The following is a 121,896-nucleotide window of genomic DNA, read 5'->3' as shown; positions in this document are numbered from 1 at the left end:
ATAGAATATGGATATCAAATGAAAGCTGTTGACGAGTGCTTTAGTAGAGGGTAATTTTCATATCCCTGGGTGACTAGGGTCTCGAGATATAGGCCAAAACGTGGACCCGGGTACCCCTAGAGTGTGTTTATAGAATATGGATATCAAATGAAATCTGTTGATGAGTGCTTTAGTAGAAGGTAATTTTCATACCCCTGGGTGACTAGGGTCTCGAGCTATAGGTCAAAACGTGGACTCGGGTACCCCTAGAGTGTGTTTATAGAATATGGATATCAAATGAAAGCTGTTGATGAGTGCTTTAGTAGAGGGTAATTTTCATACCCTTGGGTGACTAGGGTCTCGAGATATAGGCCAAAACGTGGACCCGGGTACCCCTAGAATATGTTTATAGAATAATAATATCAAATGAAAGCTGTTGATGAGTGCTTTATTAGAGTGTAATTTTCATACCCCTGGGTGACTAGGGTCTCGATATATAGGCCAAAACGTGGACCCGGGTACCCCTAGAATGTGTTTATAGAATATGGATATCAAATGAAAGCTGTGGATGAGTGCTTTTGTACAGAGTAATATATTATCCAGAGACGGACTGGGACTGGGATTAGGACTAGGACTGGGACTGAGACTCGGAGTGGGACTGGGACTGGAATAAAATACATACCACCTTCTGGGACAGGCAATAAGGGATGCAGAAGAATGAGAAGAAATTGAGAGAAGAGAAAAGAGAGGAGATTGAGAAAGAGATAGAATGAGACGAAGATGGAGATAGATGAAGCGAAAAAGACAGAGGGAGGAGTGAATAAAAGGATTAGGAAAAATTGAAGAGGTGGGGAGGGCAGAGTCAGACGAAAAAAGCTTATTAAAATGTATGCAGATTGGCCAAATTTAGGGCAGGACGTCTGCCGGGTCTTCTAGTATATATATATAAAGTGGGCGTGGTTAACATCCGATTTCGCTCATTTTCAATACCAATCTATTCTGGGTCCAGATAAGCTAGTGTACCAAATTTGATGAAGATATCTCAATATTTACTCAAGTTATCGTGCTAACGGGCGGACGGACGGACGGACATGGCTCAATCAAATTTTTTTCGATACTGATGATTTTGATAAATGGAAATCTATATCTATCTAGATTCCTTTATACCTGTACAACCAACCGTTATCCAATCAAAGTTAATATACTCTGTCTGCAAAGCACACTGAGTATAATGACATGATTCTATACCAAATATGAAAAAAGGGATGAAACAAGGTGATTGGATTGCTTTTTCGACGCAAAATATAACTTTAGAAAAAAAAAACTTATGAAATAAAAAGTGTTTGTTAGTTTTTCGACTTTACAATAAAATTTGGACTTTGATCTTTACAGTTATGGCTTAAATTTGTATTACCTTGGTCTTGTATCGATTTACCACATGTTTGAAAAACGTCTTAAAAATAATGATTTTTTTGTGTTGTTGGCTGAGTAGAAAGAAAATATAAAAATCTAGTTTTGTTTCAAGTTTTTATACAAGAAAACCTGAAATTTATATATTTGTCAAATTTTTGCCTATTCAGCCCATAAACGATACAAAAGCCATGCGCAAATATAAAACGACGAAATTTGTGCAAAGGAGAATTTTGACATACACGACTCAAAAACACTGCGCAATATTCATTTTTAAACTAGCGCAACAAACGAATCATGTGTTCTAATTGCATAAAGAAGGCAAGTGCGGCTTTACTTCTTTCGATTGCATTAAAAAGAAAGAAAAGAAAGCAAAAGGGTAAACGGATTTCGTCACAATTGTGGTATAAAAAACGAAATGTATTGGGACAGAAAAAATTACTTCGGGAACTTGAGTTTACGTCTCAACGTGACTTTAAAAATTATGTAAGAATGGATAAAGAAACATTTGAAGTACTTTTGTCTAAAGCAGCGCATCGAATTAATAAACGAGACACTGTGATGAGGAAAGCTATTCCTGCGCGTCATCGTTTAACTTTAACATTGCGTTTTTTGGCAAGCGGCAATAGTTTTGAGGACCTAAAATTACTTACAGCAATTTCGACGGTGAACACCTTTTGTCGCCCTCCCAAGGTCGAAGGATCTTTTATTCCCTCTGCAAAAATCCGACCGAATTTCACAACGGAGGCTGCAACCTTTGCGAGAGGGCGTGACGTGTGAAATAGTAGACCCTGTCGACCCGTTTGTACTGTATTGGAAAAACCAACCAGTGGTTAATTATGAGTACCTCAAGTTCCCTTCCCTACCAGAAGTAGTTACCATAGCATCATACGCCGGCGGGTGTACACAATGGTAACAGAAATAAAAAGGAAAAATAAAATTGCTTTAGCGCAGGCAGTCGAAGTTATCTGAGCTTTTTTTTCTAATTGAAAACAGTTTAGATCAAGGGGCTTCATATATATCATAGCATTTAAAATTTCTTTATAACAATTTTCAGGAACTACAAATTCGTGGAAATTATGTAGATAGTTGTAAGCCAGTGCCAGATATGACAATCAATATGGACTACTCAGATTACTATGGTAATCCCACATTGAAAGCTTTCGCTTTTAACAACATTAACAAGAAAAAGGCACAAATGTTCCAGCGCATCCCAAGGCAGTCGGTTCTATGTACTGAAGCGACTCGGGATTTTTCCCGACCAAAGACTGTCATTTCAGTGTGACCCCATCTAATTTGTTTCGTCCCTTCCGCAAATTGTCATCCTCCCAGCAGCTCCTTGCAGCAGGACTGCTCCATATTCTCTTACTCCGGGAAGGCATCGAATCCAATCCGGGGCCGTCTCCTGACCCTGGTCCTGAGAAATGGTTTTGCTGCATCTGCCGGAAAAGAATCTTTTTATGACGGTCATACTCTGTTCAGTGTGTCTCGTGCAAGGGATGGTTGCATCGGACAGGGCGTCCCGTAGTCTACGCCCAAGCGCCCCAACTACCTTCCAGCAGCCCCGCTGCTCAGCAAGCCACAACAAGTACCCGCTGCTGCTCGCGCCCCACTACTACCTTCGTAGTAGAGTTGGTAGCAATGCTGAGCATCAGCCCCTGCCCCCGTCTTCTCCCCCCCCCCCCCTCTTTTCCGGCAGCAATCGTGCAGGTCAGGGAAACAGACTCTTAGTACCTACCTCCGTTACTGCAAGACCTGGAAGGGTCTACCCTTCCCCCATGTCTTAAAAGGTGGACCGCAAATTATCTGGGTGGTCGGCAGGCATCGAGGCAATTTAGAAACGAAACATCAAAACCAAGGAGAATTAAACAAGGGGTGCCACAGGGTGGTGTCCTATCCCCACTTTTGTTTAATTTCTATATATCTAAGCTACCTTCACACCGGAAGGAGTCAAAATCGTTTCCTACGCCGATGACTGCACACGTTTGATCAGGATCTAGATTTTGGTGAGCACGCAGCCGAAATTGTTCCGAGAATTCATATCCGTAACAAAATCCTCAAATCCCTCGCTTGCAGTACTTGGGGAAAAGATAAAGAAACGCTCATGACTACATACAAAGCAATTAGCCAGCCGATTACGTGCTACGCGTCACCCATATGGTCGCCAAACCTAAAAATCACCCACTGGAAGAAACTACAGGCGTGCCATAATACTGCTCTCAGAATCGCCACGGACTGTCTTCTTATGTCCCCAGAACACCATCTGCATAATGAGGCGAGAATACTCCCCATCAGGGAGAGAAATGAGATGCTGACCAAACAGTTCCTGTTGAATACCCAAAAACCTGGGCATCCCAACAGACATCTGATTGATGAACCAGCACCGCCTAGGGGCTTAAGGAGTCATCTCCGTAAGCATTTTGAGGAAATACGGCACCTGAGAACCCAGCCGTATGAAGTGAAAAAACACAAGCAGGTCCTTGGTGAACTCCATAAACAGGCGTCGGACCTTTATGCCGGGAATTGCCCGGTGAATCCAGTACTTAACGAAAATTATCCAAAACTTGCGGAAGAGGAACGCATACTCCCCAGGGAAACGCGTGTCACTCTTGCTCAACTTTGTTCTGGATACTGTAACAGGTTAAACTCTTACCTATCCAGAATCAACCCCGACATACAAAATGTATGCCCCGCTTGCAACGTGTCCCCACATGACACCAACCATCTCTTCAATTGTAATGTGGAACCAACGCCTTTAACACCCCTTTCCTTATGGTCCACCCCTGTTGAAAAGGCAAGTTTCCTTGGACTCCCGTTAGAGGATATTGATGACAATTTGTGATCGGTCGCGGCTATTAGGTGGGGCGAGCATTGCTACAACAACAACAACAAATGTTCCAGTCCGAATGCACAAACGCCTCCATCGACAATAACCTGCCATTGCTCATAGTGGATTCCCTATAAGTTATAAACAAATTACGACATTTACCAAAGCCGCCGAAACATAACACCGGTTTATCGCCTCCAATTTGCCAAAGTAAAAGTGCAACGATATCGCCTTACTTTAAATTAGAAAGATACTTTTACTTTTATTGATTTAACATGTGAATAGTAATGCAATTTTTGGATTAACAAATAAAGAAAAGATATTTTCGCTTGAATTGTCATTATCATTTGAATGATGATGCACTTAAATAAATAATAAATGATATAGATTCCACTTGGCAAAGAAAACAATGACTGAATACTTATAATTTACTTTGTACTTTTAGTTCAATATAATCACTTTAAAATTGGTTTCATTTAATACTCCTCACTGAAGCTCTCATAAAAGCATTGAATATCACTACCACGTCGATTGGAGAACGCTTCAGAATTACTAGTCATTGGTACCTCCTGATCCGAAAAGTCGATCATATTTTGTGCCACAATAAATTCAGATGAAGACTCTGTTGATTGATAAATAGGTGTCTGACGTGAAGACGTAAGTAGGAAATCCTGTATTTCTATAGCATGGTTCTTTTGGAGAGTACCCATGCATCCGTGGTACAATATATCTGAAATAAGTTTACGCGCAATCACTTTCTGCTGTTCGTCCATTTCTTGATATTGCAATGCCCAAGATTTGCCCAGCATATCAAAGTCACAGTTGCTGTTCCCGTTTGATTGTAGTTTGCTACAAGCTAATTGTATCAGCTGGTCTTCTTCTGACACCTTTTTTTTCTTTATATGCATTTTCTGAAATAAGAGAAAATTTACCAAGATTTGTATGTAAATTACTCTATTTCTTCTTACGTGCTCTTCTTTTTTTATATCCATTGTAGATGTTCCTTCTATGCATTCCTCCTGGTCTTCCAAAAACGACAATTTATCATAATACCAAAGGGTGGGCTCGTATATATCATCAGTCCCAGCACCTGACTTTTGGCTATCTTTTACTTTCTTAAGTTCTTTACGATATGTGGTGCGAAAACTGTTAATTTTTTTTACTGCCATTTCTCTATTTGCCTCCGGGTATATTTCCTTCAATTTGTCTACCATCTTTTGGTAGCTGCTGCTTTTTAGCGTTCTATTGCTGTAATCAGCACTCCTTATTTTCCACAGTGCTGGTAATTCACGATACAAGTCAAAAAACTCGCACCAGAAGCGTTTATTTTCCATTTTATTTATAATTACGCTTTTTCACTTTTATTGAATTCCTGGTACGAGCTAGAGATGGTCTTTACGCCTTCGATAATAAAATTTTTAAGCGATGTTATGTTATCAGAAACCACAGGTAAACTGTATAACATTTACCACACACGAAGAAAAAAGCATGTGCAATTTTTGCAGCATGCGTAAATATCAAAATCGTTTTGATTTTAGCGCAGTTCTCTGCGCAAATAGCGCAAACACTGCACACACCGGGCAAATCCTTGTGCAAATTGGTAATTGGCACAAGGATACTTGTGCCGTGTAATTGGCGTATTTGTTTTCTATTTAAATTCAGCTGTTAAAAGTAGGTGTTGCGAAAACGCAACGCTGGCTAAAACGATGCATTTGACATTTAGCTTTTTATGACATTTTATTTGGCGCAAAAATTGATGTTTATATTAGTTTAATATAACATTAGCCTATTGTGCAAAGGAAAATTTAAGGAAAAACACTTCGGAAAACTTTTCGTCGTTTTTGGTAAATATTGTGGGTATTTAGTTTTGTTTGCTTGTACTTTGGTTCGCTTTTTTATATATTTATTAGAAAACAATGAATCGTCAGTGTTTTTTAACAATTGGGCAAATTGAATCCTATACTAATACATCAGTGAGGATGAAGGTGCAGAAACATCGGTTGCTGCTAAACGAAGGAAAATTGATAAAGTTGTTTCGAAAAAAATAACTTCTGTTGTTTACATTCCACCAGCAGATGTTGATACAGTGAGTGATGAAGAACTTTTTGATGATAATGAGTTGCTAACAGATGTACCAGCTATGACGGATGTATGTGGAGAGCTAGAAGTCGAGGTTGAATCAGATGTTGAAGATTTTGGGTCACCGCCACCATATTTATCTGAAACACCTGACGATGGACCATCTTGTTCTCGAAAAAACATCACGCATACTGCAGAAAAAGATTTCGGTACACCCAAATGGAAGAAAAGCAAACGTATTGAATTTAATTTCGGATGGTACCATATGACAAGGAAGTAGGTGTAGGAGTATCTGTCGTGCTATCATTGCTGGAAATGTTACAAATCCAGATCATCATGCTATTTATTTTGATAATTTCTTTTCGTCATAACATTTGTTTTATTTATTGAACGAAAAACGTTTTAGAGCGACTGGAACTATCAGAGCAAATCGTGTTAGAGGTGCTGAAAAAATGCTCAGAACTCAAGAAACATGAATTTGACTACTGTTCCGAAATAAATAACAAGTTTTTTGTAGCTCGATGGCAAGATAATGCTGAAGTAACAGTAATCTCTAACTTCAGAACTGTTGAACCTGTATCACTGAACAGAATCACACAGTTGGTCTAAAACTGAGAAAAAAAGGTTATTGTTAAAAAACATGGACTTATAATGACTATAATCAACATATGGGAGGAGTAGATCTCCATGATAATGCAGTAGCTTACTACCGTGTTGGCATTCGTGGAAAAAATGGTGGTGGCCCCTATGGACAATTCAGTGAACATTACAACTGTTAATGCATGGAAAATTCATTGCTTGGTTAGTAAATCAGAAGGAACTCGTCCTATGTCTCAAATTACTATTAAAACGGAAATAGCATTATCTCTGCTTTTATATTGCGAAGAAGAAGTTTATCGAGAAAGTAGTGATCCATCAGACATTGAAGAAGCAGAGAGACCACTTCATCTTCCTCGAACTAACGTCCGTGATTATGTAGAATGGAACCCTTCAGGCAACAAACGTAAAAGATGTGCCATGTGCCATTCGCAAACTGTTTATGAATATAAAAAATGCAATTTGAGGTTACACCCAAAATGTTGTGATGAATATCTTACAAAATTGGACAGTAAGAAAAAGATATGTTAATTATAATAAGGTTAATTATTACAAAATAAAAATACTTTTAACTTTATTAAATAAACTACTTCAACTAAAAACATTTTCAAAATCATTATTGACTAGACTTCGGAATTTATTTGATTATTTGAGTACATCACACTTTACAGCGTTTCTCCCAACGTTGCGTTTTCGCAACAGTCTCTCCTGTCGCATCCAGGAGACCTATCAGCCTGAAAACTTGTAATAGCGTTCAGTAGCAACCACACAAAATTTCATGCGATTTCCTTCACGGAACCTAGTATCGGGAGAAAACGGGTTAAGCCATGTCCGTCCGCCCGTCTGTCCGTAAACACGATAACTTGAGTAAATTTTGAGGTATCTTAATGAAACTTGGTATACAAGTTCGTGTGCACTCATCTCAGATCGCTATTTAAAATGAATGAAATTAATTAAGAAAAAAAAATAATTAAGAGCGCCTCGAAAATATTTCAGCGGTGATTTAAAAAAATTATAAGGAAACGCGTTCCAAATTAACCAAATTTTCATATTTAAAAAAAATATTCAAATAAAACGAATTTATAGCTGAAGATATATAGCAAAGGCAAGTTGCTCCAGTTTTAAGTATTACCATTTGTACGTATCCATGAAAAAGACAAATTTGTCTCCAAAGCTCTCAGCTGAGTATGTAATGTTCGGTACACCCGAACTTAGCCTTCCTTACTTGTTTATTTTATATTTATCTTAAAAATCGCTTAGGTATGTACATCTGTTCACTATATATTTTTTATTTTATGCAGCCGATTATTTGGATATTACGAATGGGATAAGATTATTGTTCAGCCCCATTCATGAAGGTATGAAGTTTCGGCACAGCCGAAGACAATCCCGTCTTTGCTTGTTTACTCTGCATTCATTCAACGGTTTTTGGTCGGCTCTTAGGCAGCTATTTGACATTTTATTTAGTGTGAAAAACAGTTTAGGAGGTCCCTATCCTTTAAATTAAGGATTTGTTTCATTTGAAAGTTCACCCAACTCGCCGTTCATAAAACACAAAATTATTGTTGATACATTGCAAACAAGTTTCCGTCACCTTTGAACTGCCGGACAGCTGAATAAACACTAGGGTGAAGTGAATTTATTTTTTTTCGAAATCTCGTTTGGCTGACCTCCAAAAAAGTTGCCTTTCTAGACCAGAAATAAGGTAAAAAATTTTTATTTCACTCATCGTATGTTTAGAGGTGCCCTAACGCAACTAAACTTTGAAAAAGACGGTAGCTAAAAAATTCTTTTTTGTTTTTTTGTCATTGATTTACTTTCGCTTGTTTTTATTGTGCTCATTGATTTCAAAGCCTACGGATTTTCATGGCCTAGTATGTGCCAGTAAAACTTTTACTTATACACTTGATTAGAAACACACTATTATCAACAAAAAACTGTAAAACATCATTTAAAATTTCGTTAGCTTAATGTGAAAATGTGCTAAGTCACTTTTTTTGAAAAATTGTATTTTAATGCAATTTTAAAACTGAATTCAAAATGCATCGATCACAAAAAAAAATATTTAAATTTTTCATTTTTACGTGCTGTGGGCAATGATGTGTAAATGTGCTAAGTCGTCAGCTGTTAAAAAAAATGTGCTAAGTCAACCTGTCAATAATATCAATCTGAATTACTAGTCATTTCTTTGTGCGCACATTTTATTTATTTATTTAATTCATTCAGTCTTGTTGTAATATTTGGAAGAATTCATTTATTTATTACATATTCATTTATTCAAGTAATAAAAAGTACAAAATAACTTTGATATATAAAAGTTAGGTATACAGCAATGCACACACAGTTAGCTGAACAAAAGAGTATGCAGGTAGACTTACAACGACAGAGTGAACCAAAGTCGGGCTTTACAAAGTGACGAGGCTTATTTTGCCTGTTTCTCAACTACTCATCTGAGCTCATTATTCATGTACTCTTTTAATCAACGCAGTGATCAAATTATTAGTAAGACAATAATGGTGAAATATTCATGTATCAACACAACTCCTTGAATTTTCAGCATATAAGAGAATTCATTTTTGTACAATAGTTTAACATTAATTATACATAAATTTGTTTTTTCCATACTAATTTACATTCAATTCATATTGTTCATTTATTTTTTTTTTTTAAATCCTTGTTTAACATGTTAACAAATCAAATAAAGTGCAGTGCACCCCTATTTTTTACAAATTTATATTTATCAAAGCTTTTTTGTAAATATATCAGCTAAATTGGATTGAGAATCAATTTTTACAATATCAATAATGCCATTTTCGTAACTTTCGTTGATGTAGTGGTAATGCACTTCAATGTGTTTAGAATTTTTTTATGAAATTGCCGAATTTTGCAATTGCTACCGCGCCAGAATTATCCTCGTAAATTTGTATTGGTTTCGTAAATTTTAGATCAAATGACTCATTAAGCAAATTTCGTAAAAACAAAACCTCCGTATTGCTTCAGATATAGCTGTATATTCCGCGAAAGTTGAACATTTAGTAACTGTATTTTGTTTTCGAGTTTTCCAATAAACTACATTACCGTAAAGACTTATTACGAATCCTGTTCTCGATTTTCTATCGATGTTATCACCTGGATAGACCGAATCGACCATGCAGTATAAAGGTCCTTCTTTAAAACATTTTCCGGAGTAAGTTAGTTTTAAGTCTTTCGTTTTGTACAAATATTTTAGAATTCTCAATGCATATTTAAAGTGTGTCTCGTTATAGCAGCTTTGAAATCTACTTAAGTAGTTAACGCTATAAGAAATATCTGGCCTCGTTCCAGTGCTAATGTACAATAGTTCTCCTATTAAATTTCGGAATTTTATTCTTTCATCTCTTTCCCCTGCTGGTTCTAGTTTTAAATTCCGCTCCATTGGAGTATCATACAATTTAGCATTTTCCAAGTTATACTTTTCAGCTAATGATTAAATATATCTTGTTTGACTTAATGTCATTAATTTTCTGTCATCACTATAGATTACATCGATTCCTATATAATTACTAATTTTTCCCAAATCTTTCATTACAAATCTCTGCATTAAACTGGCTTTAACTTCAACAATTTGGTTTTTGTCCTTACAGCAAATCAAAAGATCATCGACAAAAATTAAAAGATATATTGGATCTTGGCTGTTATTATTCACATACAAACAATAGTCATAATTGCTTTTCACGAAATTTAGTTTTTCTATATATTTATTGAAACAATCATATCATGCCCTCGGACTTTCTCTGAGACCATACAAAACTTTTTGTAATTTGTATACTTTATTTTTACCACTTTCGTAACCTTTGGGTTCATTAATGTAAACTTCCGACTTCACAGTGCCGTTGAGAAAAGCCGCCTCGACATCCATTTGTTCAATAAACAAATTATTTACGCAACAGTAACTTAGTAAAACTTTTAAAGTTTCCATTTTCCCTACTGGCGAATAGACATTCTCTAACTACTCTTTTTGCTGGAACCCTCTGCTAACCAACCTAGCCTTAAATGTGTTATCAATTTTCTTTTTGTAAATCCATTTTATATCTATAATTTTCTTATTTTTAGGTTTATCAACAATATCGCATGTTTTATTTTTCCTCAAACTTTCCATTTCAGAGTTCATAGCCTTTTTCCACTCGCTAGATTCTCTGGAATTAATCGCTTCCTCGAACGTACTGGGTACATTTGCGTTTACAAAATTAACATAAATATAATGCGTTATAGGATTTCCAAATCTATTTACAGGATTCCTCTCTCTACTCGAAATCCTTCTCTCTAAACAATTATCAATTTTGTTCTCATTACCACCCAACTCATTACCAACGTCCCCTCCATTAACAGTGCCGTCGCTAATATTTTCTTGACACCAATCTCTCTCATTTAAATCGTTAGTAGAGTCATCGTTATACTTATTGGACTGATTGTCCAAATTTAAGCTTATAAAGTCATCATCAAAGTTATCGTTCTCACTGTCATTCCATTTTTGCAAACAGATTAATTCTGTACCCTCTTCGACTACTTCAACATGTCTGGCATTAATTATTTTGTTATTTATCAGTACCCTGTAACTATTGTCATTATAACCTACCAGTATGCCTAATTTTGCTTTATCGTCCCATTTTGTTTTCCTCAACACCTCAGGTGTTCTTAAAAAGACTCGACTGCCATAGATTTTTAAATGTTTAACATTAGGCTTTTTGCCAAAAAATAACTCATACGGAGTTTTATTTCCCTTAGTATTGGCTATTGTACGGTTTTTCAAGTACGCAACAGTTTTTACTATTTCTGGCCAAAATCTATGATTCATTTTAGCCTCTCGTGCTAAGCATCGACCCATATTCATTGCCGATCTATTATATCTCTCCGCGACTCCATTCAATTCATGGACATAGGGTGGACATGGTAACATCTCAATTCCATTTTTTTTACAAATTCATAAATTTCATTATTGAGATATTCTCTACCATTATCACATCTAAGTTTCTTTATATTCTTTCCAAATTTGTTTTGAACCAAATTGACAAAATCTATAGAGCAATCTGCTGTTTCATTTTTACTTTTAATACAATAAATTCTTGTACATTTACTGCAGTTATCTATGAAGGTTAAAAAGTATTTTTCACCGCGATTATTCATTGTATTATGAGGGCCATTTAGGTCTGTATGATTTAGTTCAAGAATTTCAGTAGACTCAGTCCTATGATTTTGAAATGGTACATTTGCCATTTTGCTTTGAATACAATTCGCACATTTCATAATATTATCTTCTAATTTTTCTGGTAAACCTTCTACTAATTTATCTTTAACTAATGTATTTAAATACTGAAAGTTTACATGTCCTAACACCCTATGCCATTTTTCTTTTTCAGTTAATCTTACCGCATTTGCGCAGATATTTTCTTTATTGTACAAATTACTTTGCACTATGTATAAACCATTAACCTTATTTGCAACTGCTAATAATTTTCCATTTTTATTGTAAATCTTTGCATTGTGGTCTTTCGCCACAATTGTACTGTTTTCTGTTATTTTCGAGAAACTTAATAAATTCTTTTTTATACCTTTTGCAAAATAAACATCCTTTAATTCCACCTGAACCTCGTTATAATTTTTAAAAATAATTATAACTGTACCCCTCTTTGTTGCTTCTAGATATTTGCCATCTGGAAATTTCACATGAATAGGGCTTTTCAAATCTGTATATTTACTGAAATACTCTTCGTTGTTTATAATGTGGTCCGTGCAACCACTATCCAATAGCCACTCAATCTTGTCACAAACATACTTACATTTTTCTGTCTCATAGGCATTTACTTTTATTACGGTCGACGTCCATGATTCATGTGAAGACTCCGGCTCAGTGGCCGATGGTAGCGCTTGATGACTTAGACCTTTACCTCGGATATCGCCTCGTCGTAAAGAACTTTTGTTTTGGTCTTTAGGTGAAACACGATGCCCTTTTTGATTTAATTGGACTCTTTTCCCCCGGGTGTTTGCCCACCCCGTGCTTGACTGTTCTGCCATCCGTACCAGCAGTCCCTCTTGTAGTGTCCGGTTTTTCCACACTGGAAACACTCGCCTTTCGTTTTTATTGTGAACGTGCTTACACTGGTCTTCTTTTCGTTGTCCCCTTTGTTCATATTCTTCTCTTTAATTTTCGACTTCACGTATTCGACAGTCCTCTGCTCCTCCGGTACTAAGTCGATAAAGTCTCCAATAAAACTATAATTTGGCGGCAAGGCTTTGATAAGGTACCTCATTTTTTCTTCTTCGGTTAATGTGGCTCCGGCTGCTTTGAACTCGTTACACGCCTTTTCGAATTCAATAAAAAATTCTTCTATGATTTGGAAATTTTTAAGTTTTACATCTTCCGGTTTCCCCCTATTTATAATTTGTTGAGAAGTTGATTTCGACTAGTACATCTTTTCAAACTTCGACATTATCGCAAACGTGGTTGTGCATTCACTAATGTACTCCAGTGGCTTATCTGATAACGCGCTAATTAGAATGGTCTTTGCTTTCAAATCATTCTTCTTCCAAGTACTTTCATTTTTATCACCTCTTTCTCTTTGCGCAGGTTCGACACATTCCTTGTACTCCAAAATATTCATAAGCCTAAATTTCCAGCTGGGAAAATTTATTCCCTCGAACACTGGGATGCTTACATCATCGATTTTTGCTAGTCTAGCCATTTCTACCAACTCCTGAGCTCACAAGCTGTTATCAACTTCAAATTTTAATTTCAATGTACTCTTTAATATTTTAAGAAAACTTTTTCTCAGCAAATTTTTAGTTTTTCTATTTAACACGAAATCTTTCCTTTTTGATTCCTCAAGTATGTCTTCAGCGAATTTATTTTCTTCAATACTCGAACTTTCTAAACTCTTATTCGACTCAGCATACATGTGCTTAAGCTCAGCTTTCGTCGTGCAACTTTTTTTTTTTTTAAAGAATTTTAACTTGTTCAGCAACACTTTTTTAACAGCCACTAAACCTTGCTCTGCTACCATGTTGTAATATTTAGAAGAATTCATTTATTTATTACTAATTAATTTATTCTAGTAATAAAATGTACAAAAAGACTTTGATATATAAAAGTTAGGTATACAGCAACGCACACACAGGTAGCTGAACAAAAGAGTATGCAGGTAGGCTTACAACGACAGAGTGAACCAAAGTCGGGCTTTGCAAAGTGACGAGGCTTATTTTGCCTGTTTCTTAACTATTCATGTGAGCTCATTATTCACGTACTCTTTTACTGAACGCAGTGATGCCACAGTTATCAAATTATTATAAAGACAATAATGGTGAAATATTCATATATCAACAAGTCTAAAAGTATAAGCTTTGTGGTTTTTGTTGTTGTTGTTGTATTAACGATAAAGACACTCCCCGAAGGCTTTGGGGAGTATTACCAATGTTATTGGCCCTTTGCCGGATATAGATCCGGTACGTTCCGGCAACAAAGCACTTTTAAGGTACTACTAGCTCGACCAACTCGGGAACGATTTATATGACCACATTAAACCTTCTAGGCCATCCCGCCTTCCGCACCCCCTAGTTCCATGAGGAACTTGGGGTCACCAGATCCTCGGCTGTCAATGAAACAGGATTCGCCACGGTTAGGAGAGTTGACAATTGGGTTGGAGAAGCTATATATTGTGCTGGCAACCCCTTGAAATTGGATTTACCCTATTGAGACATGCGTTTGGTGTATGATAAGTGCTTTGCGCTGACTATAATCTACTTCAATTCTTACATGTCGATAACTACATGCTTTCTTACAGACTAGTTAAAAATAGAAAACAATTCAAGCTTAAACTTATATAAGCTGTCATTAAAATTAATAACTACTGAATCGATTTGCTAGATGTATGGTCCTAATTATAGGTTCATTCATAACTTAATTCGCTTTAAGAGTTATTTCGATAAATAATCTATTATGCTGAAGATCACGCAGTGGAATATATGGAATGAAAAAAGTAGATAAATCAGAGCAATTTATGCTCAATTTTATTACATTATAGGGAAGCATGGGTGAGATAAAAGTTCTTCTGTCATGCAGAGCCTGAAGACCAAGCAATTTGTGCTGCTGGTATATGAAGGGAGGCCGTCTGGCCAGTGAAGCATACGTAAAGCAATTTTGTAAAAAAATTTGGAACTTTCTCAATTTTATAGGACTTAGATTTATACAAAGGATTCCATATTATTGAGCAATATTCAATACCAACTCTGACCAAGGATATATAAAGTGCCTTCAACGTCATAGCGTCCTTAAAGTCACTGGTGTTACGTCTACTGAACCCAACCTTTGCAACATATTTTGAAACAACGAAATCAATGCGACTAGAAAAAGAGAGTTTGGAGTCAAAAATTACAACCAAGTCTTTACTCTCTTGGCAACGATTAAGAGATTTAGCATTTAGTTTGTAGATTAAGTATGTGGCAGTTGTCTTTATGGAATAAGACACAACACAGCATTTGTTTGAATTTAAAAATAAGTTATTGTCTGCGAACCATCCGGCAAGAGTCCAGATCAGAACCGTTAGAAATAAAATAAATAAATAAATTTAAGGCGCGATAACCTCCGAAGAGATTTTAGGCCGATCTTCTCTTCCAATTTATGTCGTGCTCCTTTTTTTAATTTTCCTACAAATTGGCGGGACGGGACCTACTTGTTTTATGCCGTCTCCGAACGGCATCTGCGAGGCAGATGAGTTTTCACTGAAAGTTTTTCATGGCAGAAATACACTCGGAGTGCTTGCCAAACACTGCCGAGGGGCGACCACTTAGAAAAATTTTCTTCTAATTGAAAAACCTTATTTCTAAAATTTTGATGTTACTTTGCCCTGGGTGTCAACCCAGGGAATTCGGTGTGGTTGGCGGAGCACGCTACCATCACACCACGGTGGTCGCCAATAGTTCAAAATAGTTTGACAAATAAATAGTATTTTTTGTGAAATAAAATTTGTGTGACGCACCGGTGGGTCACATGGCAGCGAACGTGTTAGAAATGCATTATAATCAATTTCAATTTATTTACATAAATACCTAAGTACCTGGGCGACCGAGCTTTGCTCGGCAATCTTCGAGTATGCCGCATAACATTCTTTGTTCTACATGTCATCATTAATCATACTCCACTTTTTTTATATGTACATATATATTATATATTTTTACTTACCAATATTTGATTTCCTTAAAAATAGATTTCAAAAACATTTCAAGCACTAACCGCAAAATGAACCGGAATGTAATATTTTAAATGGGTAATTCCAACCTATAGTATAAAGGATTGTTATGACAATTAGTGTGTTTAGGCCCAATGCCTAACTTTCACTTGATTGACGGCGGCCCTCCCTAATGTTTTAATAATATTTCCCGCCACCCACACTCACGCCGCACTTGTGTGCATGCATACACATGCATGCGTTTCATACACATGCATGTGTGTGTGTGCAGGTTGTCAGCACCCATGCACGTATATGTGGGGGTGGTTGTGTGTGTGGCTTTTCCCCTCCTTAATACCAGAGGACTTTTTCGCGGCTTAGCGGTTGTCATCAACGGGACAACCGGCCTCTTTCTCGATTGACCGCCAAGCAGTTCACCTCGCCACAGAAATCAAATTTAATGAGGTTCATGCAGGTGGACTAAAAATAGATGCGAGGTGTGTCTGGTATGTTATGCCAGTGCGCGGACTTTTATAAAGGGAATGTTGGTGAACGAAGAATGAAAAGAGTAGTGGTGGTGTGAGATTTTGTTTTCCAAGTGGTCCAATAGCTACAGTTATATTTGTACACCACAATTCATAATTTATTGTAAAATAAATAAAGCACATCTCACGGAAATAAATCTTTCCACCAAAACAGGTAAACAAACCCAAAACTCCATGTAAAGTTGTATATACACAGATTAGGCCTTAGGATCTCACTATTTCCTGAAATACACAAACAGAACTTAACGAAACGTCTAATTGCAACAATAGTTTTCCAAAGTATCAAAATCCTGCCATAAAATAACCGATTTGGGCATGTTATCGTTTACTTAAAACCATTTTATTTCCGTTCAAAATTATTCACAAAAAAAAAATAAAATTGCGTGCTCGTCTATTACATTTATTTCTAAACAAATTTATTTCTTGTTTGAATTTCTTCACAAATTGATTGGTGCGGTCAGAATCATCTCTTAAAGGTTAGTTGGGTATACTCGGCAATTAAGCACATTTACCAAATGATCGCAGTATTTGTTTTAAATGTGAAAATACTGAAATATTGGTAGATTTTGAGTTTTTTGGTGGTAGAAGCAGTAGAAATTGAAAATGGGTAAAAAGGTTGGTAAATCTACGAAAGCGGTAGAGTCCGTGAACTGGCTGTTGGTATACGAATACAAACGTATGTACATATATATGCCGAGTTTTAATGTACATTATATTAGTGATGCATAAAAAGATGCAAACGGGTACCGAAGAACCCGTTTCCGAAAAATCGGTACCGGAGCCAAATACCCTTCGGGAACCGTGCCATTTGATAAAGGCCATCAATTAAACAGGACCACAAGCGTACTTGGGGAAAGGTTGAATAAATAATCGAAGGGCAATACAAAAAAAAAAAGAAAATGATACATTCTACAAATTTTTCTCCTCTTCCGAAACGAAGATCTTTTATTTTTTTTCTTTATATAGCATAAAATTTTGCTGCGCAAACATTTTTTTTTTTGCGGCGGGCAGGAAAGTTGTTGGTTTTTAGCACCAACAACACAAATAACAACGACGCAAAAACACCCACATAACACACTGTCTACCCGGTTTCAGTACCAAAATGTGAGTATCGAATAATGGATATGCTCATTTTTTTGCAGCACTAGTATGCCTGACTAGCTAAAACGCTACCAGGTGACACAAAATAAACAAAATAAGGCACTAAAGACCCATGCACATAACGTGCGTGGAAGGAGGCCATGCATATAATGTGCGCCAAATAAGAACATTTTTTTTATGCAGCGACAGATGTTTTTCCCCCTACTCACGCGTTAATTAAATTTCCAAAATCTCGATAATCAAATTAGGGCCTACTCGCCACCGAACGCGTGACACAGTCATTATAAGTAAACGAGTTCCCTTTTGTTTTCTTTCACACTCGCGCAGCAGAATGACTCGCTACGCATCGTTGCGCAAAAGAACCGAACGCCAGGCCGCTCGTTACCCGAAGCCGTGTCATCTATGCAGCGCGCAGCATCCGATCAGGTCGTGTCCTATATATCGCGCAAAGTCTTCGCTACAACGGCTGCGCGAGATTATTAAGGTCAACTACCGCCAAAATTGTTTGTCGATGGCACATCGTGCCAGGAACTGCACGAGTGAGGGCAGGTGCCGAAGATGTGGTGGCAACCATCATACCACGCTGCACTTTTTGATGGAGGACTTGTCGTCCGAGCCAGAGCCGCCCAAGAGCTGGAACCAGTTGGTTATTGAAGAGGAGGAAGAAGGGTACGAACGGTTTCCCACGATGCAGCAGGTGGACAACGAGACGATGGATGAGGCGCTGTCTCTCCACGCGTCCTAGTCGGCTTTTGCAGAGGAACCACCAGCACGATCCAGGAGTGAAGCGGGCTCCCATATAGTCCGGCTCGACACTAGGGGATCGGACCCACGGCCGTTCCGACCCCTACTAGAGCATGAAAAACGAGAGAAAAGTGGAGCGGAATCACGGCCTTTCCGCCCACCCTCGCAACGCCGCCCACAAATACACCGAGAAAAGCGCGAGCGTAGACTGGCCCCTCGGCCGCGCCAGCTACGCGCTCTACGAAATTTTAGAGATGAAAACCGAGCCGGTATACTGGCCACTCGGCCGCGCCAGCTACCTCAACATAGTTCCTTCAGGAACGGGATCCGTACGGCTGACACTACAGCCGGCCCAACACTTCGGCCAATGGCTGCTCTGGCGCCCACTGCGGTCGTGAAGGTGGAAACCGGGGGGGCGTTTGCACCTCATTCGTGCAGTCGTTGATGCATGTTCCCCCCGCATAACGATCGACCGCAAGCTGGCGCGAGAGTTAGCAGTACCGACGACCAACGCCGCCGGCGAAACCGGCTGTTTTATTAGATTCCGGGGCAAACATGGGCAGACGAAGATGGTGACGACTCACGCAGTCTGCGTCCACGATTTTAAGCGCGTCAGTCCAACGTATAACGTCGACCCCAGCGTCGCGGCTCCATATGAGCATATTCGTCTGGCAGATCCCCAATTCTATGCTTCAACGCCCATCCGCCTCGTTCTCGGCGGCGACGTGTACGCTGACATTATAACGCCGGGCACGTTACCACCATCCTTTGGCCCTCTGCTGGCCCAAAGCACTATCTTCGGGTGGGTGCTCTCGGGGACCCATCCGATCTCGTAACCTTAAAGGGTACTTAGGTTAAGTTTATTTATATAAATAATATCTTTCCTTTTTTCCAAATAAAATGGAGTCTTTCTTTCAACGGTAAGAAATATCAACACATACATATATCTTCTTACTGCTTTTCTTTATCCCTAGCTTTAGGCAACCATGGCTCGTCAACCTCTAACCAGGACGGGAAGAGTGGCGAATGACCGATGCATCAGCAATCAAGCATGCACGTTATGCAAATCATCGTGCGTGCTGCCAAGCCGGCGGACTGGCCGACGTTAGGTTAAGTTAGTTATAAGTTTTTTATTTTTTCCTCTTCTTTACGGTCGGTGATCCTTGGAGGACTGTGAGGTTGCGTACCGCAAGGGGGCGGCATGTTTAGGCCCAATGCCTAACTTTCACTTGATTGACGGCGCACCTCCCTAATGTTTTAATAATATTTCCCGCTACCCACACTCATGCCGCACTTGTGTGCATGCGTTTCATACACATGCATGTGTGTGTGTGTAGGTTGTCAGCACCCATGCACGTATATGTGGGGGTGGATGTGTGTGTGGCTTTTCCCCTCCTTAATACCAGAGGACTTTTTCGCGGCTTAGCGGTTGTCATCAACGGGACAACCGGCCTCTTTCTCGATTGACCGCCAAGCAGTTCACCTCGCCCAGGATCACCATCTTCATTTTGCGACATTAAGGTAACCTTATACACATTGTATATTTTCTTGCACTTTGAATTAAATATTCAGCCTTATTGTAAACTTCATGTGAATAAATCAATCCCATGAATTTTTTATTTCCCATAAACAAAAAATTCGTATCGTTAATTTCACGTGAATCAATCCTTATATTCGAATTTCGAATATGCCATTGTGAACATCACTCATGTTTTGTTTACAAATTTTTGCAGAAAAAATTGCTGTTGTGTAGTCAAACATTTTTATTTTTGCGTTAAATATTAAAATTGTAATGGTTAGTGCTTACTTGCGCCTTTGTTTAATTGAAGAAGAAACTAATACCAGTCAGCAATTGGCTGAACGAGTATCCAGGAGGATATTACGCGACAAGTGTAATCCCCTTGAATTACCCAATGCTAGGTAAACATGCAAATAATTATACTCGTAAACCAAATAAATAATCGCGTTTTAACTATTTATACATAGCTTTCACCAATTGCACAGTGCTCTGCCAGTGGCACGTAAACGTTTTGCAATAGACACAGTCGTAAAGCTTTCAGCTGCTCTAAGATTTTTTGGTGAAGGAGCATACCAAAAAGGAGTAGGGAGGCAAGTGGATGTTGGCTTATCGCAGTCAAGTTTTAGCCACGTCTTGTCTGAAGTATTGAATGTTTTTGAGGAGTGCCTTTGCAATCAGTGGATAAAATGGCCTACTAAAGACGAAATGCGTGAAATTGCTTTGGATTTTCATCAACAATTTAATATCCCAGGCATTGTTGGCTGCATAGATGGCACACACGTTAGAATTATAGGCCCTAGGAATAATAAACACTTATATTATAACAGAAAGGGTTACTATAGTATGAATGTTTTGCTGGTAGATTGGTAAAATTTGTTTATGCTTTTACGCATGTTAATAATTTTATCTGCAGGTATGTGATAACAAAATGGCAATAAGATACGTCGATGCTTCACACGCTGGAGCCTGCCATGACTCATTAATTTGGAATACAAGTGAATTGAGGGTTTCAATGGAGCAGGATTACTTGCTAGGCACTAGAAATGTTTGGCTGCTAGGTAAAATTTTAATGAAATCTTTAAGTCCCAAAATCAAATTTTGTTCATAGGCGACGCTGGATATCCACTGGAGCCTTGGTTGCTAACACCCCGCAGATCAGCGGAAGAGGGCTCCACAGAAAGCAAATTTAATGAGGTTCATGCACGTGGACGTAACATTGTGGAAAGGACCAATGGCGTCTTAAAAAATAGATGGAGGTGTGTACTAGGAGCCAGGGAGCTACATTATTCGCCTAAGAAAGCAGCTCAAATTACTAATGTCGGTTGCGCGTTGCACAATATATGCTTAAAGTATCGGTGCGATGACACACCTTTTATTTCAACTAGAGCTTCTCAACCGGAAATTTCTGAACACGTGCAGTTTAAAGAATCTGAATCGCATTCATCCTTCCTCAATGAGGCTAAGCGTATTAGAGCAAATATAGGCAATTGTTTTATGTAAATTTATGACAAAATGTTTTTATAATTGAATGACACTCTTCAAAGAAATGTCTGATTTGTATTAGCTCAAAAGCGGCTTTATTGTTAATCTTGCTTTACCAATTTGAAAAAATAAAGTACATAAAATTCATTTTTTTTACAAAAACGTTCGAAACATTCTAATTAATGCCTAAGCTTTCCTTTCCAGCTAGTATTTTCAAATTTTGAACCTCGATTTGGCTGTTTATAAGTATGACTTTACGGTCAACTTCAATTTTTCTGAGCCGTTCAATTTCCGAATTGTGGCGTTTTGTTTCCTTTAGTAAACTGTTTTGAATATTTTGAAAGTTTTCGAGGCCTTGGTTTAATTCCTTTAAGTGGCCTTCTATTTCAGTATAGTGATGACTCTGGATTTCCAAGCCCTTTCTGACGTTGTCATTCATTTCTTTTTGAACATCTAGTTCAATGTTTAATAGCTCCGAAGGGTTAATTTTTTTGCGAGTTTGCCGGCTGGTTTTTTGTGCAGGCAAAGCACTTTCCCTTTGCGTCACCGCAGTTTCGGCGCTATTTTCGTCCAAGCTATTGTCCATGCAACTAAGTTCCACTTCAGAATCCTCACTAGAGCTGTTGTCTTGATCACTACTGTTATTTTCACGTTTCTTACCAGTTTATTTCGTTGCATTCAAACCAAAAGGCTTGCCATCTTCGACACCTTACACAGCTGCTATTGACGCAGTTATATCCAAAATTGCCTGTTCTAATACAGAAAAAACATGTTGCTTGCAAGGTCCTCCACCGGTCGTTTTCCTATTTTTGGTATTTTCGACAGCCTTGTTTCGTACGTATCGTTTTTGATCAATCCTAACCTGTAAGCAATGGCTATATAAATTATGGCACATTCCATAGCCACATTGCATTGATAGTCACCTTTTTCCATTCGGAGATTGATATTGAGGGAATTGTTCAATTTCTTCCAAAAAGCCAGCACTTTATATTTATTTTTTTTTTGGAAGCCCTTTCCTATTTCAGGATTTTCGGCCATAGTGCTTACCAAGAAAGTCAACTGAGTTTTGTTTATAGACCTAATAGATATAAAATAATTCTTAACTAAGTTTAATAAGCAATAAAAAATCCTTAGATTTTATCGAGTGTTGTTCCCCACTTTCAGTTTTGCGAACAAATTCTATACATTCACGTGGAAAAAAATTTGTTGACGGTTGGGGTAATTTTTCGAAAATGGGAAATTTTTCACATGTGAAGTTCACAATGAGAACAGAACAAATGTGGGAATTTTTCCATTGGGAATTGCATTCACGCGAAGTTTACAATAAGGCTGAATCAGCTGAATTATTTTATAACGAGGCAAATTCTCTTGTGTTTCTTTATTTCATTTCGAGAAACCCATCAACCCGATATCGACCCGTGTGCGCCATTCCCATTGCCGGTTTCCGACGCACTCAGGCCGAACATAGTGAAATCGAGAAATAAGTTATTTAGGTCAGTATCTTCATGCGCCGAAGTATTAATTTCAAAAATTTTTTTAGTTATACGCTATGAAAGTCTCACAATTTTATTACATTCCAAAAACTTGTAAATTTCACGAATGACAACTATCAGTTAGTTTAATTAAATGTCAACTTAAGCGCCATCTGTTGGTAAGTAGTTAAATGGTTAGATGTCGTTTTCTAATTGAATATATGCCTCTAGTGTTCAACGGTAGCAAATTACCATGGTGAGATAACTTTTTGCTATGGTGAGAAATCTTTCTAATAGTAATCTGTGAGAATTTTCAATTATTCATTTCATATTTGCCAAAAATATGCATTGTTTGAGCGCCTGTCGTAGTCGCCAACAGCCAACCCTTCTATTTAATAGAAATTAGGCTTAAGGAAACCTAAACCTGAATTTACCTGAATTTTATATTGAATTTATTGATATATGTACCTTTTACGTATAAGTACGCATTCTGAATTATTTGCACGTACAAATACGTAATATCATATATTACGTACATATTTATTAAACTTAAGAATTAGAAATGTTTGTATTTTACGCTAACACGCGAGCGTATTTCACCTCTCTGGCAACCCCAACAATGGGTTGACAGATGTGACTATGTACGTACATACATACATTTATATTATTGTTTTTGACATTTCTTTTTATTTTTACTTATTCGCAAATTTTGACCATCCCGGTGTGACTTGAACAAAATTGTAGTAAATTTTATACATAAAGATATCGTGAAGTTCTTTTAGCAATTGTCCAACTGAATAAATGCAGAAATAAACAAGTGCAAAGTTGTTATTAATGCAAAGCAGTTTGTGCAGATGTATAGCCGCTAGGTTTGTAGTGATCACCGCCACCATAACCAGATCATCGCCAACACCAACCACCATCATAACCTCACCACAGCTATATCCCACAAGCAGAAAAAGCAGGTAAATTGTGTATTGCCAGCTCCCCTAAACAGTGGTCCTTCGACGCCACTAAGGAAACCAGCGCAATAAAAACGCAAGTACCTTCGCCCTTTTTGTAAACCGTGAGTATTAAATGAGATATAATACAACCCAATCACGGAAAAAATATACATAAAAGAGAAAAATCAAGGCAATTTTCATTTTCGAGGATTAGAATTTCCCGCCAATAATCCTCATTTCCCGCTAAATTTTCTCAAGTTCCCACTAAAATTGCACATACCATTTCGTATATATATATATACATATAGCAATAACCCCATATTGCAAAACTCAGTACGGTATATGTGCAAAGCAAAATAAGAAAAACTCAGTGGTTAGCTACAGTGGGCACACTTGCTAAAAGCACCCCTTATATTTTAATGCGACAAATCTCTTAATAATTTAAAATTTCCTCATTTTAAATTAAAATATCTCTTGTCGTTAATTAAATATATTGCACAACCTCTGCTAACTTCTGATTTTTCCCAATTTAAATTAATATAAAACGCAAAAAACACTTGTAAATCTCCATACTTGCGTATACATACATACGGATAAACAAAAGAAAGAAAGCGACATAAGCGGTGAAACAAAATCTCATACAGTGGTACAAGAGTGGTTCAGTGCGTACACTAGCGTTTAAAAAATATATCTCTCTTGTGTAAAGCTAAAAAATTTTCCCGAGTAATTTAGTATTTCACTCTGTATCCCCATTTATACAGTCCACAAAAATATCGATAGTGAAAATCTTAAAAAATAATTACTCATATTTACATATATATATATTTGTATTTTTCCCACGTATATTTAACCCTCACGCATATATACATATTAAATACAGTGCACCGCGGCACAGTGGTCAACTTTGTCTCGTCATACCCTCAAATTTAAAATTAATTAAAACCTCTTTACTTCGGAAATTTGTCCCCCTCTCCCTATTAGGTTTTACACATATTCAAACCCCTCAAATAAATTTAACTAAAAAACTTTTTTTGGTTTTGAAAAGTATTCTCTCTTGCTATTTAACGTGAATATTTAAACGTAACTCCCTCACATAGTTAAAAGCAAATACTCTCTCTTCAAAAAAAAAAAAAAAGTTTTCTCTCTGAAGTTAAATTTTTTGTTGATTCTCAACTCTAAGCGACATAAAACAAAGCTCAAAAATGAGTGACGATGAAACCAAAAAAGGTGGCTCCAAAACTCAAGGAGTTAAAAAATTTAAAATCTCGTCTGCCCCCAAAAAATTTACATCCGAAACGGACAATTTTTTGGAATATTGTGCTCGGTTTAGGTCGACGTCGCTCCAAGACAACACGGAGTCCTCACTCAAAATAAAAAACGCCAATATAGACAAATTTTGGAATAGAGTCCAAACAGTCTTCGATAAGATTGTCGAAACCCCAGATCAGGACCTGCCCGAAGATTTTCCAACATCTGCTAATAGCATATACAGGTCCTGTCTCATAGCATACGAATACACAAAAGCCCAGATCGAAGACCAGCTTCAGTTGCTTAAACAAGCAAATGCCCCCGCTCCCCCTACCGTCACAACAGGTCCACCCGATAACTCCGGTATTTCGCTAAAAATCCCTCCCTGCGATACCGAAATATTTTATGGTGGTTATGAAAAATGGCCCTCATTTCGTGACATGTTCACAGCCGTTTATATTAACCACCCGAAACTCTCCCAAGCGCAAAAATTGTATCACCTCAGATACAAAACCCAAGGAAAGGCAGCTCAAATAGTCAACCAATTTCCCTTGACTGACGACAACTTTGCCTTAGCGTGGGAAGCCCTAAAGGCCCGATACGAGAACAGACGAGTTCTCGTAGATAACCAAATACGGGCCCTGATGAACTTAAAAACTATCACTACCGAAAACAGTGAAGACATTCAAAGGTTGCAATCGTCGGTAAATAATTGCCTTCAAATTCTCGCCACGCAACAAGTCTCCACAGATAACTGGGACCCCATACTTATTTATCTGGTTACCTCTAAACTCCCAGAAAATACAGTCACGTTGTGGGAGCAATCTCTAACCTCAAGAAGAGAACTTCCCAACTGGTCCCAAATGGACCAGTTCCTCACAACGCGATACGAAGTGGTAGAAAGAGTTGATCAATGGCGCCCAAGTAAAAGTAAATTCACTCCTCCTCAAACTAGGCCGCCATTTAAACCCCAACAGTCACATGCGTTTTCAAATAAACCGACCTCCCACACCCAGTCCCATGTGACAGAGCAGCGAACAATGTACAAGTGCGCTATGTGTAAAACCTCATCTCACCCCCTTATAAGTTGCTTCAAATTTAAGAAGCTGTCGACCTCTGATCGCAGAAGGTTTGTGAGAGAAAACAATATGTGTTTCAATTGCCTCTCTCAGTCACACATACTGAAAGACTGTTCCAGTACTCAAACGTGCAATCAATGTCAAGATCGGCACAACTCAGTTCTTCACGAAGACACATCTCAAGTGCCGAAAAGACAACCCTCACGATTTCAAAGGACAGCCTCACAAGCCACCACCACGAATTCCACAGTCTCACCCGGTAATACTCCCGATCAAGCCAATGCTCTGGATGAAAGCCCTTCATGCTCGCAGAAAAGCCAAGTGCAATCGTTTTATTCCGAAAACGATTGTGAAATAATTTTACCCACGGCTATCGTTCCCGTAGAGCATAAAGGAGAAATTTTTAAACTACGAGCTCTTGTGGATCAGGGATCTGAACGAACCTTTATCTCTACCAGAGCCCAAGATAGACTCAAACTCCCATTCAAACCCTCTAGATTTGAAATATCAGGGATGGGCGGCAAGGTAGTTCAGACCTCAAACAAATTGTGCTCTCTGACTTTGGTATCCCCCGATTTCAAAACCAGAATAAGTGCAGAGGCAATAGTATTACCCCGGCTAACTAAAATGCTCCCCTCGCTTAAGCTCACTAGCGAGCTTCAAGCAAAATGGGCACACCTCAACCTCGCAGACTCGAACTGTCACTCCCCCTCGCAAATAGATCTCGTCCTAGGCAGTGATGTAATACCGCAAATCATCCAAAACGGCGTTGAGAAACTTTCCCCCCATCTTCTAGCGCAGAAAACCATTTTTGGATGGATTCTGAGCGGTAGAGCTCCTGTGATGGTAAACGCTTTCTGCATGCAAGTGTCAGAAGTGTCCAACGAAGATCTTAACTCTTTATTGCGTAAATTCTGGGAATTGGAGGAAGTTCCCACCAAACCCCAAATAATCCCAGAAGACGAGTTTTGCGAAAATTTCTATGCAGCCACAACCTCACGCGATGATAACGGTCGTTATATCGTAAGGCTGCCGTTTAAACCCAGCTTCCCAGAGTCAATCTCATTATCCCACTCTCGGTCTTCAGCTCTAAGCCAGTTTCTTGGAATGGAGAGAAGTCTGCAGAAGAAAGGGGATTTAAAGACTCAATATGATAGTGTTCTAGAAGAATACCTCACCCTCGATCATATGGAGGAAACCGGCTCCTATGAAAAATTTGACGGAGGAAAATGCCTCTCATTTTATCTTCCTCATCACGCAGTTGTCAAACCCGAGAAAAAGACATCAAAGGTGCGGGTCGTGTTTAACGCCTCAAAGAAGTCGGCATCTGGACATGCGCTCAACGACGTTCTGTATACCGGCCCTACCCTCCAGCCCGATCTGATGCTTCTGATTCTCAAGTGGCGTACCTACCAATTTGTTTTTAACGGAGACGTAGAAAAAATGTATCGTCAAATCATAATGCATGAAGACGACAGAGACTATCAGAGGATCGTCTTTCGCTCATCTCCGAGCGACCCCATAAAAGACTATCGTCTGAAAACAGTCACATTTGGTGTGAACTGTGCCCCCTACCTCGCCATACGTACTCTTCACCAACTGGCCAAAGATGTAGAGGAAACTTTCCCCAAAGCCGTCCCTGTTTTGACGAAAGAAACATATGTAGATGACATTCTCTCTGGCAGCCATGAAATTCTCTCTGCTGAAACATCTCTCTCCCAAGTCATCCAAGTGTTAGCGTCAGCAGGATTTCCATTACGGAAAATAACGGCCAATCACCCCAGTATAATAAAAAACATCACAGAAGAGGACTTGCTAGATACCAATCTTTTGGAATTCGAGAAAGCAAGCAACACCAAAACTCTCGGCATACAGTGGAACGCTCTGACCGACACGTTTTCGTATACAGTGGACTCAATACCCCTCTCGTCCGCTAATACAAAACGACAAATTCTCTCCTCGGTCGCAAAACTTTTTGACCCCGCAGGGTGGCTTACGCCGATTATGATTCAGGCCAAGATTTTACTCCAAGAGCTATGGATAGACGGAACTGGCTGGGACGAACCAGTGAAGCCCCTCCGCTTCATTAAATGGACGCAGTTCGCAAAAAATTTACCCAACATCTCAGAGATAAAGATACCTCGATGGGTTGACTACATGCCGAACCAGCAGGTTGAACTGCATGGTTTCTGCGATGCGTCAGAAAAGGCATATTGCGCCACTATATATCTGCGAACAACCCACGGTGCCACCACTTCGTCCCACCTTCTGGTCGCTAAAGGCAAGGTTGCCCCTCTTCGCACTACCAGTCTTCCAAGACTAGAACTATGTGCAGCTCTACTCCTTGCCCGACTAATCGCCGTCGTACAATCCCATCTCGAGCTCTCTCTTACAAATCTTTACATGTGGTCTGACTCGGAAATTGTGTTAGCATGGCTCGAAAAGCCTCCCCACGCTTGGAAAACTTTCGTATCCAATCGAACAGCTGAAATTATGGATCTCGTCGGAAGCGCCTCCTGGAAGCATGTAGGCAGTCGCGACAATCCAGCAGACATGGGCACTAGAGGATGCAAACCCATGGACTTGGCAAATTCTGCGCTGTGGTGGAATGGCCCTGCGTGGCTGACCCAGCCCCCCGAAGCTTGGCCAAACCCATCTACCCGCAGCATCAACCCGCCTGAAATGCGCCGAGTCGAAGCACTATACTCAGCTGAAGATGACCCCGATGTATTGGATCGATTTTCCTCATTTCCTCGCGCCCTCAGGGTCATGGCATATGCCTTCAGGTTCATTAATAATCTCAAGGACCGAATTCGAGGCATTAAACCCGCTTACACTCCCTCTCTGTCTCATGAAGATCTCCGCAAAGCGAAAAATAAACTTGTGACGTTAACACAAACCCGATATTTTCCTCGCGAAAGAGCATGCTTGGAAAATGCAAAACCCATTGATCAAAGAAGCTCTCTTCTAACCCTCAACCCATACCTCGATGAAAACGGGCTCCTCAGGGTTCATGGTAGACTAGTTCATTCGACGTTGACTTACAATGAAAAACATCCCGTTATTATCCCAGAAAAATCAAGATTCGCTGTCCTCTATATACAGTACCTCCATGAACTTCTTCTCCATGCCGAAATACGTCTCATGCAGCAATGCCTCAGACAGGATCTCTATATTCCACGACTTAAACCCCTCATAAAGAGATGCATACATCAGTGCAAAACTTGTACCCTCCACAAGCAGCAAATGCGATCGCAAATCATGGCGGCTTTGCCCCCGGAACGATGCACATATGCTCCGCCTTTCACCACTACCGGTGTCGACTTTGCGGGGCCTTTTCAAATAAAAGCCTCCTTGCTAAGGTCTCACACCTTACTGAAAGGCTACGTGGCCGTTTTTGTCTGTTTCGTGACAAAAGCTGTCCACCTTGAGCTGTGCTCGGACCTAACAACAAATGCCTTTCTCGCAGCATTCGCTCGCTTCGTCGGACGTCGTGGATATCCTGCCACAATGATGAGTGACAACGGCAAAACGTTTATTGGAGCTAAAAGAGCGACGGAAAAAGAGTTCGTTGACTTCATGAAAACTGCCTCTCAAGAAGTAATCGCAAAATACTCTCCCCAGGGCATTAATTGGAAATTCATTCCACCCGGAGCTCCCCACATGGGCGGCTTGTGGGAGTCTGCAGTGAAGAGTTTCAAACTGCACTTCAAGAGGACAGCAGGAGCCCACAAGTTCACATTTGAAGAATTTACCACCCTCTTGGTAAGAATTGAAGCCGTATTAAACTCTCGTCCTATCTCACCTTTATCCCAAGATCCCACAGAGTTTACCGCGCTGACCCCCGGCCACTTTCTTCGAGGTAGCCCCCTCCTCGCTATCCCTGAAGTGGATCACGCGGATTTATCTCTTATAAACCGATGGGACAGGGTAAAAGGTTTACATCATCAGTTCAGCAAAAGGTGGAAGGAAGACTACCTAAAGGATCTCCAAAAAAGGCAGAAGTGGAAAAATCCACAACCCGAACCCAAGGTCGGTGAGTGTGTCTGCATTTACGACGACTCACTTCCCCCGACTGAATGGCGCCTTGGACGGATTGAAAAAATACATCCAGGTCCTGACGGCCATATACGTGTTGTTGACGTTCGTACTCAAACCGGCACCCTCACACGACCACTTGTCAAGCTCTGTTTCCTCCCTCAGACTGAAAGCCCACCCTCTCGGGCAACCCCGGAGAATTCGTAGCTACTCTCAAACTACCTCTGTCCACTCTTACCACATCACCGTCACTAATATGTCGTATTTTGCAACATAATGCCAGCTGAAATCCCCTGTAGCAGTATTTCTCTCCACTAAAATACTTTTACAACTGTAATTACAGATCGCTATGGATCGTGCAAATCAGTCGTCGTCACGAAGACCAGTGCGGTCGGAGATCGTTGCTCCCAACCGCGCCAATGAATCACGCAGCTCGACACTAATAACAGATTACCGACGGTGCCGCATATGCACCCGTCAGCACGCTCTTCGGAACTGCGTCATATTCAAAAAAATGAAACCACCCCAGAGATGGATGCTTGCACGAGCCCATGAGTTTTGCCTGAATTGCTTGGCATTATCTCACATCACCAACGAGTGCAGCTCATACGACAGATGCCGGATCTGTGGAGCGCGACATCACTCCCTACTCCATCGGCGGGACGCTACCCCAAGCGCCCAGCGCGCCATCCAGGCACCCCGGCCTGGCAGATCCGCCGTACCGGCACCCCCTGCCGCCACCGGGCAACCCCGTTCTCGCCCGGGAAACAACATTCCCTCAGCAGCACCCAGCATCGCACGACGCACCATTCGATGCACCGCACAAGGGCTGCAAACCGCCAACGCTAGAGGAAGAGTGTCCCAAATCCTCGTTCGAGATGCATTGCGGATCCTTAAGGAGCTACAGGAGGCTCTAGCCGCTGAACGCGCCTAGGGCGGGGACGATGTTTGAGCGACTGTCGTAGTCGCCAACAGCCAACCCTTCTATTTAATAGAAATTAGGCTTAAGGAAACCTAAACCTGAATTTACCTGAATTTTATATTGAATTTATTGATATATGTACCTTTTACGTATAAGAACGCATTCTGAATTATTTGCACGTACAAATACGTAATATCATATATTACGTACATATTTATTAAACTTAAGAATTTGAAATGTTTGTATTTTACGCTAACACGCGAGCGTATTTCACCTCTCTGGCAACCCCAACAATGGGTTGACAGATGTGACTATGTACGTACATACATACATTTATATTATTGTTTTTGACATTTCTTTTTATTTTTACTTATTCGCAAATTTTGACCATCCCGGTGTGACTTGAACAAAATTGTAGTAAATTTTATACATAAAGATATCGTGAAGTTCTTTTAGCAATTGTCCAACTGAATAAATGCAGAAATAAACAAGTGCAAAGTTGTTATTAATGCAAAGCAGTTTGTGCAGATGTATAGCCGCTAGGTTTGTAGTGATCACCGCCGCCTCTAGCAACCACATCGCCACCGCCACCATAACCAGATCATCGCCAACACCAACCACCATCATAACCTCACCACAGCTATATCCCACAAGCAGAAAAAGCAGGTAAATTGTGTATTGCCAGCTCCTCTAAACATGCATTTAAATATATTTTTCTGGAATTTGCCACGGTGCCTTGATATTGCATTTCAATTTTATTAGCGTGTGTGAAATTAAGAAAATTAAGTCGAATCATGTGTAAGATTTTTTTACGAAGATTTTTAACTTTATTGTTCTCCTTTAAAGCTTCAATAGAATATGAGTAAGTAGAATACTATTTCGTCTAACTACCCCAACCCTGAATGGCAACCTTACTCAAAAATGTTCCTATTGTAATGCGGAGTGAAATTCCTTTCGTTTGATACCCATATCGGCATATCACATGCAATTTTTTTTTAAATTTCGAATAGGTGGCAACCTTGTGAAACATTCTGAGTGGCGACACCTAGGTAGAAAGTCTTAGAAGGTGATACATTATCTCTGTGCCAAATTTCATTTAAATCGGTTGAGCTGTTCCCGAGATCGTTCGGCTATACAAACATACAAATATACGAATATACAAAAATTGCTCGTTTAAAGTTATAAGATAAAATAAATACGTATAAGCATTTATGAAGATCTCACTATGAGCTGACTTCCGCATCCTCAAAATCGGAAACTTCATCATCATTACTTTTTGCCTTAATAAGCAACATTTCACTGTCATCCTCATCGCTATTGTTGCCATTTTGCATATCAATGGATTTTGTTCGGTTTTCCTCTGTACGTTGTTTACTGCGCTCCTTAGCAGCGTTCAATAGTACGCGCATTGTGTATTTATTAAAATCACAACTGAAAAAAGAAATATTTGAGCTATAAATAAAAGCGGCGAGTCAATTAAATTTTCATACATTCGATTTAGCGATTCGTATTTTTGTGATAAACTCTCCTGCATTGATAGTAAAGCATGATGTTGCAGTAAATCACTTTTAGTGCCGTGAGTTGATAATAAGCTGCAGCACCATTCCAAATAAAATTGTAGATGCGTTGTTGTCTGTAAGCCACGTGCTACAATTTGCATCAATGAATTGACAAATGTATCCGGTAACGTGGAGCAAATTAATTTTACTGCAAAGATACATTGTTTTTTAAAAACAAAACGGCTTTTTGAATTAAATCAAGTCCGTACTCACCGTCTTTATGTGGAACTTTTTCTAAAACCATCGATATTAGATGTGGCTCATTCAATTTTAGCGACATAATAAGAGCCTGCGAAAATTCCTTTTTGTCTACAGAGTCATGTATGGCTTTTGGCGTCACTTCCAAAGATAAATGAAATGGATCGAAAACAACACCTGAAAAATTTGGGAAAACCTAATAAATTAATATACGAAACAATTTATCTGGAGCAAGATGATGCAATACAGCATAAGAGATTAAAGAGTAATAAAATGTACTTTTTATTAAAGTTTACGAAACTGTTTTAAGCTTGAGTAAAATTTCATGAGAAATAACTTCATTGAGCAATTTAAATTAATACATCTCGCACGAATTGGCCAATTGACCAAATTAAATTGAAATGGGTATATCAGGCTCAAATTATAGCCTATCGACGACGAAGTAGTTCTTCATACAGCGAACACAGCTAGGTATGTCTAGTATATTTAGGAGCACTGTAGGAGAGTCCATCATTGGGCAGTGGCCTATGAACACTCTAATAAGAAATAGATGAACTTTTGGAAACCGTAATAGCTTCGCCGAGCGCTTGGAGTAAACAACTTGCCAAAAATATTCTCGATACACGACAAATGGTGTTCTCAGCTTAGCTCTTGCTTATCTGACTCATATACCATTCGTAAAGAAGCAGAGAGCAGGTAGCCAGCGAAGTTCCGATATCTCTACTGGGAGGCACGTACAGTATAGATTTTTTTTACAAATAGGTACTCCACAAATCAAACAATTTTGAGTAACGAAAGGTCAAACAGGATATAATAACATGGCATGCTCCTTTTTTCTCCTACAAACTGGTATGTACCTACATGTTTTATGCCGAATCCGAATGGCCTCTGCAAGGCAGATGAATTTGCGCTGTGAAGATTTTCATGACGGAAAATACACTTGGAGTATTTGCCAAACCACTGCCAAGGGTCGCCTCCGTTTAGAAGAAAGTATTATTATTTTGATGTTGCTTTGTCCGAGACTTGAACCAAGGACATTTGGTGTGATAGGCGTACATGCTACACCACACAAGACGATATATTACAAAAATATTCGCTGACTGCACTAAATGCGTTCACTAGCAGCCTAATTCTGAATATTCCATCGGAATTTTGTTCTCGAGGACTTCGAATTTTCGAAGTCAGCTGTTTTGTCAATTGCAATTTCGTTTCGCATTTCTTATTTTGTTTAAAAAATTTAAATGTTTAATTATTGTTTCAAATTTGTTTGAAATAAAGAAATAAAATATAAACAATGCACAGTATTGCATTTCATGTGGTATTCACTGACATGAGTAATTTATTGGTGCCACAGCAACATCAACAGAGGAGCATAAGAAGAAGAAGACTGTGGGATAACACAAATCCGCCGGAGTTGCCTTCCATTCAGCAAAGCAATTTTCTGCCGGCCTAGTCGAGTTGAATTCGTCTTTCGTCATATGCCAAAATCTATTTAAGCCTTTTTAAAAAATCCTTGCGCAATTTCTGGATGGCTGCGTCAAATATACCAAGAGCTCTTCCGTTGCTCATGATATACTTTTCCACTTAAAATAAAGAATACGAGACGGACCCGTGGGCATCTTGCGCAACCAATATAAAAGTCTCTTATCAAATATCAACAGAAATCAGCTGTTATATCAATCAATTGCGCTGCCATCTGGCGTATGATAGCAACTGTCGGTAATGCAGTGCAAATATTTACAGTAGTGCCATAGTGCAAACAGATTTATTTGTGTACTCACAATCGGTTATTTTTAACAAATTATTTTAATAAAATATAGCTAAACAAAACTATAGTGTTAACTACTTTCATGTTAACTTAAACATTTTTGAATAACTTCAAACAAGAAAATTCTAATTAGTATCAAAATATTTAAACTCAAAAATAAACAAAGATAAATTTTTAAAAATAAAATAAATATTTGGCTTATTACCAAATATAGGGGGAGTAAATATAGTGTTAACTACTTTGTATCCTTTAATTTAATTTTTAAAATAATTTTTAATTCAGTTTTCATGTTAACTTAAACATTTTTGAATAACTTCAAACAAGAAAATTCTAATTAGTATTAAAATATCTAAACTCAAAAATAAACAAAAATAAATTTTTTTAAATAAAATAAATATTTGGTTTATTACCAAAAAAACACTACGGCCAAAATTGCCCAAAGCTCGCTAATAGCCCGAATCTCCATCTTTACAACCAAAACTTTATTTATAGATTCGGATTCCAAATAAGAGCGAAAAAGGCACCCGTACATAAAAACAGCAATTTGAAATAATATATAATGGAATGGAATGTACACATTTGAGCACAAATTTGTACAAATAAGTGTTCTTTCTTAAAAGTACCAATATCCTTTAACTATTTCGATGCAATCCCTTTAATTTAACAAGTGAAAAAAACTCCTAATAGTCCAGGAGCCAGCGACAGTTTAGGGTTAGTCATTTTACAAAAGCTGAAAATTTGTCCTAAGCTTTATTTGGTATCATTAGTAAGTGAATGGACCACCAGCTCGCACGGTTCCGGGGGGTGTAGCGTAAAACAACAATAAAAAAAAACTAATACCGCAAAAGCTGAAATTTTGTTAATATGTTTATTATGTTATAAATAAATGAAAAAACGTGTCCAGCCGAATTTAGAGTGGGGGATTATGCTCCAGCTTTTCACGTAAAGAAGTGAAAAATATGCGCTGAGTAAACTGATACTACAAAAGCTGAAATTTTGTAAACTAATAGTTAAATTAATAACTTAAACGAAAAAAACATCCAGCTTTAAATTTAGTGGGGGAAAAGTGTCCAGCTGATGCAGTGAAGGATGCTGCGAATTTCAGCTTTTGTAGTATCAGTTTACTCAGCGCAAATTTTTCACTTCTTTACGTGAAAAGCTGGAGCATAATCCCCCACTCTAAATTCGGCTGGACACGTTTTTTCATTTATTTATAACATAATAAACATATTACCAAAATTTCAGCTTTTGCGGTATTAGTTTTTTTTTATTGTTATTTTACGTGTGTGGGAGGCTGCCGCAGCTACACCCCCCGGAAGTGCGCCAGCTGGTGGTCCATTCACTTACTAGCGATGCCAAGTAAAGCTTAGGACAAATTTTCAGCTTTTGTACTTTTGGTCACTAAAAAATGTCGCTGGCTCCCGGACTATAAGTAATGGCAGAGAAATCTCCCTCTCACTCACATTCATAATACCTACTTTTCTCCCATAACCGGTTTCCGCTTTTTCGAACATTGTTCAGAATAGGAGGAAAGGGCGAAGTGAAAAAACTCGCAAGGAATTTTTATTTAGAATACGAGGAGTGAGAGAAGGGAAAGAACTCGCACGGAATTTTTGTTTAGAATTGGGCTGTAGATCTTTAATTTTGGGCTAAAACCATTTCAACTACAAAAAAACTCCATATTTTAGAAAACGTAATATGCAACATGTGTTTACCCTTATCCAGTGAGAACAAGCAGAGTCCCTCGGTGCAGGCAACAGCATAAGCTTGCCCTGTTGGCATGAAACGTACAGCAAAAATTTTTATTTTGGGTTTGAGACTACGGCTTGCCATATCACCCTTCTGCACGCCGGGTAAGCCAATTACTACGTTACCACCTTCAAGTTCTTCACGTTGTTCAACAAGTGCCATATTGCCAAATTCAGTCAGATTGCGACGATTGATATATTCCTGGAAGGTTTAGTATTAATTTCATATAAATGAACTTCTCTTCTTTTAAATCTCTTTTCAAAACTCACATCTAAGCCATCTAAGCTGTGATTTTGTGTTATTTCGAATTTTTTTAGAAGCACTGCTTCACGCGCATGATAAATACAAATGAATTGTGAATTACCACCAGCTATAATGCATTCACCATCAACGGAATACTCAATGGATGAAAAGTATCTGAAATTAAAAAAAAGAAAAGGAAAACCAGCATTGAAGACACATACATTTGTTTAATCCCTTGTAAAACTTACTTTCCCTCTAAATTCTTTTTGCCAGTTATCACATCTGTTTCATAACGACCACCTGCCAAATCGTTACGTCCTTCTATTGATCCTATTTGTACTGCACTTTTTACATCGAAAATGGTAATGTGGCCATTTAGTGTGGCAACGGCAATCTAAAAATAAGTAGGTTGTAAATCATACTGTATTTGGTTACAAAATTTCTGAACTAAGCTAACGATATCTAGACGCACAATGATTTAAAATCAGTACCTGGAGCCCCTACAATAAAGCCCAACAACAATCTAGCATTCTTAGAGCAAAACATTTTAAGTTTTCTCCTTTTTTGAAATACGAGTAACAGGTTAAAATGCCCTTTAAAACGAAGTAGGCATACCTTGCTGTAGCCAAGGGGAATATCCAAAGTTCCTACTTGAAGAAAGCACAAACAAAGTGGAAGAACATTACCACCTGTGCAATATCAAAATCCATTTGACCAAACTATAATGGAAAGAGGACGAGAAGTCTTCTGAACAAATCCAGGGCTAACACACGCAAACTGATAAGAGTCTGAACAGGTCATTAATCTCGCATAGCACAGCATCTAAATGCGTGTTAGAGTGTAAGCAGTCTCTGGAGAGAATCGGGACAGGGAGAAGAATACATCTATATTGGGTCCCAGGGCATATGGGAATAGATGGGAATGAAAAAGCAGATGCGCTAGCTAAAAAGGGCGCAACCCTTGAAACTTGCTCCGTAGATGTCCCAATTAGATTGGGCGAGATTAAGCGAATGCGAGAGGTGCACATGATCGACCAAGCGGGAAAGGCGTGGGTTCAAGCGCGGGGCTGTAAAGTGTCGAAGATTATGTGTAGGTCTTACAACCTTAGACTAACACAGTTGCTTCTATCATTAAAAAGAGAGGACTGTAGACTCATGACGGGTATTCTGACTGGACACTGCCTTCTGGCGTCACATGCCTTTAAATTAGGCTTGGTCAGTGATAGCAGATGTAGGAAGTGCGGGTTGGAGGAGGAAACGATCGAGCACGTTCTGTGCTCGTGCCCTGCACTTGCCAGGCTAAGACTCCAGCTATTAAGAGTGTACAGCTGTCAGATCTAGAAGCAGCAATTGGCTTAAGTCCTAGGAAGCTTCTAGTATTTGCCAAGAGGACGGAGTTATTTTATAACATATGTCCTGGTTTTTGATAGGGTTTTTCAGTTTGGTCGTTAAAACAAACTTCTGGTAACACTACGGACTCAATCAGTCTATGTGAGGTCCTCATGGACCGGCCAGTTCAACCTACCTACCTACCTATGGATATGGCGAAAAACCAAAAACGAATTGGTTGGTTATGGTATGGTTATGGCGTTAGCGTTATGGTATGGCACTATTAATCGATTACAGTAATTTCCATAAGGTTGGTTCGATCAGCTGTTTTATCTGGTTATGAATAAGTCACCATTAAATAAGAAGAGCTATTGCATACTTCGGTGTTCATATTCCTTTCACACTATCAAGTTTTTGAAATAAAAAAATCGCTTGGAGCAGTTTTTCGCTGATTAGATTTCGGCAATATTTTAACCACCTAAAGACATTTCACATAGACTATTCAAATCAATGGTGGAATAACCAGGTGAAGCATGATGGAATTATAGAAGGTGGCGGATGTAAGCAGTGTCTCACTCTAACGCCGCCATCTTGAACGCCCTTAGAAATAAGAATGTGGTGGCTTTACAAAACTCCTTTTTTATACAAAGGAAAAAATTTATGTAAAACTATACAAATCGTATTTTCTGAAAAAATATACAACGGCATCACTTTTTTTCTCAAATTCCGCTTTGTGTTGACTTTTCTATCATTCAAAAGTGTGATAATTCTATTTAATGATTTTGTTTATTTCAACAAAATTATTAAAAATCGCATATTTTCTGCATTTAATGATGGTAAGATGTTGCAATATTAATATAAACTCGATGATTAATGTTTTAAATATATTTTGCATTTTTCCTTGTAGGTTTCGCCTTTCATGCACTGAACGGAGTGTCATACCACTAAGCCACAGGAAGGACAATCAATTCTTAACAGATTTGAGAAATGTGGCTCTTTGCAAATCGCTAAATTGTTACAGAACACAGCATTACAAGCAGTAACGAACTACCAAAGAAAATTTGTTGTAAATGCCTGAAACAATTACTAAGTTATTGTGTTTATCGATTCCAATAAAGTGAATACAATCCAAAATCAATATGCATAACTAATTACTTACAAAAAGGATGATTAAAACTTCTGTGCAAGTGACAGCGATGGAAGGCGAAATAGGAACAACCAACACCGCTGTAAATCATTTGCAATATCCTGCAATACAAGAGCCAATTCTCAAAGCCACAGAGCAGGCGTTTGAGCCGGAAGCCGCAGAACCAAATTCTGCTGACCATGTAGAAAACATGGAATATTGTAATGATTTGCAATCCGAATTTGGCGAATTCATTAAAAATGAGCCAACTGAAATTGATGAACCTAATTCTGAAAACGGCTATGATAACTCAATGCATTCAACAGTGTCTGTGAAAAGCGAATTATTGACTATAGAATGCGAAGAACAACAAATATCTCGGACGTAAATATGTTTGGAATTGTTTTTCTTATTTACTACTAACGTATGGACATTTCTATATTATCTTAAAAGTTCGTCCAAACATGTAAAAGGTGTTCCCTTGCTTGTAATGTGTGTGGAGAAATGTGCGGTTCGCAGTTCACGTTAACGAAACATTTAAAGATGTACCATTCTACTAACAATTCACATGATCAACTAATATTGAAAAAGCATTCATGCAATTTCTGCGACAAAGGTAGGGTTGTATACTCGTAAAAGAAGATATAATTATGCAGGGTTTACAATATATAAAACGTTTATTTTTAGGGTTTATAGACTCTTTAGCACCTAAGAGACATGTGCGAACACATACAGGCGAACGGCCATTCTCGTGTCCAGAATGTGGAAGATCATTCGCAGAGCTGAGGTACATATAGATAACATTCATACCGCGCCATAAGTTTAGGGCATATATGTAATACTCCTATATTGCTACAAAAAGCTAGGTACATTCCCAAACAACAGAGTGCCGATATATTGCTGTTTAAACGTTTTTGTTTTTGTATTCAATAATCGAATGTACCTAAATTTAAATTTTTTCTTGTCACACTTTTCATTTGTGGTTTTAAACCCCCCTTGCCTCAGGATCATTTGATTTTTTAGGTCGTTACAATTCAAACATTTGATGTTTTTATGTCTATGTTAATAAGTTTCTTTATAATTCTGCTACGTATTTACTTTGTTGGTGATATTATATTTTTAATATGCAAGCATATGTATGTACGAAGTGAACATTTATATTTTAATCATATTCTGTTTCATAATAGGGGGACTCATGTAACCTTATAAAGTGTGTAAACGTATAAATTTATCTAGTTTACGCACGAGCTGTCAAATTTTGTATGAAAAATCATTTACACAATTTGTATAAATTTACGCGCACATTTCATTGTGTAAACGCGGTAAACTCAAAGGAATGCAACCTTGCAGACATAACAGCAGGCATTTTCATCAGAAATCTCCAACATCAGCAAGTAAAGACGTTTTAGTTTTGATTTTTCACTTAATCTTGGCATTTTTTAATTTGCATAACAATCAAAAAATGTTGTTCGACAATAATACAGCTGATAAACAATCAAGTTTATCAAGAGTATTACTAGGTGCGTTCATATAACAGCGTGTGTAAATGGATATAATTTTACACCTTATAAGTTTATATGCTATCATGAGTCCCCCTAATAATTCTGCAATTTATTAAATATACAAATGTACATGTTAACTTTTACTATAATTTCATAAAGAAGTTTCCTTGTAAATTTGCCTAACGACCATCTACATACATATCAGAGAACAGCAAAAATCGAACACAACAACGTTCGATTACATTCGGCAACATGATCGTGTTCAATGATCCAACTTGCTTAAACGAACATAATCGACATTGATTTAAAATCAACCAACTTATTGCATGTGTGAATATAATCAATTCAGGCGTTTGCTCGTTTGCCTCAACTGCGACTACATTCATCGGAATGAAAAGGCAAATATGAAAACTACATGCGTCTGAATATTTGCATGATTCTTCTGCCCTTACGTCACGGCCACAAGCTACATTTAAACATTGCTTACGGTTCTGTTTGTTTGCCGAACTAAACGATACTAATACTCGTGCTTTGATTTTATTCTCCACATTTAAATAATGTTAAATTTACAGCATTTTTTCGAAGTACACATTTCTTATTTTGAAATATAATGCAAATTTGACATTATTTTCCATGTGGAAAACACATTATTATAATGTAGTATCTACATTTTTTTTTCATATCAAAAACACATCTCAAAAATGTAAAATTCAGATTATTTGATAAATGAAAAAATAATATGCTTTTCACATTTTAAAATGTAAAAAACACATTAGTGTTTTTTCCGTGTAGATATGACTTTTTTAAATTAAATTTTTTTCTATTCGATGAGTTTCTTTTAAATTTTATACGTTAGATCTCATGCATAGGCTCAAAAAGCATGAAATCTACTTATTCCTGAAGGAGGTACTTCGGTTTTTTTTTATCAATTTATCAATGATTAATATTATAGGAATGCGATTCTGTGGCTTTTCCTAATGTTCACATGTTGTTGATAATCTTGTGTACGCTTCCAGTAACAACGGCAACAAACGAGAGATCTTTTTCAACTCTTAGGCTGATTAAAAACTATTTGAGAAACACGATTAGTGAAAATCGATCGAATGTTTAAAACTCGAATATCTCAAAACGTAAGTTTGTTGAATTAATAAATGTTTCGCTTGTTATCTATAAACAATACTCAGCAACCTAAATAGACACCGTCTCGATCACGGTGGAGTTAAGCAAATCAGGTGTCCCTATAGTCCCCGAAGATTCCGTTGCAGCGAATCTTTGTCCACACATAAAACAAGTCATGAAAGATTCGAACGACAGCCTTGCGACATTTGTGGTAAAAGTATAAGAAAATCTGAATTAAATAAGCATCAACTTATTCATTTTAACGAAAAGCCGTATACATACGTGTGAATTTTTTTGCCTTATCGCACTTATCTAAATTTATTTCAACCATTACTTAATTCTGTTATTATCAAACAGCTTATAAGTACTAACAAGTGCTGCAATTTTAGCAATCCGCGTATTTTTCTACTAGAGAGTGTAGAAGAAATGTGAAACCGGTTTCAGGTTAGCGAGAAAAAAAAATATTTTTATTGCCGTTATTACCAAATTCAAAAACGTCACCTGTATCTTAATCGTTATCATTGTCATAACCGCCATTATTCGATCTTCACTTATTCCAAAATGTATACAAAAAAATATGTAAATTAATATAAACAAATTATTAATTTAATTTTATCTCCATTTATTAATTTCAAAAACTTAGTAAAATTAAATTAAAGGAAAAACTTTGTGTTATAATAGAAGTATTTTGTAAGTAATGTTAGTCTTATGTCAATTTTGAGGTAAAGTAATTTTTTCTAACGTTAAATTTACCTAAAACAAATAAAACTTTAACGAATCGCCAATTTTATGGGTCAAATTAGTGTTTTTTCTTAAAATTTCGCAACCTACATAGATACATGGAAATGATTACTGTATCTTTGAAGAAATTCGTTTCTACTAAGCGCCAATCCTATTTTTATATAGCTTGGTATCTTTGCATTTTGTTCTCTGATTCTCTACCTAAACAACGCAGCGCTTGACTTTCCTTTTGAATTGAATTTTAATTTAAGCGGTAAAACGCATTGGGCTTATAATACATACTTTTTCTCAATAAAAAAAATCGCTAATGATTGTTAATCCGGAACAAATCATATGTTTTTTTACTTAAATTATATTTCAAATCGTTTCCTTACTTTGCAATCCAATTCTAACAATAAATAAAAAAGTATGAAATTAAGTACTATTTTAAAAATCGGGCCCTTTTTTATGCCCCATTCTCTTGTACTTCCAAAATACAACCTGGAGCTCACTGGAGCTAAGGGTGTTCGATATGACAGCTGCCAAATCTTCCTCCACCTTCTATCATTACATTATGAGGTGAAGTAAGCCGTCAATTGTCTCGCTCTAAATTCTTCTTTGTTCTGTCTTTCGGCTATCTGAAATTTTTTCACCAATGTTGTCCCCGAAAAAATGTTGTTTTTTGCATTTTTCATGAGTAAAATAATCCACTTTTAGTACTTTTTTTCACATAAACTAGTAGGTGAATATCGATGGACCTTTACTGGATTTAATTTCAGAGATTCATTATTTGGGTATCTTTGGTGTTGGCTTCCATAGATAAGTAATGCCATGCTAAAATATTGCGCCTATATGCGTATATTTAATTGGTTCCAAAAAAATTAAATGTTAGAACAAACAACTTGTATTTACGTCATATCCAACTAAGTGTTTTAGCCTGTTCAGCGCTACTGAAGACTTTCGAGGAATGTTTTTTTCTTTCCTACATCAAGAACACCAAAACTGTCGTATTACACCTTATTTATGTTAAAACTTCGCTAAAACACTTGAATTCTAAATACAGTTACAACAAATTTTAACTCACTGTTGTTGCTTTGCCCTAAAAATCACACTACTAAGAAGAAGCGACTAGCGCGCCTTGTTGGACGGACATAACCGTTTAAACGGTTAAGCGCCAATTAAGTAAGTAAGTAAGTGAGATAAAAGGAATGTTACAGTTATGGATTGTAATATAGAATATATGAATCCGGCTCGATCGGATCAGCATCTTCTGGTTCTAGGCCGTATGCCGCGGGGCTAGTAATCCCCTGACATATTTTAGTAATTAATAACATGGTAACATTAGTAATACATCATGAATTGAACTGTGGGAGTTTTTTGGGATCTTCTGGTCTAGTTTGTATAAACATATGCCGTGTTTTAGTTCCGACTCTCAACGACAAATCAACAGGGCAAGATGGCAATATCGATGCATTTTTAAGGATGGAAACACATTTAAAAGTATTATGATCACTTTCAAGTCGGACTGTACAACTTTTCATCAAACCCGAAGATCATTAAAGTGCGCAAAGTTACTACAGTTCAACAACACAAGTTTTTCGATGAAAGTTTCAACTGCAGTTGAAGTTGAGGTCAGTTTACTTTAGACGCATTCATTGAATTTTACCGTTCGTCACTGTTTAAGTTTCTTTTTTTATTTTTATTCGATGCCAAAAGTAATGTAAATTCGCACTGGCCCTGTGTATCCTTTCTGCATTGGCGTTAGGTAGCACTGATATGCTAAAAAAACAGTTTCTGTAATGGCTTTCGTAGCAAGGTATTTATTTTTCTACTCCAATTTTTTCAAAGCGGGTAAAAATTTTACCCTCTTCTGACCGTTGAAAATACATCACTACCGTTTCAGATAGCGTACATCATCTGTCTTTTTTTATTTACTTCACCTGGTGATTCCACCATGTTCAAATCTAAAATTTAGCCATTTATGAAAAAACAAAGACATTAAAACTGCCAAAAAAAATTCTTCGACTAGAATGCAAGCCGTACACCTAATCTTAAATAATTCCGTTCTTCATAGAAAGTTCGAGTACACTTAATTTGTTATTGTTATATGCCGGACTCACATTTTCTCCACTTGGACTGAACGCCACACACGTTGTATCTGCGAGCACATCAATTGTTTCATGTTCGCTGTTATTTTCCAAGCAGTTCCATACTCTAACAGTTTTATCCCACGAGCCAGATACCAGTGTGGTCATAGATGCAACCGGCGAGAATGCTACTGAGCAGACTGGTCCTTCATGTCCACTTATCACCTCCAATAATTTACCCATTTTTACAGACCATAAATACATTTCGAAAACATCCTGACATCCAGCAACCACAAATTCACTGGAGTAATCAAGTGCTACGCAGGAGAATTGTACACGTTCGGGTGAACTGAATGTACGGAAATTACGATACCTGAAAACAATATAATGTTTAATTTTCAAATTTAACAAAAAAAAAAATCGATTTGGGGAAAAAATCAATGCCTTTATTCTGTAACTAGATTCGAAAGGGATGGAAAATAATACGAGTATGTATGTTATTTGACAGCAGTCAAGTGGGATTTTCTTTCAGAATAAAGCTCCAGATTCTTATTTGTTGAATATTTTTGATTACTTTCGACTATACATTTGCAAATACTTGTTTTTATACACATCTAGCTTTCGTTTGTATTGGTCAGACATCTTACTTACTTACTTAATTGGCGCTTAACCGTCTAAACGGTCGTCCAACAAGGCGCGCCAGTCGCTCCTTCGCTCCGCCAACCGGCGCCAATTGGTCACACCAAGGGAGTTTAAATCGTTTTCCACCTGGTCCTTCCAACGGAGTGGGGGCCGCCCTCTATCTCTGCTTCCATAGGCGTGTTCCGATAGAAACACTTTCTTGGCCGGAGCATCATCTTTCATTCGCATAACATGGCCTAGCCAGCGCAGCCGCTGCGTTTTAATTCGCTGGACTATGTTGATGTCTGCGTATAGCTCGTACAGCTCATCATTAAATCTTCTTCGGTACTCGCTATCGCCAGCGCGTAGAGGTCCATAAATCTTTCGAAGAACTTTTCTCTCGAACACTCCCAAAGCCGCTTCATCTGCTGTTGTCATGGTCCATGCTTCTGCCCCATATAGCAGGACGGGTACGATAAGTGACTTGTAGAGTATGATTTTCGTTCCCCGAGAGAGGACTTTACTTTTCAATTGCCTACCTAGTCCAAAGTAGCATTTATTGGCCAGATTGATTCTTCGCTGGATTTCAGTGCTGATGTTGTTGCTAGTGTTGATGCTGGTTCCCAAATACCCGAAGTCTTTTACTATTTCGAAATTATGGCTACCAACAGTAGCGTGGTTGCCAAGGCGCATATGCGCTGACTCTTTGCTCGATGACAGCAGGTACTTCGTTTTGTCCTCATTCACCATCAAACCCATCTTTACCGCTTCTTTTTCCAGTTTGGAGTAAGCAGAACTAACAGCGCGGGTGTATAGGCCGATGATATCTATGTCATCAGCATATGCCAGTATTATAAAATAAAGACGATAATGTCATTGTACGCACATCACTTCACACAGAATGATCCGATTTTAAAACGGTTTTTTGAATTTGAAAGCTTAGCTACGTGAGATAGATATTTTCAATATAATTTGAAGATATATTACAGGGGCGTGGCGAATTGCTAAAATGTAGTAAAAAATCATAAAATTTTTGTTTACACAGCTATAACTCAGAAACGGATGGATGGATTTGAAAAATTGTACTTTGCAGTAAAACTTTGAAATATTTGCCTTCGTTCTGCATCAAAAAAATACTTTATTCCTTTCCTATAAGAGCAAAATTGTTTAAACAAAAGTAACATTTTTAACAAAAAATGCAGTGCGTGTGGTTGTTCCCTGTCAACTGTGCGCGCAAATTGGTTTGAGTGAGACATGATGCGTCACATACGTACATACATACATAGCAGTCGCTGCTTTATTTAACTTCGGGAGTACATTTATATGTATGGATGTATGTATGGATTTACATATCATATCAGCTTGACATATGTATATACATACATATTTATGCGGGTGCCAAGTTAATGCAACATAAATGGTTAAGAATGCGTACATCTCTTGAAAAATACTCTTTCGTTAAAAATATTGAACATTTCCTTAAAATTCTTAAACAAAAGTTGTATTTTTTGGTATTTTGCATGTATGTTTATGCTAATATTTGTGCACTAAGGAGATTTAATTCTTCAATATATTTTTTATGCTAATTTGTATGCTGATCTTTAACACAAATTAAATGAATATCAATTTTTAATGTTTTTTTAATGCAGCCCTAAAGGATTTATTTTAGAAAGAACAGTTGGTTTTCACGAATTCTGTTATTAAAATTTGTACGTAATTTGTTTAAGCTGTGCTAATAATTTATTTTATTTTATTTAAAATCAAAAAATAAATTGAGCTTTTTTATCAATATTACTGCAAAGGTAAGTACCATACAGTGCAATTTTCTATATTATTTGGTATAATTTTTCGGTGAACTTTTTTGAAAGGACAAATAAAAGAAAAGGGACGTAAAAGAGAGGAAAGGAACGGAAAGGAACGGAAAGGAAAGAAAAGGGAGGGAAAGACAGGAAAGGCGAGGAAAGGAAACGAAAGGAGATAAAATTACAAGGTGGAAAGGAAGGTAGAGGACAGGATCGGACAGCGAACGAAAGGACAGGAAATGAAAGAAAAGGAGACGAAACGAAAAAAGCAAAGAATAGGAGAAAGAAGGATAAGAAAGGAGGAGAAAGGAAAGGATAGGAAATGAAAAGAAAGAAGGAAGAGAAAGAAAAGGAAAGGTAAGGGAAGGGAAACGAAAGAAAAGAAAAGGGGAAAGAAAGGAAAGGAGAGGAAATGAAAACAATTAATTAAGATAATTTTTCCTTAACTTTCACCCATGCAGTTTAATATCTTAATAATAATTTATTGTTACGATTTAAATAAGTTTTTGAGCTGAGCTTTTCATAATAAGGTTTGATTGAGTGTTCAATTTTGACTGGTTGTGGTGCTGGAGAAATCGTCTTGATTTCAAGAATCCCGATAGTACCAACAGATCTCCCATTTTAATTTAAATGGCTACAGTTTCCAGTCATATTATGTTTTGCAGTAACAATAAATAAGGCTCAAGGACAAACACTTAAAGTAGCCGGTTTGGACCTAAGAGCTCAATGTTTCACACATGGGCAATTATATGTAGCTCTGTCCCGTGTAACAAACAAAGATAATTTATATGTTTTGGCTCCTGATGGGAAAGCTGCAAACATTGTATACAATGAAATTTTATAAGAAAGAAAATAAAAACTAACTGAATATGAACAGTTAATATGTATGGATATATATTTAACTTCGCTTTGGATAAATTTTTTTATGAATTATCTTTATTTTTAATTGAACCATTAATTCAAAATGCAACAACACATTACTATTTTTAAACATTGCAACCTGTGTGAAACAAGGTGCGGGTTGCTAGTTTTATTATAATCCTGAAAATTTGTTCATTTTTGTAATTGATTCTGAATACCAAATATATAATTATTTTATTACAAGTTAATTATGAATAAGGAAAAAGTCTGGGAGGCTGTTGTTATTGTTGTGGCGATAAGGACACTCCCAGAAGGCGCTGGGGAGTGTTATCGATGTTGATAGTCCTTTGCCGAATACAGATCCGGTACTTTCCGGTAACAAGCACCATTATGGCCACATGAAACCTTATAGGCCATACCGCCCTCCCACCCCCAAATAAATTAGGAACTTGGGGTCGCCAGGTTACAGCTGTTAAAGAAGCAGGATTCGCCACGGTTAGGTGGAAGCAGAGGGATGCAGTTGCTTGAATTCTATTTGGATTGGCGGTTGAAGATACTGAAATGTTTCGGATAAGCAGGTGTAAGTATGCAAAGGTTGATTGGTCTGTCTTGATGGAATATCATGGGAAAGCAACGTTAAGCAATAAGGTGAAGTTGATGCGTTTCCTTCGGGACTTAAATAATTTCAATGCTTTTGAGCAGTTTTTCGAGTACATACGATATATTGATGGCGGCGCGAGAATCGCGGGATGAAAATGATCTCAAAATGACTCGTTGAGAAACAGCCACGTGGTTTTGAAATTAACTGATACTAACACTAAATTACTTTGAAAATAAGTATATGTAAATATATGAATTAAAGCAAGCAGCATATGCTTGGAATAAAGAACTCCAAAATGTCCTGGAGGAAGAAAATTTTAAGCAGAGTAATACTGATTCATGTTTATTAACGAAAATCATCAATGGGGAAGGAATTATATATTATTGGTATACGTTGACGATTTGGTGGAAGCTGCTTCTAAGAGCAGAGATTCTTCAATTAAAAATTTGAGGTAAATAATTTGGGCGCTTTTAATCACTAGCTTTACCCGGCGTACGTTGTAATGCCCGAGATCGAATTAATGTTGCGTTATTTTTTCTGTTTCATTTGTTGATAATTTAGTTTATTTTTCTGTAAATTGAATTGAATTTTGTACGCATATTTGGTGAAATTTTCGTTTAAAACATTTTATTTTTGTATCTTATTGTAATGCAAGTGGGTACACAATATTTTTGGGTTTTTCGTTCGGTACAAAGATAAACAATTTTTTTGGCGTTCCAACTCTAGAGCAAGCAACATATAGCTGGCCATGGGAAACGCACGGACTCTCTAAATTGAATCCTGCAACAGTAAGCGATAGTCCTTGTGCTTTGTTGATTGTAATTGCCAAAGCAAGGCGTACAGGAAACTGTAGGTGCTTAAAATTGAATGGCAAATCTGTAGGAATCATTGGGATCCGTGGTGTGAGCACCGCTGATGATTGTTGCTTCGATTACATTCGGCATTAATTTCTTAACGCAATGTCTGGTTCCATTGCACAATTTTGGTGGGTCTAAATTCCGAAGGAGCATGATTGGTGAGCCAATTTTCAAAGTTAATATATGCCCAGGCATTCCAGGTGGTTCTAAAAAGTTTAGTAATTCAATTGGATAATTCACAATTTGATCTTCATCTGTAACTGTGTCCATCGATTTATATTTCGTTACTTCACCAGGAATTTGGTTTTGAATGCGATCATTGATTTTGTTAGCATGATCTTTTTGGGAGCTAAGACAGTTCGTTCGCATAGCCAAAAAAAAATATAAATTTAAAATTCTTAATTCTGAAATATGAAACACTTTCATCTTTATCGAAGGAACCTATAGCCAACATTTGGTGATGATTGAAGTGTGGGAAATACGTTTCCATAGGGAACACACACACAGAATTTGATTTTTATAGAAGAAGTAGATAGACTGAAGCTCCCAAATTTTTTTTAACGGCGGTAGATTACTCAACGTCCAAAAGGAATAACAGTCAAACTCAATAATTGAAACTTTAAGTGTTAAAATAATCTAAGTTTATACACTCAGAGAAAAAATCGTTCTAAAACGAACGAAACAAGTTCAAAATTAAGAACATTCGTTGACAAAAGTCTGTTAAGTACGTTTTTTCTTAATTCGTGACCGATGTGCTTGTTTTAAGAACGGTTTTTCCAAGCACACCGTTCGTATTTTATGACCAGTTTGATATTGACGTGTGAACCTTCTGTGCTCATTTCAAGCACTACTTGGGCTTGATTTAAGATTTTTCGTTCTCACGATTCGAGAACGATTTGTGGTCAATTTAACATTTTTCGGTCCCAATTCAAGAACGATTTGGGCTTGATCTTTGGTGGGAGGGGGAAGGTACCATTTATTTATTTTTATTAATAAATAATTTTTTTGTAACTAATAAAAAAATATTAATAACAAAAAAATTATTATTAAATTCCAAAAGATTTGAAAAAAAAAAACATAATATGCATTTTTTCATAAATTTCTTTTATTGAGAAATTCTTCTTATTTGATGATGCAATCTGAACATATATTTAAAACATTTCATAACAAGTTAATATGTGAATGGAACTGAACGAAAAATAATAGTTAAAAAAAAAATAGAGCATAAAAAAGTTGTTTTAAAAAAATTCAGAGTTTGACGGCGATCGAACTCGCGCCACACGATCGCAACCGCAGCAACATTGCCGCTGGGACACTACGACTGCTTGATAGCTTGTGCCAAATGTTGTATTTAACATTGGAGAGACCACGAATTGAACCGTTTCTTTTTTCTTGAACTTAATTTAAGAACATTGTTCTTAAGTTAAGAACATTCGTTCTCATTAATAGAACATTTGTTCATATTTTAAGACCAGCCGTTCTCTTTTCAAGAAAATGGTGTCAGTTCAAGAACAAGGTTGTTGTTTTAAGAACAGGTCGTTCGTTTTTCAAGAACAAAGAACTGAGAACATGAAAAGCTTGAATTAAGTCTGGTGGTGCTGGATTTTAGAACGGCGTTTTTTCTGAGTGTACGGCAGCCATAGTTCTGAAAATCGCATTTGTGGGAAGGTGCCACGCCCCTTTTTTTCCAATTCCACATTTTACTGGAGGTGTTAGGGCTTAGCGTCATATAGCTCCTTACCAATTTTCACTATCTTACCATTACTACATCCAGAGATATGCAGTATGATATATTCCATTTGTATGCACATCGAGAAATTTTTCTTGTTTGATAATGCAATCTGAATATATCCCACTCAGCATTTAGGTGATTAAATTTTGAATTTCCCTACATATCAATACAATTTGATTACTCTTTCTGACTAAATAATGAGTTATCATACAATTGAACAAAAGAAATAATCAAATATGAACACTTTTGATGATGCAAAACTAAAAACCATTTTTCGATCACTTTTTGGAATAATTTTTGAAGTCCTTTAATGACTAAATTTTAATATTTCATAAAACAACCAACAAAAAGAATAATCAAATATGCTTACCTTTGATGATCAAAAACTGAATATAGTTTTCTAATCACATTTTGGAATCATAATTGAATCAAATGTGTTTACTTTAGGTGATCAAAAATTTATAATCATTTTTCAGTCAGCTTTCTGAATCTTTTATGAATATATTTGTTTACTGAATAATGAATTTTATACTTGTTTATATTTTACTTTTCATTAAAAATCTTGTTTTTTTTACATGCACATATTTTTTCAATCATGATAGAGCTAAGCTAAGAAAAAATATATATAAATAAGAAAAAATATATAAAAATTTTATTATTTTTACAAAAGATATTCTTCAAGATGTAAATAATGTAAATGTGACCGAAGATTTCCCCAACCATTTCTCCATCTTCGGCTTCCCAGAAAATACATAATGATTGGACAATACAAAGGTTGTGAGCTATTTGAACCCCAGACGATAATGGTGATGTTGGATGTTGTAGTCGCGGGTGTATATCGGTCACGTTTGTTTGCGAGTTAGCTGTGGTTCGAATAGCTCACTTTCGCATGCTTTCTTCCCCTGATGAAATAAGATTATTATGTAGTATCCTATTTTGAATGAGATATGAAGAATAAATGCATTATAATGGCATTCAAAAATTATTCAAAAATCTCAACCAAAACGATTGAAATATATTCACGAATATGATTAGAAAATGACTGTGAAAAGCAGTCAAATATTACTCTAAAACTATTAAAGCTCAATTTTACAATTATATCAAACATGAATAAAAAGCTTTTCGAAATAGGAATCATAAATGATTATTCAAGAATAAACACATTTATGGTACATTTTTCTCCCGACGATACGTTAATTTTCGAACAGAAGTTGCTTTTAAATTTGAACGTTTTTAATCATTTTGGGTATGATATTTAAACATTTTTTGATCAAAATTTTCAAAAAATGCTGGCTGGGATATTGAAAACATTTCATAACAAATAAGAGTTAAAAAAAATAGAATATAAAAAAATTGTTTTAAAAAAACTTGAGAGTTTGGCGGTGATCGAACTCGCGCCACCCGATCGCAACCGCAACATCATAACCGCTGGGCCACTACAACTGCTTGACAAATGATTGCGCCAAATGTTGTATTTAACATTGCAGAGCAAATGAATTATACCGTTTTTTTTTTCTTGAACTTAATTTAATAACATTGTTCTTAATTTAAGAACATTGTTCTTAATTTAAGAACATTGTTCTTAATTTAAGAACATTGTTCTCATTAATAGAACATTTGTTCATATTTTAAGACCAGCCGTTCCCTTTTCAAGAAAATGGTTGTCAGTTCAAGAACAAGGTTGTTTTTTTGAGAACAGGTCGTTCGTTTTCCAATAACAAAAAAGTAAGAACATGAAAAGCTTTGAATTGAGTCCCGTGGTGCTGGATTTTAGAACGGCGTTTTTCTCTGAGTGTGGGAGGTGCCACGCCCCCCTTTTCCAATTCCACATTTTCTTGATGTGTTAGGGATTGACTTCATATAACGCCTTACTGAATTTCAATGTTCTGGGATTTATACCTTCAGAGTTATGCCGTACCAAAGATTTCATTTGTATGGGAGGTGCCACGCCCCTTTTATATATCCAAATTATTTTGAGCCTAAAACCTTCCCGTTGGTCGAAGGAACCTATAGCCAAAATTTGGTGATGATTTAAGTGTGGGAAATACGTTTCCATAGTTAACACACACACAGAATTTGATTTTTATATACAGTGGAGTCTCGATATAGTGAACTAATTTCTGCAAGGCCTGTTCACAGTATCCAGGTTGTTCACTATATGTTTCGACTTTTTTTTAACTTGGTTTATTAGCTTTAAATTCATGTTTGCTTATATAAACAAAACAGATTATTTATATAAAATAATATTTTAAAAAATGCAGACTTATTGAAAGAATTTACGAATAGATGTTTGCTTTTTCTGTTCGGAAATTAACTTTTGAAACGTTTTTTTGCGTAGACTTTTCAGTACTAGCATGCCAGCATAGTCAGTGGTGTTAGCTTCAGCCCATGCGATAGCTATATCGAAGCTTTTAATGGCTTCAGTGGCTTTTATTGAATTTCCGATCTGTCCTTCGCCTTGGCTGTCATCACCAGATTCTTCAGTATCCATAAGAGTCTTCCGCTTAGATGCTCCGACTGCCTGGGCAATTTGAGCAATTTCAAGTTTTTGCTTTAATGGAAGGAATTTCCTCACAGGCATGATAACACTTAATTTATTAGCACATAAATACTTTTAAAAACACATAAAACAGTGCACAGTCACTCAGAAGCGTTTTGCAACCGACAAGAGACAAATAAAGACTGGCACCAAATACCTACATAGCAGCAGCTTTGCCAGTAAAAAACATAAACAGAAATAAATTCGGGTATTCCCCAAACTTGCTCATTTTAAGTTTTGTTTTTTTTTTTTTCAACAGTTTATGCTTGCTGTTGCGTTTAGAACTTTGTTCACTATTTCGACTTTTCGATAGTTCACTCTTTAGAGTACTAAATGTAAATTTCTAGGCGTTCGCTATATCGAGGTGTTAATTATACCGGGGGTTCACTATACCCAGACTCCACTGTATATAGATTTTCTTGGAATAGAAGTTTTGATATATTCAAGCCAAATTTTTATGCATCAGAAGCAATACTTCCGTTCTTCTCTTCCAATTTTGTTAATGTCTCAGCCCTATCAGGATGGAAGACATACTGGTCCACTATAATACCTTCCGACTCCATAACCTCTCGTAGCCGTGCTTGAAGTTTGGTCTTATTGCCGGTTGTATTCAATCCACGGTTCTCCAATTCCATTTTAAGTTGCTGGACCTTCAATTTCACTTAACTTTGCCGTTTTTGCAAGTTGTATTCGAAATCTTCGGAATTTATTCAACAATTCCTCTTCTGACACCAATTGCAACGAATTCTGGGAAATCCACCTTCTGCTAACGTTCGAATCGCTGAACTGTGGAATAAATAACTCCAATATTCCGTATTGCAAAATGGTCTTTATTAGACTACTTTTGGGGTAGTACAATTATACTCCACAATATCACTTCACAACTAATAGCGTCTTTAAATCAAACTGATTACTGATTCATCAGCTTGCGCTGCTTTTATACTCTCAGTTTTCTCGTTCACCCATTTCTCCTAAGGTCTAGTCATTTCGCGAACAGTTGTATCTCATGCTTGGTTACCAGCTACATACATGTATATTTGTAGTTTATGCTTTTCTACTAGCCATATGCGTGTGTATGTGTGACTATCAACTTCTCTTAGCTGATGACTACATATGTGTATGTGAGATATTCTTCGTCGCTTTCCATGTAAGTTTGGCTGCTTGCTGTATTTTTTATTGTGATTATTTACTAACAGCATAGTGATGCTAATATTCGCCACAATAACTAAGCTGAATGGACGAGCAGTAAGTTGGGCTTGGAGAAAGCAAACATGTGCCTGTCAACAACTGCAGCTGAGTTCATTGCGGAAGCTGCAAATAAAGCAATATGGCTAAACTCTGGACCGATTTGAATTATTTTCAAAGTAGTCCTAATATACGAAGACAAACAAAGTTTTTGAATCTAACTAAGGACGCGGGTTGAGCAATAGTTCAAAACATATTGATAACCGTTTTTATTTTAGGTCGATAAAATACAAAGATCAAGTGAATACTGTCTATGTGAAGGAATGCTCGCAGATATGATGGACAAGCCGTTACCAACCAAAAAATTTAAGTATCTAAGAGAAAAATCAGCCATCGTATGCAAATGAGGAGTGTTGAATATTTTCGATTACTATCTACTTTATATTTGCATGTTCTTGTTGTTTATAATAAGCATCTAATTATCGTTTATAATTATGACAATTTATTATAATACTGAACATTTTTGAAGTTATACTTCTTTGGGCGTGTTATGTAAAAATGGGTGAAATTTTTAAAAATGTAACACAAAAGTAACAGGCTGAAATTGCGGCTCGTGTGTATGTTCGCTATGAAATGTACAAGCAAACTTGCGTTGAGTGGGACTTGCACATCACGTTAACGTTTCATGTTACGTTTCGTTAAAATTCTTAAACAAAAATTCTATTTTTTTTTTGGTATGATTGAATATACATATTGTGGCGAATATTGTTATGGATTCGCATTTACGATGGAAGCAGTAAGGAAGGCGGTCGGCATGATGTGGTGGTGCACAGTGGCTAGTCATTGTCGGCTGGGGCGGGTCCTTGCCAACCTTACTGTTCCTGCGCCATAAACAGAAAAAAAGTTCCTATCATGCCTACCAAAACTAAAAGCTGTCAAAACCAAAAAAAACCTGACAGAAGCGCAGAGACCGACTCAAAACGCTTATCGATACAAAATAAACGACATCCGGTCGAACCGGATGCCACGGACAGACCGTTAAATTCAAAACTTAAAAATTCAAAAAAAACTACCGCAAAAAAATGTTACCGAACCGGACATGGCCGGTTACTAACGCTGAAAATGGAAAAAACGCTGAAAATTAAAAGGAAACAAAAAAGGCCGAATATACATAGGGGCGCCGCGGGTGTTGTTGCGACGCCCGGTGCTGATCCCACCCTCAAAAACCATGGCCACCGACGCACCTATATTTCGGTGGCTCTTACCTGCTTTACCATATGCCTTCTAAATAAAGGGCGACGTCAGCATTCCCATTATAAATACAATTTTTATTCAATATTCATTATTAATGCCTTAAACCTTTTCTCTGAAAAATCATTGAATTATTGGCTAAATTCTAATATAAACTACACTCTCTAACAACAAGGTATTCAAATTAATTTGCTTATGTTTTGTTAGCGAAGAAAAATATATATAAAGTTCTGTTTTGGTTATTATCATAAGGGGTTGCCCTTAAAGTACATTGTTACGATAATCACTTCTTATCTGTTTTTTTGTTTCTTTTTTTTTTGCATTTACAAAATTATTATGTTGTTGTAGTGGAACTTATTTTTGAGTGTAACAAAATATCAATTCGGTATAATTCGCATAGTATAATGATACTAATATCTAATATGTACTAAGAAAAGTGTTTACAAAAGCAATAAAGATGAAATTGCGATGGCAATATGTATTACGTGCACATAGATTACTTTCGTCTTGTTGTTCGAAAGATATTGCCCGCAATAGGGATTCATATGTATATATATATATATATATATATATATGTTGCATTTGTAAGATATAAGAAAAAAATTTAAATTCAAAATCCTTTTGCCAATTCGTGCATAATCGACGAATGGCTGCTGTCGCAAAAAAAAATTCTTTAAATTTATGGTTGAGCTCCCAAAAATGAATCGCTAAAATGTTTCACGTGATAGAGACGGCTTATTATCAATAAAATTTATAGAGCTAACTTCAAACATTTTAAAGCGACAAAATATATTATTAAAATGATAAAAAACAGATGTATGCTTTTTTTTTGTAAAGCTAATGCTTAGGTAGGTATTAGGTAAATGGAATTATACTCGTAAATTGCTGAATACAATTTTAGTTATATTTAAAGAGTTTTGTTCAATATAATGTATATAAGATGCATTCACAAATAAACGGAGTATGTTTGAATTAGTTTTGAGCGTTCTAACAGGTAATTGCTGCTTAACCTGACTGAGACAAAACTGCCTGTTTATTTGTGAACAAACCTTTAAAATGTGTAAATAATTTTGCATATTAAACTGTTGTTGCATTCTTTAATATCTTGTCGAGTTGAAAAACATAAGTGTTCATGTAGTAATTCTTTTGGTTAGATAATCAATACAAGCTAAACTTAAATAGTGGAAATCATTTATGTGTAACTTTTTTTTCTATAATAAGTTAAACTATACTTTCATCTGTTATGTTGGTAATTCTTAAAAAATGTAATTTTGGCGAAAAAAAGATCGATCCTTGTCGAATGGTTTACCCGGGCTGTATAAAACCCTCTAAGTACCACTTGGAAGTTCCTTTAACTACCCTGCAAAAATGCTCTCGTCATTCCACGCCGTTTGACTAGTTATTATACAGTCATAGGTTATATTCCTAGTCACATTTGCATGGGCGTGGGTAAGTTTCGTGACCAGAATTTTTTGTAGGGTAATTATATCTAAAGTTATACCTTGCTGGTACTTACATGGCCGACAGAGTACGTACCATGGGTCTCTGCCGGCGTGTTGTCGCTGGTGAAGTTGACTTTGCCGGTGAAGCCGACGCTGTTGTTGGTTGTGGTGGGCGATCTTGGGCGCGCCGTGTTGGTACTGTTGGTGGAATGAACCTGGTGGCGATAAAGCTTCGTGCTGGCCTTTACGATCTGGATTACTTGGCCATTTTGACGTTAGTTGTATTACGCGGCAGCGTACTGCTGGCCCTGGAGGCGGAATTGATGGTCGGACGCTTTTCCGAAGGTGGTAGGCTACTTCGTAACGTAGAGAATGGGGTTTATCTTCGGATTGCAATGGTTCTCATCAACATTCAGCTCAGTGCCGTCCGAATCCGTATCGGAATCACTAACACCTTCCTCACTAAGTGTGGCTGTGAAACGCCGACCTACTTCACTAGATATTATATACGTTGCGCTTGCGTCAACACGACACCACCGTGATAAGGTTTATTCCCACTTGTTTGTTCTTCTAGTAGTTGGGCCTGCAATTCCTCGTTGCAGTGTTTTGGTTCTTCCACAATGCTCGTTTGAATACGTGCACAGCCGGCTAGGTTGTTTGGCGATTCGTTAAATATAAGTGGGGATGTGCAGTTGACGTACCAATAATGTTAATAAAGTAGTTGGCGCCTTGCTATTGAAGTTGTGTCAACCGATGTTACACGATCCTTTTTTTTTTTTATATCGCCAGGCCGCCACAATTTTAGCTGCAGCCAATCACACTTTTTTCCGGAAACTCATTTTTCAATCTCTCTAGTGATGGCCGGTCTGTTTTTTCCTTGTTTTCCGATACTTTTTATCGCAACTTTCGCCCCATCACTAGGTGTGTTCGCGCGAACACGCTCCCAAGTGGACCGTAACCGTATACCGTAGCAGCAGACCCTAACAAACCTGCTTCGCTGACCTGGCGATGAAGCGAACAGGAAACCGGATCCGCTGGGGGAGCCACTGCCAGGGGTCTCCGATGCCAATCAACGTGGGGCACGACTCACCCCTGAGATAAGAGTCTCAAAGTCCTACTACGAAGCTAGCCGGGCAACATAGGTCCATCAAAAAAAAAAAAAAGGTTAAGTCAAGTTGGGAATTATTTCTGTTTCCTAGTTTAAAAGGGCTTTGCGGCAATTAGACATTTGTTATGGAGAACTCGTCAAACTCCGAAAGATGATTTCTAGTGGGTATCGCTCCCACAGGAAGGCAAAACAAAAAAAAAGGTGTAGACATTTTGATCTGGAGAACTCGTTCAACTCCGAAAGGCTAGTCCGACCTAAGCGTGGACTGCCAGGGGGTTCACGGTCCTCGGTGAGTACACATGTGAACATCCTATGAGGTCAGTGCTCGGGGAGAATACTGGGCGAGATGTCCCCGACCGTCAAAACGCCCAGACAAAAAAGAGGTCCAATTGGTAGGTATATAAAAAAGTCAAATTGTAATTTGGCAAAGAAACGTTCTTTCTGGTTCATTGCGGACGAAGGTCCGAAGCGTGAAAGCGACCTATCAATTTCCCGTTTAGGTCTTCGAGATCATACAGTGCATTGCCTATTTTTCGAAGCACGCGACACTTCAGGTATTTTGGTAGGAATTTGGCGTTAATGCCCTGTTTGAAGTTACTTAAGGCAAAAAAAACTTCCTGACCTTCCTTATAGTTGGCTTGCCTAGAGCGCTTGTTATAGGTGGTTACTTCCCTATCCTTGGCCTGATCTAAATTTCTACGGATCTGATCACGAATATTAGTCAACTTGTCAGCTCTGCTTACTACCGTAACCTGGTCTTCCCGAAGGCTGCCGAGTTTCTCTAAAATGTTGTACGTTGAGGCATGTTGGACCATATTTTGGCCATATAATGCAAAGTATGGAGAACACTGAATCGCCATATGAAAATCACTTCTCAAAACTGATAAAATCTCGGGTATATGCTTATCCCAATAGGTATGGTCAGGTTTATCTTTCAGGAAAATCCTAATCTTCGAAACAATTTCTCTATTAACGCGCTCGAATGCGTTTGCTTGGGGAGAATATAACCCCGTCCTCACGTGCGTCACCCCGTAATTTGCAAAAAATTGGTTCATTTCCTTCGAGATAAACTGCTTGCCATTGTCACTGTGAATAAATTGAGGGACCCCTACAGCTGGACAAATTTCGGAAGCGAAGTAATTTATTACGTTAACAGTGGTGGCTCTCTGCATGGGCTTTAGCCAAACGTATTTTGAAAAATGGTCTAGTACTATGAAGAGAAATTGATTTCGCCGCTTAGATCTCGGATATGGCCCTAGGAAATCGCAATATAATCGCTGAAATGGCCTCTCGGATGCAAAGGTATTTTCTATAGGCGGTCTCGACTGCTGATTAGTAGGTTTTACTGATTTGCAGGTATCACAACGCTGGACGTAGTCCCTGACGTCCTTAGCCTGCTGCGGCCAGAAGTACTTCTGCCTAACACATTCTAAGGTTTTCTGCCACCCGCCATGGTAACTCCGGTTAGCGCCATGTGGTAGTCTCACTGCTTCCTCAGTCAACCCTTTCGGCAACCATAATCGCCACAGCGAGTCTTCTTCCCCTTCCAATCCCTTATGAAATTTAACCCGTTTGAAATTACCCCGTCCACCACTCGTAAATCCGGAAGCGATTCCCCATTTTCGGTGACGGACCGAATCAAGTCTAAATATTCGTTACTGCTGAATTCGGGAGAGACTAAATCTATTTCCCCGGGTGTGGTAGTGAAAGTTAACTCATCCGCATCAAACCGCGAAAGCGCATCGGGTACTACATTCAAGGTGCCCTTACGATGTTCCATTTTAAAATCGTATCTTTGCAGTAAGAGCGACCACCTCGCCAACCTCCCGCTCAAGTTCTTTTGTGTCATTAACCACTTGAGACTGGAGTGGTCCGTGATAATACGAAACGGTAGTCCCTCCACATAGGGTCGGAAACGTTTCACGCTGATTATGGCAGCGAGACATTCCAGCTCGGTTACCGTGTAATTGCGTTGAGCATTATTCAGTTTTTTCGACACAAACGCGATCGGATGCTCAGCGCCCTCGTCATCGACCTGGAACAACACTCCGCCAACACCTATTTTGGAAGCGTCGCATTGTATTACGAATTCCCTTGAAAAGTCTGGTTGGGCCAAGACAGGGGCGGAACTCAAAGCTACTTTTAGCTTTTCGAAGGCCTCTATAGCTTCAGAGGTAAGCTTGAACGGGCCTGCGTCTCTCAAACATTGGGCCACTTCCGCTAGCAATTTCAGGTGGTCTTCAAAATTAGTGCTGCATACCATTTGGTTGTCCAGGTAGACAAAGACGTTCTCTCGCAGGCGCGAAGGGATTGCCTTGTCCATCAGCCTACTCATAGTCTGCGGTCCATTACACAGACCAAATGGCATTACCTTGAAGTGGTACAGAGGCCTCCCCGGAACTGCGAATGCTGTTTTTTCCTTGGAGGACTCTGTCAATTTGATCTGGAAGAACGCGTCCTTCAGATCAATACCACTAATAAAATGCGTATCCTTCAGTCTGCTCAATAACCCGTTGATATGAGGCAGGGGGTACGAGTCGTTCTTAGTCACCGCGTTGACCTTCCTGGAATCTATGCACAGCCTAACTTTACCTGGTTTCCGGACCAGTACTACAGGACTACACCACGGGGAGTTTGATTCTTCTATAACTCCTAATTCGAGTAACCTGTCTAGTTCGCTAAAAGCTTCGACTTGCCTCGGTGGCGAAAGAGGGAAATGTTTGCTTTTTATGGGAACTGCATCACCGGTGTCAATGTGATGCTCCACTAATTTAGTTTGCCCTAGGCCTAACTTCTCGTACGAAGGAAACGTCTCGATGACCTTTTGCAATTTTAATTTCCGGTCGGGTGACAATTCATGGAGGTTAAGTTCCTCTTCCTTTTCAAGTCTAATCTCTATGCACTCTACGCTTGGGAATATTTCGGGAGCTAACGCAAATGCCCTCCAAAAATCTACCCTGAAGTAGGCTTCTTGGAGAAGTGAAGGGGCAAGGTAAAAACGAATAACCTTTGTGATATTTTTAAAGGTGACCGGTAGAGATACTGAGCCTAAAATTGTTTGCTTGTTGCCACCCGCGGTATATACGAACGCATGTAAGGGCTGATAATCGAAGCCGTTGTTCTCTAGGAATTCTAATCCATTTTTTCCTACGGAAGAGACGTTGGCTCCCGAGTCCAACAGCCCTACAAGAAAACTATCTTTAATTTTAGCCTTTACGAGAGGTCTTTCATCCTCTGTAAGCGTTAACGTGGTGGCTTGCAGCAGTCTACGCTCCTGTACTCTCCTGTGGTATCTCTTCCTACACTTCAAAATATTGTCCGATACCGGGTATTGTTCGAAAATGGTATGTCTTATTTGTTCGTACTTATGTTCCCTTTCTTCTAGGTTTGGTGGAAATTGCGTTTGGCAAGCGACATCCCTATGCTGGCGTTGCAGAATTCTGGTCGGTTCGCCCATCGCGGATGAGGACGTTTGACTCTCGGATTCACAACTATTCGAATTGTCCGTACTGTCAGGGTAAGTTATTATCACATTTGAGGGTTCTTCTGCCAGGGTACTACTGCACATCGGAAGCTCACCACCTCCATGCAGAGATTCACCCTCTGGTTCAGTGCACGGGACGATACCTCGAGCACTGGCTGGTGTGGGAGCTATGAAGCCGAACGAGGTTCCCCCGCCTTCTCGCTCGGGTACTGGTTTCCTTGTCTGCGATGGTCCCTAGGGCATTTTGGAGTTAATACTCCCCTATGGCCGCATTTGAAACAAAAAGGATTCCTAATGGGTTCCTCGCAGTATATGTATGAGTGGCCCATTGCCTGGCAATTCCAGCATTGGATTCCCGAATAGTCCGGTCTCCTGTTGCGTCGATATTCCAGCACCTCTACCTGCGGACCCAATTCGCAATCCTCGCCTTCCATCCTCATGTTCGGGGTTGTCACGCGTGCTTCGTTTACATGCCGTCCTGGGTAAGTAGCTCCCAACAGCTTGCTTTCTTTCAGCACTTGTTCACCTCTGCGTGCTACATCGCGTAGATCATGGATACTGTTGACGTTCCTTTTTATAATGTCAATCAGTAGAACCTCCGACATGGGTTCTCTTAAGCGCGCGTTCAAGGAAATTATGTCCGTGTGGAACACGTCATTGCACTCGCTTGCTTTTTGCTTACGCATGGAGATCTCCATCATGATCTCGTGGTCAGTTTTCAAAGTGACAAACTCTCTTTTCAATGAGTAGCACAAAAAGGCATAAGTCGCGTTTGGGTTTTGTTTCGTGAAAAGCCAGTACCATTCTTCGGCCCGCCCGGAAAGAAACAGGTGGAAACTAGCCATTATTTGTTCGTCCGTGCATTGTGTGCGATCACACAAGGTGTCCAGGTTAAAAAGGAAATCCGCTACGCTTCCAGTGCCGTCGAACGCGATTTTCCACTCCTGCGGTTTCACAACTATGCTGCTCGGTGCAGGGTACATTGGTGGTACTACTGTTGGCAGTGGGTTACGCTCCATCCTATTCGCGTTCCGGTTCTGATGAATTGTTTGCTGCGCAGATTCGAGAGCGGCGTTGAGCTGATCCATATTGTTTCTGATTGACCCCATCTCTCTTCGCATTTCCTCCTGCGAAGCCTGGAACAGCTGGTGTAGCACTTCCACCCACGAGCCTCCACGAGTAGCTTCGTTCTGCATTCCTGGGGTATTCGCCCGGTCACCTGCAGCTTCTCCAAAGTTTCCAACTCCTTGGTGTAATGGTAAGGCACCAGCTCCATCCGGTGCGTAGGTCGACACATTGGTCATTAGCCCCGAGATATCATGCGCGTTCAATAGGGGCGCATTCGGATTACTGGTGCTTCCAGGTCTGTCCAGCTTATTGCGAGGGTCATTCAGGTCCGAGCCCATATTCGGCCCCGCGGGATCTCCATATGGTCCACCTACTGGGGCGTGCACCACCAAGGGACGCCTGGCCTCTATTATTACCGCCCCGGTTCTGGCTCCCCCGAAAGCTTCCCGCACTCCCAAACGGAGTATTTCGGCCCGGTTGGCCGTACGACTGCTCGCGTGACATAGTCCGGTGAAAAAAAAATGTAACTAGTTATGTGGTAGTTGATAAAAACTTTTGCTGCGTAATGCAGTTACTTACTTACTTAATTGGCGCTTAACCGTCTAAACGTAATGCAGTTAGGGGTCAGAAAAAGAAAGGTCAGAATTCCCCCTTCATCTTATACCCTAAACGGTGGGTTGGTTTAAAAATAAAAAAAAATTATATATAGGTATAAAAAAAGTGCGTGAGGAAATACCAAAAAAAACTCGCAAGCATAAACACTAAAATAGATAGCCGTATCTAACGAAAAAAAAAGTCAAGGCTGCACAAAAAAAAATTGATTAGTTATATATTTTGTATAGTCAATAGGAATGCTGATGGGCCGATTCCTCCAGAAGGCACGGGGTACAACAAAAAAAAAATCATATAAATTCATTCATACTTGTCCCTAGTGCTCCCAACCGCAGTGCGAGGGGGTCTTAAGGCCCCCCTCAGAGACTGGTTGGGGCCACTAGGGTCGGTACCAGGCACACACGGGTTGGTCTCAACACGCCCAGCCGCAACGCAGGGGCAGTCTCCAGGGGCTCGCCCCTGGGACTGGTTGGGGGTGTTGAGGCCTCCCGTCCATTCTCACTGGACACCCCTGCTGCCTCCGCCGCAATGGGCGGAGCGGTTTCGGAACCGCTCCCCCAGTCTGGTGGGACAGGAAGGAGTGCCACTTTGAATCCCAGCTCAACCCGTCACAATCCAGGTGGCACTATGGGTTGCCACCTGAGACGTGGGATGAGCTGGGGTCCTACAACTCACTCACTCACACACTCATACCAACGACACAAAATTAAAAGAAAAAAATCCCAATTTAGCGGACGTATATTTTCCAAAGCCGACTAACCACATTCCGGGAAAATAAAAACCCCAATTCTACAAAAAAAAACTAAGTGCGTTCAGCACTGCCTCACCGGGTGAATATAAAAATCCGGATAACTTGACGTAAAGTCCATGGATCCCTCAGCTACCGGAGACGATGATCACTCCGGACACCCTGATCCGTCTAACCATCCCACCGCAACGCAGGTGGCTGCTTCTGCGGCTGCTCACCCCGGACTGGTGGGATGGTCAACTTCACAGTTTGACCAGGGGTGACCCTCGCACCCGGCGCCTGAGGAACCACGTTGGGCGTCATCCGTTATGGATTCGCATTTACGATGGAAGCAGTAAGGAAGGCGGTCGGCATGATGTGGTGGTGCACAGTGGCTAGTCATTGTCGGCTGGGGCGGGTCCTTGCCAACCTTACTGTTCCTGCGCCATAAACAGAAAAAAAGTTCCTATCATGCCTATCAAAACTAAAAGCTGTCAAATTCAAAAAAAAACCTGACAGAAGCGCAGAGACCGACTCAAAACGCTTATCAATACAAAATAAACGACATCCGGTCGAACCGGATGCCACGGACAGACCGTTAAATTCAAAACTTAAAAATTCAAAAAAAACTAACGCAAAAAAATGTTACCGAACCGGACATGGCCGGTTACTAACGCTGAAAATGGAAAAAAAAAAACGCTGAAAATTAAAAGGAAACAAAAAAGGCCGAATATACATAGAAGCGCCGCGGGTGTTGTTGCGACGCCCGGTGCTGATCCCACCCTCAAAAACCATGGCCACCGACGCACCTATATTTCGGTGGCCCCTTACCTGCTTTACCCTATGCCTTCTAAATAAAGGGCGACGTCAGCATTCCCATTATAAATACAATTTTTATTCGATACTCATTATTAATGCCTTAAACCTTTTCTCTGAAAAATCATTGAATTATTAGATAAATTCTAATATAAACTACACTCTCTAACACCAAGGTAATCAAATTAATTTGCTTATGTTTTGTTAGCGAAGAAAAATATATATAAAGTTCTGTTTTGGTTATTATCATAAGGGGTTGCCCTTAAAGTACATTGTTACGATAATCACTTATTATCTGTTTTTTGTTTCTTTTTTTTGCACTTACAAAATTATTATGTTGTTGTAGTGGAACTTATTTTTGAGTGTAACAAAATATCAATTCGGTATAATTCGCATAGTATAATGATACTAATATCTAATATGTACTAAGAAAAGTGTTTACAAAAGCAATAAAGATGAAATTGCGATGGCAATATGTATTACGTGCACGTAGATTACTTTCGTCTTGTTGTTCGAAAGATATTGCCCGCAATAGGGATTCATATGTATATATGTGTATATATATATATATATATATATATATATATATATATTGCATTTGTAAGATATAAGAAAAAAATTTTTATTCAAAATCCTTTTGCCAATTCGTGCATAATCGACGAATGGCTGCTGTCGCAAAAAAAAATTCTTTAAATTTATGGTTGAGCTCCCAAAAATGAATCGCTAAAATGTTTCACGTGATAGAGACGGCTTATTATCAATAAAATTTATAGAGCTAACTTCAAACATTTTAAAGCGACAAAATATATTATTAAAATGATAAAAAAAAAGATGTATGCTTTTTTTTTGTAAAGCTAATGCTTAGGTAGGTATTAGGTAAATGGAATTATACTCCTAAATTGCTGAATACAATTTTAGTTATATTTAAAGAGTTTTGTTCAATATAGTGTATATAAGATGCATTCACAAATAAACGGAGTATGCTTGAATTAGTTTTGAGCGTTCTAACAGGTAATTGCTGCTTAACCTGACTGAGACAAAACTGCCTGTTTATTTGTGAACAAACCTTTAAAATGTGTAAATAATTTTGCATATTAAACTGTTGTTGCATTCTTTAATATCTTGTCAAGTTGCAAAACATAAGTGTTCATGTAGTAATTCTTTTGGTTAGATAATCAATACAAGCTAAATTTAAATAGTGGAAATCATTATGTGTAACTTTTTTCTATAATAAGTTAAACTATACTTTCATCTTTTATGTTGATAATTCTTAAAAAATGTCGTAATTTTGGCGAAAAAAGATCGATCCTTGTCGAATGGTTTACCCGGGCTGTATAAAACCCTCTAAGTACCACTAGGAAGTTCCTTTAACTACCCTGCAAAAATGCTCTCGTCATTCCACGCCGTTTGACTAGTTATTATACAGTCATAGGTTATATTCCTAGTCACATTTGCATGGGCATGGGTAAGTTTCGTGACCAGAATTTTTTGTAGGGTAATTATATCTAAAGTTATACCTTGCTGGTACTTACATGGCCGACAGAGTACGTACCATGGGTCTCTGCCGGCGTGTTGTCGCTGGTGAAGTTGACTTAGCCGGTGAAGCCGACGCTGTTGTTGGTTGTGGTGCGCGGTCTTGGGTGCGCCGTGCTGGTACTGTTGGTGGTTGTTGCGCTCTGGTCCGAGGTAATCGAATGAACCTGGTGGCGATAAGCTTCGTGCTGGCCTTTACGATCTGGATGACTTGGCCATTTTGACATTAGTTTTATTACGCGGCAGCGTACTGCTGGCCCTGGAGGCGGAATTGGTGGTCGGACGCTTTTCCGAAGGTGGTAGGGTACTTCGTAACGTAGAGAAAGGGGTTTATCTTCGGATTGCAATGGTTCTCATCAAGTTTCAGCTCAGTGCCGTCCGAATCCGTATCGGAATCACTAACACCTTCCTCACTAAGTGCGGCTGTGAAACGCCGACCTACTTCACTAGATATTATATACGTTGCGCTTGTGTCAACACGACACCACCGTGATAAGGTTTATTCCCACTTGTTTGTTCTTCTAGTAGTTGGGCCTGCAATTCCTCGTTGCAGTCTTTTGGTTCTTCCACAATGCTCGTTTGAATACGTGCACAGCCGGCTAGGGTCTTTGGCGATTCGTTAAATATAAGTGGGGATGTGCAGTTGACGTAGCAATAATGTTAATAAAGTAGTTGGCGCCTTGCTATTGTGTCAACCCATGTTACGCGATCCTTTTTTTTTTTTATGTCGCCAGGCCGCCACAAGTTTAGCTGCAGCCAATCACACTTTTTTCCGGAAACTTATTTTTCAATCTCTCTAGTGATGGCCGGTCTGTTTTTTCCTTGTTTTCCGATACTTTTTATCGCAACTTTCGCCCCATCACTAGGTGTGTTCGCGCAAACACGCTCCCAAGTGGACCGTAACCGTAGACCGTAGCAGCAGACCCTAACAATATTAGCATCACTATGCTGTTAGTAAATAATCACAGCAACAAAAACAGCAAGCAGCCACTCTTATGAACATGTACACATTAAGGCAAGCAACACTTACGTACATGAAGGCGACGAAGAATATCTCACATATACATATGTAGTCATCAGCTAAGAGAAGAATCAGTTACTCACACATACACACGAATATGGCTAGAAAAAAGCATAAACTATAAATATACATGTATATAGCTGGGTAAACAAGCGTGATGTGCAGCTATTCTAGAAATCGTGAAACGACTAAACCTTAGGAGAATTTGAGACCGAAATTACAGAGAGTTTAAAAGCAGCGCAAGCTGAGGAATCAGTAATCAGTTCGATTTAAACACGCTATTATTTGTGAAGTACGTGATAGTTAAGTATAATTGTACTACTCTGAAAGTAGTCTAAATAATGACCATTTGGCAATACTGAATATTGTGTCATGAATTACCCAGAACTCCTTACAATATGTATGTACATATGGGCTTATGTTTATGCACTAAGGAGATTTAAGCCCGGTTTTTCAGTAGTTGGTTAAGCTAAGCATAAACTAAGTGTGCTTAAACTCTAGTCAAATTCAAACTCCAGATAAACTACTGAGCAGCTTTTCAGTGACAGTTTAAGGCCCGGTTTTTCAGTACAAGTTCAACTCAGTTTATCATTTAAACTACGCTTAAACTTACTCTACAGTTTTTCAGTCTACTTTAACTGAAGTTTAAGCTGAGCTTAAGCGGCCGATCTGCCAGGTTTAAACTCTAGTAAATCAAGCAGTTATTTGTGTTCGTACGAAATGGCGTCGAATATACCCAACAAGCATTTGGGCTTGAGTACCATTAGAGCTCATGTTGATAACTATGCATACTTCTAAAATCTCAAGAGTTGTTTCGAAACAGTGGCTCAACTCGAGAATCATAGCGTACTCAGCAAAAAGAGGGAACTTTTTATAAAGCAAAATATGTTATTACTTAAGTTGCAAAAATATAATTAACAACTTGTGGTTCTCTAACTGGACTCAAATGTAAGATTCAATGATGTTGATATAGGATCTTCGGTGTGGTAGGCGGAGCACGCTACCATCACACCACGGCGGCCGCCTATATAATTTATTCTTGATTAATTACGCTTCATTACTGCTATCAACCTGGTGTTTATTTCTCACAATAAACAGCTGTTGGTTTTGATGGTACCTCCTTAGAGATTTTTTCAACTCCACCTCAACTCGATATATAATCTAAGATACCAACTGGAGAAATGGGTTGAATATTCATTTGAGAACTATACATTTCTCAAAATCCTGCGAATTTTGAATAATTTGAAAATATTAATGACGTTGGAGATCAACTGGAAAACTTTTAATTTGACAAAATTTCGCAAAGGTTGGATAGTGACTGGAGAATGAAATTGGATATCAACTCAAGAACTATCTGGTTTAAGAATAATTAAATAATGATGTTGGATATCACTTCGGGAACTAGATATATATTTCGCCGGAGAATTTTTTTCCATGTTTGTTGGGTAAACAAAATTCAGCTGTTGCCGTATCTACAAATTATCTAGATGATAAAAAACCAATGTTGCCGCACAAAACCGCAAACCCCAAAGGCGGCCTTAAACTGTGACTGAAAAACTGCTCAGTAGTTTAACTTGAGTTTAAATTTGACTAGAGAATAACAACAAGATACACATTGGAAAGCCTGAGAATAATGGAAAGACGAGAAAAGACAATGAACAAACGCGAGGATACAGAAAACATTGCTGCCGCCTACATAGCATGTTTACAAATATAAAAATAAGAATATTTAGTATTGACAAGACTAGCATGATGGTTAGATGGTACTGATTATAGTTTATTCATGTATATGTTTAAGTGACTAATGTTTTTGTTGTTTAATGTTCATGTTTTCGATACGAAATCCAATAGTGTAAGGGTTTCTTGTTAAAAATTTTTACTCATTTAACTATCTTGTAATTTTAACCTTTGTTTGTGGCAGGGATTTTTTAAAATAAATACCCCCCTGAAGATGCTAACAAAGATTAGCGAAACGTTGGGAAAATAGTGAAATAATCTAGTTTTATTTGCACGCTGGACTTAGATCAGTAAAGCCTGTTATTGATAAATTTTATTTTAAAAAGAGAACTGATCGGAATATACAATTAATTCAAAATTCGGAAGGCCTGCCGAAAATATTTTGTTTATTTTAATTTCATCTGCCACCAACAACCACAGCAACAAAATGAAAGACTTTTACAAACACATGAAGTACAAACATGGAGACATCACATGCCTTACTCTGAAGCATCTTAGTAATCAAAAGCAGAAACTTGCAAAACATAAAGAAGAACTAAAATTCCTATTAGAATGCAAACGATATGGGCTTATCCCACATCACTTGACCAACTCTATCAAACACCTAAAAATAAATACCAGTTCCGAAAAGATAATACAGCAAATGGACAAGTTCAAAAGAATTTTTCTCCTGAAAACACTTAACTTAGAAATAACGCAATCCAACATAAACATAAAACTTACAAAAGATACTATAACCCAGACTCACGAACAATTAAAATATACATTGAGTGAGGTAGAATTGAAAACTTTTATAACAAAACAAAACTTACTGAGTCAAAGGATCGCAGAACAGAAGAGAACAACGCTAAAGGGAAAGTTAGATAAGCTCAAGCAAGAGCTAATGAGAAAGCTAAGAGTAACAAGAAACGATGACTGGTTCGTTAACAAAACGTCGATCGAATTCCCAGAAGAAGTAAAGTGGATACTCTCATTTGGAAGAAAATTCGCGTTACCAACAACAAAATCCAATTTCTCTCCAATAAATATAATAGCGGAGTTAGAGCAGGTCATACAGTCTTTGGAAAACGAAAAAGAAAAGGAAATAGCGAGAAACAAAGTAAGCAACAAAATCATGCAATTCAAAAGAAGCATAAAGCACAACGCATCGGAAAAATTTATACTTGCTGCCAGGGTTTAAAATTGCTTAAATATTTTTTACAGCAATGATTTTGTTCCTGCTTGGGCTGTGTAAAGTAAACAGCGATAGTGCAAGCACACGCATTATACTGCAGCACGAACTTATTGCTTATTGCTTGGACTATGAAATAAACGAACAGCATAAGCGACAGCAGCTTCTGCTGCAGCAGGATTCAGTTGCTGTAGCTTGAATTTCGTAAAAGAAAAAGCAAAGGCAATGCAGACTTATTTTCCTGTGAATTTGATTTTGCGGCTGCGAAGCTGATGAACGGTAAATTAGAATTTGATGACAAAATGCTTTCTTTTTCGGCTAGTTTTCTTTAGTCAACAAGTGTCGCGTCTAACAGAGTGGTTAAAATGAGTGAAAAAAATGTAGAACTATGGAAATATTTTAAAAATAATATTAATGATGGGATCGCAAGTTGTTGCATATGCAGTGCTCGTTTGAAAAACAACAGAATTTTTAACTTAAAAGCGCATATAAAAAACATGCACCAAATAAGTACAAATGGCGACTTAAGCCCAAACGCGTCGACTAGTGTTCCACCAATAATGCGTAAGAAAAAAATAAAGATTGAAGTCAATAAAAAACATATTTTTCGGTCATATGTTGGGCTTGTGACAGAAAATAGTGTGCCATTTAATCTTTTGAATGCGCCAAACTTGCGAGCATTTGTTGATCCGATTTGCGAAGGACTCTCAGGAAGCCTTGGTAAAAAGATTTGTTTAAATGCAGATAATTGCGAAAAAACATTAAAATTAGTTGCCGAAAACATTAAAAAAGATATTTCAAGTGAAGTTAGAAACCGGCTGGTTTCATTGAAAATTGACAGTGCTACGAGATTATCGCGCAATATTTTTGGCATCAGTGTGCAATTTATCAAAAACAATGAAATAAATTCGAGAATGTTGGGAATGGTGATTTTGAAGGGAGTCGGTTCAACCACATCCAGAAACTTATCGATTGAAATACTTAAAACTTTAAGTAAATATAATATTTTATTGAACCAAGTAGTATCCTTTACTTCTGACAATGGTACCAATATGATAAAAGCTACGAAAATACTGTCGCATTGTATTTCTATAGATGATTGCAATGAAGATGATGAGGAGTTGACAAACGAAGTTTACATGCAAGTCATAAATTCATATGAAGATTTTCCAGATATCCGTGTTGGCGATATACAAATTTGTCGATGCGCTGCGCATACAGTTCTTTGTGCATTAGATGTTACTAAAATCGGTGAAATTCAAAAATATATTTTAAGCTGTCGCAATTTAGTTAAATTTTGTCGAAAAAAATCAAATGGCTGCCGGGAGGTTTTAGAGCTCAAGGAATTGAGAGTTCCTCAGTTAGACACGCCCACTAGGTGGGGATCAACTTACCAAATGTTAAGTGACTTAAAAGCAGCAAAAGATATTTTAGTTAATTTGGAATCACCAAAGAATAAATCAACTGAAGAAAACTTTGAAAATAACGAAGCATTATGGAATTTTATTGAAGGGTATTGCGTTGTATTTAAACCCCTGCAAAAAGCTATCGTAAAATTTCAGGAAGAGCAATTGCATTATGGCGATTTTTATGCGCATTGGCTGAAATGCAAACTATGTACGCAAAAAATCGTAGACAATGAGGAAAATACGAGATCGTTTGTATATAAAGTAGGAAATAGTATTTTGCAAGCACTCGAAAAGAGGAGCAAGAAACTTATGTCTAACGATAGTTTGCTGGCCACGCTCTTCCTTGATCCTCGATTTCATCACACATTACAGATATCTCAAAAAAATGATGCCATTTCTTATTTAAAAAAACTATGGTATAAGATGAAACAATTTGATAAAGATGCACAACTATCACCCAGAGTTTCCACCATTTCATTTGACCTTGAAGCTGCTGATGAAGATGAAGTACTTCCAAATACATTTCTGAGAAATGGATTGCTTGCCAGTGAATCAAATAATATGGTTACAGATGTAAACACAAAAATTCAAAACTTACATCTTCCGTTTATGGCAAGTGATGGAAACGTACCGAATTTTTGGAAAGAAAGAGCACAAAGCGACCCAGAATTATATGCTCTTAGTAAAGTTTGCTTCGCTATACCCCCAACGCAGGTGAAAATAGTTTAAATATTTTAAACCAATAACAGTAACAGTCTTTTTTTTCATTTTAGGTCACAATCGAGCGAGCTTTTTCTATTTTGAAAACAATATTAACAGAGAATAGAAATCGGTTAAGCGAAGAAACTTTGGAGGATATATTGTTGGTTAAACTGAATTCATCACACCTAGATGATGCTATAAATAATTTGTCATTATTCGAAGACGAAAATATGGAATAATACTAAATATTCTTATAATCCATTAAAATTTTATTTTATTTTTTTACTTTTGAACTACATATATATTTAATTATTTTTCTGTTATCAAACAATATTACACAATAAAATAATCAATGAATAACGCTGGATCACAAATTTCTTTTGCCCCGAACACAGTTGCTTTCCCTTGCTGTGCAGCTCACTGCTGCTGAAATATGTAAGCCAGCATGTGCTTGTGCTGATTTTATTTCAAATTGCCAGCTATAGCAAACAATGTGCGCTGCAGCCCTGTCGGTTGCTGTCGCTTGAACTCATTGTTTTCTTTTCAATTCAAAGCCAAGCACAATGTGTATTGCTGCAGTTTCCTCGCCCATGCAAGCACAGCAACAGTACCATTTTTAATGCTTTTGCTAATTTTGCTGCAGCATTTTAAACCCTGCTTGCTGCTTTTTACCAAGCAAAATCTTTTACCAAAGTATACAAAAACAAAATAATTATAACTGACGCGGACAAAGGTAACAAAACTGTGGCAATGTATAAAAGTGCGTACATAGATAAAATGAAACAACTTATTGAAGACAAAAAAAAAAACACATACAGAAAAGCAAGAAACGACCCGACAAAGACTCCAAAAGAAAAACAACAAAATAGTAGATGATCTTAATAAAAATAAACACATAAACATCAAGGAAAAGCAACAACTTACATGTTCAGCGGCAGCAGCACCGAGAATTTACGGGTTGCCAAAAATTCATAAGCCAGAAGTTCCGTTGCGTCCTATTATGTGCTCATTCATGGCCCCCTGTTATAAATTATCCAAATACATTGGAGAGATTCTAAAGACATTAATTTCGGATAAATATAATATTAAAAACTCTTTTAACCTCAATGATAGGTTGTCTGAAATATGTGTATGTGACGAAGATATTTTAGTGTCATTTGACGTCGTATCTTTATTTACAAACATACCAACGACGTTAGCTTCTAAAATAATTTCGAGCAAATGGGACACAATAAAAGCCATTTCTAATATTCACGGCGGCCACCGTGGTGTGATGGTAGCGTGCTCCGCCTATCACACCGTATGCCCTGGGTTCAACTCCCGGGCAAAGCAACATCAAAATTTTAGAAATAATGTTTTTCAATTATAAGAAAATTTTTCTAAGCGGGGTCGCCCCTCGGCAGTGTTTGGCAAGCGCTCCGGGTGTATTTCTGCCATGAAAAGCTCTCAGTGAAAACTCATCTGCCTTGCAGATGCCGTTCGGAGTCGGCATAAAACATGTAGGTCCCGTCCGGCCAATTTGTAGGGAAAATCAAGAGGAGCACGACGCAAATTGGAAGAGAAGCTCGGCCTTAGATCTCTTCGGAGGTTATCGCGCCTTACATTTATTTTTTTTTTTAATATTCCTAAAACAAAATTTCAAGATATGTTAGACTTATGCATAAAGGAAAACAACTATTTTATATTTGATGGCGATTTGTATACACAAACCTTTGGGATGCCCATGGGCAATCCAATTTCTCCCACCATTGCGGACATCGTCATGGATGACGTATTGGACAATACGATTCTAAAGCTAAAGCATGAACACAATATAGAAATAAAATTTATATGCAAATATGTGGACGACATTTTCGCTGTAATTAAACGCAACGATGCCAACACAATTCTTGAAAATTTAAATAAATACCATGACAAATTAAAATTTACTATGGAAATTGAAGAATACCAATTCTTGACGCATGCATTCACAGGGAAAATCAAAATCTTCTACTTGACTGGCATACAAAACCTACTTCTTCTGGACGACTAATAAATTATTTATCATCACAACCCATAAAATATAAGATCAATACAGCCAAAAATTTAATACACAAGATACTGACCATAAGCCACGAAAAATTCCACGACGCTAATATAGACAAAATATATAGAATCCTAAGAAAAAACAATTACCCGATAAATTTAATACGCGAACTTATAGACCAGGAGACCATGAAAAACAACAACCAACCCGATAAAAGAACAAGTACTGAAGTACAAACACAAAAGAAATTCTACAGCGTTACATCCATTCCAAAGTTGACAGAAAATATTCATCACAATATAGCAACAACACAACACACAATCCTTGCTTACAAATCAAACCACACCGTCTCTACAATATTGTAACGAATTGGCTGCAAATCCTCTTATTTGCAATCCTCTGCTAAGTTCGAATCACTAAACTGTTGAATAAATAACTCCAATATTGAAAAATGAAAAAATGGCCTTTATTAAAGTACTTCACAATAACACTTATACTTTGCTACTCGCTGGCTTAATAACCAAACTGATTGATAACTCAAATGAAACTCTACTATTGGCCGCCAGATCGCGTGCTTAATCAAACTGATTGATAGCTCAACTCAAACTGAATTACAGCGCCTCTTCATCTGTTGCCTTTTATACCCTTTGGTTTCCTCGTTCGCATTTTTCCAGAATATACTAGCATTGTCCATGACCTCTCAAACTTCTCAGCTATAACTAAAATTGCACAATTTTATACATCTTTCAGGCGCTTCCAGAATCTACTAGTCCAGTAGCTCTCAAACTTCTCAGATATATGCATGTGTTTGCGCATTGACTCTCCGCTGCTCGTATTCGTACATGGTACATATGTGTAGACGCAATTATTTATTCGTTAATGTAGATACATAAAGATTGAATTATTGATGTGAATGTTTGTAGTTTACAGTCTCTCGCGCGCACATAGGCGTATAAGTAAATGCATATGTGTGTGACATCTCTCTGGGCTGCCTTATATATGTGTATACTTGATTTGATTATTAACGGAAATACTGCTTGGCATGACCTTAGCATCGCCTTAGTGATGGGATAACTTAGTGATGCTAATATCCGTGACACTGCCCTCCACCTAAGTCTGATCGTCCCGATCAGACAAATCTCTCGATCTAACTGCCGCTAGCATCTCCAAATGTACCACTCTTCTAATCCGTGGTTTTCCAGTGGTTTGTATGCGGTAGATGGTATCACTGATCTTCTTCACAACTTTGTACGGGCCTTCCCAACTGCACCGAAATTTGGCTGGAACACCTTTCCGCCGGTGAGGGTTGTTTAACAGTACCAAATCTCCCGCCAAGAAACCTTCCGAATTAAAGTTCTTGTCATGCCAGTGTTTCATCTTACTACTCATTACCCTGGGCCGTTCCTTCACACTCTGTTGTTTGGTCAATGAACCACTTCGTAGAGCTTGCGCTGGACGGATTTGCTTTGCATAATCGGTATCGTTCCCACATTTCACAACAGTAGTGCGTTCCGGCTTGAAACTACCCTCGCATTCTTTCTCGGAAATTCGTTGCTTCGTTTTCCTGCGTCTTTTAGGTTTTGTCAATGCCAGTGTTTCTCTCGCAGGTACTTTTGATTTTGATTTATTTGGCCCATTCGATCTATCAACTTTTGGCTTTGACTTTCGTGGTCTTTGCCGAGTCTTTTCCACCAGTACCCGATTACTGCTGAACCCTTTTTCCAAACTAAAGTTAAGTGGTATGTCCTGGTTCTTATAGCGCATAATTTTTCTCCGCATATCGATCCTGACGTCATGGTCAACCAAGAAGTCCACTCCCAATATTACTTCATCAACGATATCCGCCACAACGAATTTGTGTAGAACCATGACTTTCCCAATTAATACCTCACATACCACTTCGCCTTGGACTTGATTATATTCGCCTGTGACCGTACGCAACCTTCCTCCAGGTAATGACTTTACTCTCCTGTAGACCAAATCAGATCGAATCAAGGAATGAGATGCCCCCGTATCTACACTCAGTACACGCTCTTTACCATCCACATTCCCTCTGACGGTAAGACTGCTTGATTTCCTTCCAATTTGCGACACAGATATCACAGGACATTCAATAGCCGAGGCAAGTTTTCGTTCTTTACATTTGACACGCTCTTGCTCATTTCCGCCAGCTTTGCGTTTACGGCTACCCACATTGTTGGAACTATTAGGACCAAGATCGCAATGACGTGCAATGTGACCTGTTGTTGTTGTTGTTGTAGCAATGCTCGCCCCACCTAATAGCCGCGACCGATCACAAATTCTCATCAATATCCTCTAACGGGAGTCCAAGGAAACTTGCCGTTTCAACAGGGGTGAACCATAAGGAAAGGGGTGTTAGAGGCGTTGGTTCCACATTACAATTAAAGAGATGGTTGGTGTCATGTGGGGACACATTGCAAGCGGGGCATACATTTTGTATGTCGGGGTTGATTCTGGATAGGTAAGAGTTTAACCTGTTACAGTATCCAGAACGAAGTTGAGCAAGAGTGACACGCGTTTCCCTGGGGAGTATGCGTTCCTCTTCTGCGAGTTCTGAATATTTTTCTTCAAGTACTGGATTCACCGGGCAATTCCCGACATAAAGGTCCGACGCCTGTCTATGGAGTTCACCAAGGACCTGCTTGTGTTTTTTCGCTTCATACGGCTGGGTTCTCAGGTGCCGTATTTCCTCAAAATGCTCACGGAGATGACTCCTTAGGCCCCTAGGCGGTGCTGGTTCGTCAATCAGATGTCTGTTGGGATGCCCAGGTTTCTGGGTATTCAACAGAAACTGTTTGGTCAGCATCTCATTTCTCTCCCTGATGGGGAGTATTCTCGCCTCATTATGCAGATGGTGTTCTGGGGACATAAGAAGACAGCCCGTGGCGATTCTGAGAGCAGTATTTTGGCAGGCCTGTAGTTTCTTCCAGTGGGTGGTTTTTAGGCTTGGCGACCATATGGGTGACGCGTAGCACGTAATCGGCTGGCTAATTGCTTTGTATGTGGTCAAGAGCGTTTATTTATCTTTTCCCCAGGTACTGCCAGCAAGGGATTTGAGGATTTTATTACGGCTCTGAATTCTTGGAACAATTGCGGTTGCGTGCGCACCAAAATGTAGATCCTGATCAAACGTCACACCCAAGATTTTGGGGTGTAGGACAGTCGGTAGCGTAGTGCCATCGACGTGGATGTTCAATATGGTCGACATTTGGGGCGTCCATGTTGTAAATAAGGTCGCGGAAGATTTAGTCGGTGACAATGCCAGGTTTCGCGAGGCGAAAAAACTGGAGAGATCAGGGAGATAGCCGTTTATTTTATTGTATAGCTCATCGATCTCTGGGCCTGGGCCTGTGGCCATTATTGTGCAGTCATCGGCGTAGGAAACGATTGTGACTCCTTCCGGTGGTGAAGGTAGCTTAGATATGTAGAAATTAAACAAAAGCGGGGATAGGACAGCACCCTGTGACACCCCTTGTTTAATTATCCTTTGTTTTGATGTTTCGTTTCTGAATTGCACCGATGCCTGCCGACCACCCAGATAATTTGCGGTCTACCTTTTAAGACATGGGGGAAGGGTAGACCCTTTCAGGTCTTGCAGTAACGAGCCATGGTTGACCGTATCAAAAGCTTTTGATAGGTCTAACGCTACGAGTACTGTTCTATGGTGGGGATATTGATTCAAACCGCAATTTATCTGGGTGCTAATGACATTTAGCGCGGAGGTAGTGCTATGGAGTTTTCTGAAGCCATGCTGATGAGGGGCTAGCTGCAAATGTGCTTGGAAATAAGGGAGCAAAATGGCTTCAAGCGTCTTTGCCACTGGCGATAGGAGAGATATCGGACGATATGACTCACCTACGTTAGCTGGTTTCCCAGGCTTTAGTAGCGGGACCACCTTAGCCATTTTCCATTTCTCGGGTATGACAAAGGTGGAAAGAGACAGGTTGAAGACATGCGCTAAATATTTGAAACCCTCTTTCCCTAGGTTTTTAAGCATCGGCATGGCTATGCCGTCTGGGCCCACTGCTTTGGATGGTTTAGCGCGACCAATGGCGTACTCAACCTCTCTAGCGGTGATGGTAATTGGTGACGCGCTGAGTTTGTGTTTATGTGCGTGTCTATTGGCTCTCCGTCTATCTTTGTCGACCGCAGGATGCATTATATATTGTCGGCAGAAAGCGCTCGCGCATTTTTTCGCATCCGACAGCACCTTATCACCAAAGGCGATGGAAACTTTGTCTTTGTGCTTAGTCGGATTCGATAGGGACTTTACGGTGGACCAAAGTTTACCTACACCGGTAGAGAGGTTACAACCTCATAGGTGCTCTTCCCATTTCGCCCGCTTGTGTTCGTCCACAAGCAATCTGATGCGTTGGTTTATATCCCTTATTTGGGGGTCGCCTGGATCAAGCTGTCTTATAAGGTCGCGTTCCCTCGCTAAGCTCGCGGCCTCCGCCGGGAAGTGGGGCCAGATTTCGGGAATTCTCCCGTCGGGAATGAAATGTGCCGAGGCGGATTCAATGACCTTACGGAAGGCACGCTCCCCTTGGCGGGCATCAGTCGGGATAGGGAGGGCAGCAAAGCTGCTGTCTGTTGCAGATTTATATTCTTCCCACTTTCCTTTTTTGAAGTTTATGAAAGTGCGTTTTTCGGTGACGATGAAGTCGGCGGTACGCTCGAACGAAATAAGTATGGGCAGGTGGTCGGATGCCAATGTTACCATCGGCTGCCAGTTGACGCAGTTTACGAGTTCTGCGCTCACGATTGAGATATCTGGCGAGCTATGACAGCTTCCTACCATACGTGTGGGGGCGTCTCCGTTTATTGTGCAGAACGTCGTTTCGTCTATTTGATCCGCCAACATCTCACCCCTACTGTCCGCCCGTCAGTTTGAATGCCATAGGTCGTGATGGGCATTGAAATCGCCTAAGATAATGCGATTGTTGCCAGTGAGTAAGGCCTCGATATTAGGGCGGTATCCACTGGGGCAACAGGTGACAGGAGGGATGTAGATGTTGATGATTTCTAGATTTGCATCGCCTGACCGGACAGATAGGCCTTGACGTTCTAAGACATTGTCCCTGCGGTCGATGCCAGGATCAAATATATAATATTGCACAGAGTGGTGTATAATAAACGTGAGGCCGCCTCCATTTCCGCTCTCGCGGTCTTTCCTGTGGACATTATAACCAGAGCAGGTCTGCAATGCAAATCTTGCTGTGAGTTTAGTCTCTTGAATCGCAGCAATGCGGATGTTGTGCCGCTTCATGAAATCGACTATCTCCGTAATCTTCCCAGTTAGTCCATTACAGTTGAACTGCAGAATTCTGAAGTGCATGAGGGGTGACGCCGCCACTCTAGGGGTAAGTGACGGGTGACTACGCCTAGGTTGTGGAAGTTCAGGACGCAATTGCTGTTGTGGCCTTGGGACTGGGCGCCCTTGGGCAAGCATTGGGGTACCCGGATGATTTGGGTTTGCTACCTGGCAACATGGCGCGATGAAACCCGTCGAGGGGTTGCCGTCGCGGAGACCAGAACATCTAGGAAAGTGGCACCACCCAAGGCAGGAGCTGCATTGAGCGGATGTCGCAAACCTATATATTCTGTGCTGGCAGACGGTGCAAACGGAGGCAGGGACTAAGAGTCTGTTTCCCTGACCTGCACGATTGCTGCCAGAAAAGAGGGGGGAGAAGAAGACGGGGGCAGGTAGTAGGTAGAGGTAGTAGTTATGAGTGGTATCAGGTGTTTGAGTTGTTGGCGCCGTGGGGCGCGAGCAGCAGCGGGTACTTGTTGTGGCTTGCTGAGCAGCGAAGCTGCTGGAAGGTAGTGGGGATACGCTTAGGCGTAGACTACGGGACGCCCTTGGGCGTGAGCAGCAAGGAGCCACAAAATATTTATAAAAGTTACGTGGACGTCGGGTTTTGGGATCAAGCCCAGAACAACCTGTACGATGCAACCATCCCTTGCACGAGACACACTGAACAGAGTATGACCGTCCTAAAAAGATTATTTTCTGGCAAATGCACCAAAACCATTTCTCAGGACCGGGGTCAGGAGACGGACCCGGATTGGGTTCGATACCTTCCCGGAGTAAGAGAATATGTAGCAGTCCTGCTGCAAGGAGCTGCTGGGAGGATGACAATTTGTGGGAGGGACGAAGCAAATTAAATGGGGTCACACTGAAATGACAGTCCTTGGTCGGGAAAAATCCCGAGTCGCTCCGGTACATAGAACCGACTGCCTTTGGAAGCGAATGCAATGTGACCTGGGTTGCCGCACTTGAAAGATTTAATAACTCCGGCATTTTTCTGTTGTGATCCCTTCAGTGCTTCCAAAATTGTGTCTACCCACTCTGGCCTTTCTACTTCCACACGGCGTGCTTTGAAAACTGGCTTACACAGAAGCGACGCTGTTTCCTGAATCAGAGCATGCGATACCGTTTCGGCAAATGTTAGTTTTGGATTCGCATATGTAGCCCGCTTCGTTTCCACATCTCGTATGCCATTTATAAAGCTCTGAATCTTTACCATTTCAGTGTATTCCACGGGTGCATCCGCATTCGCTAAATGTGCTAGCCTTTCAATATCCGACGCAAACTCTTGCAATGTTTCACCAGGCCTCTGGAAGCGGTTCAGCAACTCCATTTGGTATATCTGTCTCCTATGCTCAGTTCCGTATCGTCTCTCTAGAGCAGCCATCAATGCTTCATAATTGTTCCGCTCTCCTTCGGGAATCGTCTGTAGGATTTCCGCTGCTGGCCCCTTCAATGCCACGAACAGTGCAGCAACTTTATCTTCCGCATTCCAGTTGTTCACTGCTGCGGTCTTCTCAAACTGTAGCTTGAAGACCTGGAATGGAACAGAACCATCAAACGTTGGGGATTTTACCTTCAGAGTAGACATTGAAGTGATTGGACGGTTCAATTGTAACTCCTGAATCCGATCCTCCAAAGCATCTATTTCGGCCTCCATTTTATCTTGTCGCCCACTGAACCCTTCCTGAAACTGCGTTAGTTTCTCTTCCATACGCGATTCTAGTTGTGCAGAGATCTGCGATGATATCTGTGCTGAAATTTGTGTCGACATTTCTGATATACGTGCCTCTTGTGCTTCAATTTTAGATGTTATTTCTGACGACATTTCTGAGATACGTGTCTCCTGTGATTCAATCTTCGCTGTTATACGTGTCTCTTGGGATTCCATCTGTGATGACATATACGTTTTCTGTTCTTCCAGTTGTGATGACATGTTGGTGGATATTTGTGATGACATTTCTGTTATACGTGCCTCTTGTGCTTCCAGTTGAGATGCCAGTTGAGATGTTATTTCTGTCTTTTGCGATTCCAGTTGGGATGCCAATTGCGACGACATTGATGCTACTGTCGATGTTTGTGCAGATATTGCAGCCAATATCATGTTCAAGTCTGTGCTGCTAACCGTCTGCGATGTTTCGTTTTTCTCTTCAATTTTCGTTGTCTCCTCGCCATCAAGATCAAAGACATACTCTTCCACATCAATTCCTTCTGCTTCCATTGCCTCTCGTAGCCGTGCCTGAAGTTCAAGTTTAACGCCGCTTGTATTCAATCCAGGGCTCTCCAACTCCTTCAGTTGCTGGATCTTCAATTCACTGAACTTTGCCATGTCCTTGTTGTCCTCTGGAATTTATCCAACAATTCCTCTTCTGACACCAATTGTAACGAATTTGCTGCAAATCCTCTTATTTGCAATCCTCTGCTAAGTTCGAATCACTAAACTGTTGAATAAATAACTCCAATATTGAACAATGGAAAAATGGCCTTTATTAAAGTACTTCACAATAACACTTATACTTTGCTACTCGCTGGCTTAATAACCAAACTGATTGATAACTCAAATGAAACTCTACTATTGGCCGCCAGATCGCGTGCTTAATCAAACTGATTGATAGCTCAACTCAAACTGAATTACAGCGCCTCTTCATCTGTTGCCTTTTATACCTTTTGGTTTCCTCGTTCGCATTTTTCCAGAATGTACTAGCATTGTCCATGAGCTCTCAAACTTCTCAGCTATAACTAAAATTGCACAATTTTATACATCTTTTAGGCGCTTCCAGAATCTACTAGTCCAGTAGCTCTCAAACTTCTCAGATATATGCATGTGTTTGCGCATTGACTCTCCGCTGCTCGTATTCGTACATGGTACATATGTGTAGACGCAATTATTTATTCGTTTATGTAGATACATAAAGATTGAATTATTGAAGTGAATGTTTGTAGTTTACAGTCTCTCGCGCGCACATAGGCGTATAAGTAAATGCATCTGTGTGTGACATCTCTCTGGGCTGCCTTATATATGTGTATACTTGATTTGATTATTAACGTAAATACTGCTTGGCATGGCCTTAGCATCGCCTTAGTGATGGGATAACTTAGTGATGCTAATATCCGTGACAATATATACAAAAACAAAACATCCTATACAGTCTCAACAACAAAACAACGTTATATACGAGATAAAATTCAAAGGAAGAGAAAATGGAAAATGCGATAAAATATATATTGGCACAACAAAGCGAGCCTTAGCTGTTAGACTGGGAGAACATGAAGCTGACATAAAAAAACAAAAGACCAACACAGCGTTATCACAGCATATGTTGACAAGTGGTCATACAGCTGATTTTAAAAACGCGAAAATTATAGACAAAGAAAAGAGAATAACAACAAGATACACATTGGAAAGCCTGAGAATAATGGAAAGACGAGAAAAGACAATGAACAAACGCGAGGATACAGAAAACATTGCTGCCGCCTACATAGCATGTTTACAAATATAAAAATAAGAATATTTAGTATTGACAAGACTACCATGATGGTTAGATGGTACTGATTATAGTTTATTCATGTACATGTTTAAGTGACTAATGTTTTTGTTGTTTTATGTTCATGTTTTCGATACGAAATCCAATAGTGTAAGTGTTTCTTGTTACAAATTTTTACTCATTTAACTATCTTGTAATTTTAACCTTTGTTTGTGGCAGGGATTTTTTAAAAATAAATACCCCCCTGAAGATGCTAACAAAGATTAGCGAACCCCATTTAATTTGTTGCGTCCCTCCAACAAATTGCCATTCTCCCAGCAGCTCCTTGCAGCGGGAGTGCTCCATATTCTCTTGTTCCGGGAAGGTATCGAATCCAATCCAGGTCCGTCTCCTGACCCCGGTCCTGAGAAATGGTTTGCTGCATCTGCCGGAAAATAATCTTTTTGGGACGGTCATACTCTGTTCAGTGTCGTGTGTAAGGGATGGTTGCATCGGACAGGTTGTTCTTGGCTTGATCCCAAAACCCGACGTCCACGTAACTTTTATAAATCTTTTGTGGCTCCTTGCTGTTCACGCCCAAGGGGGTCCCGTAGTCTACGGCTTAGCAATGCAGCTCCTGCCTTGGGCGGTGCCACTTTCCTAGATGTTCTGGTCTCCGCGACGGCAACCCCCGACGGATTTCATTGCGCCATGTTTCCAGGTCGCAAACCCAAATCAACTGGGTACCCCAATGCTTGCCCAAGGACGTCCAGTCCCAGGGCCACAACAGCAGTTGCGTCCTAGCCTTCCTCAACCCAGGCGTAGTCACCCGCCACTTACTCCCAGAGTGGCGACGTCTCCCCCTATGCACTTCAGAATCCTGCAGTTAAACTGTAATGGACTAACTGGGAAGATCACGGAGATAGTCGATTTCATGAAGCGGCACAACATCCACATTGCTGCTATTCCAGAGACTAAACTTACAGCAAGATCTGCACTGCTAACCTGTTCTGGGTATAATGTCCACAGAAAAGATCGCATGAGCGGAAATGGAGGCGGCCTCGCGTTTATCATACACCACTCTGTGCCATATCATATATTTGATCCTGGCATCGACCGCAGGGACAATGTCTTAGAACGTCAAGGCCTATCTGGCGATGCAAACCTAGAAATCATCAACATCTACATCCCTCCTGCCACCTGTTGCCCCAGTGGATACCGCCCTCATATCAGCGCCTTACTTACTGGCAACAATCGCATTATCTTAGGCGATTTCAATGCCCATCACGATCTATGGCATTCAAACTGGCGGGCGGACAGTAGGGGTGAGATGTTGGCGGATCAAATAGAAGAAACGGCGTTCTGCACAATAAACGGAGACGTCCCTACACGTATGGTAGAAAGCTGTCACAGTTCGCAGGATATCTCAATCGTGAGCGCAGAACTCGTAAACTGCGTCAACTGGCAGCCGATGGTAACATTGGCATCCGACCACCTGCCTATACTTATTTCGCTCGAGCTTACCGCCGACTTCATCATCACAGAAAAACGCACTTTCATAAACTTCAAAAAAGGAAAGTGGGAAGAATATAAATCTTTTACAGACAACCTCTTTGCTGCCCTCCCTATCCCGACTGATGCCCGCCAAGGGAGTGTGCCTTCCGCAAGGTCATTGAATCCGCCTCGGCACGTTTCAATCCCGCCGGGAGAATTCCCGAAATTCGGTCACATTTCCCCGCGGAGGCCGCAAATTTAGCGAGAGACAGCTCGATCGAGGCGACCCCCAAATAAGGGATATAAACCAACGCATCAGATTGCTTGTGGATGAACACAAGCGGGCGAAATGGGAGGAGCACCTAAGAGGTTGTAACCTCTCTGCCGGTGTGGGTAAACTTTGGTCCACCGTAAAGTCCCTATCGAATCCGTCTAGGCAAAAAGTTTCCATCGCCTTTGGCGATAAACTGCTGTCGGATGCGAAAAAATGCGCGAGCGCTTTCTGCCGACAATATATAATGCATTCTACGGTCGACAAAGATAGACGGAGGGCCAACAGACACGCACATACACATAAATTCAGCGCGTCACCAATTAACATCACCGCCAAAGAAGTTGAGGATGCCATTGGTCACGCTAAACCATCCAAAGCAGTGGGCCCAGACGGCATAGCCATGCCGATGCCTAAAAGCCTAGGGAAAGAGGGTTTGAAATATTTAGCACATGTCTTCAACCTGTCTCTTTCCACCTTTGTCATACCCGAAAAATGGAAAATAGCCAAGGTGGTCCCGTTACTAAAGCCTGGGAAACCGGCTAACATAGGAGAGTCGTATCGTCGGATATCTCTCCCATCGCCAATAGCAAAGACGCTTGAAGCCATTTTGCTCCCCTACTTCCAAGCAAATTTGCAGCTAGCCTGTCATCAGCATGGCTTCAGAAAACTCCATAGCATCACCACCGCACTAAATGCCATCAGCACCCAAATAAATTGCGGTTTAAAACAAAACCCCCACCATAGAACACTTGTAGCGCTAGACCTATCAAAAGCTTTTGAAGGAAGGGGTCTACCCTTCCCTCATGTCTTAAAAGGTGGACCGGAAATTATCTGGGTGGTCGGCAGGCATCGGTGCAATTTAGAAACATCAAAACCAAGAAGAATTAAACAAGGGGTGCCACAGAGTGGTGTCCTATCCCCACTTTGGTTTAATTTCTACATATCTAAGCTACCTTCACCACCAGGAGTCACTATCGTTTCCTACGCCGATGACTGCACAATAATGCCTACAGGCCCAGGCCCACAGATCGATGAGCTCTGCAACAGAATAAACGGCTACCTCCCTGATCTCTCCAGTTTTTTCGCCTCGCGAAACCTGGCATTATCACCGACTAGATCTTCCGCGACCTTATTTACAACATGGACGTCCCAAATGTCGACCATTTTGAACATGCACGTCGATGGCACTACGCTACCGACTGTCCTACACCCCAAAATCTTGGGTGTGACGTTTGATCAAGATCTACATTTTGGGGAGCACGCAGCCGCAATTGTTCCGAAAATCTAGAGCCGTAATAAAATCCTCAAATCCCTTGCTGGCAGTACTTGGGGAAAAGATAAAGAAACGCTCATTACTACATACAAAACAATTGGCCAGCCGATTACTTGCTACGCGTCACCCATATGGTCGCCAAGCCTAAAAATTACCCACTGGAATAAACTACAGGCCTGCCAAAATACTGCTCTCAGAATCGCCACGGGCTGTCTTCTTATGTCCCCAGAACACCATCTACATAATGAGGCGAGAATACTCCCCATCCGGGAGGGAAATGAGATGCTAACCAAACAGTTCCTTTTGAATACCCAGAGACCTGGGCATCCCAACAGACATATGATTGATGAGCCAACACCGCCTAGAGCCTTAAGGAGTCATCTCCGTAAGCATTTTGAGGAAATACGGCACCTGAGAACCCAGCCGTATAAGCAAAAAAACACAAGCAGGTCCTTGGTGAACTCCACAAACAGGCGTCGGACCTTTATGCCGGGAATTGCCCGGTGAATCCAGTACTCAAAGAAAAGTACCCAAAACTTGCGGAAGAGGAACGCATACTCCCCAGGGAAATGCCTGTCACTCTTGCTCAACTTCGTTCTGAATACTGTAACAGGTTAAACTCTTACCCATCCAGAATCAACCCCAACATACAAAATGTATGCCCCGCTTGAAATGTGTCCCCACATGACACCAACTATCTCTTTAATTGTAATGTGGAACCAACGCCTCTAACACCCCTTTCATTATGGTCCACCCCAGTTGAAACAGCAATTTTCCCTGGACTCCCATTAGAGGATATCGATGACAATTTGTGATCGGTCGCAGCTGTTACGTGGGGCGAAGCACTGCTACAACAACAACAACGCAAATAACTGATAGGTTAACTAGAGTTTAACTCTGCCAGATCGCCGCCTAAGCTCAGCTTAAACTTCAGTTAAAGTAGACTGAAAAACTGCAGAATAAGTTTAAGCGTAGTTTAACTGACAAACTGAGTTGAACCTGTATTGAAAAACCGGACCTTAATTTACCTTTATACAGAAAGGATATACATATATATGTATGTTTGTATGTAGCTTATGAACTCCGAAACCACTCCGCGGGGAAATGGACCAGGGACCGGTCTATTCGAACAAATTTTATTCATGGTTGATTTGAAATTTGGTATATACATAGGTAGATCTTTTTATCATAAGCCACTTATAATTAAAGTTCCAAGATGCTATGGTAGTACATATAATTTAAAGAAAAAAACATTCGGTTGATTCGCAAATTTATGTTGCACATAGGTCCACGTTTTCGTTGGGAGTTTAAACTCCAGTTAAAGTCCACGGCGGTCGCCGTGGTGTGATGGCAGCGTGCTCCGCCATCCACACCGAAGACTTTGGGTTCACGCCCCGAGAAAAGCAACATCAAAATTTTAGAAACAAATTTTTCAATTAGAATAAAATTTTTCTAAGCGGGGTCGCCCCTCGGCAGTATTTGGCAAGCACTCCGAGTGTATTTCTGCCATGAAAAGCTGCCAGTGAAAACTCATCTGCCTTGCAGATACCGTTCGGAGTCGGCATAAAACAAGTAGGTCCTGTCCGGCCAATTTGTAGGAGAAATTAAAAGGAGCAGGACGCAAATTTTAAGAGAAGCTCGGCCTAAAATCTCTTCGGAGATTATCGCCCCTTACATTTATTTATTTTTTAAAGTTCACTTGAGTTTAACCTTTCCACTTTGTTCGATAACATAAAATTTTCTTGGCCATCGCAGTTAAAGCGGTCGAAGTGGCTACTTTGACTGGAGTTCAAGCTTTCACTGAAAAACCGTGTGATGTGTATGTAAGAAAATAAATATTTATTTATTTCATTTTTCAAATGTAATCTGAACTTTGTTGACTATCTTTTCCAGTCATTTTATTATTTTAGTGCTGGAGTTCACAACCCTCGTATCCAATAGCTTAAGGATGAACTGCGAAGTTGATGTCATTTACACTGATTTCAGTAAGGCGTTTGATAAAGTTTCCCATTCCTTACTCCTAATAAAACTCGATAGATTGGGTTTTCCATCAAGGCTTCTCTCTTGGGTCTCTTCGTACTTGATAGGTAGAAAGCAAACCGTTGTGTTTAACAATTGCTTGTCTGAATTCATCAATGTATCTTCTGGAGTTCCACAGGGCAGTCACCTTGGTCCAGTGTTGTTTCTGCTCTTCATTAATGACCTCCCAAATGTTTTGAAGCGCTGCATACCGCTGATGTACGCTGACGATGTCAAACTGGTTATGCCCATTCGCTCACGTGAAAATAGGGCAACTCTTCAATCGGATCTGAATAACCTGGTTGAGTGGTGTGACGTGAACGTCATGTCACTAAATTTACCGAAGTGCAAGTTTATGTGTTTTACGAGGAAATCTTTTAAAACCTATCAGTACATGATAGGCGATTATATCATTAAGCAAGTCACAAACTTTACTGATCTTGGCGTTATAATGGACCCTAAACTGGACTTCAAATTACATATCGAATCGTGTGTGAATAGGGCTAGAGGCACTTTGGCTTTCGTAAAAAGGTGGTCAAAGGAATTCAATGACCCCTATGTCACTAAAACTATCGTTAGTAAGACCTATGAACCTGGAACCCGCGTTATCAGGTTCATAGCGAAAAATTGGAATCGGTCCAGAAGCAAGTTTTGCTCTTTGCTTTAAATCATTTGCCCTGGGATCCATCAAGGAACCTACCGCCCTATTGCAGACGGTTAAAACTTTTACAGCTGCCTTCACTACAGAGCCGTAGGGATATGCTTGGCGTTTTATTTATGGTAAAACTATTAAGGGGGATGATAAACAGTCCATTTCTGCTTGGCGAGGTGATGTCTAATGTCCCTTTTAGGCCCTCTCGGAATTTCCAACCACTATATTTAAATACATGTAGATCGAATTTTCAAATGCATGAACCTCTTCGTTGTCTGTGTCAGGCATGCTTAACGAACGAAACGATATCATTTCGTTACGATAATCAACGCTAATAAACGAAACGAAGTAATTTGTCGTTCTTAACGTTAATAAACGAAACGAAATGACTTCGTTTCGTTTATTAACGTTGATTATCGTAACGAAATGATATCGTTTCGTTCGTTAAGCATGCCTGGTCTGTGTCAAGATTTCAATAATCACTGTAATAATATTGTTACGAATATTAGCAAAACTAAGGAGTGCTGCCATCTTCAGGCCGATGCTAAGCAGTGACGTGAATTCACATCAATAATTCAATCATTATGTATCTATATAAACGAATCAATAATTACGTCTACACATATGTACACATTCCGACGAGCTACATTTACATACAAGGCAGCGAGAGATGAGATGTCACACACAGATGAATTTACTTATACGCTTATGTGTGTGCGGGAGACTGTAAACTACAAACTCACATATGCACATCTGAGAAGCGCTAAAAAAATAGACAATTGTAAACAAGTAGGAACTATATGAGAACTATACACACACGAATATAGTTGGTAAGTTCTGGAAATGGAAGAACCTAGAAGTATGCAGCGTAAACTATTAAGGCGGGGCAGGCGAGTAAGAAGTAATTCAGTTTGAGTTGAGCTATCAATCAGTTTGATTAAGCACGCGATCTGGCGGCCAATAGTAAAGTTTCATTTGAGTTATCAATCAGTTTGGTTATTAAGCCAGCGAGTAGCAAAGTATAAGTGTTATTGTGAAGTACTTAATAAAGGCCATTTTTCCATCATTCAATATTGGAGTTATTTATTCAACAGTTTAGTGATTCGAACTTAGCAGAGGATTGCAAATAAGAGGATTTGCGGCAGATTCGTTACAATTGGTGTCAGAAGTGGGATTGTTGAATAAATTCCAGAGGACAACAAGGACATGGCAAAGTTCAGTGAATTGAAGATCCAGCAACTAAAGGAGTTGGAGAGCCGTGGATTGAATACAAGCGGCGTTAAACTTGAACTTCAGGCACGGCTACGAGACGCAATGGAAGCAGAAGGAATCGATGTGGAAGAGTACGACTTTCATCTTGATGGCGAGGAAATAACAAAAATGGAAGAAACACCGCAGACAATGGCGAACACAGACCTGAACATGATATTGGCTGCAATATCTGCTCAAACATCGACAATGTCATCACAGATGGAAGCACAAGAAACGCGTATAACATCAAAGATTGAAGCACAAGAAACGCTTATGTCAGAAATGTCGACACAGATCACATCGAAGATGGAAGCACAAGAAACGCGTATATCCGAAATGTCGTCGCAAATGTCATCTCAGCTGGAATCGCAGGAGAACCGTATAACAGCGAAGATTGAAGCACAAGAGGCACGGATATCCGAAATGTCGGCTGAAATTTCAGCACAGATATCATCGCAGATCTCTGCTCAACTGGAAGAGCAAGAAGGACGTATTTCCTCGAAGTTGGAGGCGCAAGATACAAAAATTTTACAGTTTGAAGAAAAAATCGAGGCCGAGGTGGATGCTTTGAGAGGACGTATCGAGCAATTGCAACTAAATCGCCCAGCAGTTTCAACTAGTAATTCAAAGGTAAAAACACCATCCTTTGACGGTTCTGTTCCTTTCCAGGTCTTTAAGCTACAGTTTGAGAAGGCCGCAGCAGTGAACAACTGGAATGTGGAAGATAAAGTTGCCGCACTCTTCGTAGCATTGAAAGGACCAGCTGCCGAAATCTTACAGACTATTCCAGAGTACGAACGGAACAGTTATGACGCATTGATGGCTGCTGTAGAACGGCGATACGGAAGCGAACACAGGAAACAGATATTTCAAATAGAACTGCAAAACCGCTACCAAAAAGCTAACGAGACTTTGCAGGAGTTTGCTTCGGACATTGAAAGATTGGCTCATATTGCAAATGCGGATGCACCCGGGGAATACACGGAAAGAGTGAAGATTCAGAGCTTTATAAATGGCATAAGGGATGTCGAAACGAAGCGAGCCACATACGCGAACCCAAAGCAAACATTTTCTGAAACGGTATCCCATGCATTGACTCAGGAAACAGCGTCGCTTCTGGGTAAGCCAGTTTTCAAAGCACGCCGTGTGAAAGTAGAAAGGCCAGAGTGGGTAGACGCAATATTGGAGGTGCTGAAAGGATCGCAAAAGCGGAGTGAAAAAGTTATCAAATGCTTCAAATGCGGGAAGTCCGATCACATTGCACGTCATTGCGATCTTGGTCCTAATAGTTCCAACAATGTGGGTGGCCGTAAACGCAAAGCTGAAGGAGATGAGCAAGAGCGAGTAAGAGATAAAGAACGAAAACTTGCCCCGGCTATTGAATGTCCTGTGATATCTGTGTCGCAAATTGGAAGGAAATCAAGCAGTCTTACCGTCAGAGGGAATGTGGATGGCAAGGAGCGTGTACTGACTGTAGATACGGGCGCATCTCATTCCTTGATTCGATCTGATTTGGTCTACAAGAGAGTAAAGTCATTACCTGGAGCGAGGTTGCGTACGGTCACAGGCGAATATAACCAAGTCCAGGGAGAAGTAATATGTGAAGTCCTAATTGGGAAGGTCATGGTTCTACACAAGTTCGTTGTGGCGGAGATCGTTGATGAAGTTATATTGGGAGTGGATTTCTTGGTTGACCATGACATCAAGATCGATATGCAGAGAAGGGTGATGCATTATGAGAACCAAGATGTGCCACTTAACTTCAGTTTGGAAAAAGGGTTCAGCAGTAAGCGAGTGCTGGTGGAGGAGATTCGACAGAGACCACGAAAGTCAAGGAAAGTAGATCGAGCAAAGGTTGATTGATCGAATGTGCCAAATAAAGCGAAATTAAAAGTACCTGCGAGAAAAAGACCGGCATCAACAAACCCTAATGGACGCACTAAAATTACTGAAAGAATTTTTCAGAAAGAATGCAAGGATGGTTTCAAGCCAGCGCGCACTTTTGTTGGGAAACGTCGGAACGATACTGAGTATGTGAAGCCAATCCGTCAAGAACAAGCTCTACAAAGTAGTTCTTCCTTGGCCAAGCAACAGAGTGCGAGAGAACGATCCAGAATAATGAGTAGTAAGATGGAACACAGATACGACAGGGAAAATAATTCGGAAGGTTTCCGGAATGGAGATTTGGTACTGTTAAACAACCCTCACCGGCGGAAAGGTGTTCCAGCCCAATTTCGGTGCAGTTGGGAAGGCCCGTACAAAGTTGTGAAGAAGATCAGTGATACCATCTACCGCATACAAACCACTGGGAAACCACGGATTAGAAGGGTGGTACATTTGGAGATGCTAGCGGCGTTTAGATTGGGAGATTTGTCTGATCGGGACGATCAGACTTAGGTGGAGGGCAGTGTTACGAATATTAGCAAAACTAAGGAGTGCTGCCATCTCCAGGCCGATGCTAAGCAGTGACGTGAATTCACATCAATAATTCAATCATTATGTATCTACATAAACGAATCAATAATTGCGTCTACACATATGTACACATTCCGACGAGCTACATTTACATACAAGGCAGCGAGAGATGAGATGTCACACACAGATGAATTTACTTATACGCTTATGTGTGTGCGGGAGACTGTAAACTACAAACTCACATATGTACATCTGAGAAGCGCTAAAAAAATAGACAATTGTAAACAAGTAGGAACTATATGAGAACTATACACACACGAATATAGTTGGTAAGTTCTGGAAATGGAAGAGGCTAGAAGTATGCAGCGTAAACTATAAAAGCGGGGCAGGCGAGTAAGAAGTAATTCAGTTTGAGTTGAGCTATCAATCAGTTTGATTAAGCACGCGATCTGGCGGCCAATAGTAAAGTTTCATTTGAGTTATCAATCAGTTTGGTTATTAAGCCAGCGAGTAGCAAAGTATAAGTGTTATTGTGAAGTACTTAATAAAGGCCATTTTTCCATCATTCAATATTGGAGTTATTTATTCAACAGTTTAGTGATTCGAACTTAGCAGAGGATTGCAAATAAGAGGATTTGCGGCAGATTCGTTACAATATTGATACTTGCGACACACTTTAAAGTATAAAAAAATATATACTCACTGCCTTGAACTCATAACTGTTTCAAAATCACATGTTAAACTAAATCTGTTACCTGCTCCAGTTACTTTGGGCGGGTGGCTTGGAATCACGTCCTTTCCAACCTCCCACACATTGCAGCCCTACTCATTGTGTGTTGAATATACATCAGCTGATCGAAATCACGTCCATTCCGACAGCACTAATAATCAATAAATACTTTGGGCGGGTGGCTTGGAATCACGTCCTTTCCAACCTCCCACACATCACAGCCCTACTCATTGTGTGTTAAATATACATCAGCTGCTGGAAATCACGTCCATTCCGACAGCACTAAAAATCAATAATTACTTTGGGCGGGTGGCTTGGAATCACGTCCTTTCCAACCTCCCACACATCACAGTCCTACTATTGTGTGTTAAATATACATCAGCTGCTCGAAATCACGTCCATTCCGACAGCACTGATAATCAATTCCGTTGCTCGGCATCACAGTCCATCCCGACAACGGATTCAACAATATATGTATATACATATTTTATAATATAATTTTGCTCACTATGTATGCTTGTTAATTTTACACTGTAATCCGCATTTATATTCATTCATTCATTCATATTTAGACTGATTAATTGTAAAATTTGTAGACTAACAAATAAATAAAAATTAATTATTTGCATGCAATTAAAAACTAATTTTTAATGCCAAAGAGGAATACATTTTCACGCGCGTACATAACCCCCAGCGGGTTAGGGGGTTAGAATATACCCGCAGTGGGTATGTCTGTCGTAAGAGGCGAATAAAATATCGGATTCAAGGGGTTTGTGTTGCGCAGCCCTCCAAACTGAATTGTCAACCTCACCTATCCGTGGTGAGTCCTGTTTAATTAACAGCCGAGGCTATGGCGACCCCGAACTCCTCATGGATCTAGGGGGTGGGTAGGCGGTATGGCCTAGAAGGTCGCATGTGGTCATAACAAATCGTTCCCGAGATGGTCGGGCTTTGTACCGGAACGTACCGGATCTGCATCCGGCAAAGGACCATCAACTCGATAACACTCCCAAAGGCCTTTGGGGAGTGTCCTTATCGCTACAACAACAACAACGCACGTACATACGTACACGCACCCATTATTTTTTCATTCTTGTAGTTGAATCTGTATACGATATAAAGAATTATGTTGTTACAAGTTGTAACCCTGTTTAATTTGAACCGTATCGCACAAAAACGGCTCGTTGCATCAGGAAAGAAGTTGAATATAATACCCATACAAACATTTCGGAGCTACCATACAATAAAAAAAAGCCCCTTTGCTGCCGTTACCGTTTAAACGGTTAAGCAGCAATTAAGTAATTATAGGTAAAGATTTTTTTAACATCGCCCCCCTGTGTTTATTTTCTTTAAGATTTTGATTTACCTTTAGTATTTAAAATTTAGTGAATCAAGGTCACAAAATGCAGAAAACACTATGAAATCATAACACTCCAGATTATAAAATTTTTTTTGGCAGGAACATCATAAAGTTGTGAAGTTATTCGCGAAAGGTAATCCAATTCTAATAATATATAGTTTAAAAAAAATAAAAACCACGCAAATATGATGCCGTTTTAGTATCTACAATCCACTTAGAGATTTGATGTTGATAGCACTGTAGCACAGAGGTCCGCGTCTCCGCTATTAAGCACTACTCGTTTTTTAGAGTTATTTAACCACTGCCGCGTGTCTTGAATAATTGCCGCTAACGCTCCTTTGCGCGCCTAGCCTAAACTTACAAATAAGCATACATACATACAAGTGAAGCTAATATAGTGTGTTTAAAAAGATCGGTTTAACCGTTTGCATAGGAAGCATTTATTATTATATTTGTTGGCCAGGCGAAAGACATTACTTTCGTTTATATGTTCATACTTACCTACTCACATACTGTTCATACTCACATACTTACTTACCTGTTTACATCAAATGCACGAACAGTACCATCCAGCGAACAGCTAACTAAGAAATTTTTACTTCGACTGAATTGCACGCCAGTAACACCACTCGTATGCTCACTAAACGTTACAAAACAGAAACCACTTTGTGTATTCCAAAGCTTTACTTTGGAGTCCTCGCCACCTGTAGCAATAAATTGACCATCAGATGAATAGCTAATGCATGTCATTTCACTGCTATGCCCCTGCTGTTTCATAATATACTGTTCGCCTATGATATAAGTGTTTGCTTAATAATGCTGGGAAGCTTTTATTTTAGTGCTTAACACATTAATACTTACTCTGCCATTCCCATACGAGCAACTGTCCGAGCTCGCGTGATGCCAACGCTACCCAATCGCCGGTACCATTGAACAACGCCACTGATATGGCATACTCGGAAATGGTCAGCGAATGTATTATATTAACATCAGGCAGCTCATATAAATAGAATGTGCCTATGCTAAAAGCTACTACTAAGATTTTTGTACGATTATTATAATTAGCTGCTGTTACAACTGTATTATAATCTGTTTTACGCGCTTCATCAGCCAAATAATGTCTGCCAAGTTTTTTATAAAAAAACTGATGTTTCTTACTAGCCTCCACATCTTTCACTTCATTTTCATCCATTGGTTCCACACTTGAATCATTATCATTTTGCTCTTTCACGCTATTTGCGGCGACATCATCTCCAGAATCGTCTTCTACTTCAATCTTTTTCGCATTCCTCTTTTTCTTGATTGTCACATGGTTTAATGATTCACGTTGTTCCGTCGTTATCTCCTCTATGTCCGATGGATTACAGCTGCATCCCCATAAACAAAGCTGCCCGTTTCGACTTAGCGTATTTACATGCATACTATTGCGTTCAAAGAAGCTTGCCACAATTTCATCCGTGTGGCCAGCTAGTATATAAGTGCGAAAATTCGAAAGAAAACGCATGCCAACAATTTTGGTTGTGCCATCACGACAGCCAACAGCTAAGAAACGTGAATCACTTGACCAATCAAGCCAAGTGACATCGTCGAATCCACCGAGAAAACGGCGCTTTAGCACAAATGGATTGTATTCGCCGGTAAGCTCACCAGGCGCTGCAAAAACTAATACTAAATTTCCTAACGCTACTGCAAAATAAGCGCCATCTGGACTAAAGACTACACATTGTGGTTTGGTTTGGAATTTGTGCCGATGTATGATTGTGCATGACACCAGACTAATTAGCTGAGCTTCGCCCACTTCATTCACAGCAATTAGCAAGGTGCCGTCTGGTGATAACGCGATACCCACATAATTGTAACGTGACTCAAGTGATAGGGTTCGTGACTTATGACTGCAAACTTCAAATTTTAGCACACAATTCTCAGCGCATTTGTATTTAATAATTTACTTACTTCCGCAAATCATATATAGACAGCCGATTACCAACAGGACTTATAATACTATTTCCATCGGGCGTAAATTGTAGATTTCCATTTCGATAAATTGCCCCAAGTAAATTTGAAAACTTTAATGTAAACAAATATTTTATATTTATATATAACTTCTTTTAGTTATATTACCTTGTAAGAGAACTTCATATCAGTATTATTACAATTGGAAGCAAATAAATTGAGCTGATGTGTACAACAAAAGTGTGTAAACAAATCACGCGTGTTTTTAAAAGCATATGCATGGTTGCAATGCGAGCCCAATGAAGAGAGAAAGAAACAAAGCAACAGGGTCTCAAGATCCGTTTAGGTACGCGCAGATTACGCTGCGCGACACCTAACAGCAGCGGCGCCTCACAGAGCGACATATTTTGCCAATTCACATTAAGCGGCAATCGAGCGACACATTGCGGCAAAAGTTTGTGTTTATTTTTGTTTGCAAAATTGACGAAACACATTTTGTAGATGTAATTATTTCATTTTTGTGCGAAGAAGAGGAAAGGAAAAGAAAAAGGTCGTGGCTATGGGTCCAAGACATCTCATCCTCAAGATTTGAGGAAGGGGAGTTCCACACTCTTTTGCACAGATTGAAAAAAGATGATGCAAAATTCTTTGCATGTATTCTTATGAGGCAATTCACACCTAGCGGCAGCAGCACTGCGCGACCCTTCCCAACGCGGCTTTTTTGCCTAGTTGATCCAATTTGCCGCGCTGTGCCGGGTCGCGCAGTGCTGCTGACGCTAGGTGTGAATTGCCTCATAAGAATACATGCAAAGAATATTTTGTAGTGCAGTGCATGCTGCGTAGTGCAGCCTAATGTGGCCTTACCTTTAATAACAATTGCCGTCATCCGTTGTCAAAATCCTGAGCCAGATAAATAATTTTGCATGTAAATGCAACAACAATGATTTGAGCTAGATAAATCCAGATAGAAGTCTAGTTCAATTTGTGAACCAGATAATTTGTTAATTAATTCGGTAATAGTATAGTTGAGGGGTCGACTGCTAATAAGCTACCAAAAATATCGAGAGAGGTGTCAAAAGACGCGTACAATAATCCGAAGGCGGAAAAGAAATATTTTATCTCTGTCCGGAGATATTTGTAGTTGAACTTGGAGATTTTCATGTGGTTGTTGTTGTGTTTGTACCCGCAAAAAAATTGTGCATCACCGTGGCGGTAGCCACGGTTATACCACACACTCGGACTTGGCATGGCGTAGCCCAGGGTTATTTTTTAGAAGCGCGGCCGAAGGCCGCCAACGCAGAAAGGTGTTCTGCGCAAAAATACTATGGATCCCACATTCGACAGCGGCGTGCGAAAAACGACCATAATCGGCGGCGGCGTATATCTCTACTACACGGCATGGATAAATGCGAGACAATTAAAAATGTTCCTCTTAGAAAACATTAGTCATCCAGGGCCGTAGAGAGAAAATCCGGGCCCGGGACTAAACAATTTATGGCCCCCTATAAAAACTCTACTAATACATTTGATTAATTTGAATTAATGACGTCTCATTCATGAATCATTATTGATGGATTACATCAAAAAAGAAATGAAAATAAAATTAACACAGAATATTTACTATTTATATTGTTTTATTGTAACGTAGAAATAAAATTCTTTTAACAGCCACATATTGTTTCAAATAATCTTTTCTAGTTATTTGGTAACATTTTAATACATTTCTGATAAATTTAATGATGATTATAAATTTTAATTATTCAATATAGAAGGTTCGAATATCAAAGAGTGGCTTTTCTTGCTTTTTTCGCTGCACAATTTTATATTATAATATCAAAATTGAACTGTCTTGCCAAAACAGATTCAACACAAAACGTGACAAGTCCTAAAACTCGTTCTTGAGATGAACACGATCTATGAAAGTTTTTGATTCTTGAAAGGACGCTGAAAGAACGTTCTGCACTAGCTACAGTGACAGGTATAGTGCAAAAGATACGCAAAGCAACACAAATGTTGGGGAAAATTTTATACAGATTTTGAACATAGATGGCGTTTAGCAATTCCAATGGTGACAGACCTGTATCAAAATTTGCTTCGTAAATGTGTTTCAAGTAAATTTTTTCACATTGTAAGCTTTGATAAACGTCCGAATTGTATTTTTCGACAAATTTTGCTATTCTAGCCCGAACCGTAGTTTCATCCATGTTTTCAAATTGCCACAAAAAGGAAAACGTCTCGTTCAAATTTCTCATAGCTGCAAATCGTTCAGTAATGCCAGTGATTACAGAATCAAAGATCACCAGAAATGCTTTGTTTTTAAAATTAGACTCTGAATCATCCGTAATCACCTCATTTAAATTATCTTCAGAACGTCTTTTGGGTTTTCTCTTTCGAATGTCCGGAATCTTTGGCGAGATGTTCAAATGAACAGCAACTGTTTTGCATTCGTTTAAAATTGTTTCCCATTGGTTCCGGATCGACTTCAAATCAGCTAATAATGCATCTAGATGTCAGACCTCAACATCTATGATGGCGTCTCTAGCTTGGAGGACCACGTTTCTTTCATTAATGGTAGTCAGTATTTTGAACCAAATTGAGGACATCAAGATACATTCGAACCTGTTGATGTGCTTGAGAATGCCGATAACATCTCCGTATGCTTGCGCAGACAAATTTGGCTTTTGTCTGAAAGACTATGAAAAGAGCTCGGTAATTTTTTTTTGAGGATGTCCGATCGTTGTGGACTGCTTCTGAAAATAGTACAACATTTTTGTACAACTTCGAAGAAAGTAATTGCAGCCGTACAACATTCTGCAGCATCAACACCACATCAATTCAGACAGTGGGTTGCACAAGGCGAGTAATCAGCATTCGGGTTGTTGTCGAGAATGTGACGTTGTGCTCCGTTGTAATCTCCCTTTCATATTGGTGCCGTTATCGTACCCTTGTGCACGACAATCTTTTAATTGGATTTCATGTTTACCTAGAGTATGGCAAATTAGATCAGCGATTTTCTGACCAGTTTTTTGGTTACAATTCACGAAAGCCAAAAACCGTTCTTGAATTGTAAAATTTGTTGCTTTCGAATTGAAGTGGAGTTAGCGCAAAATAAACGTAGTCAACGTGACTAGCATCAGGCATAGCATCAACGATAACAACAAAATACTTGGCTTTCTTGCCTTGATCTAATATAGTTTCCCTCACGTGTTTTGCACAAATTTCTATAAACTCGTTCTGAATGTCTTGGGAAAGATAGTGAACTTGTAAACTTTTGTGCTGCTGTTGTGAAATCCTGACTTTCTCCAAATGATCTCTAAGTATCGGATCATATTGGCTTATGAAATCTAAAATGCCAAAAAAATGTCCATTGTTTCGTTCACCAAGATATATACTTTCGCCCCTGAAAGCTAGGCATCTTTCACCCAAAAATAAAATAGTGTCCAAACATCTATATAAAATTTCTTTCCACTTTTGAGTTTCAGTGATTAGCTGTTCATTGATAAGGTTATCAATTGTAGCCTCCTTTTGAATTAGATTTTGTAAAGATCGCCATTGAATATAACATTTAATGTGATCTTTAGTATTTTCGTGTGATGGCAGTTTATCGTATAGCTTCTTCCATACCTAGAATTTCGAATATCCGCCAGGACAACACATTTTAGGTCGATTTAAAGTATTGGTGCTTAACAGACGACATGGTAGGCAATAAAAAACATTGCTACTGGCACTCCACACCCACCAATCACACTCCACTTTCTCTCCATTTGGCAAGATTCTGTTTAACAATGAGGTAGGAAATGCCTCGTCATGACAATCACGTGGAAAAATAACAGGATACTTTTAATGACCTCGACGAATTATTTCGTTGACTTCTTCAGATCGCAAAAACTCATTATTCATGGTGCCGATATCGAAGACGTTTAAATAATCTGGACTTTGATACAGAGTGGAAGTGTCACCACGAAAACTTTACGATTTCGGAGTCATGTAAACATACATTTTGTTTGATGTTTTTATTGTCTCCTCTCTGTTCGAAGGCCCAGGCAAAAAATCATTATCAATATTCGTTGCTTTTGAAATTCGGCTTAAAATTTGCACATGGAACAACTAAAGACTCTTCTGAATTAAAAAAAAATTTCTTAGTACCTCTAAATCCCTTAATGCTACATATCCTACTTGTAGACCTGTACTATGCACATACACAGCCACGCTCACCTGATAAAATGCTTGTTCTTGTTCGTTTTTTTTTGTGGATACTATTTGGTACTGTTGTAAGTCTTAGGTCCAAGAAAAGTATAGTTGCTGGTAATGAAAACCGCGAAAAATTTTTATCGTAAAATTACAAAGAAATATCCTTATTTACTTTCAAACGAGCATCTTACATCTCTCTTTAAAATCCATGTGTTTTGGACAATTTTAATTAACAAATTGTGACACTTTATTACCGGGGACAATTGCTAAAACACGACCAAAACCGTCGGGGGAGGTATTAATTACAAAAGTGTCTGGCTAATCAAAGCCACTATGGAAAGTATCTGGCAATGAGGCTAGTGGCTTCTTATATCGTGACGAAGACCATATATGAAAATCACTCTTTATGACGAAAGAAAGGTCTACTTTTTTGCAAAATTTTTGCACGATATCTGTTAAAGCCACTATGACTCAGGTTTTATAATAGACCAACGATTAGTGATGGAACGATATTTCGCTATTGGTGATTGCATCGCCGCTATTGACAAATCGCTATTAGCTATAGCTATTGCAATCCAAAAATATCAGTGATTGGCAATTTTCCTTCATTCGATTCTTTTGAATGGCAATCACCTCTGGCAGAATATCGCCAATAGCGATTATAGCGATTGGCGATTTTCCTTTAGCATGAAATTCTATTACTAATATAGCGGGGATGCAATCATCGATAGTGAAATATCGTTCATCACTACTCATCTGTGTGCTTTGCTTTCCGACTGAGTAAAAAAGTTTATTGGCGACAAAAAGGAATAATTTTCTCGAAAATTGGAAAAAATATACTTTTACAAAAGTTTGCCAGCTATTATCGAAAAATGGCGATAGTTGTCTTAAGAAGTGCACAACGAAAAAAAATTCTCGTCAACAGATAGTGGTAAATAAGGGCGGAAAAGTATGCTTTTTGTGCAGAGAAATTGTGGAAACGGCGAAAGGAACAAAGAAAACTTGTGCAACAACAATTTCGACGACGAAGTGATGTGCAATAATTGCAAAAAATGGTTTTGCAATGGGCGTGGAAGCACATCTGGATCCCAAATTGTTAAACTTTCGGTGAGGGCTAAACATAGGGAAGTCACCCTACATTCTGAAGTTCCCCTTCGAGAAACAGTACTAAAATTTTACTCGTGTGGCGTACGTAATGTATATGAATTGGGATCAAGAACAATGGAAGCCACTTATAACTGATCGTTCGTTTTTGCCGTGGTTGGTTAAGGTGCCTACCGAGCAAGAGCAGTGGCGTGCACGACAAATAGCAGCACAAATAAACAAATTAGAGGAATTATGGAAGGAAAATATCGATGCAACATTTCAGGATTTAGAGAAGCCAGGTATAGACACTGAACCATCACAAGTGCTATGAAGATGGTTATCAATACGAGATAGTTTTTGGTCCACTTGTGCGCCTAGAAACAGAATACGATAAAAATTTAAAAGGATCGCAAACACAGGAGGGTATAGAAATAAGATGAGACGTTGGCCTAAACAAAGAAACAATAGCATTTTTTCGCTTGCTAAAACTGATTCGGACATGAAGCTAATGCATGTGGTATTCATAAGTTAATACTTCTAGGCTGTAGCCGTTAACAGTTTTATAAAATTTGTGTTTTTGATGGAAAAATAAAAGAATTATAGAAACATACATCACTCGTCTTATTGTAAACAGATTAACTCAAAATTTAAGTTTTTTGGGAGAATGCAATTCAAACTTTGTCATATGGTTTGTATATGGTTGAATTCTCCGGCTAATTTCTAGGGCACTGAAGTGGGTGGCTAATTTTCTGCTAAAGAATATTTTTATAATAGTTTGAAGAATTTGCTATATTTTTCCTCTGTATTTTTCATTAAAAATTGATTCACTTTACTATACAAATATTATGCAGCCAAATACAACTTTCAGAATAAATTCATACGGAGTATTTCTGAATACATCGGTGTAGTATAATATAGTAAATAAATCATGTTTTTATGGTGTTACATATACAGATTTATTTCGGGTTGATTCATCTTACATTTAAAAATCAAAGCATTTTCAATTAGCAAAATTTATAAAACAAAGATGCATAGACATCTATTTCAGCTAGTTTCATCTCATTGAGTGTAATACGAGACTGAACATATTAGAAGTTCACATTACATCAGTTTACTATAAAAGGTACATATTTTCGCCTTTTTATTCCAATTTTGGTTCATATATTCTGTATACTAAATTAAATTAATGTATAACATTCAATCTACTGCAGTAAACAAACTTAAACATTCAATTTTTATATCCAAGTATACAAATAATTGCAGATTCGCTTATCGAAGATAAATGAAAGCGATCGCCATAGCTGTAAAAAATAGCCATATCTATATTCACTGATAGCTCAAAATCGCTGTATCGCCCATCATATCTTCTGTATAGAATCGCTTGTTAAAATAAAGCGATCGCTATAGCTATAAAAAATAGCCGTGATTCAAAAATAGCCATATCTATTTTCACTGATAGCTCAAAATAGCCATATCGTCCATCACTACCAACGATCCTGCTTCAGTTGGAAGTATACACTGACGAAATCTCAACTTTTATAAAATGACGAAGGTCTGGCAGTCACGGGCTCTTGCTCTATGAGCTTGTATTGAAATCCTGTGTTACCGATGCTTGTGACAGAACCAATTTAAAAAAGAATAATCGAGACCTTTTTGACATAATTGCTTTTAAAAAGGTTTGTCATTTTCCACAAATCACGCACACAAGATTGCGCAATGCGCATGTAAACAAAAAATCACTTGTTTTTTTATTGACACTTTTTACGTAATTTTCCTTTAGCTCTTATTTTTTTCTCTTTTTCTTTCATTCGCTCAAGTAGTCAAGTGTGACGTAGATGCGCAGAACTAAGCAATTTTGAACTCGTCAATGCGCAATCTTCTGTGCGTGTTTTGTGGCCATTTTCTACTGCAAGCATCGGCATATAGTGGCACAATTGTTTTTTTTTTACATCTATATACGTTTACGCTTAACCTTTCTATGGACTGCTAAGCGTCAAACTTTATTACTCTTCTGAAATTGCTGCGCATAAAATAAAATAAATTAATTCACATTATACTCAGTAGAGATATACGCCGCCGATAAACGCCGCCGCCGATTTTGTCGTTTTTCGCACGCCGCCGCCGATTGTCGAAAATATCGGCGCGGCGGCGGCTATGTTTACTACTTGTTTAAGACTGTCACCATTTATTGTTCATGTCAAAAATTGGTCCGATATGGCCGAAAGGGGTATCAACGGATGCGCATCACTGCCAGTTATTAGAATCCAATTGCGAAATTTAGCTCTTTCCACTCATTCAAAAGTTATTTAAAAAACAGTCGTTTTCGATGTCAGCTTAACACGGACTTTGCATCACCAAATTCACCAAGTTATTAAAACATAGCACTAAAAGAAACGTTATATAAAAAATTTAAAGGCCCACTTTGCATAAATTTTTCAAAAAATTAGTAAAGAACAATGAGTTCAAATATAATGACCCAAGTCGAACATGTTTTTAAATTGTCCTCAAGTTTAAAAAAAAAAAACAAGTTGCCGGAAAAAGGTCCAGACTAAAAAAAAATCTATACCAAGATTGGATGAAAGAATAAGCGAAATCAAGGATGCAAAATCTTTTAGTTGGTTCGAGGAGTTTACATACTCCTTTGAAATGATTCTCAGCGCAGACTTAAGTTGATGATATATGCACGTATGAGAAGGGTTTGAAAAATCACTTTACACATATACATATTAACCAGGTGAGGCTTTGTCCTTCGCAGGAATACTCAAATTGGTGAAGCAAAAGCTTTCCCAAGACAGTCGAACAAATGACCGGGTGTTCTACTACCCTAACGTAGTGGACAGTCGAACTAGGCTGAAAACTGAAGCTACGCGGTTATTTACAATGAATTCTTGTATAAAAAGGCATGAAAACAACAGTTTGGACTGAGCCTAACATTAACATCTTTCAACTTAAAATCGGTCGACTTTCATTCTTAAATATCGTTTTGATTTAACAAATTTTGGTCCACATTTAAAAAAAATTATTCACGGTCTTTGTAAAATTTATTATGTAGGATTATACTATTTTCATCTATAAGTTACGCAAGAATATCCACTTGGACTGCTTATGATTTCGAGGGCGGCATACTTGGCCGAATGGTTTAAGGTGTTTCTCTGGTAGGCGCGATAACCTCCGAGAGATTTTAGGCCAATTTGCGTCGTGCTCCTTTTAATTTTTCTTACAAATTGTTTTATGTCGACTCCGAACGGCATCTGATTTGCCCGGTTCGTGAACCCACGATCTTCGGTGTGGTAGGAGGAGCACGCTTCCATCACACCACCTCGGCAGCATAGCGGGACAAAAAAATCAGTTAGAAAGTCTTCGGTGTTATACCTAGGGCTTCTAGGAAAGTGACGTCGACGAAGGTATGAGTTCGAAGTCGTAGTCCTATAACTTCTGTGCTGGCATGTGGTGTGCGGGCCAAAAGGCGTGGTAGTGACTGGTGGTAGACAGGATTACTACTGTTCGCACATCGGGAGTTATAGCTCTTAAAACAGCCGAAAAAACTAGAGGCGCACTTTGCCGCAATCAACAATAGGCCAGCGTTGGTGTTAATCGTTAAAACTGTGCCACGAGAGCCATGAGTATTAAAAGGCCGTTAATAGCAACCGTAAGCCACCTTTGTGCGTGACCAGCAAGGGGCCGCAAATAATTTAAAGAAATCGTGTCTACATCGAGTATTAGGAGTTAGACCAGAACATCTCCTTCCGTGAAACTACGCTTTGTACGAGACATACAGACAAAAGTGTGATCATTTTAAGTACTTAAATTTTTTTCGGCCTACGCAGCAGTACCAGTCCCTTAGATCAGGTTAGGTTCGAAGCCTCCCTGGAGTAAGTAAATGCAGGACAGTCCCTCCGCAAGGAGCTTAATGATCCGCGAGACTTTGAGGCAAACCCCGGGACCTTTCCGAAATGGCCAACCCGTTGATTTCCTTAAATACATACAAACAAGACCTTTCCTAAATATTATTTTTCAAGTAGAAAAATTAAGCTTTATAAAGTAAGAACACCGGCGTAAGCCGGCGCGCCGCCCACGCCGCCGCCGCCGGTATATAATAGTACCTACGCCGCCGCCGCCGATATAGTTATCGGCGTAAACCTCTAATACTCAGATGCAGGCATGCTTAACGAACGAAACGATATCATTTCGTTACGATAATCAACGCTAATAAACGAAACGAAGTCACTTCGTTTCGTTTATTAACGTTAAGATCGTCAAATTAACGTTAATTTGTCGTTCTTAACGTTAATAAACGAAACGAAATGACTTCGTTTCGTTTATTAACGTTGATTATCGTAACGAAATGATATCGTTTCGTTCGTTAAGCATGCCTGCTCAGATGTAACTGAAATATGTGTCTATGTTCCACCTCAACACTAATTCTATGTATCACCTCTAAAAATGGTGTGTATCCACTATTCATCGCAGCTATATGTTATACACTATGGCCACCAGAGGTTTGTGTCTCCGATTTTAGGTACACCCTGTTCTGTAGCTAGTTATTTAACCACTGCCGCTAGATTGGTCTCCTAAGCATTATCTAAGCCGGGATAAGCGTTTTTTTTCGCGCAAATGTAAACTTATACGCGTATAAAAAAATACGGCTATTATATAACGAGCCACTTGATCTAAGGCAGCTGTCGCATTGTATCTGCAATTATTTTTGTGGACGCTGTAAACATTACTGAGCATTTAATTATAGTAAGCTTGAGTGTCCCTAGGGAGGCATCATTTGGTGTGCGGGCCAAAAGGCGTGGTAGTGACTGGTGGTAGACAGGATTACTACTGTTCGCACATCGGGAGTTATAGCTCTTAAAACAGCCGAAAAAACTAGAGGCGCACTTTGCCGCAATCAACAATAGGCCAGCGTTGGTGTTAATCGTTAAAACTGTGCCACGAGAGCCATGAGTATTAAAAGGCCGTTAATAGCAACCGTAAGCCACCTTTGTGCGTGACCAGCAAGGGGCCGCAAATAATTTAAAGAAATCGTGTCTACATCGAGTATTAGGAGTTAGACCAGAACATCTCCTTCCGTGAAACTACGCTTTGTACGAGACATACAGACAAAAGTGTGATCATTTTAAGTACTTAAATTTTTTTCGGCCTACGCAGCAGTACCAGTCCCTTAGATCAGGTTAGGTTCGAAGCCTCCCTGGAGTAAGTAAATGCAGGACAGTCCCTCCGCAAGGAGCTTAATGATCCGCGAGACTTTGAGGCAAACCCCGGGACCTTTCCGAAATGGCCAACCCGTTGATTTCCTTAAATACATACAAACAAGACCTTTCCTAAATATTATTTTTCAAGTAGAAAAATTAAGTTTTATAAAGTAAGAACACCGGCGTAAGCCGGCGCGCCGCCCACGCCGCCGCCGCCGGTATATAATAGTACCTACGCCGCCGCCGCCGATATAGTTATCGGCGTAAACCTCTAATACTCAGATGCAGGCATGCTTAACGAACGAAACGATATCATTTCGTTACGATAATCAACGCTAATAAACGAAACGAAGTCACTTCGTTTCGTTTATTAACGTTAAGATCGTCAAATTAACGTTAATTTGTCGTTCTTAACGTTAATAAACGAAACGAAATGACTTCGTTTCGTTTATTAACGTTGATTATCGTAACGAAATGATATCGTTTCGTTCGTTAAGCATGCCTGCTCAGATGTAACTGAAATATGTGTCTATGTTCCACCTCAACACTAATTCTATGTATCACCTCTAAAAATGGTGTGTATCCACTATTCATCGCAGCTATATGTTATACACTATGGCCACCAGAGGTTTGTGTCTCCGATTTTAGGTACACCCTGTTCTGTAGCTAGTTATTTAACCACTGCCGCTAGATTGGTCTCCTAAGCATTATCTAAGCCGGGATAAGCGTTTTTTTTCGCGCAAATGTAAACTTATACGCGTATAAAAAAATACGGCTATTATATAACGAGCCACTTGATCTAAGGCAGCTGTCGCATTGTATCTGCAATTATTTTTGTGGACGCTGTAAACATTACTGAGCATTTAATTATAGTAAGCTTGAGTGTCCCTAGGGAGGCACCATTTCTATACAAAATACAACTGCAATTTTTCTCTTAGTTTGAAATGATTGTGAAAAGGCACATGGAGCCAAAGGGGAGTTTTATTTTTATCAGAAATATGCCATACATACAAAAATTAAATCAATAGCCGTGTTTTTTAATACGCGTATATCCGTTTACGCTTAAACTTTATATGGACTGCTAAACGACAAACTTAAAATACACCTCTGAAATTGTTGCGCATAAAATTTGTCCTACTAAATTTCAATACGCATTATACTCAGATGTAACTGAAATATGTGTCTTTGTTTCACCCTCTACACTAATTCTATGTATTCTATGTGTGTCCACAATTCATCGCAACTGATTCAGCTGTATGTTATACCCTATGGCCATCAGAGGGTTGTGTCTCCGCTTTTCGGTACACCATGTGCTGTAGCTGTAGTTATTAACCCAGTGCCGCTAGATGGGTCTCCTAAGCATTATCTAAGCGAGGATAAGCGTTTTTTTTACGCGCAAACGTAAACGTATACGCGTGTGAAAAAAAAACACGGCTAATATTAATCTAAAAAGTATTTTTTTATTCTGCTTGAAATGCACATTTGCACACCTATTTACTCATTTATATCTATAAAAGTGGGTACGTACTAGGAAATCGAGTCCTGAAGATTTTTTACAATTCCGGGGTTTCGGGCACTGAAAATGATTTCTCAGGATCCAGGGCCGAATTAACCCTCAACGGGGCCCTCGGCAAACATCAGTTTGGGGACCTTTTTTTCACGTCCGTTCCCTTCTTTTTTCGATTAAAAAATACAAACTTGTATCTTTCATAAAATTTTTATTGTTACAATGTAATAATAGCAATAAAATTACTATCTACATTTTAAAAATGCCGTTTTCTACATTTGTTTTCAGCAAATTCATTAATTATATCATCAATATCGATTTTGTTCAATAAATCTGACTCAATGCAAAGTATACCTAACATCTCGAGTCGCTCTTGTCGCGTTGTAGCGTTTCAACAGCTTTGATTCTTTTTAATTGCGAGAAGGATCGTTCTGCAGAACAATTTGTGATCATTGTTAAAAATCCGAAGAGCTATTTCTGTGCTAGGAAATACATCGGCTAATTGATCTTCCATTAGAATCGTATACAGTTGACTATGAGTTTTTTGTGCATTCGTGTATCTTGAGTTCACGTAACTTTGGAATCGTTTCATTTCAATGAAAAATGCTTCCAAATATCTAGAATAAAAACGAACTAAGTTATTTATAGCTTGGTAGAGGTCTCCATCACTTAGAGAAAAGTTGATGAGAAATGCAAAACTCTCTGAAACTTCCATATATTTTCACTATGAAGATTGTCAATGATTTCGAGGAAACCTTTTGTCCTAAAATCATCGCGAAGCGCAAATTCTATTTCTGGAGCATTCCCGTCATTAGGTTGTTTTTTTCTACGACGAGTACGTTTTACGATTTCTGTATAACCTACACCAGGTAATAATTGTTTTGTTTTTTTCCTCGCAATCATTGAACTTTTCACGGAATGAAACTAAACTCTCTTCTAACGATCCTTACAAAAAAGCACACGTTTTCAAATCTGCTTTTTCACTTTGCAATGACTTACTCACTGACCCCATAGCAGTCAAAATAGAGTTGAAGGCTTCTACACCCTCTGTTCCAAAAATAACCGAAATTTTTCAAAATAACAACAATCAGTGTACATTTTGAGATAATTCTTTATTATTCAATATACTTTCCTTTTACTTCGATACATTTCTTTGCACGCTAATACAATTTGTCAAATGAGTCGGAAATGTCCTTTTTAGGAACCTTGTCTAGTTCGTCGGTCGTCGCCTTTTGAATGCGGTAAATTGAGTTTTATTTATTTGAGTAAAAATTATTTTCAGTTCTGATTATATTTTTCTTTCACTCTTTAGAATTTTATGTTTGTTTCATTTTTCGGGGCCCCCTAAAATCGGGGGCCCAGGCAACTGCCTATTCTGCCTACTTGTTAATCCGGCCCTGCCAGGACCCTCAGAGACTGTTTCTTTTAATTTTTTTTTCAAATTTATTTATGTATCTAACGTTCACAAATATGAGTAAAGTAATAATTTGCAACAGATGTCGACTGCTAATACACGTCCAAAAATATCGGGATGGGTGTCAAACGGCGCGTCGTGACCTCTGTAACACTGCTACAACAGTGCTGAAGCACTGCTACAACAACAACAACCTCTGTAACAGTAATACTAAGGCGAAGAAGAAAAATTTTAACTCTGTCAGAAGATGTTTGCAGTTGAAGTTGAAAACTTTCAAGTGGTTGTTGTAATTTTGTTTTATACGGAAAATAATTGTGTACATCATTGGTGGACTGGCCAGGGTAATTTTGTATAAGCCCAGCCGAAGACCCCTATGCAGAAAGGTGTCCTGCCCAAAAATAATATGGATGCCACCCGGTTTCCGAGATGTCTGGGGTCAATTTTCGGTGTTTCGGAAATTCACCGGAGGTCAAGACATGTCGTTTGACACCTGTCCCGATATTTTTGGGCGCGTATTAGCAGTTGTTGTTGTTGTTGTAGCTATGCTTCGCCCCATCCAAAAGGTGTGACCGATCACAAATTTTCATCAATGTCCTCTAACGGGAGTCCAAGGAAACTTGCTGTTTCAACAGGGGTGGACCATAATGAGAGGGGCGTTACAGGCGCTGGTTCTACATTACATTTGAAGAGTTGGTTGGTTTCATGTGGGGACACATTTGTATGTCTGGGTTGATTCTGGGTAGGTTAGAGTATAACCTGTTACAGTATCCAGATCGAAGTTGAGCTAGAGTGACGGGCGTTTCCCTAGGGAGAGTACGTTCCTCCTCTGCTAGTTCTGGGTATTTTTGTTTGAGTACCGTATTTGCCGGGCAATTCCTGGAATAGAGGTCCGTCACCTGTTTGTCACAACAACAACAACAACCTGTTTGTGGATATCACTGAGGACGCTTGTGCTTTTTTGCTTCATATGGCTGTGTTCCTTGGTGCCGTATTTCCTCATAATTCTTACGGAGATGACCCCTTAAGCCCCTGGACGGTGCACATAGGTAGATTTTCAAGTTTTAGGCGGCCAAAAATATTTTATTGCCCATATCTTCTTAAAATTGTTTAATAAATGAAAAATTATAATAATTTGTGTAATTAATCGCTTATATTAAAAAAATAGATATTACACTGTGTAACACTAAAAAATTTCTGCGCAGTGAGGCTATTTTTCTTGTTGTACAGCAAGAAGTGTAATAACTTAGTTCTGTCTTTATCTAGGGTAAATTTTTACAGGTTTTATGAAAAATTATAATAATTTGTATAACTAATCGGTTATAGTAGAATATATATTACACTGTGTAACACTAAAAAAAATCCTGCGCAGTGAGGCTATTTTTCACGTTGTACAGCAACAAGGGTGTATCAAACCCCCTATCTAACCCCCTATCTGCAAGTATCTGCAGTTAAATTTAATGCAGTTGGCAAGCTAATTGTGCCAAGTACCATGTTCGAAACTAATTTTCACTTGGACGGACTTGGAAACATAACAAAACTGGTCTTGAACACCAAAAATCAAAAAACAAAAAAATTTTAACATCCTAAATAAAATAGGTTCTTTATCAATTTATAACTTTTAAAAATCACAAACAACATTAATAATGTTAGTATTTACCTGAAATATCAGAATCCATCACAATTACTTACTTACTTACTTAATTGGCGCTTAACCGTCTAAACGGTTATGGCCGTCCAACAAGGCGCGCCAGTCGCTCCTTCGCTCCGCCAACCGGCGCCAATTGGTCACACCAAGGGAGTTTAAATCGTTTTCCACCTGGTCCTTCCAACGGAGTGGGGGCCGCCCTCTACCTCTGCTTCCATAGGCGGGTTCCGATAGATACACTTTCTTGACCGGAGCATCATCTTTCATTCGCATAAGATGGCCTAGCCAGCGCAGCCGCTGCGTTTTAATTCGCTGGACTATGTTGATGTCTGCGTATAGCTCGTACATCATTAAATCTTCTTCGGTACTCGCCATCGCCAACGCGTAGAGGTCCATAAATCTTTCGAAGAACTTTTCTCTCCAACACTCCCAAAGCCGCTTCATCTGCTGTTGTCATGGTCCATGCTTCTGCCCCATATAGCAGGACGGGTACGATAAGTGACTTGTAGAGTATGATTTTCGTTCGCCGAGAGAGGACTTTACTTTTCAATTGCCTACCTAGTCCAAAGTAGCATTTATTGGCAAGATTGATTCTTCGCTGGATTTCAGTGCTGATATTGTTGCTAGTGCTGATGCTGGTTCCCATCCATCACAATTACTCAATTTAATTGTCTTAAAACTTCAAATATTCACGTTAAAACATGCGATATCACATAGGTTAAAAAATAACCATAACACGCGTTTCAGAAATAGCTAAATTCCGATTACTTGACAGCTAACGCCAGATATGCGATGGATGGGAAGGGGTAGAATTGTTGTTCCCCTGTCTACTCTTAAGCTGTGGGAGTGCTTTTTTTTTGTAATTGTGGCAACTTTCAGAAATTCAATTATGGCCGCCTAAATGTCTAAAATCTACCTATGTGCGGTGTAGCCTCATCAAGCAGATGTCTGTTGGAATGCACAGGTTGCTTGGTATTCAACAGAAACTGTTTGGTTAGCAATTCATTTCTCTCCCTAATGAGGAGTACTTTCGCCTCATTGTGTAGATGGTGTTCTGGGCATGCTTATTACATCTGGACTGTATGTGAATTTTTTTTAATACATACGTTTAAAATTTCAAGCCCCTAGCTTTCCACACAGTTACATAAAAATCCATTGAAAGATTACGAATCTCGCATAAACTTTGATAATATCTCGACCCTTGCGCCCCCCATCGAAATTCGTTCCTATTTTTGCTACATTGTCTCGGTCCCCTGCGCCTTATGACGTCGAACAGCAGCTTCGTAAGAATTGCAATATGCCATATGAAACCAAACGAGGCTTCAAATGACTCCTTTCGTGTGATTTCCTTAATGCTGGAAAAGGTAATTCTATCAGCAAAACGCGTCGTAAGTTCTGCCCTTTCTGGAGTAGATAAAGAAGCATAAAAGTAGGTAATGTGGTAAATGAGGACAAGACGAAGCACTCGCGTAGAAAGAATCAGCTCATTCCCGCCTTGGCAGTCGTTTCACTGTCAGCGGATATAATTCGATACTATGAAGGACTTCGTCTATCTGGGAACCAGTATTAATAGCGAAAACATCGTCAACAACGATAGCTAGCGTGACTCGTTCAGAAACGGCCAAAATAGCTTATACTAATTTTACACAGAAGTTTAATGAACACAATCTTCGATACAAAAGGTCTGTTTATCTACCCCAAAAAAAAAATGCAGAGCAGATCAGGGTAGATCAGGTAAAGCAACTGTAAAACGTTTTAGAGCAAGCTGGTGTAACCCAGAGCAAATATCTGATGAAACACTTTTTGCGAAATGATTTCAAAAAACCGATTCGTGTTTTTGTTGTTGTTGTAGCAGTGCTTTGCCCCATCCAATAGGTGCGACCGATCACAAATTGTCAACAATGTCCTCTAAAGGGAGCAAAGAGTTTTTGTTAAAAGCCGTTGTTGTTGTTGTGGCGATAAGGACACTCCCCGAAGGCCTTGGGTGCAGATCCGGTAGGTTCCGGTAACAAGCGCCATTAAGGCACCAGCCCGACCATCTCGAGAACGATTTAGTATGACCACATGAAACCTTCAAGGCCATACCGCCCTCCCACCCTCTACATCGATGAGAAACTTGGGGTCGCCAGAGCTTCAGCTTTTAAAGTAACAGGATTCGCCACGGGTAGGTGAGGTTGACAATTGGGTTGGAGAAGCTATATTTTGCGCTGGCAACACCTTGCATCAATTTGGTATTTTAATCGCGTCTTAGACTGGCATACCTGCCGCGGGTATATTCTAAGCCCCCTCACCTGCTGGGACGCCGTCACTCGCTACTTTGGCAAACTACTCGATGTTTTCTCAAGGTAGTTGGTATTTTTTTTTTTTTTTTGATTTATTTATCAAAATAAATGACTTCTTTGCATTGTCGTGGCATGTTTGTGTTTATTTTAATGATTGCATTAAATTAATTAATTAGTTCTCTTTCCGAAAATCGCAACTACGCAAAGTCACTATACCGCATAAATATCTAGGACACAGTTAAAAAAATTAACCAAAACTTCCTTGTGAAAACATTCGGCATGAATTGGTTGCTTTGCTGTTGCCAAAGTAGCGAGTGACAAGGAAATTTGCTGTTTCAACAGTGGTGGACCATAGTGAGAGGGGTATTAGAGGCATTGGTTCCACATTACAATTGAAGAGATGGTTGGTGTCATGTGGGGACACATTACAAGCAGGACATATGTTTTGTATGTCGGGGTTGATTCTGCATAGGTAAGAGTTTAACCTGTTACTGTACCCAGATCGAAGTTGAGCTAGAGTGACGCGCGTTTCCCTAGGGAGAGTGCGTTTCTCTTCTGCCGGGCAATGCCTGACACAGAGGTCCGACACCTGTTTGTGGATATCACTGAGGACCTGCTTGTACTTTTTTGCTTCATACGGCTGTGTTCTCAGGTGCCGTATTTCCTCATAATGCTTGCGGAGATGACCCCTTAAGCCCTTGGCAGGTGTAGCCTCATCAATCAGATGCCTGTTGGGATGCCCAGGCTTCTGGGTATTCAACAGAAACTGTTTGTTCAGCATTTAATTTCTCTCCCTTATGGGGAATACTCTCGCCTCATTGTGTAGGTGGTGTTCTATGGACATAAGAAGACAGCCCTTAGTGGTTCTGAGGGAAGTATTTTGGCAGGCCTGTATTTTCTTCCAGTGAGTAACCTTTAGGCTTGGCGACCATATCGGGGACGCGTAGCATGCAATCGGCCGGACAATTGCTTTGTAGGTGGTAATGAGCGTTTCTTTATCTTTAACGCAAGTGCTGTCGGCAAGAGATTTGAGGATTTTATTACGGCTCTGGATTTGGGAACAAATGCGGTTGCATGCTCTCCAAAATGTAGATCCTGATCGAACGTCACGCCCAAGACTTTTGGGTAGCGTAATGTCATCGACATGCGTTTGCGGACCACCATCAGCCGATCATTGCTCGTTTTTTAACGACCGTGATCACGACATGATGACGATGGAACAGAGTTGCCAAAAGTAAAATATTGATACAAATAACTGATAATAAAATTATACTATGACAACTCTGATAAAATGCAACCGCGCACTGGTTTTATGCAGGGTTAACATTGCTGACTGAAAATTAGCAAAAGCAATAGTAATTCGGCTATTTCATTTTCAATGCATTGTAAATTTTTGTGCAATAACCGCGACTATCGCATTAGGTATGAAATAGCTATATATAAAATAGAAATGAAATATACAAACACTTAAATGAAATCAACTGCTAAAAAGACGACGACGAACGAAGAATGACTGATAGGCGACAGCCATAGTTCTTTGCATAACAGTTAAATGTTACTGCTTACAGCTTCAACCATCCAATGTAAATCACAAAATCCTGAAAACTAGCTTCCTCTTGATTTTTCATTCATAAATTCTTCTTCTTAAGCTGTCCAAATTGATGATAGAATTTTGCAATTCGGCAACATGGCATTTGATAAAATCGTCAAAAGACAAATTTTTGCGATTTTATAAATTCCAACTTCGATGCATATTGGGGGTATTCATTATGACGAGTATAACTACTTTCATAACCCCGCAATTTTCCTTTGAAATAATACCAAACTATTTATAAGCCTGTATGAAAGTACTAATATGGTAGTAAAAAATGCAAATAAACATGCACAGATATTGCCTAGTAAATGTCCACTAACATATTAGCAATATAATCTAAAAATTTCCATCCATTATTCATATAAATGATTGCAAATAATTTTCTCATATCCTGAATTGCCGAGTTGTCACAGCTTATGGACATTTTTATTTGCTATTTGAAACCCCCTATCATATTCTGCCGAAAAATTGTTCGCGCAGTCACGCAGCCAAATTTGCAGCAACTGTGTTGCAGTTGATACATAAGAGTGGTGTTTTACCCGTTTCTGGCCCGAATTCGCACTGTGACGTCATACTGTATATGCTGACTTGTTTATCACATGTCAGTACAAAGTAAGAATTTTACATTATTTTCATAGATAAAAATTAATATATGGAAGCGGCGAAATAAATTAAAGTAATTTTGCGAAGAAATATAACATTATTTCGCAAAAGAGCAATAAATTCGTTTATTTTAATTTTATAAAAAATTCCCCTTTTAGCTGTGAGTTATTAAAGGTATAAACGGCAACACTTTTAACCACCGACGACACATAATTTGGCTCGTGCCTATTGTATTTCGTCGGCTAATTGCTATGAGCATTGATATTTCATATCTACGGCCGTGTACGCGGATTGCCATAATTGATTTGGTCGCTTCATAACGCGGAAAGCGACAAGTTGTTTTATTAATAACTTAAGCCACTGCCACAGCATCAAAGCGACCAAGCTTTTTATACATGTCTGCCTTTAATTGGAGTATTATTGAATATGTATATATGTATGTACATTTGTACTTTTTTGCTTTGGTTTGTATTTTCATACATATATATTCAATGATACAATGCTCAACATCAGATCAACAGGCACATGTCTTTTGTGTATTGTTGGTCTTATTTACATATTTAAGGGTTGATTTGAGGCAGGTCAAATGTATTTAAGTTTGACTTGGCTTGTCAAACCTGCCTTTGAAAATATTCAAGTACATAGGTACTTACATCATTGTACTGAATAACACATATAAAATGCTTTAGGAAATTTCTTTATAGGTACCTCCCCTCCCACCCATAGTCCAAATAATAACTAAATATTTTTTAATTTATTCAATTGTTATCAAATATTTTATTTATTTCAATTTTTCAATTTATTAATAATTCATACTTCATGGTTAATATGCATACATTTTATGCAAATTAACGTTTTATAAATATGCAATGGATTTCGTGTGCACAGAAATTCCAAGTGTGCAAATGCCGTCGGCAAAACACTATTTGCATGCATATTTCAATTTGCATACATTTTCCTAACATTTTAATTTATTAACAAAAAGGGATGGGATAATTCATTAATGTATGATTAATTTAGATACATTTCATGAAAGGGCATATTTTGGGTATATGAATAGGTTTTTGTTTGTAAAGAAATAAGCAAAATTTCTGCAATTTGCATCAACATAAAACAAGCAAATATATTGCTATTATTATATCAATTAAGTTCAAATTCATATTAAATCATAAAACAAGCAAATATATTCCTACAAGTAATAAAATTTAAATTTAATTAATCCTACTAAATACCTATATTCCCACAAAGAAATCATATTAAGAGAAAATCCAGAGAATTTATACACCAGCTGAAACTGTTGACAGAGAACTTTCTGCTGTTAACTGGTTAACATTGAAATTGGATTGTGTGTGGTGAAGTGCAAGACGTGTTCACATGCAAAAAAGTTGGAATCTAGCAAAAACGCCTTCTCATTGTGTTTAAATTCTCTGCTAAAACGAAATACATTGTTGCTTGGACTATGAATTGAAATGATCGATACAAATTGAATAGACAGTTAAGGCTCCATTACTGATACTTAGCATAGACTTGACTTGGCTTGCTAACTGTCACTTACAGTTCTGTTAAATTAACATTGCATGTTACTGATTACTCAAAACTTAAGTTGACTTAGAAGTCTGTTGAATTTTGATTTTCTATGTAAGTTCTAAGTGACGTTTACATTTTGAGATGCCATTTGTTTGTTTCCATTTCATTTTGACATTTTGTCATACAAATTGAAATTTATTTAAAAATAAATTTCAACGCTGATTATGATGCCAGATTTTATGCGCCAAGTGGAGTATAATCGTGGCTAAGTTGCCAAGTTTACGCCAAGTCAAGTCAAGTCTATGCTAAGTATCAGTAATGGAGCCTTTAATGTACATATGTAGCAGATAGTGTTAAGATCGTTATGGCTCCGCGATTAAATAAAACCCGAACTTTTGAACATTTCAAAGTAAAAGATGACGATGATATTGCTGTTTGCAATATATGCAACAGCAATTTAAAAAAAAAATAGAATGTTTAATTTAAAAAATCATTTAAATAATGTGCACAAAATCAATGTAAGTCATGCTGACACTTCAAGCAGTGGTTGTAGTGGAATTGTGAAAGCTGAGTTTAAAAAACAGTCAATTAAAGTTGAAATAAGCAAAAAGCAATTATTTAAAAGTTATATTGCACTGGTCACCGAGGAAAGTATTCCCTTTAATGTGTTAGATTCTCAAAGTATGAAAAATATCATAGATCCGATATATCGTGGATTGAGTCAGAAGTGCAACAAAATGTTTACCTTAAACAGCCGAAACTTTACAACTGTTTTAAAGCAAGTTGCAAATAATACAAGAGATGAAGTTAAATAAGAGTTGAATCAGCGCCTAATATCATTAAAAATGGATAGTGCATCTCGTTTATCACGCAATATATATGCTCTTAGTGCACAATATATTAACCACTACAAAATTCAATCTAGAATTCTCGGAATGGTAGAACTCAAGGGCGTTACTCTGTATTCATACAAAAAATGTGCTCCAATTAACATTGCGATGTCCTAGGAGAGGAGTAGGTGATCCCACTCTCGCTTTGTTTGTGAGTATTCCATAGAGTACATACGTGAGAGTATTTTCCAAAGTACTTTCACTGTAGTACCTACTACATGGAGCACCCACAGAGGATCATATGCCAAAGTACTAAAGAGGAATTGTGTCGGAAAGAATTATCGGAGTGAATTTAATTTAAAATTAAAGTAAATGAGGAGGGGCAATACAACTTTTATATTTTATACTACGAATATTCTTATGTTGTTTAGCATTTGCGTGAATAAAGAAACTAATATTTCTCTATACTATAGTATGTATACATAAAACCAGTGCGCGGTTGCATTTTATCAGAGTTGTCATAGTAAAATTTTATTATCAGTTATTTGTATGCAATATTTTACTTTTGGCAACTCTGTTCAATCGTCATCATGTCGTGATCACGGTCGTTAAAAAACGAGCAATGATCGGCTGAAGGTGGTCCGCAAACTCTTTGCAAAGGAGTATTGTTAGAGTACTCCAACATAAAGAAAATGGAACACGTAATCCAACAATTTTTGCAGGGTATGTATGAATTTACAATGTTCGCGAACGAGAAGAGAGAAAGAATAACATTAGATAAAACGAACTAAAAGAACAAACAGAACCGAAATCGAAGATCTAGTTCACTTGTTCAGTTGAGAGCCGGTCAATTGAACAAGTTCAGAACGGAACGACCCAACTCTAGTGGAACCCCTTTTTTAATTCTTTTTGGCTTAGATGTTATGTTCCTGAATTGCACCGATGCTCGCCGACCAGACAGATAATTTGCGGTCCAGCTTTTGAGACTTGGGAGAAGGGAAGACCCTTCCAGGTCTTGCAGTAACGTGCCATGGTTGACCGTATCAAAAACTTTTGATAGGTCTAGCGCAATGAGTACTGTCCTATGGTGGGGGTTTTGATTTAATCCGCGATTTATTTGTGTGTTAATGGCGTTTAGCGCGGTGGAAGTACTATGTAGTTTTCGAAAGCCATGCTGATGATTGGCAAGATGCAAATTTGCAGTGAAATAGGGAAGCATAACGGCTTCAAGAGTCTTGGCAACTGGCGATAGGAGGGAATGCATTACATATTGTCGGAAAAAAGCGCTCGCGCCGGAAAATGTGTCCGCAATTCTGGGATTCTTCCCGCGGGAATAAAACCAGCCGAATCAGATTCAACGACCTGGCGGAAAGCACACTCCCCTTGACGGGCATCAGTCGGTCATCATTTTTATCTAACAGGGATGCTGGATTTGGCTAAACTATGAACTTAATTACGAAAATGCTTCTTCCATGCTATGCTTCTTGTTTACTTCTATTATTTTGTATTGATATCTTTATTAAGTATATTAATTACACCCCACTCAGCATTTAGGTGATTCAATTTTGAATTTCCCTACATATCAATACAATTTGATTACTCTTTCTGACTAAATAATGAGTTATCATACAATTGAACAAAAGAAATAATCAAATATGAATACTTTTGATGATGAAAAACCAAAAAGCATTTTTCGATCACTTTTTGGAATCATTTTTGAAGTCCTTTAATGACAAAATTTTAATATTTCATAAAAGCCAACAAAAGGCATAATCAAATATGCTTACCTTGCATGATCAAAAACTGAATATAGTTTTTTAATCACATTTTGGAATCATATTTGAATCAAATGTGTTTACTTTAGGTGATCAAAAATTTATAATAATTTTTCAGTCAGCTTTCTGAATCTTTTATGAATATATTTGTTTACTGAATAATTAATTTTATACTTGTTTATATTTTACTTTTCATTAAAAATGTTGTTTTTTTTTACATACACATATTTTTTCAATCATGAAGCTAAGAAAAAATACATATATACAAATTTTATTATTTTTACAAAAGATATTCTTCAAGATGTAAATAGTGTAAATGTGACCGAAGATTTCCCAACCATTTCTCCATCTTCGGCTTCCCAGAAAATACATGATTATTGGACAATACAAAGGTTGTGAGCTATTTGAACCCAGGTAAGTGAAACTATCTTGAAATACCTGGATACGGCTTCAACATTCCGTATCGTATCCGTATTTTAAGATGCAGACGATAATGCTGATGTTGGATGTTGTAGTCGCAGGTGTATATAGGTCAAGTTTGTTTGCAAGGGACCTATGGTTCGAATAGCTCACTTTCGCATGCTTTCTTCCCCTGATGAAATAAGATTATTATGTAGTATCCTATTTTGAATGAGATATGAAGAAAAAATGCATTATAATGGCATTCAAAAATGATTCAAAAATCTCAACCAAAACGATTGAAATATATTCATGATTATGATCAGAAAATGACTGTGAAAAGCAGTCAAATATTACTCTAAAACTATTAAAGCTCAATTTTACAATGATATGAAATATGAATAAAAAGCTTTTCGAAATAGGAGTCATAAATGATTATTCAAGAATAATCACATTTATGGTAAATTTTTCTCCCGACGATACGTTAATTTTCGAACAGAAAATGCTTTTATATTTGAACGTTTTTAATCATCTTGGGGTATGATATTTAAACCTTTTTTGATCAAAATTTTCAAAAAATGCTGGCTGGGACTGGTCCACACTGGTTCTTTTTGGATTTTATGCATGACATGACTTTTTACCCTAATTTCAAATGTGGAAGCCGTTTTTTCCTGGCAGCTCTTGTTTCCGAAATATTTAATAATAAAATTATTAATAAAAATATTTTTTTTAATAAATAAA

At 38.8% G+C, this 121,896-nt stretch overlaps 4 protein-coding genes across 6 annotated transcripts; 2 read left to right on the top strand and 2 right to left on the bottom strand.

Moving 5' to 3' along the window:
* Window positions 1-4,479: 4,479 nt before the first annotated feature.
* LOC137246454 (uncharacterized) lies at window positions 4,480-5,585 on the bottom strand. The gene is made up of 2 exons (XM_067777542.1): window positions 5,185-5,585; window positions 4,480-5,127 (listed from the first exon to the last, which is right to left on the bottom strand). The coding sequence occupies exons 1-2, from the start codon at window positions 5,548-5,550 to the stop codon at window positions 4,693-4,695; spliced, it is 801 nt and encodes a 266-aa protein (XP_067633643.1). The 5' UTR covers window positions 5,551-5,585; the 3' UTR covers window positions 4,480-4,692.
* A 14,633-nt stretch (window positions 5,586-20,218) lies between these two features.
* On the top strand, window positions 20,219-21,638 carry LOC137246453 (putative nuclease HARBI1). The gene is made up of 4 exons (XM_067777541.1): window positions 20,219-20,399; window positions 20,466-20,856; window positions 20,912-21,056; window positions 21,107-21,638. Exons 1-4 carry the CDS (start codon window positions 20,272-20,274, stop codon window positions 21,496-21,498), a joined length of 1,056 nt encoding a protein of 351 aa, XP_067633642.1. The 5' UTR covers window positions 20,219-20,271; the 3' UTR covers window positions 21,499-21,638.
* Window positions 21,639-23,836: 2,198 nt separating this feature from the next.
* On the top strand, window positions 23,837-39,993 carry LOC137243944 (uncharacterized). Its single transcript, XM_067772307.1, has 4 exons — window positions 23,837-23,917; window positions 30,605-31,849; window positions 38,936-39,538; window positions 39,608-39,993. The coding sequence occupies exons 3-4, from the start codon at window positions 39,195-39,197 to the stop codon at window positions 39,681-39,683; spliced, it is 420 nt and encodes a 139-aa protein (XP_067628408.1). The 5' UTR covers window positions 23,837-23,917; window positions 30,605-31,849; window positions 38,936-39,194; the 3' UTR covers window positions 39,684-39,993.
* On the bottom strand, window positions 31,983-97,393 carry LOC137243940 (periodic tryptophan protein 2 homolog). Of its 3 annotated transcripts, none has more exons than XM_067772303.1 (12): window positions 97,273-97,393; window positions 97,105-97,217; window positions 96,013-97,043; window positions 95,690-95,942; window positions 44,616-44,955; window positions 36,949-37,094; window positions 36,727-36,874; window positions 36,424-36,658; window positions 32,956-33,117; window positions 32,674-32,890; window positions 32,383-32,614; window positions 31,983-32,313 (listed from the first exon to the last, which is right to left on the bottom strand). In XM_067772303.1, exons 1-11 carry the CDS (start codon window positions 97,288-97,290, stop codon window positions 32,407-32,409), a joined length of 2,871 nt encoding a protein of 956 aa, XP_067628404.1. In that variant the 5' UTR covers window positions 97,291-97,393; the 3' UTR covers window positions 31,983-32,313; window positions 32,383-32,406. The 3 variants fall into 3 exon arrangements, with proteins under 3 accessions (XP_067628404.1, XP_067628402.1, XP_067628403.1); XM_067772301.1 differs by having other exon boundaries at window positions 32,408-32,614; XM_067772302.1 differs by having other exon boundaries at window positions 32,408-32,614; window positions 36,736-36,874.
* Between the last annotated feature and the right edge of the window lie 24,503 nt (window positions 97,394-121,896).

The sequence above is a fragment of the Eurosta solidaginis genome, chromosome 3 (assembly GCF_040869045.1).
Source record: "Eurosta solidaginis isolate ZX-2024a chromosome 3, ASM4086904v1, whole genome shotgun sequence".
Classification (NCBI taxonomy): Eukaryota; Metazoa; Arthropoda; class Insecta; order Diptera; family Tephritidae; genus Eurosta; species Eurosta solidaginis.
This window is presented reverse-complemented; position numbering and strand designations above follow the sequence as displayed.

What these genes read in the sequence shown, in the direction of transcription:
- LOC137246454 (XM_067777542.1), bottom strand. Translation starts at nt 5,550, where the DNA reads ATGGAAAATAAACGCTTCTGGTGCGAGTTTTTTGACTTGTATCGTGAA. An exon ending in ATATAAAAAAAGAAGAGCAC is followed by an intron (nt 5,128 to 5,184) that starts GTAAGAAGAAAT and finishes CTCTTATTTCAG; the next exon opens with AAAATGCATATAAAGAAAAA.
- LOC137246453 (XM_067777541.1), top strand. Translation starts at nt 20,272, where the DNA reads ATGGTTAGTGCTTACTTGCGCCTTTGTTTAATTGAAGAAGAAACTAAT. An exon ending in CTTGAATTACCCAATGCTAG is followed by an intron (nt 20,400 to 20,465) that starts GTAAACATGCAA and finishes ATTTATACATAG; the next exon opens with CTTTCACCAATTGCACAGTG. An exon ending in TAGAAATGTTTGGCTGCTAG is followed by an intron (nt 21,057 to 21,106) that starts GTAAAATTTTAA and finishes TTTTGTTCATAG; the next exon opens with GCGACGCTGGATATCCACTG.
- LOC137243944 (XM_067772307.1), top strand. Translation starts at nt 39,195, where the DNA reads ATGATTAAAACTTCTGTGCAAGTGACAGCGATGGAAGGCGAAATAGGA. An exon ending in GAACAACAAATATCTCGGAC is followed by an intron (nt 39,539 to 39,607) that starts GTAAATATGTTT and finishes TTATCTTAAAAG; the next exon opens with TTCGTCCAAACATGTAAAAG.
- LOC137243940 (XM_067772301.1), bottom strand. An exon ending in AAAAGTTCCACATAAAGACG is followed by an intron (nt 32,891 to 32,955) that starts GTGAGTACGGAC and finishes GTATCTTTGCAG; the next exon opens with TAAAATTAATTTGCTCCACG. An exon ending in TACGAATCGCTAAATCGAAT is followed by an intron (nt 32,615 to 32,673) that starts GTATGAAAATTT and finishes TTCTTTTTTCAG; the next exon opens with TTGTGATTTTAATAAATACA.